The sequence below is a fragment of the Paramisgurnus dabryanus genome, chromosome 8, assembly GCF_030506205.2.
Source record: "Paramisgurnus dabryanus chromosome 8, PD_genome_1.1, whole genome shotgun sequence".
Taxonomy (NCBI): Eukaryota; Metazoa; Chordata; class Actinopteri; order Cypriniformes; family Cobitidae; genus Paramisgurnus; species Paramisgurnus dabryanus.
Window position 1 is genome coordinate 5,372,250 of NC_133344.1, and position 105,996 is coordinate 5,478,245.

At 39.8% G+C, this 105,996-nt stretch overlaps 4 protein-coding genes and 1 long non-coding RNA gene across 7 annotated transcripts; 3 read left to right on the top strand and 2 right to left on the bottom strand.

Moving 5' to 3' along the window:
• Nucleotides 1–5,869: 5,869 nt before the first annotated feature.
• On the top strand, nt 5,870–100,966 carry LOC135771706 (uncharacterized). The gene is made up of 2 exons (XM_073815405.1): nt 5,870–6,265; nt 99,226–100,966. The coding sequence occupies exons 1-2, from the start codon at nt 5,893–5,895 to the stop codon at nt 100,824–100,826; spliced, it is 1,974 nt and encodes a 657-aa protein (XP_073671506.1). The 5' UTR covers nt 5,870–5,892; the 3' UTR covers nt 100,827–100,966.
• Nucleotides 27,785–30,520, top strand: LOC135771738 (uncharacterized). The gene has a single exon (XM_065282122.2). It carries the CDS (start codon nt 27,785–27,787, stop codon nt 28,718–28,720), a length of 936 nt encoding a protein of 311 aa, XP_065138194.2. The 3' UTR covers nt 28,721–30,520.
• On the bottom strand, nt 36,562–39,910 carry LOC135771761 (uncharacterized). 2 transcript variants are annotated; one of them, XR_010543017.2, is made up of 6 exons: nt 39,538–39,910; nt 39,337–39,442; nt 39,154–39,233; nt 38,984–39,063; nt 37,648–37,747; nt 36,562–37,567 (listed from the first exon to the last, which is right to left on the bottom strand). It is a non-coding gene; the product is annotated as an uncharacterized lncRNA (long non-coding RNA). The 2 variants fall into 2 exon arrangements; XR_010543018.2 differs by lacking the exon at nt 38,984–39,063 and having other exon boundaries at nt 39,538–39,906.
• LOC135773911 (uncharacterized) lies at nt 43,707–51,496 on the bottom strand. 2 transcript variants are annotated; one of them, XR_012337180.1, is made up of 3 exons: nt 51,371–51,496; nt 44,439–50,851; nt 43,707–43,919 (listed from the first exon to the last, which is right to left on the bottom strand). XR_012337180.1 is itself a non-coding variant. In XM_065283811.2 (2 exons), exon 2 carries the CDS (start codon nt 50,610–50,612, stop codon nt 44,625–44,627), a length of 5,988 nt encoding a protein of 1,995 aa, XP_065139883.2. In that variant the 5' UTR covers nt 50,613–50,851; nt 51,371–51,496; the 3' UTR covers nt 44,159–44,624. The 2 variants fall into 2 exon arrangements, 1 of the variants encoding a protein (XP_065139883.2); XM_065283811.2 differs by lacking the exon at nt 43,707–43,919 and having other exon boundaries at nt 44,159–50,851.
• LOC135771735 (uncharacterized) lies at nt 52,278–63,291 on the top strand. The gene is made up of 3 exons (XM_065282121.2): nt 52,278–52,304; nt 53,146–53,429; nt 59,457–63,291. The coding sequence occupies exons 2-3, from the start codon at nt 53,156–53,158 to the stop codon at nt 60,452–60,454; spliced, it is 1,272 nt and encodes a 423-aa protein (XP_065138193.1). The 5' UTR covers nt 52,278–52,304; nt 53,146–53,155; the 3' UTR covers nt 60,455–63,291.
• Nucleotides 100,967–105,996: the final 5,030 nt, after the last annotated feature.

A 105,996-nucleotide genomic window follows, 5' to 3' on the forward strand; every position in this document is an offset into this window, starting at 1 on the left:
CCGGCATGAAATGTACTGTTTTGACGGTGAGTCTGTCGTTCGTCATGTGAAATGATTGTAGATTTAGTTCATACTAGTGCTGTGACGGATCGCAGTTGAGCCGATCACGACCCGCGGTTTGGCTCGCATGCTATTTGCGGATTATTATGCAAATTTAAATAGGGAAAGTTTATCATTTGCACATGTTTCTAAGGCTTGCAAATGTTAACATTCAAGTGATTTTAAACAATTTAACCGCAAAAAGGCGCTAAAGTGAGCAGATTTTTGTACGCACATGCGGTTAAATGTGTCCAGTCCAGCTCCAGTCAGACGTAACTTAATCATCCCTTCAAAGATCAGAACTCCTCATGTGTAAACTACAGAGAGAGTCGCGCTGTGTCTCATACTGTAGTCCATTAATACATTTGCTGAGTAGAGCAATGAAAAACAACGTAACGTTTTTATGTGAAGTGACTGTTTTATGCTGCATCTTCATCCTGAAGCACCATTTGGAATTCGCCCTCCGCCTGCGTGTGTGCACGCGTTTAAGTGCCCTCAGTAGTGCACATACGGAGAGAGACGTTAAAAAATAAGCCAACATAAAATCTTTCTGTTCTTGACAGGGCATATACACAAAAAATTATCTCACAGTATTATTTTTCTAACAAAAACATTTGTTTATGTTTTAAGTGAATTATAGAATCAGTCTGTGCTTATTTGTTCTTAAACAGACAGTAACCTCAATTAACCTACTTAAGTCGGCTCTAAAATAATAATAATAATATTTAATTTCGTACAATAAAGACAGTGTTATTATTCATTTAATTCGATTTCTGTACCTAATGCTAATTTTAGACCATTAATGTGCAACTTTGTTTTTTTATAAATGTTTGTAATTTATTTATTTGTTATTAGATTTTTCCCACCTTTTTTTTTGCTGATCCGAAAAATGATCAGGTTGTAAATGTGTCTGTGAAAGCAAATATAGTGTAGTTACAGTAACTACAGTAGGTGCGTCAGAAATGATTAATGATTTTTCACCCAAAAATGAAAATTCTGTCATCATTTACTCACTATTGTGTTGATACAAACCTGTATAAATTTCTTTATGATGAGCACAAAGGAAGATATTTTGAGAAATGTTTGTAACAAAACCGTCTGTGGACCCCATTCACTTCCATAGTAGGAAAAAAGAATACTATGATAGTAAATGGGGTCCACAAACAGTTTGGTTACAGACATTTCCCAAAATATCTTCCCTTGTGTACATCAGAACAAAGAAATTTAAGCGGGTTTGTAACAACATATAATTGAGTAAATGATGACACAATTTTCATTTTTGGGTGAACTATCCCTTTAAACCAGAGGGGACATGCATTACAATTTATTTACAGTACACAGACTGTTAAAACCAGCTTCAACTGGAAGTAAGTAAAAGTGTTAAATGTTTAAAACGAGAGTGTTTTGATCATTAACAAATATTGATGTGCAATTGTTCAGTCATTGAGACTGTAATCTAATCTAAGGCTTTTTTAATCCCTTCTGGAAAGTGATTTATTATACAACCCACATACAGGCAGATATTTTGCTATTGAATGTTGTGTAAGTGCAGTTTATAGGAAATGGGTCTAATATCCATTTTTTCTTCAAAATCAAAATATCGGCTTATGACCCCCCCCCCCCCCCCCCCGAGTTAATATCGGCTCCGCCCCCCAAAAATCTATATCGGTCGGGCTCTAGTAATGTGCCAAGCTGTTAAACAGTGTATGTGTGTATGGGTCCGGCAGCAAACAAACTGTTCAGAACTATATACAATAGTGTTAATTTGTGTTGTTTTTCATATTTTATTTACACATATATCATTTTTATATCACATTTGTCTCTTTTATAGACTCTTTTGTTATGTGTCAAACTCGTTTATTTTATATTTTGTGCTATGTGATTTTACAAATTGGTTTTAAAGTCTTAATGTCATGAGACCATAATGTCATTATTAATTGTCACACTGAGAAAGGAACTGTTCAGATAATTCAGATAATAAATGCTTTGTTCATTTTTACAATGATTACATCTCCTGACTTCTGCTACTGGCTTATTCTCTGGGCTGATAAATTAAAGTTTATATATTATTCAGTATTTTGTCAGTCTTTTTATTCTTTCTAGGAACGCTAAAGGACCTGTTATTGCATTGAGAGCATCTTGACCAGATGCACAGTGTGATATGGTAGCACATAGAAATGAACTGCAATAGACGGCCAATCGACCTTTTGCGAGTACATGTCACAGTTATGTCACTGCAAGCTGCACACGCAATGTGGTTGCAGCAAAACAGTGGCATTGAATTACACACGAGTGCAACGAGCATGATAACTCACTAGAAAATGTCTTGTTCCGTCAATCCGTCAATGTCCCGCCCCCAAAGTCCCAAAACTCATCTTCATCGAGCGAGCGCGTGTGGTGCAGCTGTGAGAGCATAGAGAGAGTCGAGCGAGCGCTCATCCAAGCCTTTGCTCGCGTGACTGCATTTGTGCGCGCTGAGCGGAGGTGCGCTCTCGCGAGGACGCTTTTCCGCGCGCGAATTGTGTTCTGCGCGCTCGCGGGGACGCTTTTCCGCGCGCGGATAGTGTTCTGCGCGCTCGCGAGGACGCTTGTCCGCGCGCGAATAGTGTTCTGCCCGCTCGTATCTTGCGCTCGCGCGTGGTTTTTGTGCGCGCGACTTTTGGGTCTGATTAAACGCCATAGAAAAAAAACAAGTCAGTGGCAAGTCAGTTCCTGAATAACAGGACACAAACTTTAAAAAGTCAAATTCACTTCTCAGAGGCACAGAACTGTTCCTGAAACTGACGTTCTCCCCAAACTGAAATTAAACACAGTGTTTCGAGTTTTTCTCGTCTGTGTCATGTTGATATCAAGAAGCAACGTGCACATGACGACGAGAGAGGTGACCTGCTGCGCAATCGAGTTACCCCTCCCACTTCTGAATGTTTAACTGAGATTTCTAATCCCGTCCGAATTGACCATCAATATTACAGACGTCCTGTGGTAAAATTACATTACGCCATCAACAACCGTAAAACTAATCCCATCCGAATAGGGCTATAGTCTGCTCATTTTATGTCTGACAACAGAACTGATAATATGTAAATAATAGCAATCAGTTGTTTTAAAATGCAATATAAGGGGACAGATCAAAGAGTAGAAGTGAAACATATTTCAGGTGCCAACACTCGATCAAACCGGATCAAACGCAAACACGTGATGACGTCACATATATGCTAATAAGAGTGTGACGTCATCACCGCCACAAGTCTCTCAAAATCCTGTGGGAAACACTGGATTACATAAACAGGCATTATTTGTTTTCGATTATATTTAGCTTGTTTAAAAGTCCAATAATAGTTTTATTTATTTATTTTATTTAATAATAGACAATGAATTTCAAACTTAATCAATCATATTAATATAAGTACATATGCATATAAATACATTGATATAATACGTAGGCTCTAAAGACGTATTTTATACTTTATACAATAATAGTTCATACAATAATAGTTTTCTTTATTTTACTTCAGTTAGAAATTCCTTAATTTAATTATTAAGTTACTGAACTAATCATATTTTTATTAATATAAGTACATATGCGTATAAATTAATATAATACGTATAGAAGTATTTTTTTGAACAAAGTGCCTCTCGACCAATCTGACTCCTTCACGCGACTGACTGTCACTGCCTGCACTTTCAACTGTCCTCGCGGCTGCTGCAACTTTCGCTCTCTTAATCAACTCTATAAAACAAAAAGGTGCTATTGTCTTTGTGCATATAGATGAATTAGATAAATTAATAGAAACAATACAACGTCAGAATATTTCGCGGAGGTTTTAGCTGCTGCCAGCACAATGAGAGCCTACAGTATAAAAACAAGATGCTGCAGCCAATGAGCAGCCGGCGGCGGGTGGCTGCAGCCTAGGAGCAGCCGGCGGGGGCTGGCTGCAGGATGACTCAACCTCCTCGCTCATGTTTTATCAGACAACTACTAACGTTACTCAAGATTTTGCTTTAGTATAATTTTAGGGGAAACTAAAGCGGATTCGGGATTAAGATTTAGTTTCAGTATGATTTTCGGGACAATTAGAGCAGGATTCGGGACAGCAGCTTAGATTTCGGGACTGTCCCGAATTTTTCGGGACGTCTGGTCACCCTAGCTAAAACTATCAGTCAAACGTCTTGCAACGGTAAATATAAATATCTTCTTGTTCGAGTAGGGCACATGTGAAACAATACAGAATGCACGACCGGGTTTTTACCGCTCATTTGCATGAAGCGTCTTAGGTAGGGGAGAGTGGGGCAAAGTGAGCCAGTGGGTAAGTTGACCCACCCCCTGTATCTAGGCTACCATACAGATTTGTAGCCGTCTGACCACAAATCCAGGTAACAACCATCATTTCTATTTGACTATGGTAAAGAGAAGCACAAGTTAAAGAGATAAGTATGATTTTTTTTACAAAAAACTGTTTTTATCCCATCAAAGTTAAATTTATACATGTGAAGTATAATGGCTGTTATGTTAAAGCAAATTTATCCAGGTCTAAATATTTATACCATACATATTGGTGATAGGCTAATGTATAAAACCAGGTCAATGATTTAGCTAAAGATTAGCCTGAATTACTAAACTAGGCAGTTTTTCCCAAAATGGTGGCCGTGGGGCAAAGTGAACCAAAAGCTGTGGGGTAAACTGAACCAGCGGTTCAATGTACCCCACCATGATGTTTAGTTAAAAAAAAATTAAATAGAGCAATCAACATTATTATTATTATTACCCTTCCAAATAGGGCAAAAATAGACAATTTCATTAAAATGACAAATCCTAGGGTTGTAAATGGACATTTAAAAACATTTCTGGATAATGTTTGCACTTAAAAAAAGTTACATACCTTCTATGTAAATATCAAAGAACAACACATTATTTCAATGCATTCTTTGGCACCCTTAAAATTAAATTTAAGAATGGTGTGAATTTTTTAACTATGTTTGGGTTTAAACAAAAAAGTCAGTGGGTCAGTTTACCCCTTCACATGGATCAACTTACCCCTCAGCTGGGGCAAGTTGAGCCACAAGAGCACTTTTTTTTGAGAAGCCACCTTTTCAAAGCCCTTTGTTATAACGGCATTCTTATCATTTCATTTGACAGGAGACATCATTAAATAAAGGTTGATGTTTTTGTTTGACTTCTGTCTCATTTTTTCAGGCAGATAAGGCAACATATGTAAAAATTGGCTCATCTTACCCCGCTCTCCCCTAAAGTCAACAAATTTTACTCAGAACCGCGAGAAGACAAAAACTTGTATTTCTGAAATGTAATAATTTTTATTCGATGATAATATGCTTTGGAATTTATGTTTTCCAAAGAAAAACACGGATAAAATAGATATGTGGTCAGTGGACATTGGCATGAATGATCTACGTATCCTTTCGGTGTTATTTGGCAGTCTGTAAAACGACAGATCCGAATTCTTGTTAAATCTGTTAGTACAGTCTATCGCACAACAGCCTGTTCCCATTTAGACGCGTTTTCATCGTATTTTCGCTGATTCTGTACTCAAATTCTGCCGCTCTGTATTTTACCACTCAGTGGGCGTAACCGCTGTCATTTTCGCCAATGGTGACATCACGTGCATAACCTCTATTGATATCCCAAGGAGTTCACACCTCAGTTCAGAAGATGGCGGTAATGCACACTGTTTGCAAACTGCCAGTAAAACTACCGAAGAAGAAGAAGCGCCTTCTCCAAAACAGCAGGAGGCGCTGCAGCTCTTTAATCCGCAGATAAACTCCAGAAAGAAAGAAAGAAAGAAAGAAAGAAAGAAAGAAAGAAAGAAAGAAAGAAAGAAAGAGCGCGCGCGTGTTATGTGTTTCATTGAGTGTAAACAGATTCTTGTCTCTGTGTATTTTAGTGTTAAGATGATGCAGGACACTACAGTGTGTGACAGTAAACAGAGCTTACAGGAGGATCAAACCTCCACAGAGTCTCTGGATTCTGTTTGTAACGCTGGAGAACAGCAGCAGATCCTGCAGACCAAACTGAAGATGTGTTCAGTTAAACTCATCGACTGCACGAACCTCATGATGAAGATTAAAACTGAACCCACAGAAATCAAAACTGAACCGACAGAAATCAAAACTGAACCGACAGAAATCAAAACTGAACTCACAGAAATCAAAACTGAACCCACAGAAGAGGAAGATCCCACTGAGGAAGATGATGATTTTATTCCATCAGGTATGTCTCCTTAATTATTGTTTAAAAAAACATTTTTAACTGTCATGTGAGCACCTGTTTTGTCACAAACTCACTAATCAAAAGACCAAAAAATTTAAGTACTAAAATTTTAGGACATTTTAGTTTCGGATATCTTTAAAACTTATCAAGCACGTTGGCTTAAATGGTTTGTTCACCCCAAAATAACTTACCCCTGTGTCGTTCTAAACCCCAAAGTGCTCAGATTGTCTTAAAAACACTTTTTTACATTTTTGATAAAAACCGGGAGCCCAGCAAAAACAGAACATTCCCCTAACGTTCCCATACACAAAACCGTGAACGTTCCCAGATCGTTCCATGTAGGTTATTTTTAGTTATATTTTATAACCTAGAAAGAACGTACCCTGTAGGTTTTTTAAGCTATAATGAATAAACTTTTATGGCCTAATGGATGGACTTTTTAAAGGGATAGTTCACTCAGAAATAAAAATGTAATTATTGACTTACCCTCATATCGTTCCAAACTCGTAAGACCTCCGTTCATCTTCGGAAACACAGTTTAAGATGTTTTAAATTTAGTCTGAGAGCTTTCTGACCCTCCATTGAAAATCTATGTAAGGTATACTGTCCATCACCCTGCCAATGATTTGTTTGCAGACATTTCTCATCGTGATGGTTAATGTGCATTTAAAACCCCTGTTTTGGAGCGCTGAACGATATATATTGTTGGGATGAACGCACCAGCATTTTTGTTTATATATGAGCACGTAACGTGCTATTCTTTAATGCTGCTGAATGATCTGCGCTTCATTGTGGATAGCGACAAGCTACCTGATATCTGCTTCAGTCCAGTTTGACAAATTTCTCCTCGTGAATGTTGATCTGCATGTAAATCCCTTGTTTTAAAGAGCTGAACCATAACTTCATTGTTGCGATGACACGTGCGTCCTCACTATGACACGCCCATTACGGCATTGTTTCTGTGTCTTGGGCTTTCCGGGTATTTTACAGGAATGTTACTAGGTCCTGTTTTCGGGAGCAATCCCAGATCATTTATGGGACGTGTTTGCGTTCACACAGAAGGTTGTCTGCCAATTGCAGCTCCAGCTCTAATCATGCACACCTGAACAACTAATCAAGGTCTAAAGTGTCACCTGATAGCTACAGGTAGGCAAGGTTTTATCAGGGTTGGAGATATTGGCACTCCAGGACCGACGTTGCCTACTCCTGCTTTAGGCTTACATTGTATTTATTGTATAAGTGTTTAAAGGGATAGTTCACCCAAAATTTAAATTGTCATTATTTTCTCATTCTTATGTTGTTCTAACCCGTATGAATTTCTTTTTTCCGATTAACACAAAATAAGATATTTTTATAAATGATGGTACGCACACAGTTTATTGTAACTATTGTCTTCCATAGTAGGAATAAAAATACAGTGAGGAAAATAATTATTTGAACACCCTGCTATTTTGCAAGTTCTCCCACTTAGAAATCATCTAGGGGTCTGAAATTGTCATCGTAGGTGCATGTCCACTGTGAGAGACATAATCTAAAAAAAATCCAGAAATCACAATGTATGATTTTTTTAAATATTTATTTGTATGATACAGCTGCAAATAAGTATTTGAACACCTGAGAAAGTCAAGGTTAATATTTTGGTACAGTAGCCTTTGTTTGCAATTACAGAGGTCAAACGTTTCCTGTAGTTTTTCACCAGGTTTGCACACACTGCAGGAGGGATTTTGGCCCACTCCTCCACACAGATCTTCTCTAGATCAGTCAGGTTTCTGGCCTGTCGCTGAGAAACACGGAGTTTGAGCTTCCTCCAAAGATTCTCTATTGGGTTTAGGTCTGGTGACTGGCTAGGCCACGCCAGAACCTTGATATGCTTCTTACAGAGCCACTCCTTGGTTATCCTGGCTGTGTGCTTCGGGTCATTGTCATGTTGGGAGACACAGCCTCGACCATCTTCAATGCTCTACTTGAGGGAAGGAGGTTGTTCCTCGCAATACATGGGCCCTAGGGGTGCACGATTCAGAAAATTTCAAGATTCGATTCCGATTTTTATGCTCAAGATTTGATTCAAAATTGATTTTCGATTCAAAACGATTCTCGATTTAAAAAACGATTCACAGTATGTAAATGTAGTTTACTTTTTCCTATGTGACTGATTGTAGTAGATATACAATTTTAAAGAAAAGAAACACAACAAATTAAATGTAGTTTGATATTACTTTGTCTTTATGCAAAAATAAAAACTGTTATGAAGCAATTAGATGACCCCTTTAATCAAACTCTATTAAATACAATAATATAGTATATTAATGATAGACAGTGCAAAAAATAAAGTAGTAATTAAAAGCTGTAGATTTAATCAGTGCCTGAATAAATCTACATGGGTAGATTTGATGGTTGAGCCTCTAAAAAGAAAAGTTCCGCACTTTGCACATCACTGGATCGCATTTCATCCAGTTTTTGGTCATAATTTTTTTTAAAGAGGATACACATGTAGGCTATCATAATCCACGCAAATCGTGCCATAAGCTCAGGTGTTGTGATCTGACTGTATACTGTGGGTTTGGTGAGAAACAAACCTGAAATGTAGTTTTGTATAAGCAAAAATCTTTTCTTGGTTAATTTAACCAACTAGCCCATGGTTTACCTGAGCATTGACAGGTTCTGAAACATAGAGGACCCAGAACCGAAAAAAATCAAGACTGCTTCAATGCTTTATTAAAAACTTAAACAATCGGGCCGTCAAGTCATGAGCCACAAACCGCGAGTAACTTTAGTGTTAGACAGTTTTCACTTAGGAGGCTTTTGTTTACCTCACTGCTCCATGCGCGTTTATTCCCTTGACTTTAATCTGCGAACCTAACGCGCTCCCCTTCAGCTCTCCACAAAACAGCAGCGATTGGCGGACAAAAGCAAAGTAAGTACCGTAATGAACCATATATTGCCAAAAGGCGCAATTGTCGTCTTTTAGGAACAATTCAAACTTTTTTTGATAGCGCCAATAGTTGAAGAGTTACGGTTAAATGAATAGCGGTAGAATCAGAGCCCAGGCCGTTTCTCAATCTGAAGGCTGTAGCCTCTGGAGGTCTCATACAGGGTGTGCAGAATTATTAGGCAAGTTGTATTTTTGAGGATTACTTTTGTTATTGTACAACTACAGTGCTCTTGCTCAATTCAAAATGTTAACAAACCCTCAAACCTAAACATTTAAGTAGTAAAAGTGAAATTTTGGCTTTCTTAAGATAATATTTCTATGTACATCATTATTAGGCAACTATTAGTGTGCAGAATTATTAGGCAATTATCTGACTTGGTTTTTTCACCTGTTAAAGTGAGAATAATAAACAAACTCTACATTTACAAATAAACATTTAATAAAAAATATATATACACTCAGTGACCAATATAGCCACCCTTCTTTTCGATAACAGTCACAAGCCTTCCATTCACGGATTCAGTCAGTTTCTTGATCTGGTCTGAACCAATATTTTGTGCAGACGCAACCACAGGCTCCCAGACACTGTTCAGAGAGGTGTACGGTTTACCTTCACTGTGAATGTCCTGCTTAAGAAGGGCGCAAAAGTTCTCAATAGGGTTTAAGTCAGGTGAAGAAGGGGCCATGTCATCAGTTTTTCAACTCTAAGGCCTTTACTGGCCAGCCATGCAGTGGAGTACTTTGATGCATGTGATGGAGTGTTGTCTTGCAAAATAATCAGTCTTCTTGAAAGATGCAAACTTTTTCCTGTACCACTGCTTGAAGAAAGTGTCTTCTAAAAATTGTCAGTAAGTCTGAGAGTTGTTTTTTATTTCCATTTTCAACCCAAAAAGGTCCAACTAGCCCATCTTTAATAATACCTGTCTGTGCCTGCCTGCATGTATTGTAGAAGACACTTTCTTCAAGCAGTGGTGACATTCTCTAATCGGACGATTTAAAAATGTATTTAGCCTATTTAGAAACGTTAAAAATGTGATTGGTATTAACTACAGCAAAACGCAGCAAAAATGAAGACACATTGTTTCGTATTTTTGTGGTGTTGTTAACACAACAACCAGCACGAGGCATTAATGGTGTTAGTCTTCGCCAGTAGAGGGCAATCTACTACTTTTTAATGCAGATCAGTAGCAGAGCTTCCCTGCTGTCTTAGTTCCCTGTTGAGTATGCAACAAACGCAACCAAAAAAACTATCGGTCAGAATTTTTGCCGATGAACGATAGTTATTGTTATCGGCGCGGATTAATCTGCAAATCTGATGAATCGGTCGACATCTAGTAGGGATGGGCACGAGTACTCGGTTGCTCGAGTACTCGAACGTGGCACAGGGGCGATTCCAGGATTTTATAAATGGGGGGGCACAGGGGGGACCAAGAACCAGTCAGGGGGGGGCCAATCAGAAAATTCAAATGAAAATAAGTACTGGTTTAGAAAATATTAAGCATGCATGGTTCACAAAATCTTGTGCAATGCAAAAAAAAAATCTATTAATTTTTTGTATTTTGCATGGATTAGACAACACAGTTCTGTTCCAGAATAGTTTACTTTAAATAAATTGCCATAATTTACTCATCCTAAAGTTATTTCAGACCTGTATGAGTTTTTCTTCTGCTGAACACAAAATAAAATATTTTGAACAATCTTAGTAGCCAGAAATTTGATGAACCCCATTGACTGCCATGTTATTTTGTTCCTACATATGAAGTCAATGGGATCCATCAACTGATTTTGGTTACCGACATTCTTAACTCTTTTCTTTTTTGTGTTCAGCAGAAGAAACAAACTCATACAGGTTTGAAACAAGTAGGTATATGACCATTTAAATTAAGCGAACTATTCCTTTAAGTGGGCTATCTAAATTACACAGAGTTGCGTGTAGCTGGTATTAGTTAACGTTCTGACATATCAGGACCGTTTGGGAAAATATTACTTAAAAATCAGTTTTTCTACTCTGTCTGATCTGACATTCATTGTTTATTATATTGTATTTTAACACAACTGAATGCTATTTTTACATATTATCTGTTCTGTTGTCAGACATAAAGAAAGAGTTTAAAATAGTGACTAAACACGACGACCCAATAACACCTCGTGTTTAATCCAACCAGCTGTTACTTTAACTACTGCTAAAATCCTGATTTAAATGCTACATTGTCTGATAAAATCATCATACATTTAGATTGAAGAGCTGATACGAGGTGATTTCGGATTACCTGTGTGTCTCATGCAGGGCTGCTCTTCTCATCTGGTTGTGTTTATGAGCGCGTTTAATTTTAAATGCGAGTGATTGCTCTGGGGCTCGAGCACCAACCGAAAAGCACATTATGCTCAATTGCTTCACATTTAAACCACGCGGAAAACGTGATCGCACCGCTTTCCTCCTCTATAAAGCGCGTGTAAGCTCCAAAGCATCTGTCGTTGCTAACCTAAGCATTGCTTGATGTTGTGACGAGCACTCTCCAGCGGAAAGAAATCTGCGCATATGAACATGCATGTTTGTTAAGAAATGTATATCTGATCCTCATTTATATTATTATATTTCAAAATATATGTATGCATTATATATAAGCCTATATGCATCAATGCACGCATGCACATACAAAAATAATTACTTGTATGGCAGCCTTAGCAGGATATATGACAAAACACTTGCTCCGGCATATATAAATCTCAAATCATATGTTTGAGAACTACTGCTCCTATCATGTCCACTTCACCAGGTAGGATCTTACGAAGACTACTTCAACAGGAATAAATGATATGGTGAATGAAAATATTAATTCACTTTACATTTTAAAATATTTTGACAGTGATTAATAAACACAAATTGTATTGTGTATAATAAGTATTGTGCATTTATTTTTTTTTATTATATGGAACCGTAATCGGAAACGGAAAATTCCTTACGATACCCAACCCTAATAATAACAGGACTAACACCTGTCCTCTGTTTATGAACATGGAAAAAGATACAGAATTAGTGATGTCCGGTTCGTGAACGAATCATTCTTTTGAACCGATTCTTTTCAGTGAATGAGTTGAATCAGTACCTAATTGGACTGAATCGTTTGAAAAGTTTGTGTCTCGAGACAGCAATGATCCACAAGTTACTCACTTTCAGATGTGTTTGACAGTCATTCCGATTCTAAATAAGAACGAGTAATCTGTATCTAAACTCTTCATAGGAGCTCTCCCCAACAGTATCTGAACCGAGACCTGGTGAACTTTGTTGATACTGAGCATGCGCAGCAAACATACTGGTATTCCAGAGTCACCGATACACTGAATTTTTCTATTGAACGCGTCCGACTTGATGAGCCGTTAATACTGCGCATGCGTTTACTTAACAGCACTATACAGCGATACCTTATTGCTTTTATAAAACGGTTACCACACAATATTAAAGTAAAAAAAATATTAGTGCAACTTTCATGAAGTTAAATCAATAAAAAACATTCCTTATGCTAGAAAAAATAGTCCCTGACCATGAACAAAAATGTGTAATATGCATGAAAGCTCAAATAAAAACAACAAACCGATACGTGTGTGATAAACAGAAACATTAGGTGAAGCGGTCATAGCAGTGTTTTATCATGAATAAAGCACACCTATTGACCAATCAGAATCAAGGATTGGAACTAACCGTTTTATAAAGTATGTTAAAGAACTGGTGAATCAGTTTTTGAACCGGTTCTTTGAAACGAACTGTCCAAAAAGAAGAACTTGTTCACAAAAAAGAGTCGGACTCCCCATCACTATACAGAATCTCAATTCTTCATCCTTCTTTGTGTAAATAAGAGTGAAAAGACAATTTAATTGTTTTTTGTTTCTTTCAGATGTGAAGAGTGATTCATGTTTGGATATAGAAATAACGTCCTCAACATCAAAAGAGCGACTGACAGCACAAACTCTTTCCTGCATCACCTGTGGAAAGACATTCAGCTTACAGAGACATTTAGAGAGACATGAGAGAAAACACACAGAACAGAAACTTTTCAAGAGATCTGAGATCAGCTTTACTACCTTACAAGAGAAGAAACTTCATTCAGAAGACCACAGAGAGAAGAAGAAGAAGCAGTTTCACTGTGAGCAGTGTGGGAGGATTTGTGTCTCTTCCTCTGATCTAAATGTTCACATGAGGACACACAGTGATGAAAAGCCTTTCTACTGCACTGAATGTGGAAAATACTTCAGAACCAAAAAAAATCTTAAAGTTCATCAGAAAATTCACACTGAAGAGAAACCTTATCACTGTAGTTTCTGTGGGAAGAGTTTTAATCAACAGACTTCATTACTAAATCACACGAGACTTCATACAGGTGAAAAACCTTACAAATGCTCTCAGTGTGACAAGACGTTTGCTCAGTTAGCTTCCTTAAAATCCCATCAGAGACTTCATACTGGAGAGAAACCTTATCACTGTAGTGTCTGTGGGAAGAGTTTTGTTCAACAGGCAAGCTTATCTAAGCACAAGAGAGGTCATACAGGTGAAAAACCTTTCCAATGCTCTCAGTGTGACAAGACGTTTGCTCAGTTAGGTTCCTTAAAATCCCATCAGAGAGTTCATAATGGAGAGAAACCTTATCACTGTAGTCTCTGTGGAAAGAGTTTTGGACAACAGGCTACATTACTAAATCACAAGAGAATTCATACAGGTGAAAAACCTTTCAAATGCTCTCAGTGTGACAAGACGTTTACTTGTTTAACTAACTTAAAACACCATCAGAGAGTTCACACTGGAGAGAAACCCTATCACTGTAGTGTCTGTGGGAAGAGTTACTCTAATTTATATAATTTAAGAGTCCATCAGAGAGTTCACACTGGAGAAAAACCTTATCACTGTAGTGTCTGTGGGAAGAGTTTTAGTGTAAGTGATACTTTACTAAAGCACAATAGAATTCATACAGGTGAAAAACCTTTCAAATGCTCTCAGTGTGACAAGACGTTTACTTGTTCAAGTAACTTAAAAGTCCATCAGAGAGTTCACACAGGAAAGAAACCTTAATACTGTAATGTTTGTGGGAAGAGTTAATCAACAGTCAAACTTTGTAAAGCACCAGTGACCTTGATAAGGTTATGAAACCAAAAACTTGTATAAAGTTTTAAATATTGTTAAAAACAAGTTAATAGTAAAATAAGAGCAAATAATCAAAGTATTAGCTGTTCAAAAGGCTCAAAGGTCCTAAATATCTCAGATGCCTTAGACCAATCAGGAAGCGCAACGTCATCAGAGCGTCACAGAAAGGGGAAGAAACTGTGCTAAGAGAAAAAGCAGGTGCTGCACGTGAGAAACTTATCGCGTGCAAACTAACTTCATTTAATCTAACTTTAAGTGTGTATTGAGTTGCTGTGTGCGTACATGCAAAAAAAGCACACACACAAGTTGTAATTCAACAAAGTCTTCAGTAAAGCAAGAAATCTTTACTATGTCCTGTAGTGCTTCTTTTCACAACTAAGCATCTCATTCAGTTCTGACCGACTGCCTGCTGCTTTACGCACCTAACTATTCACTACATTCCGAACCCTACATTTCAATTAGCAATATCGCAGATAAATAGAACAGAACAAACATACAAATGAAATAAAACTGTGCTGCTCCTGGTTTCAGATTGATCTAACAGCACTTTATTATGGAGGACAAAAAATGACTAGAAGGTCCCATATTTGAAAGTTTTATTTTAGGTTATGATGTCCTAAAGGGATAGTTCACACTGTTACGTTCCCATGAAACCTATATCTTTTATTGTTAATCCTGTTTATTGATTTTATAGTTGTTTTGTGTTTCGGGCTGTACCTTTTTGTTATTTGCCTGTCCTTTTCTCCTGTAACTCCTTTAGGAGGGAAGAAAAAGAGAGGGAGAGAGAGAGCAAGAGAATGCGTGCTCCTACGGCCTGATTGCTCACGCCACCTGCAGCTTATTACAACACTACAAGCTTCCTTTAAAAGACTGTAGCCGTTTCTCAATGTCAAGGAAGGATCCTCGAAAGCTAGAATTTCGAGGATGCTACGTCATCGACGTCCGTCGAAGGACTGTTCCAATGTCGAGGATCCTCGAAATTTCAGCCAAGGACTGAGTCCTTCGTTCGAGAAATATCACATATACAGGAAAGGACGCAAATTTGTATCCTTCGCGCTCTTCACGCGCTGAAATCACCCACAATCCTATGCGCGCAGCACCGAAAGCACACCTTTCAATCACGCAATGACGTAATGACGTGCACTTGCTAGCCTGTTCCATTTAACGTGTTCTCCGAATGCTTGAAAGGAGCCTCGCCTAGCCTCTGAAGGAAGTGACTTGTAAGGACTAGTCCTGCCAAGGAAGTATCCTTGACATTGAGAAACGGCTTGTGCTTGCGACCGCGTAGGGGAGTGAGCTTGTTGGGGAGAGACTTGTGTTGCTAATCCGTTGATTTGAATATACCTGTTGAAAAGTTTTAAGCAACTCACATTGTTAAGAGTTGCTGAGAGGCTAGTTGAAGCCTAGTGAACTTGTTTTTGTTACCTGATTTATCTCTCTGTTTACCCGGAAGCCTGTAGGGAGGTGGGTGCCCGCTTTTTACTTTTTGTATTACATTTTTCTCCTGTTTTTCCTTAGTTAGGGAGGCAGTGTATTTTGTTGTCTTTGATTTTACCTTTTGTCGTTAGTTTAGCAGATTTAATACCCCTAGGTAGAGGGCTTTATGTTTGTTATTTTGGGCTAAACCCCTCCTGATGCTTTTTGTTTGCTTCCACTGTTCTTTTGTTACCCCTTCTTGACCTGAAACGAGCGAAGAGTCTGAAACTCCAAATAAAACACTCCTTTTTGTTTTCCAAATGGTGGTTTCGTCTTAATTGAAAAAGTGTGGCGGAAGTGTTGTACTATTCAGATTGTGCGCATGCCCAGTTACGTGATTGGTCAGAGTGAGCATCGTGCATCAGAGCTCCGTCGAGTTTATCATCCAAATCCTATTTTCTGACTACCTTGTTCCTATTTATATAATATAACATATTCGTTTATCTCAAGAATACTTTACCGTGACGACTATTGAGCAGTACTACCACGTGAAACGATTTATCACTGCTAAACACCCAGTGTTAGCATATAGCCCACTAGCATCAACAAACAGGTGCCGGTTTTAGTTACCATTTTGCCGATCTAATGGCGGACTCATCCACTGTATGCTATTCACCTGTCCTCACCTGAGCGGGAAGCTGTGGAGCAGTTGATACCCGGTTATCGCAGATCCTACGCGACGTACAGCGCCAAGTTAACCCAGGCTCCAGACATCCACAAGCGACTGAGAAGTGCAAAAAGCGAACACCCTACGCGGTGCAGCTTCACGGAGCGCGCTCGAGGGAACGGAGACGCCATCGCCCAGAATGAAAGCGATCGGGAAGCTGTGGAGGAGCCGCTGCCCGGCCGTCGCAGATTCAGCATGCCTCATATCACACTGGCTACAGACGTCCGCAGGCGATCGGGGCGTGTTGCGAGCGAGCTTCCTTCGCGATGTAGCTTCACGGACCGCGTCCAGGTGACCGAAGACGCCATCACCCAACATGAAAGCGGTAAGACTCCGCTTGTTATTGTAACCTGCATTACTTGCCACATGTACAGTTTAGCTTCTTCCATCAGCACAGAGGGGTTTACTTGTGCTAAGTGTATTGAAGTAGTAAGGCTGACGGAGAAGATTGCAGAACTAGAAGCGCGCATCCAAACGCTAGTTGATGACAGCAATACCGCTAAGGCTACAAACGCTAATACCGTTAAGGCTACAAACGCTAATACCGCTAATGCTACAAACGTTAATACCGCTAATGCTACAAACGCTAATACCGCTAATGCTACAAACACTGTTTCGGGTGCGCCTAGTGTTAAACGTAATACACATAGCTCGGTTCCATCATCTGAGTCAAGGGGGCCGACTAACTGGGTGACTGTCAGGCGGCAAAGTCGTTTCCGATGCCCACCCAAGACCCCCCTGGTAATTTCAAACAGGTTCGATATTCTAAGCAATACACCGACTGAGACGTCTGTTAAAAGTGCCTTGGTCATTGGAGATTCGATACTTAGGAACGCGAACATTGAGGCACCAGCCACCATAGTCGATTGTATACCGGGAGCCAGGTCTTCAGACATTAGATCAAAACTTAAAGTGCTGGCTAATGCTAAGCGTAAGTTTTCTAAAATTGTTATTCACGCCGGCACGAATGACACCAGACTCCGCCAGTCGGAGATCACCAAAGATAATATTAAAGAGATATGTGAAATTGCTAAAACAATGTCAGACAATGTAATATGCTCTGGTCCCCTCCCCGCCTACCGGGGGGATGAAACTTACAGTAGATTATTGTCTCTTCACGACTGGATGTCAAAATGGTGCCCTCAGCATAACGTAGGGTTTATAGACAATTGGAAGCATTTTCGGGGGAGACCTGACCTGCTAAAGAGAGATGGCCTCCATCCATCTCAGGAAGGAAGGGCGATTCTCTCTATAAATCTGACCAATAGTCTTACTTCTAATACAGTCTGACTATCCAGGGTACAAGTCAGGAAACAGACGGATTAACGGGCTTAACCGTCCATCTGTTAGCTGCCGTGATATGTCACTTTTATCCCAGCACTTCGAGTCAATCTTACCAGAATATCAACACATTTCAACTGTATCTGTTCCCCGAACAAATAAATACAGAGCACCACTTGCCACATCTGGTACAAATCTGATTAATATAAAATTAGAAAACAATACATTAACAGATGAACCTCGAATGTTAAAATTCGGCCTTCTTAACATTAGATCGCTTACCAATAAAGAACCTATTGTCAATGAAATAGTTACAGACCAAAACTTAGATGCACTCTGTTTAACAGAAACCTGGCTTAAAGCAGACGACTACATTAGTTTAAACGAATCCACCCCACAAGACTATTATTATAAACAAGAACCTCGATTAAAGGGGAGAGGGGGTGGTGTAGCTACAATATACAACAAAATTTTTAAAGTAAACCAAAAATCTGAAGTAAAATTTAAATCATTCGAACTAATGTTGTTAAACATGGAAATAACCGATCGTAACCACAAACAGCTCTCTTTTGCCTTAGCTACAATCTATAGACCTCCGGGCCACCATGCAGATTTCCTTAAAGAAATAGCAGATTTCCTGTCTGAGCTTGTAGTCACTGTAGATAAAGCTCTTATCGTTGGTGATTTTAATATTCATGTGGATAACCCAAAAGATGCACTAGGACGTGCATTTATGGATGTTCTAAATTCTCTCAATATTAGACAAAACGTGACAGGGCCAACGCATACTCGTAAGCACACATTAGACTTAATTCTGTCACTCGGGCTCAATATTAATGACATCAAAATATCACCTCAGAGTGATGCAGTTTCTGACCATTACCTTGTGTCATACACTGTACTTCTAGATAGGATCACTCAATCCACAACATGCTACAGATTAGCCAGAACAATAATTTCCACCACTAAAGATAGCTTTATTAGCACTCTTCCAGACCTGTCCCAAATGAAACATGTAGCAGATAACTGTGACGATCTAGATATTGAAATAGAAAACCTAAACAATGTCTGTTCTAACACATTGGATGCCGTTGCTCCCATTCGAAAAAAGAGAATCAAAGAAAAACCGCCAGCTCCATGGTATGATCATCACACCGCAGCACTCAAAAAGGCAACTAGGAAAATGGAAAGAAATTATAGAAGCACAAAGTTAGAGGTATGGCGTGCAGCATGGAAAGAGAGTGTTAAACAATACAGACAGGCTATTAAAACCGCCAGATCTACCTATCTTAGCAAGCTTATAAATGAGAATCATAATAACCCTCGTTTCCTCTTCAGCACCGTTGCAAAACTGACTAGAAATAAAGAACAAACAGAAACCAATAGTAAACTTCAACACAATAGTAACGACTTCATGAACTTCTTTTCTAACAAAATTACGGCTATAAGGGAAAACATCGTAGCTACCCAGGCAGCCACCACTCTACCCGTTAGTTCACTTAACACTAGACTACCATACGAACATCTTGATTCATTTAAACCTACTACAATAGATGAGCACTCTAGACTAGTTACATCATCCAAATCATCATCCTGTATATTAAACCCCGTTCCCACAAAACTGTTTAAAGAGGTATTCCCTGTAGTGTCAACCCCGGTTCTGAATATCTTTAACTCATCGCTAGAAATAGGATACGTTCCAACAGCTTTCAAACTAGCAGTTATTAAACCGCTGATTAAAAAACCACAGCTTGATCAGGGAGAACTTAATAACTTTAGACCAATCTCAAATCTCAAAAAAAAACTAGATTTGAGTGCTGCTGAGTGTCGGAATAGGAATGCCAAAAAAAGATGGCCTTTATTTTTAGAATACCATCGTCAAAGACACCATTTGAAGATAAATGTATAGGTGTTTATGATTGCAATTAGCCTTTAAACAGACAGACTGGAGTGATGAAATCATCTGGAAATATTTTAATCATTAAAATAGAAAATAATTTGAGAAGATGTCCGGTGTTCTGTTGAAGTCTGTTCCCTCTATGTGTTTCTTATAGCGTTTTCATCACATCACATTACAATTATTATTTATTTAGAAAGATTACATTTTTAATGGGTTATACTAAAAGGCAATATCACCATTTATTAAATATTTCATAATTTTTCTGTTGTCTATTATTTCTTTTTACCTTATATCTTAGCCTATATCATCTTCCTGTTTGTTCTAAAATTATTACATATTTAGATATAAATATAACACACACAAGTGTGAAGTGATTAATATATAAACAGGCCTATATGCATATTAATTAGTATGAAAACTTAATAGTTTTAGAACAAACACGTTGGCTATAAATATAAGGTAGAAATAATAGAAAACGGGAAAATGATGAAATATATAGTGGCAGGCACGTGCACAGAAAGGGCTTAAACTGTGCAGCGCCATTTTTGTTGGAGGTGTTTTATTATTATTATTTTTTAAATAAATCAATGATATAACCCTTTAAGTCTGTCTGTTTTACAAATATATTTATCAAATTAAAGTTATTAAAAAACTCAATCTTTTTGGATCCGCTAAAACTATCAGTGACGCAGCAGAGCAGCTTAACGTCTTGCAACGGTAAATAAATATCTTGTTGTTTGAGTAGGGCATGTGAAACAATACAGAATGCACGACCGGGTTTTTACGGCTCATTTGCGATCGTTTAACCGATCACAGCCCGGGTAAAGTCAACAAATTTTCCTCAGAACCGGGAGAAGACAAAAACTTGTAGGCTATTTATGAAATGTAATAGGCATGATAATATGCTATGGAATGTATGTTTCCAAAGAAAAACACGGATAATACAAATACTTGAAAAAATACTTTTAAGTAGACAGTAAAACCTCTGCTTGATAGTGACCATAGCAACTCCCACCTGTGGTCTACTTTGGCATGAACGATCTATTTACTTCTCCTTTCGGTGTTTTTTGGCAGTCTGTAAAACGACAGGTCCGAATTATTGTTAAATCTGTTCGTACTATCGCACAACAGCTTTTTCCCAGATTCTGTACTGAAATTCTGCGCTCTGTCTTTTTGCCACTGAGTGTGCGTGCCGCGTAACCGCAGGGACTTTCGCCAAAGGTGACGTCACGTGCATACCCTCTTGATATCTCCATGTGATATCCCAAGGAGTTCACACCACACTCCAGAAGATGGCGGTAATGCGCACTGTTTGTAAACTGTCAAACCACCGAAGAAGAAGACGCGTCTCTCCGTCTTCTCCAGTACCAAAGAGTATACTCTTTGCCAGTACAGCAGGAGGCGCTGCAGCTCTTTAATCCGCAGATAAACTCCAGAAAGAAAGTAAGAGCGCGTGTGTTGTGTGTTTGTGTATCCTCGGTGTTTTTCTCTCGTGCGTGTTTCATTGAGTGTAAACAGAGTCTTGTCTCTGTGTATTTTAGTGTTGAGACGTTAATGATGAGATGTGCTGTGCTGTAAATCATGAACTGATCTGTTCATGCTGGATATATTGATGATTTCATCACAGAAATCTCTCAGCTGAAGAAAGAGGTGGAGTTACTGGAGACAAAGCTGAGGTCAAGAGGAGATTTAGCAATGAATCGAGCGGTTTGTACAGCTTAAACATCATTTAACTGAATCAGACAACATCAAATCATTTCATGGATCAAACCTCCACAGAGTCTCTGGATTCTGTTTGTAACGCTGGAGAACAGCAGCAGATCCTGCAGACCAAACTGAAGATGTGTTCAGTTAAACTCATCGACTGCACGAACCTCATGATGAAGATTAAAACTGAACCCACAGAAATCAAAACTGAACACACAGAAATCAAAACTGAACACACAGAAATCAAAACTGAACACACAGAAATCAAAACTGAACACACAGAAGAGGAAGATCGCACTGATGAAGATGATGATTTTATTCCATCAGGTATGTCTCCTTAATTATTGTTGTATTTTTAACTGTCATGTGAGGACCTGTTTTGGGTTTTCAGTCACAAACTCACTAATCAAGGGGTGCGTTTCCTGGACGGGGATTAGACTAGTCCTAAACTACTTTTTTTTTTTAAAGGAAAACACCACTGTTTTTCTATATTTTACTAAGTTTTTACCTCAACTTAGATTAATTAACACAGTTCTATCTTCTTTCGGTGCGTGCACTTTTAATCTTTGTACAGCGCTTCTTGAATGTCCAAACAAAAGTTTTATTTTGTGCCACCATACTTACTCGTGTAACTACTCTCACACAACAGTCTTTAAATAGGGAAAACATGGAAGTGTTTGGTGGTCCCATTGACTTCAGTAAGTTTCACAATTATTTCCCCCAGAAAAAAATGAAAGACATAGCCAAAAAGGTCCATCAGTCATTCAATAATAAAATTATGAAGTGACAAGAAAACCTTTGTGTGCAGAGAAACCAAAACAAATGATTTTATTCAATAATTTGCTTTCCTCCTTGGTTGTTCATGAGCAGACTACGACACATCACATGGGGCCCGTTTCAATAAGGAGGTTCAACCAACTCTGAGTTTAAACTTGAACTCTGAGTTGACTTACTCTGAGATAGTAAACTCTGAGTTTTCGGTTACAGAACAGCTGATCTGAGTTAGTTCAATCGACTTGACTCTGAGTTAAGCACGTGCACAGCCACAATGAAAAGCCATCATCGATGAAGCTCAGATATTACGATTTACCATGGCAACAGCACGTGACAAAGAGGTCTTAATCCTTTTTACTACTAAAACTGAAAGTGTTACTGCAAGTGTACAGCAAAGAAAAGAGTTGTTTTTGTAAATTGCTACTCTAGTAAATGCGTACATTTAAAGGGGACAGAGAATGAAAAACCATTTTTACCTTGTTTTTGTTGAATAATGGTAGTCTACCCACATTCACAAACATACAAAAAGTGCTAAACATGCTAAACATCTCAGTCTCATAGAAATTCCTCTTTTAGAAATGTCAGCCAGAAAACAGCCCAATCTGATAAACTGATGCTCATGACATCACAGGCATCTAACTGCCCCTCCACTTTAAAATAATTGGCTACATTTTTTGAGTGGCAGCAAAGTCAGCCAATCAGTAATGAGATTCCAAGTTAAGCCAGTAGGGGGAGCCACATAGGTGCAAAACCACTTGTTAAAAATCCCGCACCCTAATAGAGCTATCTGAGAGAGGTTTTTAGGAAGCTTCTAAGGCATTACAGACCCAAACAAAAATGTTTTTGTCTACATGTCACAGAACAAGGATAAATACTCTGTTCAACCATTTTATGTCAACTTTAATTTTTCATCACAGTTAAATATCTGAAGTAAATAAACTTAGGACTGTATGTTATTATATTCATTTACAAGCAGCAGACACCGCAATCCCATGGACAAAAAGATGACAGCAGGTCAGCTAAAAATGAAATTAAGCATAATACTTTGTCATATAAGGCTATGAACTTTACAAATGTTTGTCATGAATAAAAAAAACCTTGCAGAGCCGGGATTCGAACTCCGATCGCAGACAGTACATCTGCCCTAACTACTGCACACAGCACTACCCACTAGACCAGGGATAATGACGAGTGGATACATAAGAAATGCTAACGCAACTGTATAGATGTAAGAGCACCACAAAGACTGATATTAGTCATATAAGGATATTTATATATCTAAAATGACTGCAAAAAATAATAATTTTCCTCACATAAATGTAAGTGGATATGACAAAAAACCACTCGGGGTCTCAAAATCCTCTCGCGACATAAATCTAACTTTCTACAAATGAATGCAACATCATCATCTACAGGATTCTCTATAAAAGTACTTGACATTTTAGTCACTAAGACGATCTATGCATCTAAGTATATCATATTAGCTTTACAAGTCATCTGAATTTACTGTTTTAATTTTTGAGTTGAAAGTTTAGTGTAATATATAAAGTAGTAAGTTAAAATGGTTTGCACTGGCAATTTAATTATAACTTAAAGACAGCTAAAAATATTTTATAGTGTACATAATAAAAATGTGCGCAATGAATGAATGTACTAAAGCAACTAACAAGATTAAACACTGCTACTCCTTTAAAAAAGGGGAGGAGACCACAAGAAACTCAGAGTTTACAGGATAAAACCTGCTCCCGACCAGGTTAGGTTCACAGAGTAAGTTACCCCAGAAACAGACTCTGAGTATAAGTTACGTCTCCTTCTAAAACAGGCTTGACTTACCCCGCTGTCTCAGGTTTAACCTACCTCCCTTTTTGAAACAGAAAACTCAGAGTTTCCCTCATTTCAGGGTTAACAAACTCAGAGTTTTCACTTAACCACCTTTCTGTAACGGGCCCCTGCTGACGTAGTTGACAATGTTTTTATTTAAAGGAGACATATCATGCTAAATCCACTTTCTTGGCTCTTAAATGCATTTTGTTGTATATTTGTAGTGTTTATAAGTACATAAAAGTTGAGATTAGTCTCTTCAGGTGCTTTGTTGATATCTTTATATTCTGTTTTGGTCATATTTTCCAACCGGTTCTGATTTTTCTATTATCTATTACGTTTTTTGAACAATTACGTCACAGTATTTGCAGCGGAACTGCTAAATAAGGACATCGACTTCCAGCCCAACACTACGAGCAATCCGCCATTTTATATTTCTCGCTGCGATATTGTAGTCCAAGCTCAAGGATGCAGAAGTTACGAGAGCGTAAGAAATGTACTCACATCTGTGGGTAAAGTCATTTTTGTGTGCCCGAGGCACTTTAAGGATAACTACTTCACCAATCTCCGCCAGTATAAAGAAGGAATTGCCGATAGACTTCGTCTGATTGAGGGGTCAATTACTTCTTTCTTTGGAGACGACGAGCAGAGCACTTCGGTAAGCAGTTTATAACTTAAAGTAAAAAAGTAAAGTACACGGTGGTCATGGTTTAGCAGTGCTGTTTCTCACTCCGAAGGAACATATAAGGCTGGATGGACAAGTCTTCCGTTGTTGACATTTTGTGAATAACGAGTAAATAAAAAGTTTCTGTGCAGCTAGATAATCGTATCTCTGCTATAAAACTACAAAAATGGCCGAACGGGGTGGAGTTTAACCGAGTGTCACCTCTGCAACCTGGAGAGGGGGCAGGGTATGACGTGCATTTAAAAAGACAGCACCAAAATGAGTTGCTCTCAGATGCACATCAGAAAAGGGGTAGAAAGGGGGCCTGTGGGGCTATAATAATGAGGAATTCAGACCCAAGCATTGCAGTTTCGCTTTACATAGACCACAAATAGATGATTTATATGTAAAAAGGACAGATTTAAAAGCATGATATGTCTGCTTTAAGCCGTTATGCAAACATTGTAAACAATACTTAAACAACCCGTATCAATGCCAATATTACTTGCCGGTGTATTCTGTGTCTGTACGCTGGCAACTCTGTGTTCTCATCACTTTGTAATATTTTTATTGAACGAATGTTGGACCTTTTTGGTAATGTCTTTCATTGTTTTCTGAGGAAATTAACTGTGAAAATTAACTAAAGTCAATGGGACAAACAGAAGCCACATGGTTTGATGGTTTTTATCAAAAATATGTAACAATGTGTTGTGAAGACAATCAGAGCACTTGGATGTTTAGAACGACACAGGTGTAAGTGATTTATGATCAAATTATCATTTTGCGGTCAGCATATCGTCGCTGTCCGATGAAATCCACGTATGTTCATTTAGCCGTTTTTTTTAGATTTTTCGACAGATTGAATGTCCAGGTTCATTTCCGTATACAGTGTGCGTCACATACCTAAATGGCCAATGAAAACTTGTGAAATCATGTCATCTGATTTTCACGTATACCCATTTGGTGTCAAAGCTGTCAATCACGCCGCATATCTTCCGCCTGTGAAGCGTCTCGCCCATAGATATGTATAAAGGCTAGATGGCTTACGGGCGCTGAGAGCCAATGGGACCCGACGACGTCACACGGCGGCCATCTTAGGACAGGACCGCTCGTTTAGTTATAACATTAAAGTCTATTGTGCATGTAGTGCTGAAATAACTATTTGCTCAATTTTCAACCGATTTTCAAACGGCTTGGTGTGTCATAAACGTCAGGGATGCGGCTATTTAACTGCATACTTGTGAAAAATTATACAGCACATTATTATATTCAGCACAAATCATAGCCACGTTAATAAGGTTTGTAATACACCAAACCGTTTGTAAATCCGTCAAGAATTCAGCAAGTTACGAGCATTTTAGTTGGCGTATGTCACTCACCTTCCGTCCATAGCAGCAGGGAGCAGCACTATGGCAGCACTGACCTAAGATGGCCGCCAAGTGACGACACAGCTCACTTCGCCTTGAGCCATCTAGCCTTTATACATATCTATGGTCTCGCCGGCGGTCTCGTAAAGTTTCATCGAAGCTCAGCACTGGATGCCGAATAAACATGACAATGACTTTCCTTCATCGAGGTAAACGTTTCCCCCGGACGCCAGACGAACATCTAGGAGTGACTTAATTACGGTAGGACTGTGCATCTGTCTAGCATAGGTGTTATTTACGCTGGGGATGTCCCCGCCACTTTTTGAAAGCATTTGGTTAAAAATGTTCTGAAAAATCAAGCGATGCTTAAGACTGGTTTTGTGGTCTAGTGTCACATATGTTGCGTTGTATGCTTATGGTGTGTTTTCTTGTACATGTGTAAGTAAATGAACTTCATTGTAATCATTGACTAAACGCGCTGCTGTTTTCTACGGTATGGTGCTTTCTGGCATTGTTCAGTTGAGCTGGTGTTGCAGGGACTGTTACATGTGTGCAGTCGACATTGTTGAGGGTTTTATGCTGAGTATTTTCTTGTACGCTATGCCCATTTTTGATGGGCTGTTATTCAATATTTTTCCGGTCCTGCAGTAATGTTTTTATCCGATCTTTTGTCCCCACCACTTTTCAACACAAACTGAAGCCCCTGCTCTCTAGCATTACCACGTCAGTGTATTGATTCATTGTCCCTTCATAGTTTGCAAGAGACATTTAATAAATGTATAATTAATATTAAATAAAGTAAGCGTATTTAACTAAGATGTAGGCTATTTAATGAACTGAGCATATTCATCTGTCAATACGAAACGCGACTTGGCCATTCTAATTAATGATCGGAAGAACGCGTATCGATCACTAACTGTAAAATATGCACGCATGTCCATTTAAACTCAATTTTGGTCAAATGTTGATTATTTCATTACACTGGCAAGAATATGGTTACATGTAAATATGCCGTACCAAGTATGACAACGCTACATTCAACTGCTTTTGATATAGTGTTTTTTTTTCACTTCCTGAAAAGTAACCGTTTTGGACGTACGTGAGTTTCATCGGGCAGCGACGATATAATGTTGGTCCATTTGACAACTTCTACAAAATAGTGGATTACTCCCAAATAATCATGCATTACATTATGTTTCTTAGTCTTTCTTTGAACTGCCATCTTTAGTGTAGCTTTAAGCCTTGTACTTGACCCGTCCACAAGAGCACAAGGGTGTGCACGTCAAATTTTGTAACTTTGCACGCGGCTCCGCAATCCAAGAAGCACAAGTTCCAGGTGAATATAGCCAAGCATGATGTCTCATCACGCTGGCACCCAGTCGGTGAGTCGAGTATAAAAAAAAACCAAACGGTGGTTCGCGCTGTGGAGCCAGACAAGGTATACAAGGCTTCAGTTAACATACGAGCACGAGGCTACATTGTGCATGCGTCAAACCTTGCAACACACACACACGCTCCGAACCGAGACAAGCAAACCGAACGGTTCGAATGTTTTTTTTCATGTACCGTGCCACCCCTACTCTTGACATCTATCTGACACTAAAACGCCACAACACCCACAAATCAGGGCTTCATCTGGCACCCCCATTTATTCTTGACATGCGCTCTGAACCCTCGCTTCAAATATCCCATCACTGTGACATGTCTATTACATGTCTAAATGTATGAATGTTGAAAAAGACACAGAATCTCACTTCTTTGTGTAAATAAGAGTGAAAAGACAATTTAATTGTTTTATGTTTCTTTCAGATGTGAAGAGTGATTCATGTTTGGATATAGAAATAACGTCCTCAACATCAAAAGAGCGACTGACAGCACAAACTCTTTCCTGCATCACCTGTGGAAAGACATTCAGCTCACAGAGACATTTAGAGAGACATGAGAGAAAACACACAGAACAGAAACTCTTCACCAGATCTGAGATCAGCTTTACTACCTTACAAGAGAAGAAACTTCATTCACAAGAGCACAGAGAGAAGAAGAAGAAGAAGAAGCAGTTTCACTGTGAGCAGTGTGGGAGGATTTGTGTCTCTTCCTATAAACTAAATATTCACATGAGGATACACAGCGGTGAAAAACCTTTCAACTGCACTGAATGTGGAAAATACTTCAGAACCAAACCAAATCTTAAAATTCATCAGAAAATTCACACTGAAGAGAAACCTTTTCACTGTAGTGTCTGTGGGAAGAGTTTTAGTCATTGGAATAAGTTACTTAATCACAAAAGAATTCATACAGGTGAAAAACCTTTCAAATGCTCTCAGTGTGACAAGACATTTGGTTGTTCAAGTAACTTAAGAGTTCATCGGAGAGTTCATACTGGAGAGAAACCTTATCTCTGTAGTGTCTGTGGGAGGAGTTTTAGTCAACAGACTACATTACTAAATCACAAGAGAGTTCATACAGGACAAAAACCTTTCAAATGCTCTCAGTGTGACATGACGTTTGCTCAGTCAGGTTACTTAAAATCCCACCAGAGAGTTCATACTGGAGAGAAACCTTATCACTGTAGTGTCTGTGGGAAGAGTTTTAGTGTAAAGGGTTCATTACTAAAGCACAACAGAGTTCATACAGGTGAAAAACCTTTCAAATGCTCTCAGTGTGACAAGACGTTTGCTTGTTCAAGTAACTTAAAAGCCCATCAGAGACTTCATACTGGAGAGAAATCTTAACACTGTAATGTTTTTGGGAAGAGTTCATCAACAGTCAAACTTTGAGCTTTAAGCACCAGTGACCTTAATAAGGTTATGACACCTTTAAATATGGTTAAAACTTAATAGTAAAAAAAGAACAAATATTCTAATTATGAGCAATATTGCAGATAAATAGAACAGAACAAACAAACAATTGAAATAAAACTGCTGCTCATGTTTTTAGATTAATCTAACAGTACTGTATTATGGAGGACTAAAAATGACTTAAAGGTCCCATATTTGAAAGTTTTATTTTAGGTTATGATGTCCTTATGTTATTTTTTACTCACTTTCATGTTGTTTGTAACAGTTACAAACCTGTATAAATTTCTTTGTTCTGATGAACACAACGGAAGATATTTTGAGGAAAGTTTGAAATCAAGCTATATGTGATCCCCATTCGCTTCCATAATAAAAAAAAATTCTTTCTATGAAAGTGTTGTTTTTTGACACTTGTTTTATGAGTGAAATACGCATTTGAAATAACGTTACCCATGGAGGTAAACTAAATGTTAGTTTCTGTACACTAAATGGGCCGGTGTCTGTAACTTAAAAAAAAAAAAACCGTTTGATTTCCAACAGATATTTTATCTAAATTTGAGGCTACCAAAGACTTTAGCATTACAAAACAACCCGTTAGCATCACATATTCATTTACAATATATAATTTCAGTTTTCTCTGGCTTAATAATGTAACCTAAAAAGAGGGCTGCATGTTAAATCGCATTTGATTGTCTCGCGCATCTCGTCAGTAAAGCGACAGCCGGTTCAGAAAGCAGGGGCCTCATTTATAAAGCGTGCGTGCGCACAGATTTGATCGTAAAGTGTGCATACCCAAAAATACATGGCAAAGTCCATATTTATAAAAACTGTCTTTGACGTGGAAATGTGCTTGGCGCCACGTCAGGGTCTGAGCAGACGTACGCACTTTTGCTTGTCAGATTGCTGCAGGTTTTTGGAAAATAAGCCATTCTTGCTGTTTGAAATTGGGTTTAAACATTGACAAGGGCTCTTTTATATGTCTGACATTAATTACGCATTATTTAAAGGCAAAGATCTGAAACTGCTCGGCTCTGCGCGCACAAGTTCAACTTCATTTGCGATTTATAGATTTGAAAGGGGTACGCGTGTTTTCTGACCGTACGTTCGGTTTATGAATCACACGTACGCATTTTTTGTTAAATGATCGCAAGATCAAATGTAGGATGTTTTTTACGCAGCATTTTATAAATGAGGCCCCAGGTGATGGTGCTTTACTATTAATCTATGGCAGGTTATCCATATGGCAGATAAAATGTGCAAATAAACGTCCAATTTTCGAATGGCTATTCGAACGTTTGCCAAACGTCTTGAAATTTTAGTGCCTAGCAGCATGTGCAACCCACATGACGACCTGACATGACGTCAACGCCTTAAAAGTAGCAGGGGTTATTAGGTAATGTGCCAAGCTATTAAACAGTGTGTGTGTCCGGAAGCAAACAAACTGTTCAGAACTATATATAATAGTGTTAATTTTCATATTTATAATAGTGTTGTTTTTCGTATTTTATTTACACATTTATCATTTTTATATCACATTTGTCTCTTTTATAAACTCTTTTGTTGTGTGTCAAACTTGTTTATTTTATATTGCATGCTGTGATTCTACAAATAGGTTTAAAGTCTTAATGTCTTGGGACCATAATGTCATTAATTGTCCATTAACTTGGCTGGATTATTCAGTAAATTTTTTTGTTCATTTTTACAATGATTACGTCTCCTGACTTCTGCTATAGGCCTATTCTCTGGGCTGGTAAATTAAAGTTTACATAATTATTCAGTATTTTGTCCCTCCAACCGAGATGAGCTCAGGCTTTTACAGCCGGTATTTCATAGTTCCAAAGAAGGGCGGTGGGTTACGACCGATCTTGGATTTGCGCGTTCTGAACTGGACTCTCCAAAAGCGATCCTTCAGAATGTTAACTCCAAAACTGATATTTCAGTCAATACGCCCCCAAGATTGGTTTGCAGCAATAGATCTGAAAGACGCGTACTTTCGTGTGTCCATTCTCCCTCGCCACAGACCGTTTCTTCGCTTTGTGTTCGAGGGGCGGGCATACCAATACAAGGTACTATCATTCGGGCTGTCTCTCTCTCCCTGTGTATTCACGTTAAAACCCCTGAGAGAGATCGGTGTTCGCATTTTGGCTTACCTCGACGATTGGCTTATAATAGCGCATTCTCGGCGGACGCTTTGTGAGCACAGAGACTTAAAGCTTCGGCATCTCGCCCGTTTGGGTCTTCGGGTCAACTGGGAAAAGAGCAAACTCTGCCCCACACAGAGGATCTCTTTTCTCGGCATGGAACTGGACTCGATCGATTTATCGGCGCGTTTAACAGAAGCGCACGTCCAGTCGATTCTGACTTGCCTCGGTTCATTTCGAGGGAAGAACGCGGTCTCTCTGAAACAATTTCAGAAGCTCCTGGGAAATATTGCAGCAGCCGCGGCTGTGACACCGCTCGGGCTGCTCCATATGAGACCGCTTCAGAGTTGGCTTCACGATCGAGTCCCGAGGAGAGCGTGGCGTGCTGGCATTCACCGTGTAACCATTACACCTGCGTGTCGTCAAACATTCACCCCGTGGTCGGACCCCGCGTTTCTGAGAGCAGGTGTTCCCATGAAACAGGTCTCTTGGCGTGCTGTTGTACACACAGATGCATACGACACGGGGTGGGGAGCCACATACGACGGGTTTGCAGCCTAGGGGGTGTGGACAGCACCCCAGCTGCACTGGCACATCAACTGCCGCGAGTTGTGGGCTGTATATCTGGGACTTGTACGCTTCGCTACAGAGCTACGAGGGAGGGATGTATTAGTTCGCACCGATAATACTGCGACCGTTGCGTATATCAACCGTCAAGGTGGTTTGCGCTCTCGTCACATATTGCATCTCGCCCGTCATCTCCTCCTTTGGAGTCAGAAGCATCTGAGGTCCCTTCGTGCCATTCACATTCCGGGTTTGCTCAATACAGCGGCAGACGCGCTTTCCCGAGCTGCGCACCCCGGCAAATGGCGACTCCACCCCCAGACGGTTCAGCTAATTTGGAAGAAGTTCGGTCGTGTGCAGATAGATCTGTTTTTGCGTCACCGGACGTTACCCATTGTCGCCTATTTTATTCACTAACCGAGGGCAGCCTCGGCGTGGATGCGTTGGCACACAGCTGGCCGCAGGGATGCGCAAATACGCATTCCCACCAGTGAGCTTAATCGCACAGACACTGTGCAAGGTCAGGCAGGACGAGGAGAGCCCTTCTACTGGTCGCGCCTTACTGGACGACCAGGAATTGGTTTCCAGAACTGATGCTCCTCGCGACAGCCCCTCTCTGGCAAATTCCCCTGAGGAAGGAGCTTGTTTCTCAAGGAGGGGGCACATTATGGCACCCGCGCCCTGACCTGTGGGATCTCCATGTATGGTCGTTGAGCGCGCACAAGGTTTAGGTGATTTATCACAAGCGGTATCTAACACCATCGCCGCAGCGCGAGCGTCGTCTCCTAGACATGCGTACGCGCTTAAATGGAACCTTTTCGTCGATTGGTGCTCTTCACAACGCAAGGACCCCCGAGAATGCCCCATTAATATCGTGCTTACATACCTTCAACACCGGTTAGATGGTAGGCTGTCACCCTCCACCATTAAAGTTGATGTCGCCGCTATATCTGCACATCACTCTTTAATAAATGGAAGATCGGTTGGCCAGCACAATTTAATTATTCGATTTCTAAGAGGCGCACGAAAGCTACATCCTTCGCGCCCTCCCTCTATTCCTCCTTGGGATCTGTCCATGGTGCTGAAAGCCCTGCAGGGACCCCCGTTCGAGCCTTTGCAGTCTTTGAGTCTGAAGTTTTTATCAATGAAAACTCTGACCCTGCTCGCATTGGCCTCTGTTAAGAGGGTAGGTGACCTTCATGCATTCTCCATCGACGATTCGTGCCTTCAGTTTGGTCCTGCTGTCTCGAGCGTAATACTCAGACCCAGACCAGGCTACGTGCCCAAAGTTCCCACCACGCCCTTCAGAGATCAGGTGGTGAGCTTGCAAGTGCTGCCCCCGGAGGAGGCAGACCCAACCATGGCTTCATTATGTCCCGTACGCGCTCTGCGCCTCTACGTGGATCACACACAAAGCTTCAGGACCTCAGATCAGCTCTTTGTTTGTTACGGTGGTCAGCAGAGAGGGAAAGCTGTCACTAAGCAGAGTATGTCTCATTGGATAGTTGATACTATCGCCCATTCCTTGTCCATTTAAATTGAGAGCTCACTCTACTAGAAGTGTTGCCTCATCTTGGGCACTCGCTCCTGGTTCCTCGCTAACAGACATCTACAGAGCTGCTGGTTGGGTGACACCTAATACGTTCATTAGATTTTACAGTGTTCGTATCGAGCCTGTCTCCTCTCATGTTCTTTCCTCATCAGGGGAAGCATGGAGAACAGACTCGCCTCCGACTGGTGATCCAAATGAAGTGTCAGTATGGAAGGCCATTAAGACAAAAATGCATAATGGTTTGATTTGTCTTTCCTCCGCTGCCTTGGCAGCCGGATGTTACGGAGCATCCAGTGCCAGCCTCTCACTAGCTGCATCCTCGCGAACCTATGTGTTTGGCTCGGGCATCCACATTGCGTCCCACTGGGTTCCTTTGTGAGATTTTTCCGTAGGGTAAATCCTACTAGCCCACGTTTCCCTCGGCAGAGCACTGCTTTGCTTACACAGACACGGCTGTCTTTATACCTCAACTACGGTTGACTTTCGCCCACCATCAGCCCTTAACAGGGCGGTGGCTTCCGCAGCGTTCCTATCCCACTCAGATAGGGTGCTTCCCAGTCCCTGGCACTACTGTGGGGTTAAAGGAACATCTACTGCCCGGCCTTCTGCCTTAAAACCTAATTCTCTTTCTCCTTAAGTGGAACCGGAGGGCTTTACACAGACACTGGAAGAGGTCAGCCCTCAGTGGCGTTTTGGTAGGGATTCCCAATTCGTCGGTCATGACGTGACGTTGTAGTGACCGACTGAAAGGGAATGTCTCGGTTACGTAGGTAACCCACGTTCCCTGAAGGAAGGGAACGGAGACGTCACGTCCCGTCGCTACAGGGCTGCTCCATGCTGTTTACGGCCGGTCGCACTTTCCGGCTTTCTCACCGAAAATAAGCTAATTTCCATATTTGCACCTGCGGCTTATATACGCAACTGGCAGGGCGGCGCCGGCATTATGCAAATACCTCAATGCCAAGTTCATTGGCGTTTTAGTAGTACTCGAAGTAGATTGGTCTCTCTAAGCGAGTTTCCAATTCGTCTGTCACAACGTGACGTCTCCATTCCCTTCCTTCAGACGTTTTTACTACACTTAAACTGTTAAAATTATTTAACAAATAAATCTTGAAATGAGACTTACTGCTCTCAAATCCTGTTAAATCATTTGGTGCCAAAGGACATTTTTTGGCTTTAAGGTTTTAGGCTTATGATAATTTTAATAAACATCAGTGTCTGAATAATTAATGTCCTTCTATTAATAGATTGGTGAGCCAAGAGAGTTTTTTCACATAATTTGAGTTTCGTGACAATATGATACAGACATAATAAATCACAGTACTTTTACTCAAGTAAAAAATTTAAGCAAGTATTTCTTCTTTTACTTGAGTAATATTTTACCCTGGGTATCTCTACTTTTACTCAAGTACATGATTTGTGTAATTCGTCCACCACTGCTTATATCATGTGACATTGTGGCATCGTGGGGGTGTCATGGACCTTCGACATGGGCGATCTGGGTTCGATTTCCCTTTAGGGCAATATTTTTTAAATATAAACTTTAACCAAGCGACCACCGTTACAACTGGCTAGTAAATGTGAGCTATGCAATTTTTTGGCGTTTGATGAAAATAAATACACTTTGTGACCTAAATAGTTGTCTTCAGGGTTTAAATTGGGCCGGGGCCGTCCGGGGCTAAGCCCCGGCACATAGGCTGAAGGTCTCGCTCTGCTCTTGCCAGTGTACCCGCTGCGCTGGTGCGTGTGCACTGACGCGAAGGGAATAATGTGTTTTCATTCATTATGATGGATACTCACCAACGCAAGTTCAACGATTTGCGCGAGCAGATTACATACAAAGTCAATGCAAAGACGCAATCAGGCGCGTCCTCGCACGGGGCGATGAAAATGACGCGAATTGGGCGCCGCAATTTCCGCGAAAACACGCGCTCTTCCCTTTAAATGCGTCTTCGCGCAAGTTATGCAGCACAAGCGAAAACACTCAGAACTTCAAGAACGCGCTCTCACGCAGGATCATTTGACGAGAGAGAGAGAGAGAGAGAGAGAGACAGAGAGAGAGGTAAGAATGGTGCCCACGTCGAGAAAACTTCATAGAAGACTAGAAACGTGTAATGTCACTCATCCAATTACATTATGTTAAGGATAACACTGGATATAACTATTGTATAGTTGAATAAAATAATGTATTTTGATTACACAAATCAAACCTAACTATATGATTGTTTTAGCTGCTGACCAGCATAGGGAATCTCTATGGCTAATTTATAAGACATGTTACAGTACTGTGTGTTGTACCTTTTCTTGTCAATTGAGTCTTTTGGGGTAGCCTATCTTATGCCTAGAATTATTCAAGGAGGTTGATTCTTTTAACTTCCTTTAAAGTTTGATCACTTGTGCATAATGACATGTGCAACAAATGGATATAGGGTGTCAAACTCATAGATTTGCATCATATAAAATTTAAAAGCTCTTTTTAAAATATTTTGGGTCAACCTCTGGAACAGCTTTAAAGCTGAAACTTATCAAATCCTATCAGAGGTCCAGAATGTCATTGAAACACACCAGTGGCTTTGCTATCATCAGTATTAAACATGTTAACCCTTGAAGTACCCCTCCCCGCAGAGCCCCCCCACATAACAAATCCCAATTTAACCCCTGGTTGTCTTCTTTTCCTTTGCGACAGTGCTGCGGCACTTGTGGCCTCTAGGGGCGCTAGACGTGAAAAATATATGTCTAGCAACCCCTAGTCGCCAAAAAGTTCCATGGTGTGCCTTTAAGTAAAAAAAACAACTTTTGATTTCCAACAGATATTTTATCAAAACTTGTGGCTACCAAAGACTTTAGAATTGCAAAACAGCACGTTAGCATCGCATAATCATTTACAATATATAATTTTAGTTTTCTCTGGCTTAATAATGTAACTTATAAAGAGGGCTGCATGATAAATTGCATGTGTAAAAAAGACTCTGTTCAGATATCCTTCTTTAATGATAAGGCTGTACTGAGGTCAGTCTGGCATTTACACGGGGTGTGGTTTAAACTGAGACTGCGCGAGAGCAGCAGGAGAAGTCCCAGCGGGCATATGACCGACCTTCAACGTTGAAATTTGGTTGAAATTAGGTCAGTTGTTTGTTCAACGTTGAAACAACGGTGAATGGTAAACGGTTGAAAAAGGTTAATAAAATGCTTAAAAATCAACGTTGAAATTTGGTTGAAATAACGTCAGTTGTTTGTTCAACGTTGAAACAACGTTGAAACAACAGTGAAGTAAATGGTTGCAGAGAGACAATAAAATAATGTTTTATAAAATGTGAATCATTCAGAAAAAAAATTTAAAAACTCATTTTATAAAATTGATGACATTATAAAAAAAATGTAACAAATAATTGAATATACAGGTAGCGACGTAATCTCGCGAGATTACATGAGACTGGACTGTTTTAACGGCTGTCTTCGAGATCTTGCGTATCACACGAGAAAATGCTTCAGAGAAAGAAGAGGTAAGGAAATATCCCTTGTCAAAAAATCCTATAGGATTTTTAATAAGAATCCTGTACAGGAATCCAATTAGAATTTCTATCATATTTTGGAACCGTTCCATTAGAAAAATCCTATAGGATTCCATTAGAAAAATCTTATAGGATTCCATTAGAAAAATCTTATGGGATTCCATTAGAAAAATCTTATAGGATTCCATTAGAAAAATCTTATAGGATTCCATTAGAAAAATCTTATAGGATTCCATTAGAAAAATCCTAAAGGATTACATTACAAAACATCTATGGGATTCCATTAGAAAAAATCCTATAGGATTCTATTAGAGGATATTTCTAAAGGATTTTAAGACACGACAAAAATATCCTTTAGGATAATTTGTAGAGGCTTTTAATGGGATCCAATAAATTTTTTTGTTTCTTAAAATATGCTTTCCTCTTTTTGATTTTGTACATTGTTGTTACACTGTAAAACCCGAAAAGTTAACTCAACTTAAACCGTTTGAGGAAACCGATGGCCTTAAACCAAACATTAGTATAAAAAATGATGACAGAAAAGGGTAAAATTATTACAGTTTATTAAACAATTGTTTATTTTACAAACATTTTTTTGCTTTTCTGTCCAAATTCACATTAAAACTAATATTAGATTTACACATTCCTTTATGAAATATATCAAGTATTCCTTTATGACTTTAATAGACTCAGTGTATTGCACACTTTTAATAAATCAGTGTACTGTTCCTTAACTCAAACGACATTTAAACATTTTTAAGACGTACACATTTCCCATGAAATTTCCAAATTACACAGGGTCACATCTGTCTATGCCAAGCATTGAGAAAAAACAAACATTATTGTTTCACTGATAAAATTGTGGTGTACTCACAGCATAATAAGTAACTGAATAGGTCCACTTGTAGTAACATTTCTTTAGTTTTTGTTGTGTTAATGACAGTTGGTAGATGAAAGTCAGTAAATATCCTCAATGGTAAAGATCCAAAACTGCTCTAGACACGTTCATACTTACCTGTGAGAAAACACAAAAGTATGAATAAATGTTTCACTAACAGAACTGTGGTATACTAACAACTTAAATAAATGTGGTACCTTTAAAGTTTTTGCGTGTGAATGATGGTTGGTTAAGAACAGTCAGCCAGTCTCCTCAATGGTAAAGATCCAAAATTATGCTGGATGCATTCGTGCTAACCTGGGAGAAAACACACAAATATTAATTACTTTTCCACTTACAGAACTAGGGATGTGCATTTATGTCATTTTTTCATTTCGATTAATCCATAGGTCTGAAGAACGAGTACTCGATTAACTGGGGCGGGGCAATCAAAGGGGCGTACACGTCATGGTGAAAATGAAAATATTTTTATTAAAAACACTGAAATAAAACTTAATTTTGAAGAAACTACGACAGAACAATGAACACATACTAGATTATTAATGAATTAAATGGTTTTAACAGAAACCTCTAATAGGAATAGCTGCGTGATGAAGTGAATCTTAAGGGTTAATAAGCACAAACCGCTTTCTATATGACGCACTATAAATATAGTAAGCCTTTATACAACATAAATGTACATTGTGCATCTATCTGCATAAAATGCTAGACTTCAACTAAGTTTTCAGCTAAGTTATGTACAGAAAGTTTAACTCCCATTGTGGATGTGCACCATAAACAGCGCCCTTTTAAACACGTCCAGTCAAAGCACAAGCTTCATAACATTAAGCAGCTTTAAGTCTTTTGCTATTATTTAGCGATTAGCTGTGGCGTGTCATCCCCTTACCTGTTCTCAGTCAAGATTTAATGTTAATGCTCGTATGGCTCTCTGGTATCTTTTTACATTGATGTTTAAATATGAGATGATAACCGTCCCCTTACCTGTTCTCAGTCAAGATGTAATGTTAATGCTCGTATGGCTCTCTGGTATCTTTTAACATTGATTTTTAAATATGAGATGATAACCCATTGAACTTTGACGGCGCTGTACTTTTTCACCTGACTGACTGTATTTCTGAAAAACAGGGCATCTTTTTAAACAATAATGCCTCAGTGATGTGAGGTGTGACCGGCTTCACAGGATCGGCGAGTTGCCGCGCATTGCGCGGATCGAGGGGTTGCCGCGTGCACGGCGGGTGGGCGGAATTATCTGTTTGTTTTTGAATCATGCATGGTAATGTTACTGATGTCATACGCCGGTCTGCATAGCTCAACACGACGTCAAACACGCATCTCCAGACCCAGCCTTTACTACCACATGCGCTTGTAATGCTAACCAGACATCCAATGCCGTCATATCCACAATAAATAAATAAATAAAGCCGCATGATCATCGTTTTTGTGATTGATCATCGATGCCACGTTCGAGTACTCGTGCCCATCCCTATACAGAACTGTAGTATACTCACAACATAATAAATGTGGTAACGTTACCTTTAAAAGGTTTTATGAGTGAATGGCCATCCGTCAGTCCTTTCTGAGAGAAATTCTAATTTGCGCGGGAAACACTTGTGCTAAACAGTAAGAAAACACACACAAATATGAATTAATTTCCCAATGAAAGAACTGTTGTGTACTAAACATAACAAATGTGGTAATGTTACCTTTAAAAGGTTTTATGAGTGAATGGCCGTCCGTCAGTCCTTACTGAGAGAAATTCAAACTTGCGCGGGACACACTTGTGCTAAACAGTAAGAAAACACACACAAATATGAATTAATTTTCGATTGAAAGAACTGTGGTGTACTACCCAATATTAAAAGAACAAATAAATGGGGTAACATTACCTTTAAAAGTTTTTTATGAGTAAGAATGACCGTTTGGTCGAGAACAGACAGCCAGTCAATAAGTCCTTACTGAGAGAGATTCAAACTTGCACGGGAAATGTTTTTGCTAAACAGTAAGAAACACATAAATATGAATACATTTTTCACAACTGTGGTGTACTCAAAACATAATAAATGAATGAATAAATGTGGTAACGTTACCTTTAAAAGGTCTTGAATGACCGTTTGGTTGAGAACAGACAGACAGACAGAAAGTCAGTTAAAGTTAGTCCTTACTGAGAAAGAAACACACATAAATATGAATTAATTTTTCACTTACAGAACTGTGGTGTACTCAAAGCACACTAATCTGCTGATAAAAATGAGTCTGAGGTCAAATTGCTGTATCAATGTCGTGTTGTTTCATCGTATGTCCAACATTACACAAATTACTGTAACCGGGTGAGTATTACAATGTAGAGTCACGACAAACAACATGTTTTTAAAGTTTAAAGATGCTTTAAAGGACAAGTTTGGTATTTTAGACTTAAAGCCCTGTTTTCAGATTGTTTATGGTGAAATAGAATGGTTTTGACTGAAATTTCAACATTTGCGGCTGCCCTGAGAATTTTCGCGTGTTTGTGTTTCAGCTCAGACCTCTACAATGGGTTTAATGGTGCACTGGAACAATCCTTCCTAAAATGCATTAAACTTTCGTTTACAAAGACGTGAAACTCACCGAGTGGTCAGGGGTGTTCACTGGTATGCTCACACAAAAATCGCTCCAAAAGACGCATTCCAACAGGTTTTATCGTAGTTTTTGCCAACTCCATTGACTTGTATTAGATGTGCTGTGAGGTGCATATTACTCCGCGCCGGGAACTTTGTTTCTATTCTTGCAATTGGCAAAGGCGGATTAGCGCCACCACCTGGGCTGGAGTGTCTATTATTCAAGCTCTAAGCGGAAGAATGTACGGGTGTGAGGCGTTTGGAAAAATAGGTCCACAAGTTAACAACGAATGCTAAAACAGCTGTTGGAAAGCATCTTTTGCAGCGATTTTTGTGTGAGCATATCAGTGAACACCCCGGACCACTCGGTGAGTTTCACGTCTTTGTAAACGAAAATTTAATGCATTTTAGGAAGGATTGTTCCAGTGCACCATTACGCCGGATTTCCACCGACTGCGGAGCGGCTGCAGATCTGCTCCGCTGCGTAACGGCTCCGCACTCCGCCGTCCGCCAATACCCACCAGTTCCGTATTGGTTGCAGAGCGGCTGCATGCTGAAGTGACGAGGACATATGAGGTCTCGCAAATTCACGTGATGATCACGCGATACCTAGTTCTGTCTCCGCCAATTATGACTTGAATTATGACATTTTTACAAACCAGCCCAGATCACAACACGAGATCTCGCGTAGAAAGAGCAGTACATCAAATCCATCCAAAATTCAAAAAATAAGAAAGCTGCTAAAACCATTTATTTATGCTCTATCTTTAATGTATTTATTATTCCATATACTTTACCATTTAACTCCCCCTGTCTCTGTTCTTGTCTATTATTTGTTGTTTCTATATTAATGACTTTGTAATGTTTGTATTGCAAAGATTTAATAAAGAAAAAAACACGAGATCTCGCGAATTCAGGTATGATCACGCGATAAAGTCATGGCTCCGCCCTGCGGAGCTGTCCGGCATCCGTCAAAAATAGAAGCTCTGCGTATTTGTGCCGGAGGGCTGCGGATGGCCAGAGCTGTGACGGATTCGGAGCGCAGTCAGTGGAAATACACACATTGACTTGAATGGAAACCGATTGACTCCGCCGCCGTTCAGCAGCTGATCCGCAGCCTTTCCGCAGTCGGTGGAAATTGGGGGTTAAACCCATTGTAGAGGTCTGAGCTGAAACACAAACACGCGAAAATTCTCAGGGCAGCCGCAAATGTCGAAATTTCAGTCAAAACCATTCTATTTCACCATAAACAATCTGAAAACAGGGCTTTAAGTCTAAAATACCGAACTTGTCCTTTAAAAAGGTTGAAAGAGTTTGCAGTGCTTACCTGTTAGCTCTTCATATCTGTGTCCTGGCTGTTGCTTACTTATTTGGTTTAATTTATGGTTAATCATTTGCAGTTTTTGAGTTCATATCACAGTTTTTATTAAGTGAAATTAACTTTAAAAAATAATAAGTTTAAAAAACTCATTTCGTTTAGTGACTTACACTGTTAGGTTTTACAGTGTATATACATAAAAAATAAAACAAACAAGGCTGAAATAAGAGGTTATGGGCTAAATAACCAAGGAGCACACATACTAATAAAAAGTATATGCTTTGGATAAAGCCGTCCACCTAAAGCATACATGTTTCCACCTGGGTGGTCCACCTGGGGTTACATCATGTGTATATATAATATTTATGCATTTGGAGACGCTTTTACCCAAAGCAACTTAAAGTGCATTACAAGCTGCTTATTATTTGTATCAGTATTTGTGTTCCCTGGGTTCAAACCCACGATGACCTTTTGCATTGCAAACGCAATGCTCTACCACGGAGTTATACATGAACAGCTCTAAGGCTCTAGAAGCAGAAAGGGTAGTCATGTTGTTTTTTGTGTTAATAAGAAAACAATTAAAACCCAGCAAAACCATACTTTGTAATTATGCTGTGTTTGAACAAAACTATTTCTTACGTTTTTTGAATAGAGTATTAGAGACCATTTGTTTACGCACTGATAACAGGTAAAACATAACAGACACAGTGACAAATGCTTATAACTGTAATTATTTTATTACATAGTGTAATCATATTATATTTGTTACTTTCAAAAGGTAAAAAAAATCTATATTACATTACCGTGAAATATCTTTTAATGCAAAGCAGTAATTTTCACAAACAATGACTGTGGTGCCTTTTTGACATCTTACATTCATCTGCACATTTCTGGGAGATGGTCTTCCACTAAGTTCCATATGGAATTCATTTTTGAGGTAGCCTATAAAATAAAAAAATAGAAAACATATTTTAACAAACCAAAATTAATAAATAATGTCATTAGTTGTAAATTCTGTTCATAGTCTAAATTTAGAGATTTGAGAAAGCAGAATTGTTTTAGAAAAAACAGATCTGTGGACATACATAGTAATATACTTTAAGTAGGTTGGTTTCTACACAATTTGAGACCTTTAATGGCTGATTGTTTGAATTGCATGAAATAACCAAGAAAACTCTCTTACAATGTAGTGAGCAGATCGCATGAAGTGTCAGTGTTGTTAAAATGAAGTGTTAACTGTTATTCTTATCAACTGAAGATTTAAAGTTACCACATTTACACCATAAGTACTTTATACACTAGATTTACATTAGAGAACAACAAGCTGACGTGCTGAGCCACGCGCTGATGGTGTTTGTTCATTCATGTGTTCACATAAAGTATGACTTTTCTTTCCCATGCACGGAGAAAAGACAGTAACATTAGACATAACTGCGGTGTCCATAATAGTTTACCATGGTTCTCTCTTATAATAATAATATAACAATTGTAAAACTTTGTTTGTAGTTACCTCTATTCTGGTTAAAAAGGCGAGTTTGAGAAAAGTGACGCAAGATCTTTGACGTGCAGCAAAGCTGTTATGAACTAACATCAACAAAAAAGGTCGATAACTTATCATTAGTTACAACAAACATTTAATGCCTATCCAGTTTTGTCGTTTTATTACATGAATTTGCGTATTTTGCACGGATACTCACTCTCTCACTTCATTCATAACGGTTAAGAATGTTGCTGGGTAACGGGAACAACAACAGTAGCTTATAATGAGAAATTATGTTTTACACACGCTTACATTTCTAGACTGTGCAAAATATTGAAAAAATAGTCAAACTTAGCCACTTACCAGTTGTTTGTGCTCCTCAGAGTTTCCATTCAGACGAACTGAGTTGTGGCTAGAAGGGATACTAGCCGGCTTTCAGCTGTGTCCAAAATCTCGTGAGCTCTCGCCGAACGAGCGCTGTTTTCAGCTAAACCCAACATCTCGCGAGATTTGGTCGTAGCTGTACTTCATCTAGCCAGAACCCTCAAACTGCTGAAGTTTTTGAACAGGCCAAAGGATGCCTATGCCCAATGTTAATGACTTCAAAGTGTGATAGGGAAGTGTAGTCATTTTATGTATAAATATACAAATTATTTTATTTGTATTTTATTATGATTACTTGAGAAAGACACAATTTATTGTTGCTGTTGTTGTTGTTATTATTATTTATTACTGGTGCTCTTTGCAGTTAACTACATGTGTGATTTCTTATATAATAGAAATCTAACAAGTCAAATATGATCCTATAGGTGAAAATGAAATTTTGATAGGGTGTATAACAATGTCAAACAGGATTTGTGTTCGATAGCAGGACTGAAAAAGGTTCTTCTCTATGTAAGGTGAAGTTTTAAATTAGCTTTCCTTTATGGGGTGTCGGTTAGAACACACTGAATTCCTTTAGTTTCATGCAATTGGGTTTAATTTGTCATTCTTCAGTATTCCACAACACAGCAGTGCACAGAATTACAGGTCACAAGTAAGGAGTTTTATGTGTGTTTATGTGTGTTTATGTGTGGTCTAAAGGAAAGAAATAAAGATATATATATTAACAAATGTTTCTCAAGTATTATTGCACAGACATTATTTCACAACAGTTGTAAATCTCTCAATAAAACCTCTAAATGAGAATAATTTACAGAAATGAACTTATAGGCATTATAATTATTACTCAATACTACCACCTGTTGGTCAGAAACGGCAAAACAGTGAAACCGAAACTTATTTCTGAGGTAAATTAAACGAACTGAATATAAACCACAAATATTGCTTAGATAAAGATAAAATGGCAAGCATTTACATTATTAATGTGATAATCACACATATATACATACAAATCAAACGATGCTTACCAGATATATACAATAATAACAAGTAATACTGAACATAATTGGCACATTTACATATTGTCAAAAGCCCGCGACAAACAGCTTAAATAACAACAAATACTTATATCTTAGATGCAGAATAACATTGAATGAATACTCTACAAACTCCTGAACTAACATTGATTATCTACTGAAAAGACAGATAACTTACTTTTGCGTATTCACGCACACTTTGCACACATACAGTCCCGCTCGCATCTGCTGCTGAATAAATCTCCCTGACGACCACTAATGGAAAAGTGCGCATGCGCACAGAACGCAGCCTTTCTAACACAGCCGCCCCCAAATTTGGTTTCAAATTTGCACCATTGAAAGGCTGACACCATATGTACTACCATTAATTTCCAGTGTGGTTTTCATCCTCTTCATCCTGAATCTCTGGCAGAACAATTAAGCGAGCAATGGGTCTTGCATAGACTCTGTCCTTTATCTGTACCTCAGCCGTACGCACTCGACCATCAGCTCCGGGAAAGACCTTTACTACTTTTCCGATCTGCCAGAATGAACGGGGTAACTGAGGGTCAACGACCATAACCACCATTCCAGGTTGAATGTCTGTTGCTGAATTATGCCACTTTCTTCTGGCTTGCAGTTCGGGCAAATAGTACTTTATAAAGGCTGTCCAAAACCTATCAGACAATACTTGGGAATGTCTCCATCTCCGTCTTCCCAGGAGCTCAGACACTGGATATGTGACTTGGGGAAGGGAACTATCTGGCCGCCCCATCAGAAGGTAGTTTGGGGTGACTGGATCTACATCAGCGATGTCTGCTGAAACATACCCAAGTGGTTTGGAGTTCAGGATGGCCTCTATTTCAATGAGGACAGTTCGAAGTACTTCTTCAGACACCATTTCTGATCCCAGAGTTGTATAAAGTGCAGCTTTAACCGAACGAATCTCTCGTTCCCACACTCCTCCGAAGTGTGGAGCAGATGGAGGGTTAAAATGGAAGCTGATCTGCTGCTGTGCCAACTGCCGCTGTAAATCATCACTGAGCTGACTGAAGGCTTCTTTAAGCTCTGTGTTACCCCCTCGGAAGTTGGTGCCTTGGTCTGAGTACAACTCTGCCGGTTTTCCACGACGTCCTATGAACCGTCGCAGTGCCATGAGAAAGGCATCAGTGTCCATTGATGTTAGAACCTCAAGGTGCACAGCCCGAGTGGTCATACACTTAAATAGAAGCCCCCATCGTTTTTCTGTCCGACGTCCCACCTTGACAGAGAAAGGTCCAAAACAGTCCATTCCAGTTGAATGGAAGGCAGGCTTGAACAAACGGAGCCTTGGTGGAGGGAGATCAGCCATTTTCTGGGAGGCAGGCTTTGACCTCCATTTGCAGCATTCGTGGCAGGTTCTCTGGTGTTTCCTTACAGCTTCTCTGCCCTTTAAGATCCACACCTTCCGGCGAAGTTCAGCAAAGACTCGTTCCGGTCCCGGATGACAAAGACGAGTATCATAGTCTTTGATGAGTAGCTGAGTGTATGGGTGATGGGAATCCAACACAATAGGGTGTACTGTGCTTGGATCAATGCCTTCTATGCGTCTCAAACGTCCCCCTACTCGTATTAGATCGTTGTCTAGATCAAATTCTGGGGAAAGGCAAAGTAGACGGCTGTTGGTAGGAACAGGCTTACCGGCTTTTAATAGCTGATAGTCCTCTGGAAAGCTGTTCATTTGGGCCCTTCTAATTGCAGTCAGCTCTGCTGTTTGGTAAGTATTCGCTGAAGGAGAACCATTTGGATTTGCCGCCCCGTGCAGCTCTTCTGCAACTGTTTTGACTAAGTCCTTCCAGCTGCTAAACTTACTACCATCTGCTGTTGTTGGTACTGAGTTATTAATGCCACAAAATACACTGTGCTTTAATTCTGTGGTATCCTCAGGTACTGGACTGTGGGTTATTATTGGTGATGGCCAATTACTCTGAGGTTGGAGGAGGAATTCAGGTCCATGGGTCCACCGATTAGGCTCAGTAAGTTCTTTCAGGTTCTTACCACGGGTAAGATCATCCGCAGGGTTCCTGGCAGAGTCAACGTAATGCCATCCTTTAAGGTCAGTTAGTTCTTGAATCTCTGCCACCCTAGTGCCCACAAACACCTTGAAGCGGCAGGATTCAGAATGTAACCAATGGAGGACAGTTGTTGAATCTGTCCAGAAAGTGACCTTCTGAATCTTCAAGGTGAGTTCATTTTCAGTCAGCTTAGCCAGCTGAGCTCCTATAAGAGCGGCACACAACTCAAGCCTGGGAATTGAACACTGCTTACGTGGAGCTACACGTGATCGGGCCAGAAGGAAGGAAAGATGAATACTTCCACATGGATCCTCCGAGCGAAGATACGCTACTGCTCCGTAAGCTTTCTCAGAAGCATCAGTGAAGATATGGATTTCCCGATTGACTTCAGGGTTATCCATGCTGGCTGGCGTATAGCTTCTCGGTAGTGTTACATGAGGCAGGTATTGAAGCTCAGCTTCCCACACTTTCCAAGCCTTCTGAAGCTCCTCAGGAAGTTGTGAATCGTCCCAGTTCCTATTCTTAGCCCAGAGCTGTTGAACAATGACCTTAGCCCGTGTTGTGAAAGGAAGAATGGCACCAAGGGGGTCATATTGACTTGCTAACACACGATATATGTTCCGCATCGTCAAAGCATTGTAAGTGACAGGTCTGTGCTTGTAACATAGCTGGTCTAACTCACAGTTCCAATTCAGTCCCAGGGTGGATTCATGTGGGTCAGATTTGTCATGTGAGAGCCACAGCTCTAGCTTGGATGATCTGGCTTCTGATGGCAAATGACTGATAACCTCTGGCACATTGCTGGCCCACTGACGGATATCAAATCCTCCAGATGCTAACAGCTCCCGAAGTTTGTCCAGTAACTGCCGTGCTTCTTGAGCAGATGGAAAGCTCTGCAGACAGTTATCCACATAGAAACAGTGGTCAACAGAATGCCTCACATCTTCTTCTGGTGTACTGTGCGATGAAACATGTCTTTGGAGGGCAAAGGATGCACAGCAGGGACTGCACGTAGTTCCAAATGGCAGTACTTGCCATTCATAAACGTCAGGTGGGTTGTCTCGTCTCATGTCACGCCACAGAAAACGCAGGAGGGGCTTATCCTCAGGTAGGAGTAGGACTTGGTGGAACATTCCACGTATATCGCCACTAATGGCTACACAGTGCTCCCTGAAACGCAGTAAAACACCCAGGAGTGAGGGGCTTAAGGTTGGACCAGGCATCAAAGAATCGTTAAGGTTCAGTCCCTTGTATCGGAAAGAGCAATTGAACACAATACGATCCTTGTCATTGTGGTTTACCAGATGGTGTGGGATATACCAGGTCTCCCCCGTCATACTGTTTTCAGCAGGTGTGAGTTTTGTAACTGCGCCATTCTGTACTAACTTCTCAACCTCAGCATTGTACACAGCTGCTTTCACTGGATTTTGAGCTAGTCGGCGTTCCATACTCCGGAGACTTGGCACCACAGCCTCTTTGGGGGCACAAAAGAAGGGTGAATCCTTTCTGCGCAATAAGGGTGTTGCATAACGTAGGATTCCATTCACCTCCACACGTGTTGTCTTGGTCTCTAGAAGATTTATGGCTTCTTGGTCCTCTCTGGATCTTGTTACCTGCTTTTCACAGCGGAAAGGTAAAACATCAAGCTGCCATAATCTTTCAACATCTCTTCTGAGTTGGAGTTCGGCAGGGGTCAGAGACAGGAAAAGGCACTGTTGTGGTTGTAATTGGTTCTCCAGGATCTTGGCAGGTCCCTGGAGTGTCCATCCAAGCTTCGTCTTTATAGCTGCTGGACCATCAGGCGTACCAATTCGGACAGGTGCGATCGGTGTGATAAGGTGAGTATTATCAGCCCCGATTAGAAGTAAAGGACTCACTCTTTCAAAGGTCTGCAGAGGGATGTCTTTAAGGTACTTATATTTCTCCAGCAAACTCACGGGATACGAGTGATCAGCCAGACCAAGGGTTTTTGCAGTAAATGCTGCATTAATCTTGAAGGTCTTCTGTGGTTGAGTGGCAGGTGATATGTGGAAGTTAACTGAAGTACCACTGATGGTTTTCACTTCTTGTCGGATGGTCCGCAATGCTATGTTTTCAGCTTGGCCTTGTATGTCCAGCTCACGGGCAGCATCAGGAAGGAGAATAGTGCGCTCGGACCCATCATCCATGACAGCGTAAGTGTTAAGTGTCTTGCCTCCATAGCGCAGCAGAACATTTATGACCTTTAGGAGAACACGTCTGTTGTCAGTGGGTCTATCCAAGTACAAGGTCTCAGCGGTTGAGCTAACCAGACAGGAACCCTCACCTGTACTCTTTGTGTTAACTTCATGCAAGATTTGCAAGTGTTTCCCATTACATATGCTACAAGGCTTCTTGAGGGTACACTGAGCTGCCTGGTGTCCACGTCCACAACGCCAGCAGCGATGGTTCGTTCGGATCCAGTCAATCATTTGCTGTTTATCAAAAGACTTAAAGGTAGCACACTGACTGAGATAATGATCATCTTTATCACAGAAAGGGCAGAAGGCTTTAGTTGGGGCTTTGAGCTTCTCCACTTTAACTTGTTTGATTTGGGCCGGTGCTGGAGTGACAGTGTCATCTGCTCCATGAAGTATGGTGGCTGAACGGGCAGTAGGTTTGGATTCTCGCCTGCGTTCTGATCTCTGTTCTGTTCTTTGGCTCTTATAACTGATCTGCGACTCGCTGCTTTGACACCAGGCCTCATACTGGAGCCATTCAGAGAATTCACTGAGGTTATACACAGACCCAGGGCGGTGGTACATCTGTCTACGAAATCCTGATCTCATTTCTGCAGGTAACTTACTCAACAGTCTCTCGACATGTGACCCACATCGAAGTTCTGCTTCGCCTTCATCTCCAAGAGTCTCCAACATACCAACAAGAGCCCTTATTTGCAGAGCGAACTTATCAAAGGCCTCAGTATCTCCACGTCGGATATCTGGGGAGTCCATCACTTTGGCGATTTTCTTGAGAGCCAATTTGTGCGGCTGGCCAAACCTTTCATTCAGAGCAGCCATGGTATCAGAGTACGGAAATGGAGAATTGAGGTAGGAATCTGCCACCAGACGTGCTTCATCTAACTTTAGATGATCTAACAGGATTTGGTACCGGAACAACTCAGTGGCATCTGGTGGTAAAAGGTTCTCAAGCGCTATCTTCAACCGAGTAAACTCGCTAGGGTCTTTAGTACAGAAGTTAGGTATGGTTGGTGTTGGACCTCGGTATGTGGTCTCTTGTCCGGCAGGAATTACATTGGTAGTGCAGCGAGGTTTCTGAGGTGACTGCGGCCAAGTAGGATGTTTTGACTGATGATATACCTGTTTAGGATGATCAAAAGTCTCAATTGTGGGTTTTAAGGATGTTCTTGAATGCCAGTATGGATTAGGAGTGGTGTAAGGACCAGGCGTAGTTTGAAATCCTACTGGATGAGAAGTGAGACTGATGTTTCCAGACTGCCGCAGGAGAGATGGATGCTGGTAAGTATGCCCACCATATTGAGCAGAATGAACATATGATTTATGAGATGTATCAGCCAAGATATGATCTTTCATTACGTTAAGTTCACCAATCATCTTTCCAATGAGGTCTATCATTCCAGAGTCACTTCGATGATCCACTGTTCTTTCATCTGCTGGGTTGGGCGGACTTAGATAAGCAGACTGCTGATTATGACTGAAAGAAAGGCCACCCGTAGAACTAAAGGGGGGGTGGTATGGCTTCACAGTGGGTGCTGTTATGCTGCTCATCTGGTGCTGTTGCCCATACGTTGGACGAGGCACTGTAGAATACAATGTAGACTCTGGATGGTAAGGTACAGCTTCACGATGCAGGGATAGCCTATGCTGATTAGCATGGAAGGTCTGTGGCAGCGGAGTAGACTGCTGTTCTTCCCATGGTCTGTGATAAGGAGAAAACTGAGGAGGGTAAACAGGCGGCACTGAAGCATAAGTAGGACTAGGATGATGCTGTTCAGTGTCACCCACATCTGGAACAGGAAGTTCTCCTTCGGAATGGACAGACCAGTCATCCACTGTCTCCCATGGAACTTGACTTATAGGACTTGATCCTCTGGTCGAATGTGAAGAGACATTGTTCGCAGCCTCTCCAAACCCTTGTGCATGCTGTGTTGTGTGAGGAAATACTGGCTGGTTTACTGTTCTACGACGCCCAGTCGTGAGATCAAAGTCTTGAAGGTAGGTAGGAAGATTGACCTGACGTTTGGGTCTTACTATCTGAGCAGACTTATCTTCTAGTTGCATGTTGCTACTAATGAATTCTTTGTCCATAAGAAATGCCATATCCGGCTCGAAGGACCATTTGTTCGATAGCAGGACTGAAAAAGGTTCTTCTCTATGTAAGGTGAAGTTTTAAATTAGCTTTCCTTTATGGGGTGTCGGTTAGAACACACTGAATTCCTTTAGTTTCATGCAATTGGGTTTAATTTGTCATTCTTCAGTATTCCACAACACAGCAGTGCACAGAATTACAGGTCACAAGTAAGGAGTTTTATGTGTGTTTATGTGTGTTTATGTGTGGTCTAAAGGAAAGAAATAAAGATATATATATTAACAAATGTTTCTCAAGTATTATTGCACAGACATTATTTCACAACAGTTGTAAATCTCTCAATAAAACCTCTAAATGAGAATAATTTACAGAAATGAACTTATAGGCATTATAATTATTACTCAATACTACCACCTGTTGGTCAGAAACGGCAAAACAGTGAAACCGAAACTTATTTCTGAGGTAAATTAAACGAACTGAATATAAACCACAAATATTGCTTAGATAAAGATAAAATGGCAAGCATTTACATTATTAATGTGATAATCACACATATATACATACAAATCAAACGATGCTTACCAGATATATACAATAATAACAAGTAATACTGAACATAATTGGCACATTTACATATTGTCAAAAGCCCGCGACAAACAGCTTAAATAACAACAAATACTTATATCTTAGATGCAGAATAACATTGAATGAATACTCTACAAACTCCTGAACTAACATTGATTATCTACTGAAAAGACAGATAACTTACTTTTGCGTATTCACGCACACTTTGCACACATACAGTCCCGCTCGCATCTGCTGCTGAATAAATCTCCCTGACGACCACTAATGGAAAAGTGCGCATGCGCACAGAACGCAGCCTTTCTAACAATTTGTAAAATCAAATACAATTCTAAAGGATACACTGAAAATCCACTAAAATAAATCTGAATTTCCAATAGGATTGTATAATCCTTTAGAATCATACAGGACAAATTAAAATCCATTAAAATAAAGCTGAATGCCCAATAGGATTTTAAGAATCCTTTAGAATCCTACAAGACAAAGTTAAAATCCACTAAAATATATCTGAATGTCCAATAGGATTTTAAGAATCCTTTAGAATCCTACAAGACAAAGTTAAAATCCACTAAAATATATCTGAATGTCCAATAGGATTTTGAGAATCCTTTAGAATCCTACAAGACAAAGTTAAAATCCACTAAAATATATCTGAACGTCCAATAGGATTTTAAGAATCCTTTAGAATCCTACAAGATTCTATGAAATTCTAATAGGATTTTTTGACAAGGGATAAGTCAATGTAAACATAACGTTATTTTATTCACATATACAAAGTGGTATGACAAAAAAGCACGATGCCAAATCGTTTTTTTTCTGTTAGTTGCGAATGTATTCGTTATAGTAGTTAATTTGCTAGTCCACGGGATGTTCCCGCCGAAATTGGACTTCGTTATTATGAATATTAATAAATTAATATGAGGTGTGTTTTTATCAACATTTATAACTAGTTGCAGAAAAGCAACTAGTTATAAATGTAAGGGCTTTTTTGGACAACTTCGGTGAAAAAGTGTTGATTTCGTAGTTCAGTCAGCGTAACTTATATCCGAGAGGTCTTACAGGCGCCACAGACACTATCAGCCTTTTGTAAGGAGGAGCAGCTCGAGTGCGGTGCGGTCAGTGTAAGCTACTTAGTTTCTTAAATTCATATTACTGATAAAGTGTTAAAACTTAGATGAGATGTTGGTGTTTTATGGCTCACGAATTTGCAATAACGGATACGTATAGCAGTTCGTGTTAATGACATTAATCCAAACTTATTGATGACGTGATAACATATGGGCGTCGAATCCAATATTAATCATGCTGAGGTTTTCTCGACGGGGTAATGTGTATAAATGCAGTTATAAAGTTAAAAGGGACAAGATAGTCGACGTGACCCTCATGTTTCCATGGCAATCAGTCAATTACATGTTACGCTTATGATCGCACCTGCGGTCATTCGCGCAGTATTCATGATTTTAAGCGGCATGAAACACAGTCTAGCACTGAAATCACGATCCCGCCATCCAAAGTCACACCTCACTTGGTTTGCTAAATCTATTGTAAAGCAGCCCTTACGAAAATTAACCATGGTTTTACTACATTTAAAACCAAAAAACCATGGTTACTGTAGTTAAACCATATGGTAACCACAAAATAACCATGGTTTTGACAACCATGGTTTTCAAAAACCATAGTTAAACCATGGTTAGAGTAGTAAAACCATGGTTTTGCTCATAGTAATCAATAGACCAAAAAACCATGGTTACTACACTTTTACCACAATAAAACCATGGCTAATTTTCGTAAGGTTCTGTCTCCAGTACAGCAGGAGGTGCTGCAGCTCTTTAGTCCGCAGATAAACTCCCTAAAGAAAGAAAGAAAGAAAGCAAGTGTGTGATGTGTTTGTGTATCCTCAGTGTTTTTCTCTCTTGCGTGTTTCATTGAGTGTAAACAGAGTCTTGTCTCTGTGTATTTTAGTGTTGTGACGATGCAGGACACTACAGTGTGTGACAGTAAACAGAGCTTACATGAGGATCAAACCTCCACAGAGTCTCTGGATTCTGTCTGTAACGCTGGAGAACAGCAGCAGATCCTGCAGACCAAACTGAAGATGTGTTCAGTTAAACTCATCGACTGCACGAACCTCATGATGAAGATTAAAACTGAACCCACAGAAATCAAAACTGAACCCACAGAAATCAAAACTGAACCCACAGAAGAGGAAGATCGCACTGAGGAAGATGATGATTTTATTCCATCAGGTATGTCTCCTTAATTATTGTCGTGTGTTTTTTTTTTACACTTTTAACTGTCATGTGAGCACCTGTTTTGGGTTTTCAGTCACAAACTCCCTAATCAAAAGACCAAAAAATTTACATTTTAAAGGAGTTTAGGCTATATTTAATAGGCTTATTGAGGAACATGCATGTTGGCTTAGTTCACCCCAAAATGAAAATTTGATCATAATTAAATCACTTAACCCTGTGTCGTCCTAAATCCCCAAGTGCTTTGATTCTGTTCAGAACACATTTTTAGATATTTAGGATGAAAACCTGGAGCCCAGCAAACACAGAACATTCCCATATGGTATTTGGTTATTGTTTTTTGGGAACCAAAACCTCCCTGCTAAAATGATAGAAACCATCACAGAAATTCTATTGGATGTATTATTATTATTATTATTATTCTTTATTCCAGACACATAGGTCCATATCAAAAAGACATACAAACAATACACACAAGAAAGGAGGAATAAGACATTTAAAAAAAACCATACAGGCTTTTACACCAGTGCTTCCAGAAACGGGAGTTATACCTTGTGTCACTCAATTTAATATTGTTTAACACACTTATAATACTGTTTTTCGAATCCCTCAGTCGACACATGAAGCTATACCTCCTTAACACAGCATTCAAGGTGGATTAGTTTTAATGGGATTTTTATTGGTTGTAATGGAAACTATAATGGTCTCTACTGGTATGTGTTGCGTTATTGGATAATTTTTGTGCCAATAAAAATGAATGCAAATTTCAAGAAACTAATTGAACATGTGAAATGAGAATAAAGAAAACCCAGCTACCAATTTTGGTTCCCAAAACGTTTTCCTAACGTTAGTTTTTTTTTTCTTTTCTAAAATTGTTCCCCTAAGGTTAGTTTTTGGTTCCCATAACGTTCCTTTTTAAGGTTTGTTTTTGTTAGCCAGGAAAGTTTTCTTTACAGAAATAGAACTTTATATTTAGGTTAGTTTAACTTTACAGTAACGTTAAAATAACATTATTTTTAGGTTAGTTTAACGTTAAACTAAACTAAAGATAACGTTCCCCTAACGTTATTCTAACGTTATCATAGGTATTTTTCCTTTAAAGCTCTACTGTGTACTTTATTGAGTTACTTCTTAACAAAAACCCATGTTTTCTTTCAAAAGTATGTGCTCATTCATGTGTAATTACTTCCCACCCACTAATGAAAGTATTCTCGTAAGTGTAGAATCTGCTATTTAAAATGCATACCGTCGAAGCGCTCTCTGGCTGAATCCATGTTGTGCCTCCATCTTTGAAATACATTCGCCGAAGAGGGACATTCCTGAAATTCAAGCTCCACCTTTCGCGCTTTCACTCTACACTCACGCTGGCTGCTGGCTGAAGCCTTCGGAGGTTGCATGTGTAGGCGGTATACGTCATCAAGACGTATTTCAGAATATTAACAATTATAAAGCTGACAATTATTCTTAGTTAATTGTAAATTGATGTAATATGCGTATGACTTGCGAATGTAATGCTCAGTTGATTTAAATAAACCAGGCTTGTTCGTATCCAGCCTAGGCATGGGCCGATTACCGGTTTCAAGGTATACCGAGGTTTAAAACAGTCAAGGTTTCAAAACCACTAAAATGTTCTGTGATACCGTCTCCAAGGTATGAGCTGTGTTTATACAAAATTCATTAAATCATGAAGTCATGTGATTTAGTTGATGTTTACATTTAATATATATTACGAAAATATTATATATGTTTTGAAAGCATATTATAATTTAAAGGCTTTATTGTACCTGGCATTTGAAAATAACACATTTTAGTGTTGCAATGGCAATACCGCAACACCGTGAAACCGTGGTATTTTTGCTAAAGGTTATCATACCCCCAGAATCTTATACCGGCCCATGCCTAATTCCAGCCTGTGACCTGCGTAGCTGAATCCTTCGGATTTTACAACAACTGCACACCGTGATGAACCTGCGATCTAATGCTTTGATTTGAAAGCCTGTTGAAGACATATTCTCGAGGACATTAAAACAAATCGCCAAGGATGCGAAAAGGGGATTTTAAACGACAACGTGACAGGAAAAACATCAAGACCAAAGTCACTATTGGAGTTAGTTTTCCAAGAGGGGGCTCAAGGGACACTGAAGTTGCACTTTCAATATTCTCCACAGGTAATTCAGCATATTCGTTTACATCTATACAGTCCATGTTGTAAACTTGAAGTTTTATAGTTCCTTGGCTAACTTTAGCATGATTATGCATAACACTTGTTAGTGTAAACATGCATGTGGTTTAATGTGTTCAAACAGACACACGCCGTCTCTCCGCCCATTTATGTAATCTGAGGTACTGAGATAAATGTTTTTCATCTTTTCTGACCTCTAGCACAAACACACGGTGACAGCGCTATTTTTAGCCTTTCATTGATAAAAGCGTCTGATCTGCGCGTCTTTCGTTTCATTTTACAAGCGTGTGAAAGTTGCGCGATCTTTTTTCACCAATATGAGAGAAAGCTCTTACATATACACGGACATGTAACGTTTACTTAAAACATAAGCATTGTACTCTGACATAATGTCTGACATAATACTCTGATAAAAGCGTCTGATCTGCGCGTATTTCGTTTCATTTTACAAGTGTGTGAAAGTTGCGCGATCTTTTTTCACCAATATGAGAGAAAGCTCTTACATATACACGGACATGTAACGTTTACTTAAAACATAAGCATTGTACTTTGACATAATATTAATTCGCGTCCATTTAAACCCGTCATGGTTGCTTTTTGTATGTGATTTTAAGCGGACATATCATGACAATCAGACTTTTTTCATGTTAAACATAAATCTGTGTGCTTTGATGGATCACAGGCAAAGGACATTGCAAATTGTTCATTTTTTTTCTCATTGCTTTTGCTTTGTAGCTACTGGAAGCCATGTTAACCTTGGCATGACACGGCCGGGCCACCGTACGAGTTAAAACGCGTTCCGAATGGGGGGGGCTAGAAAGTATTATTCAGTTGCTTGTCATATAGACTTTCACCGCTAGATGGGAGTAGATCTTACACAGTGGAGCTTTAAATAAGTTTTATTACTTTTCCTGTGTTTTGCAAATAACCTTGTCATACTGTGCAAATGCATAATGTAATGAGTTAAGAGAAGCAGACAAGAAATTAAATACAAACATACTATAACATTATTTAAAGCTAGATACAATAGATACTAATAGCACAATGCATAGGTTTCTCTGCTTTTCCTGATTTCATTGTGAATATAAACGCCTGTCTTGACGGTCTACTTAATAATCACATTAAGCCAGTCACACCAATAGCGCATTATTATGATAATGTATCATTGCCAAGCGCAACCTTACTAATATGGCGGCAGCGTGACGCATTTTTCAGTTTTCATCAAAAATATCTAAAAATGTGTTGTGAAGACAATCGTTGGCACTTGGGGGTTTAGAACGACACGGGTGTAAGTGATTTATGATAAAATTAACATTTTAGGATGAACTATCCCTTTAAAAAAGACTTAATCTCATTCTAGAAGTGTCAGCATATAATGCAAAAAGGATTGTGAAAGTCTCTGAAAATAAAAATAATAATAAAAAATATTGCTCCATTTGACAACTACTACAAAATAGTGGAATACTCAAATAATCAAGCATTACATTTATGTTTTTTCATTTGATCACTAGTTATGTTGTCGTCTTTTTTAATAAAATATTAACAAAACAATATAAAATAATAAAAACCAATTGCTGCATATGTTGGTTTATTTGATGTGCAGTGATCCAGCTGTAATAACAGGACTGACACCTGTCTTCTGTCTATACAGTATTGTTCAAAATAATAGCAGTACAATGTGACTAACCAGAATAATCAAGGTTTTTAGTATATTTTTTATTGCTACGTGGCAAACAAGTTACCAGTAGGTTCAGTAGATTCTCAGAAAACAAACAAGACCCAGCATTCATGATATGCACGCTCTTAAGGCTGTGCAATTGGGCAATTAGTTGAAAGGGGTGTGTTCAAAAAAATAGCAGTGTCTACCTTTGACTGTACAAACTCAAAATTATTTTGCACAAACATTTTTTTTACTGGGATTTAGCAATCCTGTGAATCACTAAACTAATATTTAGTTGTATGACCACAGTTTTTTAAAACTGCTTGACATCTGTGTGGCATGGAGTCAACCAACTTGTGGCACCTCTCAGCTGTTATTCCACTCCATGATTCTTTAACAATTCATTCACATTTCTTGGTTTTGCTTCAGAAACAGCATTTTTGATATCACCCCACAAGTTCTCAATTGGATTAAGGTCTGGAGATTGGGCTGGCCACTCCATAACATTAATTTTGTTGGTTTGGAACCAAGACTTTGCCCATTTACTAGTGTGTTTTGGGTCATTGTCTTGTTGAAACAACCATTTCAAGGGCATGTCCTCTTCAGCATAGGGCAACATGACCTATCATGATGCTTGCACCTCCATGCTTCACTGTCTTCACTGTGTACTGTGGCTTGAATTCAGAGTTTGGGGGTCGTCTCACAAACTGCCTGTGGCCCTTGGACCCAAAAAGAACAATTTTACTCTCATCAGTCCACAAAATGTTCCTCCATTTCTCTTTAGGCCAGTTGATGTGTTCTTTGGCAAATTGTAACCTCTTCTGCACATGCCTTTTTTTAACAGAGGGACTTTGCGGGGGATTCTTGAAAATAGATTAGCTTCACACAGACGTCTTCTAACTGTCACAGTACTTAAGCCGAAAGTATACTCGGGACGTCCGCGTATGCGCGCCGTCCGCATGACGTCATTTTCGTCATCAGGAGGGTGCAGCCCAAAATTTGAGACCGCGCGGACAGTGCGCGTACAGTGCGCTTACGACAGCGCATGCGCGTGAAAATATTTAGACAGGACACTCCACTATAAACAATTATACAAAGGAAATAAACAGCATTTGCACACACACTATCGTTTTTCTTCTTTAACTTTTACTTCTTCCAAGAACAGAAAGCTCTGGAGCATGTTTGTTTGATTCCTGTTCTTTGTTGTCTTCTTGTTTGTTCTAAACTGTGTTTGCAATGGTGGATCAGTTACTTTTCTTCACCTATCCTAATGTTTTAATGTACTCTAAATGTCACCAAATCAGTGCTGCCCTGACAGCCTGTTAGACTAATAATTTGAATAAGAAATCATTTGTATTGCATATAGTGTCGAACGCGGCCATCCGCGTGTAGCCGCGGGGACTATACCCGGAAAGCTGCGCGGACGCGTGCGTGCGCGAGCCGGACGCAAACGCGGAAAAAAAGTATACCCGGCCCTTTACAGGTAACTCCAGACTGTCTTTGATCATCCTGGAGGTGATCATTGGCTGAGCCTTTGCCATTCTGGTTATTCTTCTATCCATTTTGATGGTTGTCTTCCGTTTTCTTCCACGTCTCTCTGGTTTTGCTCTCCATTTTAAGGCATTGGAGATCATTTTAGCTGAACAGCCTATCATTTTTTGCACCTCTTTATAGGTTTTCCCCTCTCCAATCAACTTTTTAATCAAAGTACGCTGTTCTTCTGAACAATGTCTTGAACGACCCATTTTCCTAAGCTTTCAAATGCATGTTCAACTAGTGTTGGCTTCATCCTTAAATAGGGGCCACCTGATTCACACCTGTTTCTTCACAAAATTGATGACCTCAGTGATTGAATGCCACACTGCTATTTTTTTGAACACACCCCTTTCAACTAATTCAACTAATTGCCCAATTGCACAGCCTTAAGAGCGTGCATATCATGAATGCTGGGTCTCATTTGTTTTCTGAGAATCTACTGAACCTACTGGTTACTTGTTTGCCACGTAGCAATAAAAAAATATACTAAAAACCTTGATTATTCTGGTTAGTCACATTGTACTGCTATTATTTTGAACAATACTGTATGTGTGAATCTAGAAAAAGATACAGAATCTCAATTCTTCATCCTTCTTTGTGTAAATAAGAGTGAAAAGACAATTTAATTGTTTCATGTTTCTTTCAGATGTGAAGAGTGATTCATGTCTGGATATAGAAATAACGTCCTCAACATCAAAAGAGCGACTGACAGCACAAACTCTTTCCTGCATCACCTGTGGAAAGACATTCAGCTCACAGAGACTTTTAGAGAGACATGAGAGAAAACACACAGAACAGAAACTCTTCACCAGATCTGAGATCAGCTTTACTACCTCACAAGAGAAGAAAATTCATTCAGAAGACCACAGAGTGAAGAAGAAGAAGAAGCAGTTTCACTGTGAGCAGTGTGGGAAGATTTTTGTCTCTTCCTCTAATCTAAATGTTCACATAAGGACACACAGTGATGAAAAGCCTTTCAACTGCACTGAATGTGGAAAATACTTCAGAACCAAAGACAATCTTAAATTTCATCAGAGAACTCATACAGGAGAGAAACTTTACGAGTGTCCTCACTGTGAGAAGAGATTTAGCTGTAAATATAGTCTGAAGAGACATGTGTTTTTACACACCAATGAGAGACCGTATCAGTGCAGTCAATGTGACAAAAGGGAATCATGTTCATTAAAATCACACCAGAATAATCACATTAAAGAAAAACTCCATCAGTGTTCACACTGTGATAAACGTTACGGTCATAAATGTCATCTGATAATCCATGAGAGAGTTCACACTGGAGAGAAACCTTATCACTGTAGTCTCTGTGGGAAGAGTTTTAGTCGACATTCAAACTTCCTAATTCACAAAAGACTTCATACAGGTGAAAAACCTTTCAAATGCTCTCAGTGTGACAAGACGTTTGCTCAGTCAGGTTCCTTAAAATCCCATCAGAGAGTTCATACAGGAGAGAAACCTTATCACTGTAGTGTCTGTGGGAAGAGTTATAGTCAACAGACTTCATTACTAAATCACAAGAGAATTCATACAGGTGAAAAACCTTTCAAATGCTCTCAGTGTGACAACACGTTTGCTCAGTCAGGTTCCTTAAAAGCCCATCAGAGAGTTCATACTGGTGAGAAACCTTAAAGCTGAAGGTATACTAGGGACATCTGCATTACATCATTTTCGCAACAGCGCATGCGTGAGAAAATATTGAGACAGGACACCCCACTACAAACAATTACACAAAGGTAATAGAAAGCATTTGCACACACACTGTTGTTTTTTCTTCTTTTATTTTCACTTATTTCAAGAACAGAAAGCTGTGGAGCATTTTCGTCACCATAATGTTTGACTTCTGATCTTTTGTTTTCTTCTTGTTTCTTCTAAACTCTGTTTACCATGGTGGATCGTCTACTTTCCTTCACCTATCCTACATTTTTTTTATGGCGCTTTTCCGTTGCATAGTATCTCACGGTTTGGTTTGGGTCGGGTCAGCTTACTTTTGGGAGCGTTTCCACTGGGTAAGTACGTGGTACCGATACTTTTTTAGTACCACCTCAGTTGGGGTTCCAAGCGACCCGAACTGATACTAAACATGACGCAAAAACACTGTAGATCACTGATTGGTCTGAGAGAATCGTCACTATCAGCGTCATTGCTATAATCTAAAAGATTAGCTTTACCTTAGTGCTAGCTTGCGATGTCTCATGTGCCATCTGTGCTCTGCTATAAGTTCCCAAACTCCCTTTAGCGATGAAAAACATCTACATGTTGAGAATCAGGAACACAATACCAGTGTTTTTCAGATTTGCAGTTTGTAGCGGCACATTCGTGAAGTCCATGTATGCTTAAATACAACTTATGAGGCTTGGATGATGTCACAGCAGTAGGCAGCGCAAATATAACGGCACGCCTATAATCCCTACCCCTCTGAAGTGATACTAACTCGATGGAATAGCTAACCAAGCCAAAGTGAAGTAAGGTGACCCGACCTGACTCACAAATCAGCGTGGCTCTGACGGCCTGGTAGCGTAATAATTTGAATGAGAAATCATTTGTGTTGTGTTCATGCCGAACACATGTAGCCACGGGGGGTGTGCTTTGAAAGCTGTCGGTTTTCAATTATACTTTTGCGTCGTCGTCCGCGTCGATGTGCAATCACACGCGCAGACCGCTGGTAGGCAGTAACCACAGTAGCAGCGCAAACGTCAAAGAAGAAGAAACTTAGCAAGTTAAAAACGAAAAAGAAACAGCAACTTGTTGTGTATAATTTGAGTAGACCAGCAATGATGGAAGGAAATAAACAACGACTTTCGATGCAGTTTTTTTACCTGACGGGAGGGTTTCTGGTGGACCAATCACAGCACTTGCGGTCCGCGTAGATCTGACGGGCTGTTAGAATTTTTGCGAGGTGCACACAAGGCTACGCAGAGCTACGCACAGGCTACGGATAGCCTTTACGCACGACTATAAATCGGGCTTAACCTATGTCAGGCTTAGCTACGTCCAACATTGAGAAAAATATTTATGTCTGTTGCACCATTTGAAACTACGACCAGACGTATGCGTTTAACAGTGATATTTAGACGCTGTTCGGGTTTACCATGGCAAAAAACCACACTAGCAGCGCGACCTTCAGAGAAGAAGCAGCTTGGCAAGTTAACCCACAAACAAAGAAGAAACAGCAACTTGTTGTGTATAATTTGAGAAGAGCAGCAGTGATGGAAGTAAATAAACAGTGACTTTTGTTGCAGTTTGAATTGAATCACTCCTCAACTTGGCTCATCTTTGTTTTCACCGTCGCAAACGGAAATACCTATGATGCAGTTTTTTTACCTGACGGGAGGGGTTCTGGTGGACCAATCACAGCGTTTGCGGTCCACGTAGAACTGACGCACTGTTAAAATGTTTGCCAGATGCACATCAGGTTACGCAGAGCTACGCACAGGCTACGGATAGCCTTTACGCACGACTATAAATCGGGCTTAACCTATGTCAGGCTTAGCTACGTCCAACATTGAGAAAAATATTTATGTCTGTTGCACCATTTGAAACTACGACCAGACGTATGCGTTTAACAGTGATATTTAGACGCTGTTCGGGTTTACCATGGCAAAAATGTACACTTAATGCCGCCAGCTAAAATAGATGACATATGAGAGCTTTCCCCATGTTTACCAGTGCGCTCTACCTCAAGATGCGTGCGTGTAGACTTATCAAACACATTATAACAGCTCTAGTTTCAAACTTTTTAAAAATTTAATCAAAGCTTTTAATAAGTTCTCTACAGTGTCTTCGTAAGAATTTATGTATTTTATTATATAATTTATTGGCGGTCTCTCTACTATGCACGAAAGAACATTGTATGTGCATTAGACGCGCCAATGTCTCGTCACATTTCATTTCTATTTTTGCCACAGAAACAAAGGCGCCAGGGGTTTAGTAACCCTTTCATAGTAAAATAAGAACAAATAATCAATTTATGAGCAATATCGCAGATAAATTCAACAGAACAAACACACGAATGAAATAAAAAGTGCTGTTCAGGTTTTTCAGATTGATGTTAAAGTTCTGTATTTTGGAGGTAAGGTGCCAAGCTGGTAAAGAGTGTATGTGTCTGGGAGAAAACATACTGTTCAGAACTATATACAATACTGTTTATTCATGTTGTTTTTCATATTTTATTTATACATTTATAATTTTTTTATTGTTTATAAACTCTTTTGTTTTGTGTCAAACTTGTTTATTTTATATATTGTGTGCTATGTGATTTCACAAATTGGTTTTACAGTTTTAATGTCATGGGACCACAATGTCATTAATTGTTCATTAACTTTGCTTAGTATAGAAACACACTGTGAAAGGAACTGTTCAGATTATTCAGTAAATTCTTTGTTCATTTTTACTATTATTATGTCTCCTGACTTCTGCTATAGGCCTATTCTCTGGGCTGATATTAAAGTTTACATAATTATTCAGTATTTTGTCAGTCTTTTTATTCTTTCTAGGAAAGTTAAAGGACCTGTTATTGCATTGAGATCATCTTGACCAGATGCACAGTTTGATGTGTTAGCACAATAGAAATGAACTGCAAGAGCTTGTAGAGGGATAAAGACTGCTGAGAGGAACACCACTATATTTTGAGGATATTTTGCATATTTGACAAGCATGTCACACTTTCACTGCACAGATGCCATATATTGTATAACAGGTTTCTTTTTACTTTATTATTAGTATTTTAATGACAATCACAGTTGAATGTAATGTTGTAATAAAAAAGGAAGAATGTCATTGTAGGTATCTTTACAGCTGAAATAAAGGCTTTAAACTTCAACTGCACTTTTAATTTGCATATTCAAGAGAGAATAATTTAAAATATTTTTTTAGTTCCTTTAAAAAATTTGTTTATTTTACGGGAGAAAAGGAAACCGCTGCTGAAAAACCAGCATACCAGCAAGATCAGCATATGTTGTGTTTTGGTGCTGGTTTGCTAGTGAACACCAGCTAAACCAGCACCAAACCAGCATGAGCACCAGCATCCCATTGCTGGTCATACCACCAAGACCAGCATATGTTGTGTTTTGGTGCTGGTATGCTGGTGACCACCAGCTAAACCAGCATCAAACCAGTATAGACCAGCATAATTCCCATGCTGGTCCATGCTGGTTTGATGTTTTTTTCAGCAGGCACTGTAGAATTCATAATCTTAAAACAGAACTTATATGATAAAAATAGAAAATAACAACCTACCATGGATGATTTGGAAGACCTGGGGCCTCATTTATAAAAGTGAAACGTAGGAACTGTCCTACATTTAATCTAAGACCATTTCTGAAATGATCGTAAGTGTGATTCGGAGAAAAGGAACTTACGCACAAAAAAACGTGCGTACGCCTCTTTTCCAGATGTGCGGTTTATAAATCACAAATAATCTTAAAATTGTGCGCAGCTGAATGCTCCTAGAACTCCGCCTTCTAAACGCCCCTAATTTAATTCATTAGCATATAAATGTTAAATTTTCAAAGGCCAAATTCTCTGACTGCTACAATGACGAGTGGTAAGAAAACATATTTGTTGTCGTAGTTTTTAATATTTCTAAATTCTATGGAAACTTTATTGACATCACTCAAGTTAAGGCGATTATTGGTGGATCTTTTAATTCACGGGTTTCATTTAAATATAAACGTAATATTTGTGTCTTTAAAGTTTTGTTTCAGTTTGCCATGCCTCCTGCGCGGCGGTGTTAAAATAAGATATTTTCGACTTTAAAATTCAAAGATCGTTGACCACAAAAGGTACAAAACAAAAAGTGTTGAATATGCCTACCTGCAATACTGCAATATTGCCACATGGAAACGTGCGTACGTCAAGTCGGAACCTGACGTGGAGATACCCAGCAAACACAGAATGTTCCCCTAACGTTAGTTTTTGGTTATATTTTGGTTATTTTTTGGGAAACAAAAAATAACGTTCTGGTAACGTTATTTTTAGGTTTTATTTTTTGCAACCATAAAATAACCTTCCCATAACGTTGTAGGGTGGTTATTTTTAAATAACCTAAAAATAACTTATACAGAACGTTATTTTTTGGTTATTTTTTGGTTATTTTTTTGGAACCATAAAATAACGTTCCCATAACGTTGCAGGGTGGTTATTTTGAAAATAACCTAAAAATAACTTATACAGAACGTTATTTTTTGGTTATTTTTTAACCATAAAATAACGTTCCCATAACGTTGCAGGGTGGTTATTTTTAAAATAACCTAAAAATAACTTATACAGAACGTTATTTTTGGTTATTTTTTGGTTATTTTTTGGAACCTTAAAATAACGTTCCCATAACGTTGCAGGGTGGTTATTTTTAAAATAACCTAAAAATAACTTATACAGAACGTTATTTTTTGGTTATTTTTTGGAACCATAAAATAACCTAAAAGAAAGATTTCGAATTGCGTCAGGATTGGAGACGCAGGCGGACGAAAATCAGGTGAATGCTCTGATTTACGTGATGGGTGAGGAAGCAGAAGACATATTAACTTCCATGCATTTAAGTCCCGAGGATGCGGCTGATTATGAAGTTGTGAAGCAAAGACTGAATGATCACTTCATCGCTCGCAGAAATGTGATTTTTGAGAGAGCTAAATTTAATCAGCGACAGCAAGCCGTGGGTGAGTCTGTAGATCACTTTATAACGGAACTGCATTGTTTAGCCGAGCACTGTGGATACGGAGAGCTGCACGATGAGATGGTAAGAGATCGACTCGTCGTGGGTCTGACAGACAAAAGGCTGTCAGAACAATTACAACTAGACCCTGAATTGACACTTGAGAAAGCTGTAAAAAAACAACAAGAATTGCTCAAGTCCAACTTTAAAGGGGAAATTATAAACGAACAGTTAGACAGTGTGCAGGCTAAACAGTACAGCAATGTGAACTCAAAACAAGTGAAGCCACATTATGTACAATTTGCAAAGAAACCACCTCATGGAAAATATAAAAAGGGGATTCAGTGTTCCAGATGCGGAGACACAAGAGGCCATAACCTGCAGCTATGCCCAGCAAGAGATGCAATATGCAACCGGTGTCATAAGAAAGGACATTATGCAAAAATGTGCAAGTCAAAGAAAGTGCACAAGGTAAATATTGCCACACTAACAGAGGAAGCAGATGAAGACTTTGCATTCCAAGGCTCAGTAACAACAAATCTGGCTGGAAGCCCTTGGATGACTGAGATAAAAATTGACGATTTGGATGTAGTGTTCAAAATTGACACTGGAGCAGATGTTACAGTTGTTCCTGTGACGTTGTACAACCAGGGCCGGTTCAACAAACTGAAGCATGCTGGTAAAATTCTCCAGGGGCCAGGTGGAACGTCATTGAATGTAAAAGGGAAATTTACAGCCACCCTCAGTAAAAACAACAAATGCACAAAACAGGACGTATATGTTGTTGACGAATTGTACATGCCATTGCTAGGCAGGCCAGCAGTCGCTGCACTTCAAATAGTAGCCAGGCTGGATGATGTCAGCTTAAGCTCAAAAGAAAGAGTGGAGCAGGAGTTTCCAAAACTCTTCAGCGGCTTAGGCAAAATGGAGGGTGAGTACAGCATTGTGCTTAAGCCAGGGGCAAAACCTTTATCTCTGTCAACACCTAGACGCATTTCCCTCCCTCTTTTACCAAAAGTGAAGGAAGAATTAACCCGAATGGAACAGCAGGGGGTTATTTCAAAGGTTGAAGAACCAACAGAGTGGTGTGCTCCCATGGTCGTGGTGCCGAAGCCGTCAGGGAAAGTGAGAATCTGCACAGATCTCACAGAACTGAACAGATCAGTTATGAGGGAAAAACATCCTTTGCCTTCGGTGGAGCACACGTTGGGACAACTTGCTGGAGCCAAAGTGTTTTCCAAGCTCGACGCCAATGCTGGCTTTTGGCAGGTTCCACTTTCTAAGGAATCCTCTTTGCTCACCACCTTTATTACTCCATTTGGACGATACTGTTATAATCGTCTATGCTTTGGAATCTCTTCAGCACCTGAGCATTTCCAAAAACGCATGTCCAGAATACTTGAGGGTCTGGAAGGTGTCGTCTGTCAAATGGATGACGTGCTTGTCTGGGGGTCCACTCAAAGTGAACATGACGAGAGGCTGCGACGGACGCTCTCACGACTTCAGGAAGCAGGTGTCACTCTCAAAGAGAAGTGTGAGTTTTCCAGGAGTAAAATCAAGTTTCTTGGACAAATCATTGAGGAGACGGGGGTGAGTGCAGACCCAGATAAGGTGGAAGCAATAAAAGCCATGAAACAACCATGTAATGTCAGCGAAACGAGGCGGTTTTTGGGAATGGTCAACCACCTTGGTAAATTCTTAACACATTTGACGGAGAAAACACAACCACTCAGAGACTTATTGAGAAAGTCCAATATGTGGGTCTGGGGATCACCTCAGCAGGTGGCTTTTGAGGAAATCAAAGAGGAGCTGACAAAACCTCCCGGTTTGGCGCTATATGATACAAACAAGGATACAGTAGTTTCTGCGGATGCCTCTTCATATAGGCTGGGTGCTGTTCTCCTTCAGAAGCAAGCAGAGAATGTGTGGAAACCTGTTGCGTATGCTTCAAAGTCTCTCAGTGATACAGAGAAACGGTATGCGCAAATAGAGAAGGAGGCGCTGGCCACCACATGGGCCTGTGAGAGGTTTGCAGAGTTTCTCATTGGGAAACATTTCCACATCGAGACTGATCATAAACCTTTGGTTCCTCTGCTTAGCTCAAAGAAATTGGATGAACTCCCTCCACGCATTCAGCGGCTTCGCATGCGGTTGTTGAGATTTTCGTACACCATATCACATGTGGCGGGTAAAAACATTGCAACGGCGGATGTGTTGTCTAGAGCTCCCTTAAGCACTACAGCAGAAGGGCTCTCTGAAGAGGACATCAATCTGTATGCTGATTCTGTCATGTCGAGTTTGCCGGCTACAGAAAAAAGACTCAGAGAGATCCAGAAAAATCAAGATGATGATTCTACACTCCTGCAGCTAAAGAAATATTGTGTGTCAGGATGGCCAAGTAAATATTCAATTGACAAAGTTTTTCAGCCTTACCTGTCTTTTGCAGGGGACCTTTCTGTGCAAAATGGACTTTTGTTGAATGGTATCAGGATTGTGATTCCAGCGTCACTCCAAACCGAGATGCTACAGAAACTGCATGAGGGACATCTGGGCATCTCAAAGTGCAGGGAGAGAGCTAAACAGTCAGTTTGGTGGCCAGGTCTTAGTAAAGAGCTGACGAAAATGATTGAGAACTGTGACACATGTGCACGAGAGAGAACTAACCTCAGATAACCGATGTTGCCTACTGATTTTCCGTCGAGGCCATGGTCCACAATTGGAGCAGATCTGTTTCAGAAAGACGGCAAGATGTACTTGGTCGTTGTGGACTACTTTTCTAGGTTCTTTGAGGTTGCAAAACTGACGTCGACAACTTCAGAGGCTGTGGTTGAACACTTTAAATCCATCTTTGCATGTCATGGAATCCCTGAGGTTGTGCGCTCCGACAATGGACCACAGTTTGCTTCTGAGTGTTTTCATGTATTTGCACTGGACTGGGGTTTCAGCCATGTGACATCGAGTCCTCATTTTCCGCAAAGCAATGGACAGGCGGAGCGTGCGGTGAGGACAATTAAAAATCTTCTCAAAAAGGCAAATGATCCCTACCTTGCACTTATGGCTTACCGTGCATCTTCTCTGGCTAATGGATTTAGTCCTGCTGAGCTCCTCATGGGCAGGAAGATAAGAACGCGGGTTCCTTTGATCCCTTCTCAGCTTAATCCAAAATGTCCGGATGTGAAACAGCTGGTAAAGAAGGAGCTGATATACAAATGTAAACAGAAACAAAATTTCGACAGAAGACACAAAGCACATAACATGTCACACTTGCAGCCTGGGGAACATGTCTGGGTTAAAGACATGTCAGAAAGGGGTACTGTGGTGTCTGCGGCTGGCACACACAGATCTTATCTTATAGAGACACCAAGGGGGTACAATTAGGAGAAACAGGTTTCATCTCTCACCAACTCCGACTGCTCCTGTGGTCTCTTCTGATCTTCCTGACCTGACCGAGAGCCAGGTATCTCCACACTCTTCAGATTTAATGGTCACACCAGAAAGTCTGAAGGTTCACCAGCCGACGGCACAAGCTGTCAGAAGATATCCTACCAGGATTAGAGCACCTCCTGGGTATCTGAAGGACTTTGAATGTAGTTAGTGATACCCTGGATATACACTGAGTGGCCAATAGGGCAGAATAATCCCCACACTCGGTTGAAGGTTTTGGGCAGTCTACCCCATCCTTCCAATTAGGGAAAAACAAAAACAGAACACATATTTTGCTGTGGTAAACCAAAAAGTTGTATTGTTCAAAATGTAGAATTTGTTATTTAAACCGTATTGTTTGAGAATGTTTATTGTCTATTTAAAAGATAAATATTTCGTTATTTAATGTTTATGTTGCACCCCTTAAGGATTAAAAGAAAATTATTCTTATTTGGAAAGGGGGATGTAGTATTAGGTTATTTACGGTAGTTTTGGAATACATAGGAAACGGTAGTGACATATACTGTGTGTGTTACGGTACTGGATATATAATAAAGAGTTATCAGAAGTTATGGCTGGTTGTCGCATCGTCCTCCATTACAAAGGCTGTCGTTGTGCCTATTAAACGACAGAACAGTAATCGCTGTTAACTTTGCTTACATGATGAAATAGCACACATCTCACAAATTATTTTGTCAAAAACCACATGTAACCAAATTAAAGTTTATTTGGGCTAGATATGGGCTAGGCACAGCCCGGCTATATCGGGTCTATACTGAAACGAGACGTTGAAATAACGGCTATTGCTTGCTGGGCACGGTCTAAGATCAAATCTGTGCGTAAAAACGCTTTATAAATAAGGCCCCAAGCCCGACCCAACCGAAGCCCCTGCACGTTGTGTCTGAGCCCGGCCCGCCCGACACATTAACTGTAATTATGAGCCCGAGCCCAATTTAAACACGACAATGTTTTAATAGTGCCCCGGGACGTTCTCAACTACAATTCAGAGATGTTTGAACTACAGAAATCTGTTCAGAATTATCTTAATGAACTAATGCAACAAGGACAAAGCATGTAAACTGCGCTGTTAGTTTATACAGAATGGAATCATAAAAAAGCATGCAACAATGATGCACACAGAAAATGAACAAGAATGAACTGGATGGCATATAGGAGAAGGCATATTAGTCTGAAATAATTTAACAAGGTTTCAGAATAAATTCTAAACAAAATATGTTGGCCTATTTTGATATTTTAAAATGTATGCCTACTCCGATGCAAAAAGGTGGCGCCCAAGCTATATGTTAAGGACACTATTTTTTTAGTTCGTCATCTTTTCAATAAATATTTAAAAATATAGCAAATTAGTTTCGCGGTGTTTAACACGCATGTAAATGTTACATAACATGTGCTTTATTGAATGAAAGTAAAAAGGATCGAATTTAAAGCTCACGTAACACACGCTGTTTCTGCATTTCTGATATTAATCTGGAGTACCTATGGAGTAGCATGACATCCTTTATATCTCTGAAGAGTCTTTAGTTTAATCAGATTTATAAAAGAAAGATTAGCTTTACCGAATCTTTCCGATAACGTACGAAAAAATGAAGAAGGAGGAGTTATAACACGGGAGGAGCGAGTACGAGTCATGCAACACTATACAACACTGTTTTAACTTATGATTCACTACATGTTCGTGTCATTTATATAATATACACGCGCCTTTTTCCAACATAAGACAGAAGTCTTACTTACCACGTGTAACTCGTCATGAAAATCCACCGCATCAAACACACACGCAAAACTCCGCTGCTAATCCGGATAATAAACTATATTTATTGTTTCCATAAGGCTGGATGTCTTCTCCTTACATCCAAAAACACACTTCTTGTTGTGCCATTGTTGACTTTTGAAATTAAACAAAGCTGAGTGGCGTGATAAGCTGTTAGCAAGCTCTAGCGTCTCCCGCTGACTGACGGCTGGGCGGGGTTTTCCGGGGGAAGTTTTCCGGCGGAAGCCCATATAAAGAAGTGATACGTATCGAAAACCCCTGAAACGTCAGTTAGAACCGTAATCGAAAAAAATTAGCCGAAACTTGTACGAACCCTGGCGAAGTGCATTCGGCACAGAAATACTCTGAAACACGCCCAACTGCATTTTTGACACTTTGCCTACGTTTAGCATGAGGAAACAACTCTATAACTGTGTTAATAAGTCAGAATGCTTGAAATACCATTAAACCCCCCCTTTAATGATTGAAACGACGTGAAATGAACTAAATAGTAAAGCCTCGATGTTTTGATGTTCAATGCTTTCAAATTTGAGTGCTTTGTTTTCCATTTAGGGGGCTGCCTGACCCCTAAAATATGTATGAATGCAATTTAGGGCTGTAAGTCAGACTTGGTGACTGCAGCGCCTGGACTCTATGATCTGATTTAAAGATCGCTTTCTGCAATAAAGACTACAGCTCGAGTTTTTCTAGAGAACACAAAAGCTATTCAAATTAAATGTCCTCTCATCCCAAATATCGTCCACTACTCTAGGGGCTCCGTACTCCATGAATTTCTTTTTTCAGATAAACACAAAAATATATATTTTGAGAATTGATTGTAAATACACAGCAGATAGTTACCATAGACTTCCATAGTAGGAAATAATAGTTTGAAAGTATTGTGATAAATGATGGTAAGCACACAGTTGACGATACCCATTAAATCCATCATATTTTTTATTCCTACCATGGAAGTCTATGGTCACTATCTGCTGTGTGTTTACCATCATAAGAAATTCATACAGGTTTAGAACAACATGAGGATGAGTAAATGATGACAGAATTTTCATTTTAAAGTGAACTATCCCTTTAACGGGCAGGGCTGGATTGGTAATCGGGCATACCAATCATTTTCTTGGTGAGCCGACATGCATTTAAACCAAAGTAACATAAACACCTGGTTGTATTTTGGCCATGACGTTCATTAAACATCTTATTCCAAGGTGGTTAGTTCAACACAGAGCCGGCGCCAGACCATAACTAACAGGGGGGCACTCGGCTTCCAACGGGGGGCACGCAATAGCAACAATAACTTGCAGAAACAAGACATTAAAACAACAAATACAGCAAGCACACACTCATACAACTGGTACAGACTGTCAGCTCATTTCCCGTATAAAGTGCAAAAGACCACAAACTATGCGCAAAACTACTGAACTTCGACCGCGGCGTGAGCGCAAGGTGAGCTCCGCTGCGCTCGCGCTACTCGACGCAACAACAAACCGCCCTCGCGCGGCGCAAGCCATTGAAATGAATGGGCACAGCGCACACCGCGTCCTAGCTTTAAAAAAGCCGCTTTACCATAATCACGTCGTAATGCTGTTAACGGTCTATAGCCACACTTCACATTTAAGCTTACATAATTTAAAACAACGCTAACTTACCTTTAAAATAGCTGAAGACGGCGTGTATGAACATAAACTTCCTTAAAACAGTGTCCTGTAGATTTGTAAATTCCACCTCGACCTCTAATCTCTGAGTTTGAGCCAGTCTGTGTTTGCATGAAGTCAGATGAAGCAGGCGGTGCTGATTCGTTCTAAATGTTCTAATATTCATATTTTACACGATCCATAAAATGCCGCGAAAAAACACGTTGCTAGTATCAAGTCCCAAATATGCTAAAGACGTAAGACGGGTGAGACGCGGCAATACATCCAATCAGAGAAACTGGTCTATTTTAATTAAAGAAAACATATATCAACTATATTTTCCTCATTTGATTACATTACAAGTCATGAAACATTCAATGTTTAATTTATTTTAATTATTCTTGATATATATTAAATTAATAAAAACTTTGTAGGGGGGGCACAACAACCTGTTCGGGGGGGCACTGCCCGCGAATGCCCCCCCATGACGCCGGCCCTGGTTCAACACCTGAACAAAACGTCACACAAATGTTTTAGACCCCTTCACAGTTCACATCACAGGCGGTTCCCACTGCGCATGTCGGGGTCAGAAAAGTAATTACAGCAGATTTGAGTTTAGATTATTCGATATCGTCAAAAATGCCTACTTGGGTCATGGGCTTTGAAAATCGCACCAGGTCTGTCGTTAAGTTTTTCGGGAATTCCTGCAGAATCTCAAAAACAAAAAATACAACATCTGTGGCTGCAAGCAATTAAACATGCAGACTGGGACAATGCAAATATCAAAGAGGCTTGTGTTTGTAGTGCTCACTTCATTTCGCGTAAGTCCTCATTTTTCAGCCCTGTTAGATTAAACTAGAAAGCCTAAATGGTATGAACAGTTTGACCCCGTGCTGTGCGCGCACCCGATAGTCATTCAATGTTTACAAACCTTGAAGGGGTCTATACACAGCAAAATCTGGAACCTCGGAATAACTCTATAAGAGTTAATTTCAACACTTTAAAAGTGTCTCATGGGGTCCACTCCCAATAGAGTTATTTTAACACTTTGAAAGTGTTGGCACGTTGACTCTTTTAAAGTGTTAGCAATTGACACTATACAGAGTTAAAAATCTAACTATAAATTTACACTAATCAGTGTTAAATATTATTTATTTGTTAAAAATTAACTCCCTCTGTGTAATTTGTTAACTCCAATGTAGTGTTATATTTTTTAATATGGTGTTAATATGGTAAATGTAAAGACAGAAACATATTAAGGTACTTTTGGGACAAAAAACTTTATTTTAAACAGTTGTTTTAATGTAACAATACAGCAGTTGTTGGATTGGAAATTAAACTGACTTAAGGGCTGTTGGATAGGTACACTTTATCCTGGTGGACCGATTAGAGTCCAAGAATTGAGTCAAGCACCATTCAGATACTGATTAAACTTTACTGAAGAAAGGAGGGTTTGTGTATGTGTGGTTTTCTTTGATGTACGCACACACTTGAACTTGAAACTGCTCGTAACGCTTCCTCACAGCTCCCCTCACATTCACCTGAGTCTCTTCATGACGCGCACGGGCTTAAAGGGGACGCGCACGCAAACCGTTTATACAGCCGCCCCCAAATTGCATACTCAATTTGAATTATGAGAGGGCTGCGTGTGCGTTAATGATGCTACAGTGGGTGTTTGAAGCTCCTCCTTCTCCTCTTCCGGAATTGGAGGTAGAACCACTAGTCGAGCCACAGGTCTCGTATAAACTTTGCCTTCGACCTGGACGTCCACTGATCTCACCTTTGAATCTTGACTAGGGTGCACCTGGACTACCATTCCAACCGGCCAGTGTGCCCTTGGCTGCTGGGGATCCATTATCATGACTACAGTGCCTTGGGTTATATCAGAGCCTGTGTGATGCCATTTATGTCTGACCTGGAGATTTGGAAGGTAATGGCGGATAAAGGAGGACCAGAAATGGTCGGCAAGCACCTGGGAGTGTTTCCATCGTCGATGACTTAAGCCTTCCTCTTTAGGGTAGATGACTGCAGGCAAGGAGCTATCCAGCCGCCCCGTGAGAAGAAGGTTGGGGGTTACTGGGTCAAGATCGGCCACATTGGAAGACACATACCCAAAAGGTTTTGAATTAAGGATGTTCTCCACCTCAATTAACACAGTCCTGAGTACTTCCTCTGATACAGATTGGGCCCCAATAGTTGCAGATAATGCCATCTTTATGGATCTTATCTCCCTCTCCCACACTCCCCCAAAGTGTGGTGCTGCAGGAGGATTGAAATGAAATGCTATCTTCTGTGGAGCGAGTCTCTGCTGAAGATCATGTGACATGGACTGGAAAGCCTCCCGGAGCTCCCGTTCTCCTCCTCGGAAATTCGTCCCTTGGTCCGATAATAATTCCACAGGTGAGCCTCTGCGAGCGATAAACCTCCGAAGTGACATCAGAAATGAATCCGTGTCCAAACTGTGCAGAAGATCTATGTGTACGGCTCGTGTGCTAAGACACTTATAAAGGATTCCCCACCTCTTCTCCACTCGTCTGCCAATCTTTATAAGGAAGGGACCAAAGCAATCAACTCCGGTGGAGTAGAACGCAGGTTTGTAAAGACGCAGCCGTGCTAAGGGAAGGTCTGCCATTTTGGGAACAGATGGTTTGGCTCTCAAACGCTGGCATTCTGTACAACCATGCTGCAGGCTACGAATTGCCTCTTTTCCTCTTAAAACCCAGTATTGCCGTCTTACTTCTGCAAACACTCTATCAGGGCCTGGGTGGCAGAGATTCTTATCATAGTCCTGGAGAAGTAGCTTCACAGCGGGATGTTTGGCATCCAGAACTACAGGATGTTTCACAGCAGGATCTAACGTTTCCGCACGCCTCAGCCTACCACCAACTCTGAGTAGATTTGAAGCCTCATCATATTCGGGAGCTAAGGTGAGTTAGCGACTGCTACGTTGGAGATCCTTGCCAGACTTCAGTCGTTGTAATTCCTCTTGGAAACTCTCATCCTGTATCTTCTGGAGGATGTAAGTCTCCGCTGCTTGGTAAGTACCTGCTGTAGGTTCCCCTGGATCTCCTGCCGCCCCATGTAGCTCCAGTGCAGTTGTTTCCATGAGTTCTGTCCATGTTCTGTGCTCACTGCCAATTAGTTCCTTTGTATTTGTTACTCCACAGAATGAAAATTTCTTTAGCTCAGACTTGTCAATCGTAGTGCGCTCTGTCGGGTTTGATGGCCAGTTTTCTGGTGGATCAAACAGAAACGGGGGTCCTTGACACCACCTGTTGGGCTTCAAGAGATCATTCAGGGTCTTTCCACGTGTAAGATCGTCAGCTGGATTTTGAACCGAATCCACATATTGCCAGGCAGTGAGGTTGGTTAGCTCGTGGATTTCAGCCACCCTGGTCCCAACGAAAACTTTGAAATGGCAAGACTCTGAGTGTATCCATGACAGCACAGTAGTGGAGTCTGTCCAAAGGATTGTGTGGCGAATGGGCAACGTTAACTCCTTTCTTAAGAGGTTTGCCAACTGTGCACCAGTTACAGCAGCACAGAGCTCTAGACGTGGCACTGACAGGACTCTTCTTGGTGCTACTCTAGAGCGCGCCAGGACTCAGGACGAACGAGATGTGGATCTTACCAAGCTGATCTTCAGTACGCAGGTAAGCGACTGCTCCATATGCGCTTTCTGACGCATCGCTGAATATGTGAAGATCTGTAACAGCTCCGACTTGGTCTACTGATGCTGATAAGTACGCTCTTGAGAAACTGATCTTGGGAAGAAACTGCAGCTCACATTCCCATTTGTTCCAACTTTGGACTAAGGCTTGTGGAAGTTGAGTATCATCCCAGCCATGCTGTTTACTCCAAAGCTTTTGCACCAACACCTTTCCCCGGGTGGTGTACGGAAGGATATACCCCAGGGGGTCGTACTGACTGGCTAAAACTTTGTAAATAATCCGCATGGTAGGAGCACCATGAACTATGGGCCGGTGGCGGTATGTCAGTACATCTGAAGGGCAGTTCCAGCTAAGTCCCAAAGTAGACTCCTGAACCTCTGTCTTTTCATGAGCCAACCAAAGTTCAAGACCATCTGACCTGGCTTCACATTGAAGATGTTGCACGACAGCAGGTACGTTGCTGGCCCACTGTCTCAATTCAAAGCCCCCTTCAGCTAACAGCCCCCTCAACTTGTCCACCAATTGCTTAGCCTCCTCTTTTGATGGCAGGCTCTGTAAGCAGTTGTCCACGTAGAAACATTGTTCTACTGAAAACCTCACGTCTTCGTCGGGTTGGCTGTGTTCTTTCACGTGACGCTGTAAGGGAAAAGTAGCACAGCAGGGGCTACACGTCGTCCCGAAGGGAAGAACTTGCCACTCAAAGACATCAGGGGCACCACCTTCCTTTGAGTCACGCCAGATAAACCGAAAAAGAGGTCTATCTTCTGAAAGAAGGCGGACCTGATGAAACATGCCATTGATGTCTGCGCTTATGGCCACTGCATGCTCACGGAACCTGAGTAGCTTATGGCCACTGCATGCTCACGGAACCTGAGTAAGACCCCAAGGAGTGATGAACCCAAGGTGGGACCAGCACGGAGTGATTCATTTAGACTGATGCCATTGAACTTAAAGGAGCAGTCAAACACCACACGGTTCTTCCCATTATGACTTACAATGTGGTGGGGAATAAACCAAGTTTCACCATCTTTGTCCCTTTCTTCTGGACTGAGCCTTTTGATAGCTCCAGACTGTACCAGTTTCTGAATCTCTGCAGAATAAGCTTCAGCCTGTTGAGAGTCTCTTGCCAATTTCCTTTCAGTACCTTGTAAACGTGGCATGACGGCTTCCATCGTGGCGTGGAGATAGGGCATGTCACCCTTACGCAGCAAAGGTGTTGCATACCGTCTTGTTCCCTCCACCTCTACGCGAACAGTCTTAGATTCCAGAAGCTCGATGGCCTCTCTGTCCTGCTTAGATCTTGTGCACTCTTTTACATTCTGAAATGGCAGAACATCCACTTGCCACAGCCTTTCAACATGCTTGAGTACCTCAGCAGTACAGGGTGAAGTGCAAATGTGTAGACATTGGTTTGGCTTGAGTCTGTGTTCCAGTAAGCTGGTAGGTCCCTGAAGTGTCCATCCCAGTTTGGTTCTTATAGCAGCTGGACCTCCAGCAGGACCAAGTCTCACCGGTTCAATTGGTGAGATAATGTGGGTTTGATCTGCACCAACTAGGATGAGAGGCTTCACTCTTTCAAAGCACGGCAGTGGTAATCCAGCCAGGTGATTGTATTGCTTCTGCAGTAGAGGTCTACACGGAAGACCCGAGACCCGAAGACCCGACCCGGGACCCGTTCGGGTTCGGGTCTATATTTTAAATGATCAGCCGGGTCCGGGTCGGGTCTCAATCTATTACTTCGGGTCCCGGGTCTGTTTAACATTGTGGGTAATACCCGAGGTCAATCGGACTCGGAGAACACACACTCACATTTAAATAAAATATTTCAAAATCAGCAACAAAAACTTAGATGAACTGTCGCTAAAATTGCGTTAAAAAGTTTATATTTGGTTGCTCCAACCAGGCAGCTAATGCGCATGTGCTCTTTTAATGTGTCTCTGGCTACCAGTCAGGAGCTTCTGCAGTGAGACGCAATGACTTTACCTTTGACAATTGGCTCTTTTATTTAGAAGGCGGGACTTTTTCCGCTGTACCGCGCATTTTGCACTGACTTCTCTTATTTTTATAATAATATTATAAATTGACCGTCTTGCTGTTATATCTAAAGTTTTCGCGACTCAAAGAGCACAGAGATGATAGCAAACAAGCAACGAAAGCAGCCATGGCACTGAACGAGCAATCGTTATTATAATCTAAATGGGCAAACATTATTAAGCAAGTTGACCCGATGTAAAACTGCGTTATTAATCACCATGACTGTAAAGTGGACTTTAAAAGCTGGAATAAGCATTAAACATTTCAATCGTCAAGAGAGGAATAACATGGATGGAATAAGGATTGTGCATCACACAGACAGGTACAAGGAGGGAGAAGACTTACTTCTATGGGTACTTCTATGGGTAAGACAAAAAGTTAAATTTTCGCTACTTGTTTATTGACTTATTAATAACATTTAGCTAAGAATATTTGCCGGTCGGGTCTGTGTCTTCCCGGACGGGTTTGGGTCCAGATTTTAAATAATAGACGGGTCTTCGTCGGATCCGGGTCCAGCTTTTAAATAATAGACGGGTCCGGGTCGGGTCCGGGTCCAGCTTTCAAAACAACAGACGGGTCCGGGTCGGTTCAGTGTAGCACATTTGCGGGTCTGATCAAGTTCGGGTAGGAATTTTTGGACCCGTGTAGACCTCTATTCTGCAGCTTAGGAATTGGGTAAGAGTGATCTATTAGATCAGGCTGAGGGGCAGTGAAAGCTCCAGATATAAGATAACGTTTACTTGGCTTGGTGTATGGAGAAATGTGAAATGAAACTGCAGCGCCATTGATAGTCTGCACATCATGTCTGATAGTTCTCAGAGCTAAATTTTCTGGAGTCCCTTGTAGACCAAGCTTCTGTGCGGCCTTTGTTAGGAGCATCGTACGCTCTGAGCCATCATCAAGGATTGCGAACGTGTCCAGTGTGTTATCTCCATGATGCAGCAGCACTCTGACAACTTTGAGTAAGACTTTCTTACTGCTGGTTGGTTTGTTCAGGTACAATGTCTGCGTTGCTGAACTAACTAGACATGCCTCTGTTTTGGATGCTTCAGTGGCCGGCCTCTCATTGACCTCATGAAGAATTCGTAGATGCTTTCTCTGACAAAGTGGACATGGTTTCTTCAAACCGCATTGGGCAGCCTGATGAGCACGGCCGCACCACCAACATCTTCGACTGGTGCATATCCACTCCGAGAGTTGGTCTTTGGTGAGGGTCGGAATTTTGGGGCATTGACTGAATGCATGCTCTGAGTTCTGACAGTAGAAGCAATATACTGCGAGCTTACTCTTGGCCCTTTCCTAATCCTTGGCCACAGGATATGTAACTATTGCCTCCGAACTATTTCCAGACCCAGTCAGTAAAGTGGCAGTGGTTCGGTGTGACCGCTGAGCTACCCGGGACTCTGTTTTGGGTCGGCTCTCCTTCCTGATGGTTTGATCATCGTAACTTTGACACCAGGATTCATATTTGAGCCAGTCTGCCAGATCCATCAGTGAATATGTCACTCCAGGCAGGTGTAACATATGGCGGCGGAAATCGGCCCGTCTTTCAGGTGGCAGTTTACTGAGAAGACGTGCAACATGCGACCCACACTGCAACTCAATGGTACCTTCCTGGCCTAATGTCTTAAGCAGACCAACTAAAGACTGCACTTGAAGGGAGAACTTCTCAAAGGCTGATGGATCATTGCGACTGATATCAGGGGAATCGAGAATAGTGGCGATTCTCTTCAATGCTACCTGGTGAGGCTGACCAAACCGCTCGTTGAGGGCCATCATGGTGTCCCTGTACGGTGTTGGAGAATGCAGGTAGGAGTCAGGTATTAGACAAGCATCCTCTAGCTTCAGATGGTCAACTAGGATCTGATATTTGAACATTTCTGTACTGTCAGGTGGTAAGAGGTTATCCACGGCCATCTTCAGACGAGCGAACTCACTCGGATCTTTGTTCCGGAAGTAAGGAATAGTGGGGCATGGTCCTTTGTAATACTTCTCTGTCGTATCCACAGATGCCATTGCAGGTGATAAGTTATGGGATGCCATTCGGGGATGCCCAGGACAAGGATGTTTGGGTGTATCCCATGGTTGATCATGAGCATACTGGGAATTCATCTGCAGGGCAGGAAACTGACCATACCTCAGCCACTCCTCACGTGGACTTGAATGCTTAAAGTCCATAGACCTATCTGCAGAAGTGAGTTTGGAGGTAAGTGTAGGTGGGACTCTGGTGTCACTGATACTCTTGTGCCTGTCATTATACTGATCTGTGATTTCTCGCATTTTCACGAATCTCGGCTCCTCACAGGAAACAGGCGGAGGAGGCTCTGGCCAGTCGTCATCACCCGCCTGTACCCCATGGTGAAATGTAACAGATGGATGGATAAACTGGGTGTTAGGAGTAGCTGAAGGCCTCTGGAGATTACATGCTCTCTCTAAAAGCTGAACCAGTTCGTCTTTAGCTGTCTCGATCTGTTTCAGATAACCTTGAATGGCCTGCTGTGTTTCACGGAGATTAGAACTCTCCTCTAAGATCCTCTGCAACGTTGCAGAGCAAACATCTGATCGATCGCTCTGGTATCCACCACTCTCACCACAGGTAAGGAACTCTGCATGAACCTGAGATTGTGGTTGATGATTTTGACTTAGTGATGATGCATGACGGGAAAGACTGGGGGTGCATCGCTGAGAAGTGCGTTGCTGAGGGTTGTGTTGGGAGTCACAACTCTCATCTCTGGCAGTCAGGCTTAGAGGAGGAGAAGGAACAGGAGAACTATGTGCTCTTTTAGGTTTTCTGGCTGATGCTGTGACATGTGAGGAAGAGTTATCATCATCAGATGACTCCACTGCTTGCTCTCTCTGACTACTTGATGGCATTGATTTACATGGACTCAGAAAATCTACCTCATAATCTTGTAAGTAGGCAGGACGACGCTTAGGACGAACCACAGGGTTTCCTGGTTTAGAATGGGCTGACATCTTTATCCAGGGAAGTGCCCATCCGGCTCGAAGGACCAGTTGTTGGATTGGAAATTAAACTGACTTAAGGGCTGTTGGATAGGTACACTTTATCCTGGTGGACCGATTAGAGTCCAAGAATTGAGTCAAGCACCATTCAGATACTGATTAAACTTTACTGAAGAAAGGAGGGTTTGTGTATGTGTGGTTTTCTTTGATGTACGCACACACTTGAACTTGAAACGGCTCGTAGCGCTTCCTCACAGCTCCCCTCACATTCACCTGAGTCTCTTCATGACGCGCACGGGCTTAAAGGGTACGCGCACGGTCTTAAAGGGGACGTGCACGCAAACCGTTTATACAGCAGTATAATCTATCATTCTCATTTTAAAACTATTAATAATTTTTTTAAATGTCATCTGATCAACATTTATTTATGACAGAAAAATTGTCCTCAATGTATCATGCATTTAAGTGTTCATTAAATTAACATATTAACATCCGAGACAACTAAAAAGCACATTCCCACCCTGCAAGTAAGCTTACGATGGGCCTGTATGGGCATAGCCTAAGGGCCCCGCACAGGTTTGCTCACTGGCGAAACGTTGGCCCCTTAGCGCTGGCCCTGCATGGGCAGCCCTCACTTAGCCCCCAGGAAGCCCTCACATAGAGAAATCCAGAGTTTAATGAACACTGCTGGATGTATATATTGTCCCAAGTGTTAAAAAGTAACAATGAAGCAGAATTAAAAGCGCTGTTATCCTCTCTCTCACCATCTCTGTCTGAAACCTACAATTGCATTTTTACATCTTATTGGTAGAGTCATTTTCTTATTTTAGGTTGAGATTTTGTTTCATTTAAAGTCACCACTATTGTGATCAGTGTTTGATTTAGTTAAACTTGACTCGTGACTCTGACATTGTTCAATCGTTTGATTGCTATAACTTTGTGTGTTTAAGACATGTTTGTTATAGCAGAGTGCGATACTTTGGTGGTGGTCAGTTCAGTAATTAAAGTCTAAATATCATCATATAAAAACATAAGTATTAATTTATTGTTTGCACACTTATCAGAAGATCTTTCTCTGACAATGTGATATTATAGTATGAGATCCAGCTCTCTCTTAGCAGTTTGTCTTTCTGAAGAATTTTGAAACACTGACACTCAAAATTAACTGCTCTACAATGTAGATGCACAGACATCAAGAATCAGAGTATGAATCACAATGATGGTGACAATAAAATGAAACGCTTCATGCTGCAATGCATGCTGGGTATCAACAAATTACAAATCTCATCCAGGACTCCCAGAATGCACTGCGGCATGAATAAATAATGACCCTTATTTACCATTTTTTTTTGTCACCATTGTTGAGATTCATACTCTGATTCTTGATGTCTGTGCATCTACATTGTTCAGCGGTTAATGTTTATGTGCAAACTATCAAAATCCTTCAGAGTGATAAACTGCTATGAGAGTTCTGGACCTTACACTGTAGTATTTCATTATTAACAGAAAATGATGCTTCTGATAAGGGGGAAAACTATATTTATAAATCTGTTCATTAAATGATTATGTTTGACAATGTTTATGTATCAACCATCAATATTCAACTACAATTGTCTTTTCTTTGCTATAACATGCGTTTTAAACACACTTAGATATAGCAGCCAGAAAACACTAACAAGCCAATGGTCAAGAGTCAAAGTCCAATTAAAACAACCACTGATCACAATAATGGTGACTTTAAATGAAACAGCCAACATCTTAACATAAGTTAAGAAAATGACTCTACAAGTAAGATGTGAAATGCAATTTTAGGTTTCAGACAGAGATGTTGAGAAAGAGGATAACAGAGCTTTTAATTCTGCTTCATTGTTACTCTTTAACACTCTGTAAGATGGGACAATATATACATCCAGCAGTGTTCATTTAACTCTGGGGATTTTTCTGTATGAGGGCTTCCTGGGGGCTAAGTGAGGGCTGCCCGCACAGGGCCAGCGCTAAAGGGCCAACGTTTTGCCAATGAGCAAACCTGCGCGGGGCCCTTAGAATAGCCCTAAGTGGGCCCATAAAGGGCCATCGTAGGCTTACTTGCAGGGCAATGTATAACAACAGTAAACACAGTTTATGGGATGCTTCAGTTCATACAAACAAGTTTGACTTCATTTCAATCCAAAATCCATGTTGGTCTTCACATATTAACAGCAGAATATGATAAACCAGTAGCTGTAAGGAGGTGATATGATCCTCGACGGTCAGACCTTCAGACTGGATATTGAACTTTTCTGTTAATAAAACAAAAATAAAAGGGAAAAATTCAGTATTAAAAAACAATACAAAATGCAAAAAAAAAAATTATGTTTTGCACAAAATACTCACTTTGTTATAAAATTGCTCTTCGTCTGAAGAAATTTTCATGTAGGCCTATTTCTGTGCTCCTCTAAAGTCCCCAAAGCAAATCTCCTGCACACATTAATGGATTTAAAAATATATATATTAAACTTAAACAGCATATAAAGCAAAAAAAAACAACAACAAAAAAACTCCCAAAAACATTATACGAGTATGAATTGCTGCATCTGAGACTAAGACCTAAACTCAACTGCCGGATTCATATAATGACAATAACACATGACTCTTAATGTTAAACTTGATACTAACAGCAATATAAAACATAAAACCTCACAACTCTCAAATGTTATTGATCAAAATTGTATTTATTGAACATTTACTTACCATTTACAGTGAAAGAGATGACCTTCTGCTTGAACTGCATCATCCAAAAACACGGTTTAGTGTGTGCTGTAAAAAGGGGGAGGTCTTCTCTATTTAACACCCTAAGAGTTAACAAACTCCACTAACAAAACACTGTAGGAGTTGATTATTTAAAAAAGTGGTAACACTCTGTTTTGACACCAACTCTTTATTTTTATAGAGTTAAATAAAATAGTTTTAACTCAATCCAGTGTTAAATTAACTCCGAACTCTTTATATTTCCATTAACACCGTAATTTTAACTCTGCTAAATTTGCTGTGTAGAAAACATGCCAATTATGTATTTTACAATGTTTTTAAATGTCCTATTTTGGTTTTTATTTAAGGTGTGTTTTTTAAAAGGTTTTAAAATATTGTACTGCAACATTACCTTATTACAATGAAAATACAACATTGTGAAAACTAAAGTTGTAAAAACTTTTTTGTTTATTTTTAATCTGATCATGGTCTCGTTGTCCTACAATTGACTTTAAAAGTTTGATGTTTTGTCTTTATTCTTCAGCAATTATTTTCCCGCCCCTTCTTTTAATTTAGTCATTATACAAAAGTTTGTGATGATTTCTTGCCATAATTGAGACGCCTAGTTGTGTGGCTAAATCTATTGTAAAGCAGTGAGCGTCTTCTCTCTCCAGTACAGCAGGAGGCGCTGCAGCTCTTTAGTCCGCATATAAACTCACGAAAGAAAGAAAGAAAGAAAGAGCGCGCGTGTGATGTGTTTGTGTATCCTCAGTGTTTTTCTCTCTTGCGTGTTTCATTGAGTTTAAACAGAGTCTTGTCTTTGTGTATTTAAGTGTTGAGACGTTGATGATGAGATGTGCTGTGCTGTAAATCAGTAGGAACTGATCTGTCCATGCTGGATATATTGATGATTTCATCACAGAAATCTCTCAGCTGAAGAAAGAGGTGGCGTTACTGGAGACAAAGCTGAGGTCAAGAGGAGATTTATGAATCGAGAGGTTTGTACAGCTTAAACATCATTTACTTGAATCAGACAACATCAAATCATTTGTAATCTTACTGTCTGTGTGTGTTGTGTTGTCAGGATGTGGATTGTTGTGAATCTTCAGTGTATGTGACTGATGATGGTAGTCTGGATTCAGTGTGGATGAGCAGAGATCAGAGCCGCACACCACAGCCACTGCTGGACTCTAAACTCTCTGAAGAGAAATCCAGACACACACTGGACTCCGAGCTCAGTCTGACTTTACTCTGTTATACTGAGTCAAAGCCCACAGACACTCAGGACACTACAGTGTGTGACAGTAAACAGAGCTTACAGGAGGATCAAACCTCCACAGAGTCTCTGGATTCTGTCTGTAACGCTGGAGAACAGCAGCAGATCCTGCAGACCAAACTGAAGATGTCTTCAGTTAAACTCATCGACTGCACGAACCTCATGATGAAGATTAAAACTGAACCGACAGAAATCAAAACTGAACCCACAGAAATCAAAACTGAACCCACAGAAATCAAAACTGACCCCACAGAAGAGGAAGATTGCACTGATGAAGATGATGATTTTATTCAATCAGGTATGTCTCCTTATAATTATTGTTGTGTTTTTATACTTTTAAACACATTTTTAGATATTTTTTATGAAAATATTTATATATTTAAATATATATTTTTAATGCAAACTTCAAGAAACGAACGAACATGTGAAATAAGAATAAAGAAAACCCAGCTAACATTTTTTGGTTCCCAAAACGTTTTCCTAACGTTAGTTAGTTTGGCTTGTTTCCATTGTGTTGTCATTAATTTCATTGTGTTGTTGTTTATTTCGTTGTGTTGTGGCTTTATTTCGTTGTGTTTTGAGCTTACGTTTGCTTTTCAAATGTTGCGGTATGTGCACCAGCCGGCCACCGTAGATCACTACTCCTGCTATCCAACAAATATTGAAGGAAATTGAAAACATCAATAAATCCATTGTATTCTTTATTAGTGCGCAAGTCGTGTGCGCTCCGCTGCTGCAGCACGCGCTTCTCTACTCTGCTCCTCCAGCACGCGCTTGCAAACTCGCCTCACGGTCGTTTAATTTTACCTCAGAAACAAACATTACTTTACCGATTTCTCTCTTTCGTCATTTAGTAACTTAAATATTACCAAACAAATATATATATTTTAGTGTTTTTTGATCGATTTTAACATCTAGTAGTGATGCACCGATGTATCGGCCGCCGATATTTATCGGCCGATTTTTGATGAATTTGAAACCATCGGCATATCGGCAATAGCACGAGAAAAACAATCGGTATCGGCCTATTAATTAACTGCATGAAGAAATCCATTACATGTAAAAAAAAACTAGTTAATGTTGTTAATAAAATAAATGCTGAACAGCAAAAACCACCTTTGAAGGTTGTCATGCTGGCTTATTATATTTGTTTTAGCTTAATTTGTGTCTCTCTTATTATGTTGGTCAGTTGAATGTTAATTAGATCAAATCCATGTTCAGTAAAAATAATTTGATGCAGAAATAAACTAGAAAATAGACCAACTGTATAGTATTGTATACAAGTGTTTAATATCGGCATCGGTATCGGCCAGAAGTTGTCTGTTTATATCGGTATCGGTCCAAAAAAATCCTATCGGTGCATCCCTAACATCTAGCCTATATGAAGAGAATATAATATTAAAAAGGCTTCTGATTGATTTAAAAACGGAGATAGCTAATGTTAGGCGGCTACTGCTGTGGTAAGATTCGTTAAAGCAACACCAAAGAGTTTTTTTTACCTTAAAGGGGCCATGGCATGAAAATCTGACTTTTTCCATGTTTAAGTGCTATTACTGGGTCCCTAGTGCTGCTATCAACCTAGAAAATTTGAAAAAGATCAACCCAGTAACTTAGTTTTGGTAAACCATTCTCTACAAGCACATGAAAAAATAGGTCGTTGAAATTTGGCTCTCCTTATGATGTCATAAGGAGCTCTTATTATAATAAAACCACCCCTTAATCCAACCACAGCACTGCCATTTAGAACAGAGAGAAAATAATTCACAGAACAATTGAGTTTCAATTTCAACAAACCACCATCATTGTGATCAGTGTTTGCACTTCATCCGCTCATGTGCATTTTAAAGGACACACCCAAAACGGCACATTTTTGCACACACCTACAAAGTGGCAATTTTAACATGCTATAATAAATTATTTATATGGTATTTTGAGCTAAAACTTCACATATGTGCTCTGGGGACACCAAAGATTTATTTGACATCTTAAAAAAGTCCTGTGACATGGCCCCTTTAAAATAACGCTTCCAAAAAAGTTTCAGTCGTTCATCCACTCTAAACAGGGTGAACAGCACTTTCACATTCGCTTTGCAGCCCTCTATCGGCCAAAACCGCACTAAAGAAGTTTCCAACCGCCGGGTAGCGGTCCTGTAGTCTGAGGCTGCGTCCGAAACCGCATACTGTATAGTAGGTACTGAATTAGATGAAGTACCTACTTACTTGGCGTTAAAACAGTAGGTACTGTATAGTATGAATCCTGGTAGTATTAATGAGATAAGGACGTACTACAGCCGCCATGTTGCTACATCACGTGACATACGTCGTCATAACGTCATGTCATTTCAGCGCGAAAACAGCCGCATGCCTCTTCTTCTTCGTTGGATAACTACTCGTCCGGGGCATCATGGGATAGTGAAGCGTCCATCGTATGCACACTGCAAAATCTAACCGGAAGTAGTAGGTCATCCGGGTACTTTTCGCATACTGTTTTTCGAATACTATGTATTCGGACATACTACTCGCCTCGCCTACTGCTTTTCGCGTACTATATAGTATGTAGTAGGCGGTTTCGGACGCAGCACGAGTGAATACTACAAAAACTTGCTTTATGGCAGACCTACAATCCAATCAGAGCCAGCTATGCCTCAGTATTTATGACAGTGGGTAATGGACAATTACGCTTCTAACCTGTAGGGGGAGCAAAGAGCAATAAGTCTTTGGTGTTGCTTTAAAGTGAATTAAATGTTTTATTTGTCTCTCTTTACCTCCGAGACTACATTAATTTAGTTTGTTAGTTGGTTAGAACTAGAGATGCTCCGATCAGCATTTTTGGGGCCGATTACCGATCACCAAGATCATGATCTGCCGATCGCCGATCAGTGCCGATCACAGAATGGCAGTGGAATGGGAATCTTATATCTATAATTTAGCAGAGTTTACACCATTTGTAGAAATGAAACTATAAATTAGGTATATTATTGTTTTAATAGAGAATCAAATAAATAAGCACAACAAATATTTCTTCTTGCAAAGAGAAATGTAATATGCCTTTAAAAAGGTTTATGTCTGTTAAAAGTACTTAAAATAAAACAAATCACAACCTTTACTGTATGAATTAAATATACACGCATTCGTATGAAGTACAACAGTTCTTCACTGATGAGCAGAGAGTAATTTCATTGAGAGATGAATTTGGATACTGTAGCTTTAAGACGTGGGAGAGATCATTCTCTTCACGTGCACTGATGACCGGCTGCTGTGTATGCGTGCGGCGGGTGTCCGCAAACAAGAGCAGCTGTGAGGAAAATGGAAGTTTAAACCTTCATAACTTTAGAACGAATGCAAGTAATAAACTTTCGTCATGAGGATGCAATTGTCCGCGATAGATATGTGTTGTATACGCTGTTTGATAGGGATGTGAAGACGCATCGCGCTGAGGACCGGCGCGCGTCCTCATAGAAAATACGCATATCTCTGTAAAGGCAGAGAGAGAGAGATCCAAATCTGCACGTCACACATGAGCAACGGGTTACAAAATGCTCACACTGTCTAAAATGGTCTCTAATTGCAGCCGCATCAGGAACGCCATGATGACAAAAGTAAACAAAAAGATCGGCTCTTGAGATCGGCAAATTTAGGGAGTGCCGATCGCGTCATTTAATGCCATTATCGGCCGATCACGATCGGCGGCCGATCGATCGGAGCATCCCTAGTTAGAACTTTATTATCCCCTTGGGGAAATTTTGTTGCTTGTGTTTCACATGCACCCACATAGCACAACAATACACATAATACAACATAAAAAAGAAAAAACATAAAAAATACACACAATCATCCCTGAGACCCGCTCAGTTGGCACCTCCACCGTGATTTTTTTTCAATAATTTAACTGTCTGGGGCAGGAAGGAGTTCTGGCATCCTAAATCTACGCCCTGAAGGTAATGTTTCGAAATTAATAAACAGAGGATGCCTACTATTCTCTGTGATTTTTATCGCTTTACTAAGGCATCTGTTTTGATAAATTTGTTCCAGTTCTTTCAAGGGGATACCAATTATTTTACTCGCTGTACTTAAAATTTTCCTAATCGAACTCTTTTGTTTAATTGTGGCATTTCCAAACCAACAGGTAATACAAAATATAAAAACACTTTCAATAAAATAATTATGAAAAACTCTGAGGATTGGGACACTTACATTAAATGACCTCATCTTCCTGAGGAAGTAGAGTCTTTGCTGCCCTTTTTTCGTCACAGTCTCAGTCCATTTATCCCACCTCAGTTTATGATCAAGAACAACCCCTAGATATTTATACTCATTAACACTTTGAATTGACTCCCCCTTGATATTGGTTACACTCGCTGAAGACTCCTTCCTAAAATCGATGCACATCTCCTTTGTTTTTAAAATGTTTAACTTAAGATTTGACATGTCACACCAAGAAACAAATTCATCTAAAACAGGTCCATGACTGTCCTCATCCCCTTTTAATAGACTAACTAGTGCAGTATCATCTGCAAATTTAATAAGATATCTTCCTAAGTGGGCACTTATACAGTTATTTGTGTACAATATAAACAATAGGGGTGAGAGGACACAGCCTCTCTGATAATGATCCACCCACACTCACTCGCTGTACTCTATTCCTTAAAAAGTCCCGTAACCACATAATCAGTCCCCCGTCCAGGTTAAACTCATTGGTTAATCTTTCGACCAACACATTTGGCAATATAGTGTTAAAGGCCGAAGAAAAATCAGCAAATAAAATTTTCACATGATTTTTAGAATTTTCAAGATGCGAATATACAATATGCAACAGTGTTAAAATTGCATCGTCCACTCCCTTATTGGGCTGATAGGCGAACTGCAAGGGGTCCAATATATGTTGGGTTTTTGACACTACATACCCTTTAACCAATCTTTCAAAGCTTTTCAACACCAGAGAGGTCAGTGCGATTGGTCGAAAATCACTAAGCTCTGATGGCTTATTAATTTTAGGAAGGGGTATAATAGTAGAAGTTTTCCAAATAGTTGGTACTATACATTGATCTAAAGATCTTTGGAATAGTGAAGTAAAAACTGTGGATAATTGCCCAGCACAGTTTTTTAACACTCGTCCACAGATGCTGTCAGGCCCGGGACTCTTGTGTATATTACAACTCAGAAATATTTTTTTTACATCCGCCTCATTGATGGTAAGGTTACTAGGTGACGTTGAGAAAGTTTCCTTAACCCTACTGGTATTCTCACTATCTCCTTCAAAACGTGAGAAAAACTTGTTTAATTTGTTTGCCAGCTCAAGATCCCCACTTTTGCCATCTTCAATTAACATATTTGTATTATATTTTCCTTGACTTTTATGTTGTACACTAATCATCATCCTAACACCTTGCCATGCCTGTTTTATATTACCTTGTGCCATTTTTCCTTCAATTTTTTGTTTATATAGGGCCTTATCTACCTTAATTTGTCTATTAATTTCCCTTTGAATGTCTCTTTTAGCTAAAACATCATTATTATAGTATGCTGCCTTCTTCTTGTTTAACAGTTGTTTATTTGATACCCATGGTTTGTTATTTGGAAATAATTTATATGTTTTCGTGGGTACAACTGACTCCACACAAAAATTTATATAATCAGATACCACATCTGTGTGGGTGTCCAAATCAGGGGATTCAAATACGTCCCACAGAGTACACTCAAAACAACCTTGAAGACTCATAATACTCTCTTCGTTCCACATCTTTACAGTCTTAATCTGAGGCTTTTCCCTTTCAAGAAGTCTTTGATACTTAGGTCGGAGATTAACAACGCTATGATCGGATCTTCCTAAGGGAGGTAGCGTAGAGGCAGAGAAGGCATCTTTAACGTTGCCATAACACTTGTCCAATATTTTATTTTTCCTGGTGCAGCAGGTCACATACTGATAGTAGTTTCTCAAACAGTTTTTCAAGGAACAGTTATTAAAATCTCCTAAAATAAATTTGGGAGCATCGGGAGACAGAGTATCAAGTCTTTGTGAAAGTTGGTATAACACTTCAGAGACTTTAGCTGAGTTTGCCATTGGATGTAAATTATATAAACCACAGTAAAAAACAGCTGTGGGAACTCCCGAGGAAGATAAAAAGGTCTTAGTGATATACTCAGTAGTTCGATATCAGGAGTACAGAGAGATTCTCTTACCACCACTTGTCTGCACCAGTTGTCCTTAATGAGAAAGCAAACTCCACCACCGCGTGACTTTGCCGTGATTTCCGAGTCGCGGTCCGTACGATACACCATAAAACTAGTTGGTTCAAACTCGCTTGACGGGATGCTGTCATTGAGCCATGTTTCTGTGATTGCTAGCACACAAGCATTTCTATATTCATGCAAGTAGCGTATATTTGCTGTTAATTCATTCATTTTACCCTTCAGGGACTGGGCATTCATTAATAAAGTTGTGGGCAAGGGTAGTTTGTTTCCCAATCGTTTAAGTCTCTGACGAATCCCACCTCTCCTTCCTCTTCTTCGTTTCCTTTTTAGTTCAATCTTGTCCAGTGAAGGTTGCAGATAACTTGGTACGCGTTGATAAGATGTTGTCTCCGCATATTTACGGAACTGGAGTAACAATTCCCGGCTGTACCGTACAACTCCGCCGGCGGCGTTCTCAACACTTGATTAAATTAATACTTAAAATCCAGATGACAAGTCCAACAATCCATCCACGTAAGCACAAACTATACCACGTAAGCGAACGAATAAAAACAGCGAAATACACATGCAAACTCAACAAACAAACAATTCACACGGCACACGTGAAACACACAGCAGGTCGCCACAGAGCAGCGCCCCGGAAGCAGTACACACCCAGTGATTCAAAAATGATTCAAAAGAACATGCAACAAAAATGTAGCAAATTACTTTATCTCTTTCTTCATTTAGTAACGTTAACTTAAATATGTGTGGACAAAAGATCTGTTGTATAGGACTTGATGTTGATATCCCTTAATGCATACTTGAGGCACCAATGAGACTCTTTGGAATGGTCAGTTGAGTGATGGTGCCCTCTGCCACACTTCTCCTCAGTCCTTCCTTCTCCTGAGGTTGCTCCTTTCTCATAACTCAGTGCATAAACCCTTGACATGACCTAACCTCAATCTCTAATGCCACAATCTCACCACAACCCGGCCATACACGCCAAACTGCTTGACTAAGGCCAGAAGCACTACTGTCGTCGTTAATGCAGGTTCAGTGGCAAACTATCTACCGCATTTACCCAACAACACCGGTCTATTTTTCTTGATGTTGATATCCCTTAATACTTACCTAAGGCACTGTTAAGACTCTGTGGGATGGTCAATTGAGTGATGGCACCCTTTGGGTTGTCAAGTGGGCGCCCTCCTTCCTGGGTGTTTAAAATATATTTTAATGATTTGACACGTCTTATGAAGAGAATATGTTGTAAAGGAGAAGCTTTTGATATTGTTTGTTTTAAAAACGGATTGGTGACAAACTGCAGTGGTAATATCTGTAAAGTTTTTATTTATCTGCCAATAAATATAGTCCTCTAAGTCCTCTATATCGTGTTGATGTCATTATTAATCTATTTTATAAAAGACAATGTAATCTAAACAAAATATGTAATGCTTATGTATTTTTATATTTAAAATAATCTCCAGTTCATGTTTTCTGAACAATAAGCACTGTTTAACACATCTTTTGTAGTCTGATTATTTACATTCAGGCATATCACAATATAGAGGTTAGAGGAACGTTATCAGAACGTTAAGGCAATGTTTGCAGATCGTTTGCGGAATGTTTTTTTAACGTTCCACAAGGTTAGGGGAATGTTACCTAAACCCAGATAGAACATTCTATTGACATCAAGAACTTTCCTGGGGAACCAGCAGGGAACGTTAGGTTATCTGTTCTGGAAACGTTCTGGGAACTAAGTGCTAACGGTCCCAGATCATTCTGGGAACCAAAAATTGTTAGCTGGGAGGTTTCTGTCTGTCCCATTGACTCTAGTTAGTTTCACAATAGAGGTGGGCGATATATCGTTTATATTGTTTAAAGTTTTTCTTAAACGTCTGTGGCGTCCGCAAGTGACGAGCTTTGTGATTGCATCATTTGACAATTGCGTTGTATAATGATGAGTCCAAAAGATGGAATACATTTTTCCAAGAGATCCACCGGAATAGTCTCCGAACATGAACAGGGCTTCTTTTAACTTCTAGAAAAAACTTTTTTTTAGTACAAACTAAAACATTTTTATTAATACGGGGAACTGCCCATAATGCCCCTGCCCCTGATGTCTTACGTCATTACGGAGTGCGTGCATATGTTATTCAGTCATTTGTTATCTAGCTTTGAGCGCTACAACACAAAAGCGAGACGTGGGTCAACTTCTTTAGCCTGGAGATGGTTTGGTTTTGACAAAAAAGACGAGCAGCAAACGTCGCCCATCTATAGAATTTGTCATAAGCAGATCGCCGTAAAGCAGAGCACCACAAGCAAGCTCTTCCATCATAAGTTTGCACACATTTTTTTCAAGGAAAAAAGCGCAAACAAAAGTTGCTGTTTATTTACTTCCATCAGTGCTGGTCTTCTCAAATTATACACAACAAGTTGCTGTTTCTTCTTCGTTTGTGGGTTAACTTGCCAAGTTTCTTCTTCTCTGACGGTCACCCTGCTACTGTGGCTACACGCGTGGATACTGCCCACCAGCGGTCGTGCGTGTGTTTGCACGTCGACGCGGACGACGACGCAAAAGTATAAATGAAAACCGATGCGGAACCTACACCGTCGCTGCTCCACCGTAGGACCTACGCACGACTATTACGAGCCCTTGAGAAGGGAACGAGACGCTGCGTCTCCCTTGCCATTCTTCCTGCGTCCCGGTAATGCCATCTTTGGCAATATTTCAGATAGCAATATACTTCCTGACTCCCGCATGACGTCACCCTGTCTTTGTCATTAAGCCTCACCATTGGTTGAATTTGATATAAACATTCAGACGCACTTACCCTTGGAGGCGTCCCCAAAGTGTCACCGCAGTGTTGCAAGGCGAGTTCCCTCGAAAGGGAACTGTGCAGTGTATCTTAAAAGGTAACACAATGTAACCTTGCTCTCACTTGAAATGTGTCCCCACATTTAGTCCTTGAATTTGAGGGTGTTGGACTTAGAAAGTCCTTGAAAGGTCCTTGAATTTGAAGTTAACTAAGGTGTGGGAACCCTGAAGTATGATAGATATTGCCAAAAAGGTCTTTCAAAAATCAGTCGTTCAGTAATAATATTATGAAGCGACAAGAACATTTTTGTGCGCCAAGAAAACAAAACGAATGATTTTGTTTAGCAATTCGTTCCCTTCCTTGGTTGTTCAGTTTGCGTTCATGACCAGACTATGGTGCATGCTGATGACGTCACCTGCTGACCTAGTTGCTTATGCTTTTTTATTTGCTTTTTTTATTTAAGCCATAATGCAGGGCTCCAGGCTAACATTTAAGAGGAGTGGCACTGGCACCACCAAATTGTACAGCTGGTAGCGCTGGGCCTTAATTTGGTGGCACCAGTCACTGGGTGGTGTAAAAACAAAAAATAAACACTTAAACTAAGTACATAAATTTTTAATGCATTAATGACAGGGAGCTACACTGCGACCAAAATGGTCGCATATGCGACCTTTTGAACTGCCGTTGCGACCCTAATTTTTAATGGGTCGCAAATGTGCTACCTAATGTTTTAGACAATATTCTATGATTTACTATGAGCATTTATTTATTATATATTATATATAAACAGAAATGTGGATTTTAAGAATACGTTGTATAACGTGCTCTGAGCCATCAACACGTTGGCTTCATTTTGCATGAAAGCACGTCGTGTCTCTCCCTATGAGTGTGCGTTTGCGTGCTCATCTGTTTCTCAATGAATTGGGTGCGACCAAGCGCAGTGTCTTCCATGTTTCTGAACTTGAGCAGAGGTCTTTCTTCACTGAGGACGCAGGACCCGTATGGTTCCGGGTTTATATTTTAAATGGTCTGTCGGGTCCGGTTAGGTCCTAGTTTAATTACTTTGGGTCCCAAGTCTGATTAATATTGTGTTTATAACCCGAGTCGATCGGAAAACGGCCATGAGCGCTACCGTGCTAAAGCACGAGTGCAGTTTCAGCGTGCCTCCGGTTTCTATGGCGATGGTTCTTGTTACGACCACGCGCTGCGTTTTCTTTCTCACATGTTTTTAATAATCTTATTATTATTAAACCATATATTTTCTAAAACCATATCCATATTAAGTTTGCACAGAGATTGTAGCAAAAAAGCAGTGCTAATGTCAAGCCCATTGCACTAAACGAGCAAAGCAATGTAAAGTCTGTCACCGGGACAGCAAGTAGACTTTTAAATCTGAAATAATAAGTGGATTAAGCTTTTTAAATCGCAAGAGAGAAATAGAAAGATAGAGCAGAAGCAGTAAAAGTGCCTATTTAATAGAAATTATTACCATTATAACATCAGTCATAACATCAGTCACATTTATAATCTATAGACCTGCACTGTTTATTAATATACTATACATAGTATTGTATTATATTGAGTTTGATAAAAGGGGTCTAATTGCTTCATATATCAGTGCAAAAACAGTAAGTGTTTTCGTGGTGCTTTGACAAACAGTGTCAGCTTTGTTAATGGCAAAGAAAGTTTGGGGTGGTTAGATTAATGAAATATAATGTGAAATTAATATTAATTTTCAATAAATCAAAGTATTGTGTTGTGTCACACATTATTAGTTCTTCGTAACATGTATAGTAGACCATTATTTGTCAGTGGGTAATGATTGCCCTTTTTACCGGTTACCACCACCAAGTAAATTTCAGATCTGTGGGAAACACTGACTGCAACGTTTAAGAAAAAAAGGCGGCATGTGGTTTAAAAGATGGCAAGTAAAATAAAAAGCATATCTGTATGCAATACAGTTTCATTATTGTTCATTATTATCCAGAGCACCTTAATATAACTTGAAAAAAATATGTGCGACCAAATCATATTTTGCGCCAGTAACTGAAAAAGTTGGTAGCGCAAGTGCCACCAGTGGAAAAGGTTAGTGTAGTTCCCTGAATGAATTCATTACAAATACAGATAAAGTTTTTCATTATATACATTTTTATTTTCACTTTACTCTTAACATATTTTTGCCTTACTGTAAACTATCAAACTTACAATCAACTTTTTTCTTACTTTGTTGTAAAAGCTTTAGGCTACATTAAAACACAGACCTGAGTAAAGAAATCACATTCTTGTGCTGTAATCACCAGTGGATCACAAGTGGGTGACGCTAAAGACAGGTGTAATTGTAACGATGTTCAAAATGTTTTGAGCTCGTCCACTTTCGACCACGTTTAGAGGTTGTCGACTTAACACATTAGACTGGGTTGTTTTTGTGGTGTGAACGCACATGTGTTCAAATGTCTTCAAACAGCCACACAAGTTAACCTTTTCTCCCCTATTTATCTAATCTGAGGCACTGAGCACAATATTTTACATCTTTTCTGACTTCTAGCGCAAACACACAGTGTACAGCGCTATCTGTAGGGTTTCATTGATATAACTAAAGTTGCTGATCTCCACGTCTTTCATTAGTTTCATTTTGCGAGCATGTGAAAGTTGTGCGATCTTATTTCATCAATTGTGCTGAAATATCAGAGAAAGCTCTTAAATATTCATGTGTGTACCAAATCCAAGCCAATCAAAGGAACGCTGTAGGAGGAGTTTGAAAAAGTTGGTATGCTTTGTAATTAAAAATGGCCGACTGAAAACGTTTTGGTATCGTTTGACTCGGCATGCCTCAAGGAATCTTACAATACCCCATTTATAATTTTAGACTCAAGTTTGCAGTAGTTAAAAGCAAAAATAGCCATTTTTTAAATCTCGTGAACACTAGGTGGCGCTGTGACGAAACTGGGCATGCACCCTCAAGTCATCACCCTCAATTGTTTTGTTTTGTGTGAATACGCTTAACTTTGGCGAAGATAAAGCCTCAAATCCATTTATAACAGCTGGGGTTAGGTGTCTTGCTCATGGACACCTCAACATCTGGTCATGTGGAACTAGGGTTTGAATCATCTTGAGCCAAGGAATTAGGGGAAACAAGAATTTTGTTTCTAGGCCTTAAGGATCAGAAGTTATTAGCAAAAATGTAAGTGGACTGTTGTGGCGCTAGCGGGTTAGAGATAGAGACTCCAAATTCGCTGTTGGTATTATTTGGACTGTCATCTTTCAGTGTGCCAAACTTTACTATGGTTCTATGGGCTGCCATAGACCGCAGTGGCGGAAGAAGAATAATAATAATAGAAAAACTAACAAATACTTCGCCCCTTCAAGGCTTGACCCCCAAATATAGCTGCAAGCAGCAATTGCCGGGGACAAGCCAAAAAGGGCACAGAAGAAAGTAAAGTTGAGTTCGAATGAGCAGTTTAAAGAACTTAGAAAATCTCTTGATTTCAGACAAAATATTATAACAGTTATCAGGAAAAAAAGCTGTGTTCTCATTCAGTGAAATCTCTCCCTCTCTTCTCGAAGAGCATTGACAACTAGAACACTGAAGGAAATGTGAGTGGTGCTTGCAGTGGCAATACTCTGGTCACAAAATTTTAAAGTTGTGTCATGAGTCAAAAGAGCCCACCCCCATGTCTCTACAATGTTCTGATGCAGAAATATAGCTCTTGCAAAAATGGTTGATAAGGTTTTCTCATTGGTTGCTAGGGAGTGAATTGGAATTCACCAATGATTATACTTCAACCAATAAAAGGCTTAATCAATGATGACTCAAGGTTTTAGTTGTACTGTAGCAGTAGTTTTAGGCAAAAAAAACATATTTCTATCTCAAAACCACTAGGTGGCGCAATGACAAAATTGTGTGTGCACCCTCAGATCATAACTGTGTTGCATCTAGTTGGTTTTATGACTTAACACTTTAGTTTAGTGAAGAAACCGTTGTATGACCATAGAGTTGCTTGATTTCAAAGGTTTTGTTCAATTATAAGGCCAACTAGTGGTGCAAGCATACAACTTTTTTGTGTAGCCTCAGACTGTGGTCATACATCAGTGCATCAAATCTGGTGTAAAAATCACATTTTGTTGCAGAGTTATGAACAATTATTTGTAAAACACACAAAATCTAAAGGTAATTTTTCGTTTTTTGCAATTTTCTGCCATTTCTGATGGAAATTTTAATATAACGCCAATAGAGTTTTTTGTTGGACTGGGCAACTATTTAGAACTCCAATGAAACAAGTCCTGTGAAAATACATTCACCTCAGCCAAAGTTATAGGCGTATAAAACATTTGTCTGACCACTAGGTGGTGCTGTGACAAAACTGTGCATGCCCCCTCAGATCCTGACTGGCATCACAAGTACCAAGTGTTGTGTCAATAGGCTTAAGTTTAGCGAAGATACAGCCTCAAATCCATTTTTTTAGCGCTTTATGTAAATTTTTTTGACGCGGTTCACGGAAACGGATTGGCGAAAAACCACGAATTCCGTAACTTTTTGCCTTGAGTGTCTCTAGATGCTACATATGGTTTTTGGTGGCAATCGTGCTAAAGCTCTAGGACGAGTTCGCAAAAGTAGCTTTTATGAATAATTCAAAATGGTGGAAAATTTTTCATGATGGAAAATGATGTCATGGGTCCAATCGAATTGTCTTGAGCCAAGGAATCAGAGGAAACAAGAATTTCGTGTTTAGGACTTACGAGTCAGAAGTTATAAGCAAAAACATAAGTGCAAATTTGAACTGTTGGTGGCCCTAGCGGGTTTGAGATAAGAGACTCCAAATTTGGGCTGCCATAGACCGCAATGGCGGAAGAAGAAGAAACGGAAGAATAATAAGAAAACTAACGGATACAATAGGGGTCTTTGCCCATTCTGGGCGTGACCCCTAAAAATATTGCTCCATTTAACAGCTCCTACAAAATAGTGGATTACTCACAAATAATTATGCATTACATTATGTTTTCTCATTGATCACTAGTTATGTTGTCTCTATTTTAATAAAATATTAATAAAAAAAAAAAAAAATAGCTCGATATGTTTACAAATGTTGATTTATTTGATGTGCAATGACCCAGCTGTAATAACAGGACTGACACCTGTCTTCTGTCTATAGGTGTGAATCTAGAAAAAGATACAGAATCTCAATTCTTCATCCTTCTTTGTGTAAATAAGAGTGAAAAGACAATTTAATTGTTTCATGTTTCTTTCAGATGTGAAGAGTGATTCATGTTTGGATATAGAAATAACATCCTCAACATCAAAAGAGCGACTGACAGCACAAACTCTTTCCTGCATCACCTGTGGAAAGACATTCAGCTCACAGAGACATTTAGAGAGACACGAGAGAAAACACACAGAACAGAAACTCTTCACCAGATCTGAGATCAGCTTTACTACCTTACAAGAGAAGAAACTTTATTCAGAAGACCACAGAGAGAAGAAGAAGAAGAAGCAGTTTCACTGTGAGCAGTGTGGGAAGATTTTTGTCTCTTCCTCTCAACTAAATGATCACATGAGGACACACAGTGGTGAAAAGTCTTTCAACTGCACTGAATGTGGAAAATGCTTCAGAACCAAACACAATCTTAAAGTTCATCAGAGAGTTCACACAGGAGAAAAACCTTACGAGTGTCCTCACTGTGAGAAGAGATTTAGCCGTAAATGTGGTCTGAAGACACATGTGCTTTTACACACCAATGAGAGACCGTATCAGTGCAGTGAATGTGACAAAACCTTTAGGGATTCAAGTTCATTTAAAAAACACCTGAATACTCACTTTAAAGAGAAACTCCATCAGTGTTCACACTGTGATAAACGCTTCTGTCATAAATATAAGCTGATAATCCATGAGAGAGTTCACACTGGAGAGAAACCTTACGCCTGCGCTCACTGTGGAAAGAGCTTCACTAGTTCATCAAAATTAACAGTTCATCAGAGAGTTCACACTGGAGAGAAACCTTACGGCTGCGTTCAATGTGGAAAGAGCTTCTCTAGTTCAACTCAAATCAGAGTTCATCAAAGAGTTCATACTGGAGAAAACCCTTATCACTGTAGTTTTTGTGGGAAGAGTTTTAATCAAAAAACTACATTACTAAGTCACAAGAGACTTCATACAGGTGAAAAACCTTTCAAATGCTCTCAGTGTGACATGACGTTTGCTCAGTCAAGTTCCTTAAAATCTCATCAGAGAGTTCATACTGGAGAGAAACCTCATCACTGTAGTCTCTGTGGGAAGAGTTTTAGTCAAGGGTCTACATTACTGAAGCACCAGAGACTTCATACAGGTGAAAAACCTTTCAAATGCTCTCAGTGTGACAAGACGTTTACTCAGTCAGGTTCTTTAAAATCCCATCAGAGACTTCATACTGGAGAGAAACCTTATCACTGTAGTGTCTGTGGGAAGAGTTTTAGTCGAAAAAATACATTACTAAATCACAAGAGAATTCATACAGGTGAAAAACCTTTCAAATGCTCTCAGTGTAACAAGACATTTACTTGTTCACGTCACTTCAAAGTCCATCAGAGAGTTCATACTGGAGAGAAACCTTACGTCTGCGCTCAATGTGGAAAGAGCTTCTCTAGTTCAACTTATTTCGGAGTTCATCAGAGAGTTCATACTGGAGAGAAACCTCATCACTGTAGTGTCTGTGGGAAGAGTTTTAGTCAAGGGTCTACATTACTGAAGCACCAGAGACTTCATACAGGTGAAAAACCTTTCAAATGCTCTCAGTGTGACAAGACGTTTACTCAGTCAGGTTCTTTAAAATCCCATCAGAGACTTCATACTGGAGAGAAACCTTTATTACTGTAGTGTCTGTTGGAAGAGTTTTAGTCGAAAAAATACATTACTTAATCACAAGAGAATTCATACAGGTGAAAAACCTTTCAAATGCTCTGTGTGACATAACTTTTGCTTATTCAGGTCACTTACAAGCCCATCAGAGAGTTCATACTGGTGAGAAACCTTAAAGGAGACATATCATGCTAAATCCACTTTCTTAGCTCTTAAATGCATTTTGTTGTATATTTGTAGTGTTTAGAAGTACATAAAAGTTGATATTAGTCTCTTCAGGTGCTTTGTTGATATCTTTATATTCTGTTTTGGTCATATTTTCCAACCGGTTCTGATTTTTCTATTATCTATTACGTTTTTTGAACAATTACGTCACAGTATTTGCAGCGGAACTGCCAAATAAGGACATCGACTCCCAGCCCAACACTACGAGCAATCCGCCATTTTCAATTTCTCGGTGCGATATTGTAGTCCAAGCTCAAGGATACAGAAGTTACGAGAGAGTAAATCAAAATGTTCGGTTGTTGAACCTGTGCCTGGTTGAGTTTTATTTTTCACGGAAATGTCATTTTTTAGTGCGCGAAGCACTTCAAGGATAACTATTTCACCAACCTCCACCAGTATAAAGTAGGATTTGCCGATTGACTTCGTCTGATTGAGGGGTCAATTACTTCCATCTTTGGAGACGACGAGCAGAGCACTTCGGTAAGCTGTAAATAACTTTAAAAACAGTAAAGTACACGGTGGTCATGGTTTAGCAGTGCTGTTTCTCAATCCGAAGGCTGCAGCCTGCGGATGTCGCATGTGGTCATCACCCGGGATTAAGTTATAGCATATTACAACAACTTACAATTAACTAAGAATAATATTCAACTTTATAATTGTTAATATTCTGAAATAAGACAGCCAGCATTAACACACCATTGCGATACCTCCATATGAAGACGTTCTGCAGGTTCGTCGGCTTCATTTTCATCTCGCTCCATTTCCGACTCTGGCGCGAACATGTAAGGCTGGATGGACAAGTCTTCCGTTGTTGACATTTTGTGAATAACAAGTGAATAAAAAGTTTCTGTGCCGCTAGATAATCGTATCTCTGCTATAAAACTACAAAAATGGCTGAACGGGGTGGAGTTTAACCGAGTGTCACCTCTGCAACCTGGAGAGGGGGCAGGGTATGACGTGCATTTAAAAAGACAGTACCAAAACGAGTTGCTCTAAGATGCACATCAGAAAAGGGGGCCTGTGGGGCTATAATAATGAGGAATTCAGACCCAAGCATTGCAGTTCCGCTTTAAATAGACCACAAATAGATGGTTTATATGTAAAAAGATTTAAAAGCATGATATGTCTGCTTTAAAGCGGAAGGTGTAGTAGGGACATCTACATGACGTCATTTTCGCAACAGCGCATGCGTGAGAAAATATTGAGACAGGACACCCCACTACAAACAATTACACAAAGGCAATAGACAGCATTTGCGCACACACTATTGCTTTTTTCTTCTTTTATTTTCACATATTTCAAGAACAGAAAGCTGCGGAGCATTTTCGTCACCCTAATGTTTGATTCCTGGAACACAATACCAGTGTTTTCCAGACTTGCGGTGGCGGCACATTCGCGACGTGCACGTATGCTTAAATGCAACTTATGAGGCTTGTATGATGTCACAGCAGTAGGCAGCGCAAATATAACGACACGCCTTTAATCCCTCCCTCTCTGAAGTGATACTAACTCGATGGAATAGTAACCAAGCCAAAGTGAAGTGAGCTGACCCGACCTGACTCGCAAATCAGCGCGGCTCTGATGGCCTGGTAGAGTAATAATTTGAATGAGAAATCATTTGTCATTGCATTTTTCAAATATTGCCTGTGGGTGGAGTCAGGCTCTGACCTGGGGCCGGTTGCACCAGCCAGATGTTAAAAAGTTGGGTGTAAGTCCTACTTCGGGCTTTGCTACGTCCAACATTGTGAAAAATATTTATGCCTGTTGCACCATCTGAAACTAAGACCAGACGCAGCTACGCTCTACGTAAATGTGTGCCACCGCTTATGCGTTTAACTGCAGTGATATTTAGATGCCAGGGCTCCAGACTAACTTTTTCACTAGGAGCACAGTGGCCCCCAACTGAAAATTTTAGGGGCGCAACCAGAAAATTTAGGACACACACCGTTAATCAACATGCTAACCAAATATTCACATTTCTACTAATTTCCACTGTATTACTAATAAATACTTTAATGATAGATGCAGAAAGTACAATGTGCAGTTTCAAATTCAGTGTAACATCACAAAAAAAGGTCAAATGTACTGGTCGCACACGTGCAACTGGATGTAAAATTCAGTGGTAAAATTCAAAGTTTTGGTGGCAGTCTGGAGCCCTGGATGCTTTTTGCTTTTACTATGGCAAAAATGTACACTCATATGACATATGAGAGCTTTCCCCATGTTTACCAGTGCACTCTACCTCAAGATGCGTGCGTGCAGACTCATCAAACACATTATAACAGCTCGAGTTTCAAACTTTTCAAAAATGAAATCAAAGCTTTTAATAAGTTCTCTACTGTGTCTTTGTAAGAATTTATGTATTTTATTATATAATTTATTGGCGGTCTCTCTACCATGCATGAAAGCACATTATATCCTGTGCATTAGACATGCCAATGTCTCGTCACATTTCATTATTTCTATTTTTGCCATAGAAACAAAGTCAATACTTTATATTTACGCCTACCCTTGACTAGTAAGTTAGAGTCTCAGACGTGCGCTATGGCTAGATGGTGCAACAGGTGTAAATTCTACAGCTAACATAAAGCGCATTTTATGTCCAGAGTAGTCTTACGACCGGGTTTACGCCCAGCTGGTGCAACCGGCCCCAGGGGTTTAGTAACCCTTTAATAGTAAAATAAGAACAAATAATCAAATGATGAGCAATATCGCAGATAAATACAAACACACAAATAAAATAAAACTGTGCTGCTCATGTTTTCAGATTGATTTAACAGTTCTGTATTTTGGAGGTAAAGTGCCAAGCTGTTAAAGAGTGTATGTGTCTGGGAGCAAACATACTGTTCATAACTATATACGATAGTGTTAATTCATGTTGTTTCTCATATTTTATTTACACATTTATCTTTTTGTATCCTTTATAAGATATTTTGTTTTGTGTCAAATTTGTTAAGTTTATACTTTGTTTGTTATGTGATTTTACAAATTGGTTTCAAAGTTTTAATGTCATTGGACCACAATGTCATTAATTGTTGGAACTGTTCAGATTATTCAGTAAATGCTTTGTTTATTTTTACAATGATTACAATTATGTTTCCTGACTTCTGCTATAGGCCTATTCTGTGGGCTGATATTAAAGTTTACATAATTATTCAGTATTTTGTCAGTCTTTTTATTCTTTCTAGGAAAGTTAAAGGACCTGTTATTGCATTGAGAGCATCTTGACCAGATGCACAGTGTGATGTGGTAGCACAATAGAAATGAACTGCAAGAGCTTGTAGAGAGGAGTAAGGACTGCTGAGAGGAACACCACTATTTGAGTATAGGTTGCATACTTGACAAGTTTGTCACACTTTCACTGCACAGACACCATATATTGTATAACAGGTTTCATTTTACTTTATTATTAGTATTTTAATGACAATTGTTCACAGTTGAATGTAATGTGGTAATAAAAAAGGAAGAATGTCATTGTAGGTATCTGAAAATAAACACTTTAAACTTCAACTGCACTTTTCATTTGCATATCAAGAGAGAATAATTTAAAATGTTTTTATTTCCTTTAAAAAAAATTATTTCTTTTACGGGAAAAAGGAAACTGTAGAATTCATTATCTCAAAACATAAGTTATATGATAAAAATAGAAAATAACAACCTACATGATAGAATAGAAACAGTTTTGCTACTGTTGCTACAAATACTTTGCCATGTATTTGTAGTAAACAAATGGCAATCAAACAGCTTAACTGCATGTTTATTTTTCACAAGGGAGGATAAGTAAACCTGATTATGAATTTAGGAACTTTAGACTACTAGCACTGAAATCACGACACAAAGTCATACCTCCTCACTTGTTTAGCTAAATCCATTGTAAAGCAGTGAGCGTCTTCTCTCTCCAGTACAGCAGGAGGCGCTGCAGCTCTTTAGTCCGCAGATAAACTCACTAAAGAAAGAAAGAAAGAACGCGCGTGTGATGTGTTTGTGTATCCTCAGTGTTTTTCTCTCTTGCGTGTTTCATTGAGTGTAAACAGAGTCTTGTCTCTGTGTATTTTAGTGTTGAGACACTCAGGACACTACAGTGTGTGACAGTAAACAGAGCTTACAGGAGGATCAAACCTCCACAGAGTCTCTGGATTCTGTCTGTAACGCTGGAGAACAGCAGCAGATCCTGCAGACCAAACTGAAGATGTGTTCAGTTAAAATCATCGACTGCACGAACCTCATGATGGAGATTAAAACTGAACCGACAGAAATCAAAATTGAACCGACAGAAATCAAAACTGAACCCACAGAAATCAAAACTGAACCCACAGAAGAGGAAGATCGCACCGATGAAGATGATTATTTTATTCCATCAGGTATGTCTCCTTATAATTATTGTCGTGTTTTTTTACACTTTTAACTGTCATGTGAGCACCTGTTTTGGGTTTTCAGTCACAAACTCACTAATCAAAAGACCCACAAATGTAAATTTTAAAGGAGTTTAGGCTATATTTAATAAGCTACTTATTGAGGAACATGCATTTTGGCTTAGTTCACCCCAAAATGATAATTTGACCATAAATCACTAACCCAAATTCCCCATTTGCCAAATGCCCCAAATGCCCTCTCCTTTTTCTCTCTCTTTCTCAAGCCAACATAAAGTTTGTTCACAAACTTTAACCTCATCTAGTTTCATTGTGTTGTCGTTTATTTCGTTGTGTCGTGGCTTTATTTCGTTGTGTTTTGAGCTTACCTGTGCTGTGCTTTTCAAATGTTGCAGTATGTGCACCAGCCGGCCACCGTAGATCACTGCTGCTATCCAACAAATATTAAAGGAAATTGAAAACATCAATAAATCCATTGTGTTCTTTATTAATTTAGTGCGCAAGTCGTGAGCTCCACTGCTGCTGCACGCACTTCTCTACTCCGCTCCTCACGGTCGTTTAATATTACCTTAGAAACAAACATTACTTTACCG

Coding starts and splice junctions, on each gene's coding strand:
- LOC135771735 (XM_065282121.2), top strand. CDS start 53,156: ATGCAGGACACTACAGTGTGTGACAGTAAACAGAGCTTACATGAGGAT. Junction 53,430..59,456: donor TGATGATTTTATTCCATCAG/GTATGTCTCCTT, acceptor TGTTTCTTTCAG/ATGTGAAGAGTGATTCATGT.
- LOC135773911 (XM_065283811.2), bottom strand. CDS start 50,612: ATGGCATTTCTTATGGACAAAGAATTCATTAGTAGCAACATGCAACTA.
- LOC135771738 (XM_065282122.2), top strand. CDS start 27,785: ATGTTTCTTTCAGATGTGAAGAGTGATTCATGTTTGGATATAGAAATA.
- LOC135771706 (XM_073815405.1), top strand. CDS start 5,893: ATGTGTTTCATTGAGTGTAAACAGATTCTTGTCTCTGTGTATTTTAGT. Junction 6,266..99,225: donor TGATGATTTTATTCCATCAG/GTATGTCTCCTT, acceptor TGTTTCTTTCAG/ATGTGAAGAGTGATTCATGT.